The following is a 127,500-nucleotide window of genomic DNA, read 5'->3' on the forward strand; positions in this document are numbered from 1 at the left end:
TTCTCCTCTTCTCCATTTAGTTAGATTCCTTCTCCTTTAACCTTCTCTTCCTTCGCTTTCCTTTCCCTTCTCTAACCTCCTTTCTTCTTCCTTCTTCTCTAACCTCCTCTTCCTTTTCCTCCCTTCTCCTCTTCTCCATTCCTTTCTCCATTTAGTTGTTTATTCCACTTCCTTTCCCACATAAACAATTTCCACTCACCCTTTTAGACTGAGACACGAAGGGATGGAAGAAGAGGAGGCAATTCATTAATATACCTGAGGAACTAACGGTGTGCTCTCTTATGTAACACGAGTGGCCGGGTGTTGGGACTCGCCGCTTCTTATACCACTTTCCTTGTTCCTGCCTGACCAGTGACCAGTCTTCCTGCGCCCACCTCAGACGGGGCAGGTGTTGCGCTGACGGAGTATTCGGTAAACGTGAAGGAGTCAATGTCTTGGGAGTTTAAGAAGAGAAGAGAAGGAAAAGAAAGGAAAGGAAAAGGAGAAGAGAAAGAAAGAGGAGGGGAGAGGAGAGGAGAAGAGAAGAAATGGAGAGAAGAGGAGAGGAGACCTAGAGAGTGGAGAAATTTAAGAAGAGAAGAGATGGAAAAGGAATAGAAGAGAAAGAAAGAGAAGGAGAAAACAGGAGAAGAGAAGAGAAGAGGAGAGACTTAGAGAGTGGAGAAGTTTGAGAACAGAAGGAAAGGAAAGGAATGAAATGGAAAAGGAATAGAAGAGAAAGAAAGAGAAGGGAAAAGAGGAAAGGAGAGGAGAGGAGAAGAGGAGAAATGGAGAGAAGAGACTTAGAGAGTGGAGAAATTTAAGAAGAGAAGAGATGGAAAAGGAATAGGAGAAGAGAAAGGAAGAGAAGGGAAAAGATGAGAGGAGAGGAGAGGAGAAGAGAAGAAGAGAGACTTAGAGAGTGGAGAAATTTAAGAAGAGAAGAGATGGAAAGGCAAGGAATGAAATGGAAAGGAATAGGAGAAGAGAAAGGAAGAGAAGGGAAAAGAGGAGAGGAGAAGGAAAGAAATGGAGAGATGAGAAGAGGAGACCGAGAGAGTGGAGAAAAAGAAGAGAAGAGAAGGAAAGGAAAGGAATGAAATGAAAAAGGAATAGGAGAAGAGAAAAAAAGAGGAGAGGAGAGGAGAAGAGAAAAAGTGGAGAGAAGAGAAGGGAAGACCTAGAGAGTGGAGAAATTTAAGAAGAGAAGGAAAGGAAAGGAATGAGATGGAAAAGGAATAGGAGAAGGGAAAAGAGGAGAGGAGAGAAGAGAAGAAGTGGAGAGAAGAGAAGAGGAGACCGAGAGTGGAGAAATTTAAGAAGAGAAGAGATGGAAAGGAAAAGAAAGGTAAGGGAAAGGAGAAGAGAAAAGAAAAGAAGAGAGGAGCTGAGAAGAGAAGAGAAGAGAAGAAAAGAAAAGAAGAAAAGAAAGGCGAGCATGAACAGGCGGCGATATTGGAAAACGAGCACATTGAGGGCATTTTGAGGCCTATATAGAAATCATTGTGGCCCTGCAAAAGTAAAAAGAAACCAGAAAACTTAAAGAAAACAAATAAATAGGACGAGAGAACAGGTATTTTTCTTGTTATTGCAGAAGTAGAAGAGAGAAAAAGACGTAGAGATAACAAATAAAAGAACAAAATAAAGAAAACAAATAAATAACAAGGAAAAATAACAGATGAACAAGAGAACAAATATTTTTTTTACTCTCGTTTCATCTTTTTGTTATTGCAGAAGAGAGAAGAAGAGACAAAAAGACGTAGAGATAACAAATAAAAGAACAAAATAAAGAAAACAAGTAAAGAACAAGGAAAAATAACAGATGAACAAGAGAACAAGTATTTTTTTACTCGTTGTTATTTGTTATTGCAGAAGAGACAAGAAGAGAGAAGAAAACGTCATGATAACAAATAAAAGAACAAAATAAAGAAAACAAGTAAAGAACAAGTATAAATAACATGAACAAGAGAACAAGTATTTTTCTCTCACAGTGTCGGTTTGTTACTGCATAAGAGACAAGAAAACATCAAGACAACAAATAAAAAACAAAAAAAAACACAAGTAAAGAACAAGTATAAATAACATGAACAAGAGAACAAGTATTTTTCTCTCACAGTGTCGGTTTGTTACTGCAGAAGAGACAAGAAAACATCAAGACAACAAATAAAAAACAAAAAAAAACACAAGTAAAGAACAAGTATAAATAATAGATGAACAAGAGAACAAGTATTTTTCTCTCACAGTGTCGGTTTGTTACTGCATAAGAGACAAGAAAACATCAAGACAACAAATAAAAAAACAAAAAAAAACACAAGTAAAGAACAAGTATAAATAATAGATGAACAAGAGAACAAGTATTTTTTCAACTCGCTTCATCGGTTTGTTACTGCGCGGCACATTCACGGCCAGGCATGACGGGCAGGAACTGACTGGACTGGAGACTCGCGACCTTGAGGAGGCAGAAGGAGAAAGTGGACGTGCGGGGCGGCAGGTGAGGCGGCGGCGGGGAGGGAGAGGCCGTGTGTGTGTGTGTGTGTGTGTGTGTGTGTGTGTGTGTGTGTGTGTGTGTGTGTTTGCCGAGGTGATGAGGTGGCTGAGGTAACAGGTAGAGAGGAAGGAGGAGTATAATCAAGCACCTGTGTGTGTGTGTGTGTGTGTGTGTGTGTGTGTGTGTGTGTGTGTGTGTGTGTGTTTGCTTTGGTGTTGCGCTCATGCTTACTCAGATATCCTTCTCTTTTCTTGTGGGTGTTAATATGCTTGCTTGCCTGTGTGTCTATCTGTTTATGTGTGTGTGTGTGTGTGTGTGTGTGTGTGTGTGTGTGTGTGTGTGTGTGTGTGTGTGTGTGTGTGTGTGTGTGTGTGTGTGTGTGTGTGTTTACCTGGCTATATACCTGGGTGCCTATGTGTCTTTTTAACTGTGTATATGTTTGTCTATCTATCTATTTATTTACCTACCTGTGTACTTACCTGTCCGTCTATCTGTGTGTATGTTCATCTATCCTGCTTGACCCTGGAGGTTATGATCGAGTGTGGTGCTTCATCTCACCTTTGTTTTGATGGTGGTTATGTCTGTGGTTGACTCTTGGAACTACAAAGAAATCTTAAGGACTAACACAGATATCATTCCCTCTGTCTTGTAGGTGATTATGTATTTAACTATCGTGGCAGAGACGTCTAAATGGCTAACACATATTTCATTCCGTCTGTCTTTTATCTTGACTGTGTTCTTAACTATAGCGGCAAAGAGACATCTAAGAATGGGCTAAACGTATTCCATTCCCTCTGTCTTTTAGGTGACTGTGTTTGACTATGGTGGCTGGAAAGACATACAGAGGGCTAACACAGACTGCTTTCCCTTTGTTTTGGTAGTGATTGTGTTTGAGTTTAGTGGCAAAGAGACATTCAAAGGCTTAACACGTATTCTTTTCCCTCTGTCCCAGGTGATGGTGTCCCTGGCTGTCCCGTGGGTGGTGATGGCCGCCGCTGCTGTGCTGGCGGCCACGGGCGAGGCGCTGGTGCTGTGCCCAAGCTTCCCGCGGTGCTGCGTGACGCGGAGCTGTTGGTTCCTTTGCCCGGCGTGCAGCGAGGCGAAGTACTTCATCTACGGCGTCAGGATCACGCCCAAGAACCCCGAGCCGTGCCCCGACAACCTCAGGTTGGTGGTGCCCGACCCGTACGCCTTCCCCGACGACGAGAAGTTCCCTGAGGAGGACCACTGCGCCGAGTACAACACCTACGGCTCCCGCAGGTGGCCCTACCTGCCCAAGGCTCTTCGCGTCAGGCATCCGTGGCTTAAACAGAGAGGAAATCCGTGACAACTGCATTGAGGTTTGGTTTTTTTTTTTTTTTTTTTTTAGTGCCTATAGCGCCGGCAGGCTCTCTTGAGGGGCTGCTTGGACGGCCTCAGCCCGTTAGTGGTGCAGGCGAATCTTATTTATTGTGGCTGCCGTGATGTGTGACTCTTGCCTGGCCCATGCTGCTCCGCGGTGCTCCTCTTGTACGAAGTCGCTGAAGTTAGGGTTGACTGAAGGTCTGGGCAGCATGTGGGTGATCTTTCGCCACTCGGCGACGGTTGAAAATTGTCAGCGTCTTGCGATGGGACTCAAACTTAGGTTCTCGGGATCTGCACGTATGCACGCCGACCACTCGGCCTCCGGAGGTGTTCCGCAAGGTGTTGTTCTTGTTCCAATGTCTTCGTTGAGTACAGTAACTTAGCAGTCACACCTCGGCTTAATTTTAATTAATGAGGAAGAAGAAGTTATGTTCACAGACAACCGCATCGAGTAAGCTGTTTACGTTGGGGTTCCGCAAGGGGGCGGCGCGATCGTGCCAGTGTCTTCGCTGACCACAGTAGCCAAGCGGCCATGACTTAATGAACCACGGGGGAAGAAATCATCTTACTTCATCGAGTTGGCTGTATTACGTCGCTGTTCCGCAAGGTGCTTATCTTTTAAGAAGACCTGCATACGTAACAATGGCGTGGCACTCCATTCTTGGCACTCTTGGCACCGTAAGCGTGGAGAGCCTCTCAGCATCCATAGGTCACGGGGTGCTTAGGTCAGGTTATGACAAGTCAGGTGGGCATTATGGGGCGAGTGAGATAATAAGAAAAAGTAAATGAGACCGACCAAAGAAAATAAGATAGAATAGAGTAAGCAGTTCGTGAAAATAAAGATCTCTGGTAAAAATGATATACGACTGAGTGAGCAGTTTGTGAAAATAAGGTAAAATTGAGTGAGCAGTTCGTGATGATAAGAGATTTGAGTGAGCAGACCGTGATTATAAGATAGGTTTGAGTGAGCAGATCGTGATTATAAGATACGTTTGAATGAGCAGATCGTGATTATAAGATAGGTTTGAGTGAGCAGATCGTGATTATAAGATAGGTTTGAGTGAGCAGATCGTGATTATAAGATAGGTTTGAGTGAGCAGATCGTGATTATAAGATAGGTTTGAGTGAGCAGATCGTGATTATAAGATAGATTTGAGTGAGCAGACCGTGATTATGAGATAGGTTTGAGTGAGCAGACCGTGATTATAAGATAGGTTTGAGTGAGCAGATCGTGATTATAAGATAGATTTGAGTGAGCAGACCGTGATTACAAGATAGGTTTGAGTGAGCAGACCGCGATTATAAGATAGGTTTGAGTGAGCAGACCGTGATTATAAGATAGGTTTGAGTGAGCAGACCGTGATTATAAGATAGGTTTGAGTGAGCAGACCGTGATTATAAGATAGGTTTGAGTGAGCAGGTCGTGATCAAAAGATAGATTTAAGTGAGCAGACCGTGATTATGAGATACGTTTGAGTGAGCAGATCGTGATTATGAGATAGGTTTGAGTGAGCAGACCGTGATTATGAGATTGATTTGAGTGAGCAGATCGTAGAAATAAGATAGAAAGTGAATGATAAGTTAGCGAAAATAAGAAAGAACAGAGTAACCAGTTTGAAAATAAGATAGAAGACTAATTGTATCGTAATTGACTCCTCTCTCGGCCACCTCTTTGGATGCTTTACAGGAGCAGCAAGTAGCGGGCTTTTTTTTTATTATTGTTTCCTTTTTTTGTGCCATTGTGCTGTCTCCTTTGCTGTAAAAGAAAAAAAAGCAGTTCGTAAAATTAAGATAGAATTATAACGATGATGTTCTCTATCCATCTTTCTCAATCCACAGAGTTAATATAAAGGGTTCTCAGCTTCCTGTACCAAAACTTGAGCCAACAAAACCTCTATTACAAAACCTACGTCAGCGGATCGAATTGGGGACGCTTCCTTTATCGTCCTGACTGCATACGGTTCTACAAATACCTAATTAAAAGTGTTCCTCGATCGTTGGAGTTTTTGTATCACGACGGTGTGGTAGATATAGCATTCTCTCTCTCTCTCTCTCTCTCTCTCTCTCTCTCTGATACTTTCTTTTTTCTTTTCTTTTTTTCCTTCGTATATTTTGTTTCCTTTTTCCTCCTTTTCCTTTTCTTTTTTCCTTTCCTCTTTATTCTCTTCTATCTGATTTCTCCTTTCTCTTTTCTTCTTTTTTATGTTTCTTTTTCAATATTTTCTTTCAATATTCTTGTCATTCATTAGTCTCTCTCTCATTCTATCTATCTATCTATCAATCGTTTATCAGTAACTCTCTCTCTCTCTCTCTCTCTCTCTCTCTCTCTCTCTCTCTCTCTCTCTCTCTCTCTCTCTCTCTCTCTCTCTATCTATCTATCTATCTATCTATCTATCTATCTATCTCTCCACCCGAAACTGACCTCTCTCGTCCACTCCTCTATACTTTCTTTGACAAGAGTAGTGATTAGGGGACTTTTTTATTTCCTCTTTTATTTTTGCCCTTGACCTGCTCCCTTTACTGTAAGAAAATATTCATCTATCTATCTATCTATCTAAATCCATCTACCTATCTATGTGTGTGTGTGTGTGTGTGTCATGACAATTATGGAGTCAGAGGGGACAGCCTGGGCACTAAATATAGCCGTGTTTCTAGTCGGAAGCGCCGCCTTGCCCCGCCTGAGGACAACAATTTGCGGGGCGGCGGCGGCACGAGGAACAAGAAGTGCCCGGGAGCGGCAGTCAAGGCGACCACCGCGGCTGCATAGGAAATAACATTACGAAACACTCATCTTCCTCCCGCCCTCCACTGTTACGTTCGTGGATAGGATGCGTTCGATAAGATGCGTTCACTAGAGTAACGGCGTCTGGTCCTGCAAAGACGAAGGAACGAATCTTTGGAAAACCGATTTAGGAATGGGTGAAAAAAAAGTACATCGTAAAACGGAAGCATTAAGTCTGCTAATGGGCGGATGACGACCTTGGTGGAGGCATCAGGAAGACGGCGAGCTCTGGCATCCCTCGCCTTTCAGCAAGTATATAAGGTCTCGGCGCTGCTCGGTCTGCACACACACTTTCAGTCCACAGGTCTGGGACCAAGAGCTTCTCCACGCTTCTCCTCAAGGTACGGTGCCTCAAGTGTTTTTTCTTGTCCACAGTTCACTCCTGACACAGTAAAGCTGACCGGAACAATGTTATGCCCCGCCATTACTCCTCTGCCCTCACTAATCCCTCCCTCCTCAACCCCTCGCAGCAAACCTCATCCCGCCCAAGATGAACTTCCTTCGCGTCCTGGCAGTGCTCGCGGTGGTGGTGCTGGCCATGGCCACCGTCACTGAGGCCAAGCCCCTCCTGCGCTTCTTCGGCAGTCGCAGGAACAGTGGCAGCCGCAGCAGCAATAATCGCCCGTCCAACGGCATCAACAGTATCGTCGGTGACGTGTACGCCGACGTCAACGGGGACATCTTCCCCGCCTACCCGAACCCCCTGGGCTTCGTGAACTTGGGTTAGGCAGCCGTGGATCGCCTGCCGCAACGGCAGCAACAGGACGCAACAACGTAGTGACGCGGCGCCGCGCACGGCCGCCGTCGACGCCCATCGGTCGGCGGCCGGACAGTCGCCGCCGCGTCGTGGCCGGCGCCCGGACGGCTTCCGGCCACCAGCAGGCCGCCACATACCTCGTCGCCGCGACGAGCGTCAGTGGCGCCCACGTGCAGCAGCGACAAGGCTGCAGCAACAAGTCTTATTTATCGAGGCGAGAAGTGTTACAGAGTCGGGAGAAAAGTCCGCAGGTTGTCTCCCGCCTGGTGACGTGACGAGGCCCAAAGTGTGAGGCTGTTAGTGTGTTTTGTGGTGAGTCAGAGAAGTCGCTGCATGCGAGTCTCGAGCACATCCCTTGGTGACAGTGTAGAGCTGCGACGACATCAGCTGACATTGTGGCGCAGGCCAGAGGCGGCCCCATTGGGGGTCAGCGTGGCTCTGACCTGCAGGCTGTGACCGTCTGGGAACAGGCAGAGTCTTGCCTTGTTCCAGCGGTCACTGGGGTCAAGTTGGCTTGGCCCCAGAATATCAGTAAATATTTTTTTCATTGTGATGAAAATGTTACTGTAGAAGTATCACATATCTGTGTTTCTTTAATGTAAGATGAATCAAGTATACTTTTGTATGTCTTTGGCTTTGGTGTTGTTTGTGGAACATTAAATTTTGTAATTGTCAGACATCTTTGTTTCCCTCTTTTCTCATCTTCCTTAAAGTATTCCCCATGACCACTGTATCCATCTAAAGAAAAGCACAAAGCATGAAATTACATCACTGAAAAGCATACTGCATATGAAGGTTTTTTTATCTTTTGTAATGAAAGTATTAACATCATATATCCAGTTATTTCTTTATGACTCGAATCGCTCCTTCGCTGGTCCGTCGTGGCATCGGCGCCGCTGAAGAAGACACAATAACCTCGTCGGGCACAGAGGCTTGGGGCGCGTTCACTTCCTGTAGACCTTGTTCGCTTTTACCAACGTTTTCACTCACCTCGTAATACATACCACAACACAATCGATAGAAATATTACTACCTTGCTTATATTCTAATGTTGGACTTTCTGGGAGGATCATTTTTCTTTATTGAGTCCATGTGTTGCGTGTCCGGCATACTCGAGAACTCCGGCACGGGGCAGCAGTTGTGCGTGTGTTTCCTAAGTACCCGAAGCAACGGTAGGCGGCACGCGGCGAGGTGCTATAAGAGATGACGCAGGCCCGGACGTCTGGAATATAATGATGATGATGATAATAGAATAATAATAATGAGTGATAAGAACAAGAAAAAGAAGACGTGAAAGAAGAAAAAGAAAGAAAAAATGAATAAAAATACTACTACTACAAATTATACTAAGAAGAGATGAAGATAAAGAAGAGAAAGAAGAAAAAGAAGAAGAAAAGAAAACGATGATAATACTCACAACAACAGTAATAATAATAATAATAATGATAAAAATAATAATAATAATAATAATAATAATAATAATAATAATAATAATAATAATGGTAATCAAAAATAGTTATGAACAGCTGCAAATTTAGAGAGTCCGCCCCTTAAATAATATCTAGTGAATCTGATCTTTATTCTTCATTGTTTTTCGAGATATGCGTTTTTTGCTCCTTTTTGGGGTTTAGGTTTCCGGTTTAGGTTTAGGTTCGTCTCAGGGTTTAAGTTAATCTGGTCTCTATCCTCCAGTGTTTTCCAAGGGATGTTTATTTATTTATTTATTTATTTATCTATTTATTTTTGAGGTTAGTTGTCACTCGTTCGTCTCTAGATTCAGCTAAACAATATCTAGTTAATCTGGTCTTTATTCTTCACTGTATTTCGAGGGATGTCATTTTTTTGCCATTTTTTAGGTTAATTGGCACTCGTTCGTCTCTCGATTCAGCTAAACAATGTCTGGTTAATCTGGTCTTTATTCTTTACTGTATTTCGAGGGATGTCATTTTTTGTCATTTTTTAGGTTAATTGGCACTCGTTCGTCTCTCGATTCAGCTAAACAATGTCCGGTTAATCTGGTCTTTATTCTTCACTGTATTTCGAGGGATATCATTTACTGCTATTTTTTTAGGTTGATTTTTACTCCTGCGTCTCTGGATTCTGCTAAGCAATATCTGGTTAATCTGGTCTTTATTTCTCACTGTATTTCGAGGGATGTTATTTTTTTGCTATTTTTTAGGGTAATTGTCACTCCTGCGTCTCTGGATTCAACTAAACAATATCTGGTTAATCTGGTCTTTATTTCTCACTGTATTTCGAGGGATGTCACTTTTTGCCACTTTTAGGTTAATTGTCACTCGTTCGTCTCTAGATTCAGCTAAACAATATCTGGTTAATCTGGTCTTTATTTCTCACTGTATTTCGAGGGATTTCACTTTTTGCCATTTTTGAGGTTAATTGTAATTCGTTCGTCTCTAGATTCAGCTAAACAATATCTGGTTAATCTGGTCTTTATTTCTCACTGTATTTCGAGGGATTTCACTTTTTGCCATTTTGAGGTTAATTGTAATTCGTTCGTCTCTAGATTCAGCTAAACAATATCTGGTTAATCTGGTCTTTATTTCTCACTGTATTTCGAGGATTTCACTTTTGCCATTTTTGAGGTTAATTGTAATTCGTTCGTCTCTAGATTCAGCTAAACAATGTCTGGTTAATCTGGTCTTTATTTCTCACTGTATTTCGAGGGATTTCACTTTTTGCCATTTTTGAGGTTAATTGTAATTCGTTCGTCTCTAGATTCAGCTAAACAATATCTGGTTAATCTGGTCTTTATTTCTCACTGTATTTCGAGGGATTTCACTTTTTGCCATTTTTGAGGTTAATTGTAATTCGTTCGTCTCTAGATTCAGCTAAACAATGTCTGGTTAATCTGGTCTTTATTCTTCACTGTATTTCGAGGGATGTCATTTTTTGCCATTTTTTAAGTTAATTGTCACTCCTGCGTCTTTAGATTCAACTCAACAATATCTGGTTAATCTGGTCTTTATTTCTCACTGTATTTCGAGGAATGTCATTTTTTGCCATTTTTTAGGTTAATTGTCACTCCTGCGTCTCTGGATTCAACTCAACAATATCCAGTTAATCTGATCTTTAATTCTCACTGTTTTTTGAGATATGCGTTTTTTGGCTCATTTTTAGGCCTAGGTTAGGTTAGCTTAGGTTTAGGTTCGTGTCTGGGTTTAAGTTAACAATCTGGTTCATATCTTCCAATGTTCTCCAGTGATGTCTTTTTTTATGCCATTTTTGGGGTTAATTATCACTCGCACGTCTCTGGATCAAACTTATATTCATCTCTCTAAAGATCAAAGTCCAAGGGGTCGAGGATAAGTGCTGTTCATCTCTTCATTAAACTAAATATCTGACCTTTATTCTTCACTTTATTGTTGTTGTTGTTTGCCATTTTTTAGGTTAATTGTCACTCGTACGTCTCTGGATTAAACTTATACTCACCTCTCTAAAGATCAAAGGGCAAGGGGTCGAGGATAAGTGCTGTTCATCTCTTCATTCAACTAAATATCTGATCTTTATACCTCACTTTGTTGTTGCTTGCTATTTTTTAAGTTAATTGTCACTCGTACGTCTCTGGATTAAACTCATACTCACCTCTCTAAATATCAAAGGCTAAGAGGTCGAGGATAAGTGCTGTTCATCTCTTCATTCAACTAAATATCTGATCTTTATACCTCACTTTGTTGTTGTTTGCTATTTTTTAAGTTAATTGTCACTCGTACGTCTCTGGATTAAACTCATACTCACCTCTCTAAAGATCAAAGGCCAAGGTGACGAGGATAAGTGCTGTTCATCTCTTCATTCAACTAAATATCTGGTCTTTTTACCTCACTTTTTTGTTGTTTTTTGCCATTTTTTAGGTTGTCACTCGTACTTCTCTGGATTAAACTCGTACTCACCTCTCTAAAGATCAAACGGCAAGGTGACGAGGATAAGTGCTGTTCATCTCTTCATTCAACTAAATATCTGGTCTTTTTACCTCACTTTTTTGTTGTTTTTTGCCATTTTTTAGGTTGTCACTCGTACGTCTCTGGATTAAACTCGTACTCGCCTCTCTAAAGATCAAAGGCCAAGGTGACGAGGATAAGTGAGGCGGAAAGACCACTACCTTCCTACCTGTGTTAATTTTAGACCGTCGGGGGAGGGGTGTATATGCTTCCTTGTACCGTCCGCGCGTGCCAGGATACCCCGCCCCGCCCCTTACCTCCCTGCCCTGTCCCTTCCTCCTACTCCAGCCACTCCTTAGATATCCTGCTTCCTTCTCTCCTTCCTTCATGCATGCAGTCAGGTATTTATTATTTCGTTCTCTCTTATATTTCCTCTCGCTTCCTTGTCTTTGTCCCTTCCTCTTCCTCTTGTTACGATTTGAAGAGCCTCATTGCTTTCTTCTTTTCCTTCCTTCCTTTCTTCTTTACTTATTTTCTTCCTTTGTTTGTTTGTCCTCTCCCTTCTTTTCTCTCTTCCTTTCTTCCTCTTTCCTTTCTTACTCCTTGAAAATCCTGTTCCTCTCTTCTTAGTATATCCTTCCTTCCTTCCTTCCTTCCTTCCTTCTTTCCTTCTTCCACTTCTCCCCTCTCCTCCTCCCTTATCTTCCTCCATTCTTCTTTCCTTTGTCACTCCTTAAAGATCATATTCCCATTCTTTCTGGTTGTCCTCCTTTCTTCCTTCCTCCCTTCCTTCCTTCCTTTCTTATTTCGTTATCTCCCTTCTTTTATGTCTGATTTCCTTCTCTTCCTCCATTCCTCTTCCCTTTGTTACTCCTTAAATATCCTGCTGTCTTTTTTTCCTTCTTCCTTCCTTTCTTCCTTCTTTCTCTTCCTTCTTCACTGTCCTGCTGCCTTGTCTTTCTCTTTTTCTCCTCCCTTTCTCTTCTTCTTTCTTCCTTTCTCTCTCCTCTCTCCTTCCTTCGTCTCTTCCTTCCTTTCTTTCCCTTCCTTCTTCATTACCCTGTTGCCTTGTCTTCCTCGTTTTCTCTCCCCTTTCTTCCTCTCTTCTCCCCTCTCTCCTTCCTTCCATCCTTCCTTCCGTTCCTTGCCTTCCTCATTTTCTCTTTCCTTTCTTCCTCTCTCCTCTCTTCCTTCCTTCCCTTCATCCTTCCTTCGTTCTCTTCCTTCACCGTCTAGTACATACTCACAGTGAAGGAAGCAGCTCAAGGGCAAACTAAATAATTATAAAAAGGCCGCTAACTTAGTCCTCAGTGAACCCGGTATCTACCCAGCTCGCTACCTTGCCCTCCCCCCCTCCCTTAATTCCTCCTTCGATTTTCCTCCTTCTTTCACTACCCAGCTCGCTACCTTGCCCTCCCTCCCTTCCTCCTTCGATTTTTCTCCTTCTTTCACTAGTCTGTCCACAAGCTGTCCTGTCTTCCTGCCTGCCCAACCTCCCTCCCTCCCTCCCTCCCCTCTTTTTTTCTTCATATTGTCCTCTTCCTCATTCTTATTGCATAGGAAGACACTCGTTCATTCAGATTTTGTCTCGTTTCTTTCCTCCTCCCTTTCTCTCTCCTTCCCTCCCCTCCCTCCCTCCTTTTCCTCTTCATATTTTCTTCTTTTCCTCCTCCTTGTTAGTGCATAGGAAGACACTCTCTTACCTTATTTGTCTCCATTCTTCCCTCCTTCCTCCCTCCTGTCTTCCCTCCTCTCTCTCTCCTCCTTTTTCTCCTTTATCTCCCTTCCTCGATAGTCCATCAGTCTGTTACTAATTCCTTCCTGCATTCCCATCTACATTCTCTCTCTCTCTCTCTCTCTCTCTCTCTCTCTCTCTCTCTCTCTCTCTCTCTCTCTCTCTCTCTCTCTCTCTCTCTCTCTCTCTCTCTCTCTCTCTCTCTCTCTCTCTCTCTCTCTCCTCCATCTTCCCTCCATTAAGAATCCGTTTCCTACCTTCGTACCTTGATTCTTTCCTCCCGTTCTTCTCTCTCCTTTGTTTCCTCCATCTTCTCTTTATCTCTTCTCTCCTTCGTTTCCTCCATTTTCCCTCCTCCTCTTCTCTCCTTTTCCTCCATATTCCCTTTCTCTCTTCTCCTTCTTTTCCTACTTCTTCCCTTTCTCTCCTTTATTTTCCCTTTCTCTCTTCTTCGTTTCTTCCCATCTTCTCTTTTCTCTTCTCTCCTTCTCCATTTTCCCTCCCTCTTCTCTCCGTTCCCTCCCGTCTAAGGACAAAGAGAATACTGTCCCTCCTTACCTTTTCTCTCCTCTCCTCCTTCGTTGCCTCCATCCCTCCAATTATTCGTCAGACCATAAGAAGACATGTTCCTCCCTCCCTCCTTCCCTCCCTCCCTCTTCTCTCCCCCCCCGTGTCTCATTAAGTACATGTCTCCTCTTCGGCAAAAGACTTGAGGTGAATGTTAAGTAAGCAAGCAACACACACACACACACACACACACACACACACACACACACACACGATCAGAGCAAGTTGCCTCATCATGTTTTTATTTATTTATTTATTTATTTATTTATTTTGGTGTGCGTGTGTTATATCAGCCAGCCCAGGGTGACTCAGGAGTGACTCACCGTAGGAAGATACCCCGCGCCTTGTTAGAGAGAGAGAGAGAGAGAGAGAGAGAGAGAGAGAGAGAGAGAGAGAGAGAGAGAGAGAGAGAGAATTGTTTCGTCCCGTTCAACAAACAGCCATACAGTGATTAATAAACAAGAGGGAGGAGCCGTGAAGTCGATGGACGTGACTATTCTCGGACTTGTTAAAGTATTCACCGCCTTAACTTGTGGCCGGAAACCCCTCAACAGAGAGGCGGTTATGCTCCGCTGGCCGCGCTGCGCAGATAATGGCAAGGAGCATTGGTGTGTCCGTGCACTGGGTCCGTGTGTCCGGCCACCAGGATACTTGTTTTGTTGTTGTTATTATTTTAATTCATGCAGTATTAAAACACACATCTATTTATATTCGCCCTCTCTTCCGTTCATCGAAGGCACGGACACACAGACAAAAAATGTAAAGGTTATAACATTATGCTCAATACAATTTCCGCGCCTGACGAGGAAGGATGCACACTCGTCCTTGCCAGGCCCGGCCAGCACTTCCAGGCCGGCGAGCCGCGGCAGCTGTCTCGTTCCGGGTATATAAGGCCACACGCCTCCTGGACCTGCACACACTCTCAGTCCACTGGTCAGTGACCGACGAGCCTCCCAACGCTTCTCCTCCAGGTACGAACGAGGCGCCACAGCCTCACGCTGGCACACAGCACACTCTCGCTGCACACAGTTAGCCTGCCATTAGTCGTGCACAGCAACACACTCACGCCAACACTCACCACAGCCTCACGCTGACTATCAACACACTCACGGTGCACCTAGAGTAACCAGTACTCACTGCAACACACTCACTCACTAACACCCACACCTGAGGTTACCAGTACTCACTGCAACACACTGACTCACTGACGCCAACACTCGCCACAGCCTCACTTTGTGTTTCAGCACACTCACGCTGCACCAGCACCACGGTACACCTAAGGTTAACAATACTCAGAGCAACACGCCGACTCACTATATAATTATTATACCGCCAACAATTAAACACACTTTCCCCACCCATCGCTCACCCTTCCCCTGTCGGTGCTTTGCAGCTCAACGCTCCCTCCAGCAGTTCAAGATGAACTTCCTCCGCGTCGTGGCAGTACTTGTGGCGGTGCTGGTCTCCGTGGCCTCCGTCACCGAGGCGTCGCCCCTCTTCGGTCTCTTCAGCGGCCGCCGTGGCGGACATCGTGGCGGCCGTCGTGGCGGCTCAAATGGCGTCAACGGCATCGTCGGGGACGCGTACGCCGACGTCAACGGGGACATCTTCCCCGGCTACCCCAACCCCCTGGGCTTCCTGCGCTAGGCAGCGAATGCAAACCTGCCGCCGTCGCCGCCGCCGCCGCAGTAGCAGCAGCAGCGGCACCAGTAGCAGGACGCATCAAGGACAACAACAAGAACGCAGTGCCGCGCGCTGCCGCCGTCGACGCCGTCGGTCTGCGTTCGGACGCGGGGTCGCGCCGTAAAGATGACGCCGTCGCATCCCGGCCACCAGCAGGCCGCCACATACCTCGTCGCCGCGACGAGCGTCAGTGGCGCCCACGTGCTGCAGCAACAAGTCTTATTTATCGAGGCGAGAAGTGTTACAGAGTCGGGAGAAAAGTCCGCAGGTTGTCTCCCGCCTGGTGACGTGACGAGGCCCAAAGTGTGAGGCTGTTAGTGTGTTTTGTAGTGAATCAGAGAAGTCGCAGAGTGCGAGTCTCGAGCACATCCGCTGATGACAGTGTAGAGCTGCGACGACATCAGCTGACATTGTGGCGCAGGCCAGAGGCGGCCCCGTTGGGGTCAGCGTGACTCTGACCTGCATGGTATTTTAGCACCAGAAATATTGTATTTGTCTGTGATTGGCAGCCATTTGTCTTGTTCCAGTTCACTCTACGTCCAAGTGTGTTTGGCGGCAGATATTTCAGTAAAGATTTTTTCATTGTTGTGATAAAAATGTTACTGTAATCTTAGCACTAATGATCTGCTTGCTCTCATTACTTTACTTTTAAGAGAACTAACGAATTGTATATTTCCTTTCGGTTCAGTGTTGTTTGTGCAACATACCAAATTATATGAACAATTTACACTTGAATGTTTCCTTGACGTCCTTTGTGATCTCGGCGGTGGCGTGACCTCCTTCAGCACGCGTCTCCAGTCTCGCGGGGCGGCTCGGCTGGCCCGTGGGTGCATCCACGCACCTGGCACTATTGCAGCCAGTCCCCTTATTACGAACAACGTTCTTTCATGAGGAAAGAAATAGCCATGAGTGTTTTTTCGTAGTTACTTGTTAACTCAGCTTATTTCAAGTATTCCAGGTGTAGGAGTGAATTACTGAAAGACAATAATTTTTTATATGCTAAGTAAGAAATTCCGGCCGCAGTAAGACTATCTTATTGACATACAGAATATGAACCAGTAATTCCTTCCTTGAATAAGGCATTCACGCTGGTCAGTTGCTGCTGCTCCTCACGCCCGCCTTGGCCCTGACTAAACGAAGATTCCCGTGCATTATCAAGTGTTAAACATGCATGAAGAATATCCACTTACAGAAAGAGTCAAAATATGATAAAAAAAAAAATCTTCGTCAATAAACGCAACCATTTTATCGACAAACTGCCCCTCAGAAGAGGAAAGCGGCTGTTTGGCAAGGGCTGCCAAGAAAGACCGACATAAAACAGATATTCCTTTGACAAATGTGTCTCGCGATCACATGAATTCTTATACCCTGATGGAGCGTAGTGCCTATACCTGAGGCTGCATGGTTGTCGGTTTACACGCCAAGTGGTCCTCACCGACGATCGCATGGCAGTCCAAGCTCCGCACCAGCAACTCCTTTTACGAACCTGTATACAGTCAACGGCTATATATATATATATATATATATATATATATATATATATATATATATATATATATATATATATATATATATATATATATATATATATATTATCTTGTACATATGAATGCATGACTGTATGTGTCGAAACACAAGCTCAGTGTCACCACAGGATGTTATGGGACATGTCAGAGATGATGGCCGTGGGAACTGTGCTGAGCTGGCGGTGCAATCAGCAAGAATCAGCACCGGAACGTTGCAAGTTCCGGCAAAGGAGCAACGCACATATATACCATTCGCCCGAGCTACCAGCGGAGATCACACTGGGCAGCGGACACGAGCACATCGCTCTGCTCTGTAGTGTGCGACCGATCACATAAACTTTCATAACTATTGTGTAAAACTGTAAATATAGTTAAAAGTAATCACACTTTTAATACGCCAGAGAGAGAGAGAAGTGAACTAAGTGAACAAAGTGAACTATACGGCTCCGCTCGGCCAAACATAATCCACCTCACTTAACTTAGAGGGCTATTGTGTTCTCACCACTTCAAGCAACTTGTGACGCAGGCAACGGAACACCGGACCTGACGAGAGATAGCAGTTCGTGCCCTTAACACAAAACATAACACTTACTCGCAGTTACTATAAAAACTGGTAACATAAAAGGCTAACACGAAGCAATCTGGCGGCGTGAATAAGAGATTGCTCCAAGTAGAAAACAACGCGTGTCACTCAACAGGCAGGCTTCCGAGTGGCTTCCACTCACTAGTGGAGTACCGCAAAGGTCAGTCTTGGGACCCATTCTCTTTATTATATACATCAACGACTCAGAAACAGGACTCAAATCCTCCCCATTGAAACTAACGACACTTGAATGGGTGAAAAGTCCTCACGACGGCTGATTGCGAAATCATCCTTAACGACCTTAACCAAATCATCCAGTGGTCTGAAAACTGGCAGATGTCCTTCAGCGTAGACAAGCGTAAAGTCGTGCACTTTGGATCCAGAAATAGTTACCATATATACATACAACATGCATGGGAAGCCTATTTAGGTCGTGCAGGAGGGATCGGATCTTGAGGTCACCATTAGCAGTGAACTGAATCATACAAATCACAAAAGAAGCATAAAACAAAGTCAACACTGTTCGGGTTCATAACGTGCAGCTTCGAGAGTAAGACGCCGGGAGTAATGTTAACTTTATATTACTCAATGGTAAGACCTCACCTCCAATACGTAGTGCCGTTCTGGCCCCCTAATAACAAGAAGGATAATGAATTAATGGGTATAGCTCAGCGCGCGCTACAAATATGATTCCACCCTCAAGGGTTCAGCCGTTCGAAGAACGACTCAAGCGGCTCAATGTCGCTTACGAGGAGAGATGATGTCTTAAGTACTTGAAGACGTTCAATAACATCGATCACTAAGTTCTTTGAGCTCCTGCGGAAGTAGTAAGTGCGAAACCATAAACTCCTTCAAAAAGCGAATCGGCCGATATTTCATTGCGTCAGAAGTGAACTGGAAGTAGGAACCGAAGTGCTTACATTTGCTCTGCAGACACGAAGTGACTGTCGAGTGGATTAAATTACTAGAGCGGGCAATCTCGTCATGAGTCAATAGACTTTATGTTGCCTGTCTTTCCATGTTTCTTGGTTTCCATGACCAGTATGCTCCAAAAGACTGTAGAAGACACATATGATAACATAGTAATACATTAATGGAAATATTGTTCCTAGTTATCTAACGGAGCACTGGAGTGTTCTGAAGGGATTTTCAATATCACAGTCTTGTGTTTCGGCAGCTTTTACCCGTGTTTAGATGGGGCCACTGCTGTGTAGTGTTAGTTCTGGCCTATTCGACCGGATGCCTTTCCTGACGTCCTGCGGCGGCACTGGGGCTGGAACCGCCTTGCCTTGGCTCTGTGTTCCATGGCTTAATGCTCTAAACTACCAGACCACCGCGCAACATTTACAGCATCATAGTAACATGCTGTTATTCTACTTTCACATTGCCTTGCTCTCAAAACATAAGGAACCACAGCTTTCGTGTCGAAATATAGAGTAAATTCCGCGGAGTGTTGCCTCACAGCCAAGGACGCACAGCAGTGATGAGCAACTTTATATTTTTTCCAGGCTGACGCATCCTCCCAAATGTCAAAGTTTTCTAGAACCTACGCATTTTTTCTCCGAATTTCAAATGTGTCATGATTAGTCTGTTAAAAGCGGTTTCAGTTTCCTTTCTCTAAAAGGCTTATGAGGCATGAGAGTCTGTCTATAGATCCTTGTTCACGCCTGCGGCTTTGACCGTTGTCACGAGGAAAGCATCAGGACACTTGGGAGCGGAAATACACGTCCTTACATGGCGTCATCTTGCAGCGCTGCACGTTGCGGATTTACTCTTCCTCGGTTTGTTTTATCACGTGTAAAATAACATAGATGAAATTGCATTACAAACTGGAGCACAACATTACCAAAGACTGTTATGAAAAAATCCTGCTTCCTGCTTCCTGCCTGACACCCGCCTCGCCGCTGCCACTCCCGTTACTCAGTATTTGGAATTAGTGCATGGGACACCACGACAGACAACCATCTAACTGTACGTTACGCTAAATAATATTCTCCCTTACCAACAGTACTCAGACACACCCGCGCGCGCTCTCTCTCTCTCTCTCTCTCTCTCTCTCTCTCTCTCTCTCTCTCTCTCTCTCTCTCTCTCTCTCTCTCTCTCTCTCTCATACACACACAAAAAAAAATATATAACATTAAGCTCAATACAATTTCCGCGCCTGACGAGGAAGGATGCACACTCGTCCTTGCCAGGCCCGGCCAGCACTTCCAGGCCGGCGAGCTGCGGCAGCTGCCTTACCCCGGGTATATAAGGCCACACGCCTCCTGGAGCTGCACACACTCTCAGTCCACTGGTCAGTGACCGACGAGCCTCCCAAAGCTTCTCCTACAGGTACGAACGGGGCGCCACTGCCGCTCGATGAGTCCTAGCACACGCACGCTGCATTGAAACACATTCAGTCACTAACATCAACACTCACCACAGCCTCACGCTGTGTCCCAGCACATTCATGCTGCACCTAAGATTACCAGTACTCACTGCAGCACATTCACTCACTAGTCCCAACACCTAAGGTTACCAGTACTCACAGCAACACAGACTCACTAACGCCAACGAACAGTCTTTCCCCACCCATGCATCACTCACCCTTCCCCTGTCGGTGCTTTGCAGCTCAACGCTCCCTCCAGCAGTTCAAGATGAACTTCCTCCGCGTCGTGGCAGTACTTGTGGCGGTGCTGGTCGCCGTGGCCTCCGTCACCGAGGCGTCGCCCTTCTTCGGCCGCCGCGGCGGAGGTCGTGGCGGTCGTCGTGGCGGTGGCGTCTCAAACGGCGTCAACGGCATCATCGGGGATGCGTACTCCGATGTCGGAGGAAACATCTTCCCCGCCTACCCCAACCCTCTGGGCTTCGTGGGATAGGCAGTGATGACGAGCCTGCCGCATCATCATCAGCAGCAGCAGCAAGAGGACGCATCAAGGACAAGAACAAGAACGCAGTGCCGCGCGCTGTCGCCGTCGGCGCTGTTGGTCGGCGGCCGGACGCCAGGTCGTGCCGGGAAGTGGTCGCCGCCGCGTCCTGGCCACCAGCAGGCCGCCACATACCTCGTCGCTGCAACGAGCGTCAGTGGCGCCCACGTGCAGTAGCAACAAGGCTGCAGCAACAAGTCTTATTTATCGAGGCGAGAAGTGTTACACAGTCGGGAGAAAAGTCCGCAGGTTGTCTCCCCCAAAGTGTGAGGCTGTTAGTGTGTTTTGTGGTGAATCAGAGAAGTCGCAGAGTGCGAGTCTCGAGCACATCCGCTGATGACAGTGTAGAGCTGCGACGACATCAGCTGACATTGTGGCGCAGGCCAGAGGCGGCCCCGTTGGGGTCAGCGTGACTCTGACCTGCATGGTATTTTAGCACCAGAAATATTGTATTTGTCTGTGATTGGCAGCCATTTGTCTTGTTCCAGTTCACTCTACGTCCAAGTGTGTTTGGCGGCAGATATTTCAGTAAAGATTTTTTCATTGTTGTGATAAAAATGTTACTGTAATCTTAGCACTAATGATCTGCTTGCTCTCATTACTTTACTTTTAAGAGAACTAACGAATTGTATATTTCCTTTCGGTTCAGTGTTGTTTGTGCAACATACCAAATTATATGAACAATTTACACTTGAATGTTTCCTTGACGTCCTTTGTGATCTCGGCGGTGGCGTGACCTCCTTCAGCACGCGTCTCCAGTCTCGCGGGGCGGCTCGGCTGGCCCGTGGGTGCATCCACGCACCTGGCACTATTGCAGCCAGTCCCCTTATTACGAACAACGTTCTTTCATGAGGAAAGAAATAGCCATGAGTGTTTTTTCGTAGTTACTTGTTAACTCAGCTTATTTCAAGTATTCCAGGTGTAGGAGTGAATTACTGAAAGACAATAACTTTTTATATGCTAAGTAAGAAATTCCGGCCGCAGTAAGACTATCTTATTGACATACAGAATATGAACCAGTAATTCCTTCCTTGAATAAGGCATTCACGCTGGTCAGCTGCTGCTGCTCCTCACGCCAGCCTTGGCCCTGACTAAACGAACATTCCCGTGCATTATCAAGTGTTAAACATGCATGAAGAATATCCACTTACAGAAAGAGTCAAAATATGATAAAAAAAAAAAAAATCTTCGTCAATAAACGCAACCATTTTATCGACAAACTGCCCCTCAGAAGAGGAAAGCGGCTGTTTGGCAAGGGCTGCCAAGAAAGACCGACATAAAACAGATATTCCTTTGACAAATGTGTCTCGCGATCACATGAATTCTTATACCCTGATGGAGCGTAGTGCCTATACCTGAGGCTGCATGGTTGTCGGTTTACACACCAAGTGGTCCTCACCGACGATCGCATGGCAGTCCAAGCTCCGCACCAGCAACTCCTTTTACGAACCTGTATACAGTCAACGGCTATACGAATGTAATATATATATATATATATATATATATATATATATATATATATATATATATATATATATATATATATATATATATATATATATATATATATTATCTTGTACATATGAATGCATGACTGTATGTGTCGAAACACAAGCTCAGTGTCACCACAGGATGTTATGGGACATGTCAGAGATGATGGCCGTGGGAACTGTGCTGAGCTGGCGGTGTAATCAGCAAGAATCAGCACCGGAACGTTGCAAGTTCCGGCAAAGGAGCAACGCACATATATACCATTCGCCCGAGCTACCAGCGGAGATCACACTGGGCAGTGAACACGAGCACATCGCTCTGCTCTGGGTGTGCGAGCGACAGCTCACATAAACTTTGTAACTATTGTGTAAAACTGTAAATATAGTTAAACCTAATCACACTTTTAATACGCCAGAGAGAGAGAGAAGTGAACTAAGTGAACAAAGTGAACTATACGGCTCCGCTCGGCCAAACATAATCCACCTCACTTAAATTAGAGGGCTATTGTGTTCTCACCACTTCAAGCAACTTGTGACGCAGGCAACGGAACACCGGACCTGACGAGAGATAGCAGTTCGTGCCCTTAACACAAAACATAACACTTACTCGCAGTTACTATAAAAACTGGTAACATAAAAGGCTAACACGAAGCAATCTGGCGGCGTGAATAAGAGATTGCTCCAAGTAGAAAACAACGCGTGTCACTCAACAGGCAGGCTTCCGAGTGGCTTCCACTCACTAGTGGAGTACCGCAAAGGTCAGTCTTGGGACCCATTCTCTTTATTATATACATCAACGATTCAGAAACAGGACTCAAATCCTCCCCATTGAAACTAACGACACTTGAATGGGTGAAAAGTCCTCACGACGGCTGATTGCGAAATCATCCTTAACGACCTTAACCAAATCATCCAGTGGTCTGAAAACTGGCAGATGTCCTTCAGCGTAGACAAGCGTAAAGTCGTGCACTTTGGATCCAGAAATAGTTACCATATATACATACAACATGCATGGGAAGCCTATTTAGGTCGTGCAGGAGGGATCGGATCTTGAGGTCACCATTAGCAGTGAACTGAATCATACAAATTACAAAAGAAGCATAAAACAAAGTCAACACTGTTCGGGTTCATAACGTGCAGCTTCGAGAGTAAGACGCCGGGAGTAATGTTAACTTTATATTACTCAATGGTAAGACCTCACCTCCAATACGTAGTGCCGTTCTGGCCCCCTAATAACAAGAAGGATAATGAATTAATGGGTATAGCTCAGCGCGCGCTACAAATATGATTCCACCCTCAAGGGTTCAGCCGTTCGAAGAACGACTCAAGCGGCTCAATGTCGCTTACGAGGAGAGATGATGTCTTAGTACTTGAAGACGTTCAATAACATCGATCACTAAGTTCTTTGAGCTCCTGCGGAAGTAGTAAGTGCGAAACCATCAACTCCTTCAAAAATCGAATCGGCCGATATTTCATTGCGTCAGAAGTGAACTGGAAGTAGGAACCGAAGTGCTTTCATTTGCTCTGCAGACACGAAGTGACTGTCGAGTGGATTAAATTACTAGAGCGGGCAATCTCGTCATGAGTCAATAGACTTTATGTTGCCTGTCTTTCCATGTTTCTTGGTTTCCATGACCAGTATGCTCCAAAAGACTATAGAAGACACATATGATAACATAGTAATACATTAATGGAAATATTGTTCCTAGTTATCTAACGGAGCACTGGAGTGTTCTGAAGGGATTTTCAATATCACAGTCTTGTGTTTCGGCAGCTTTTATCCGTGTTTAGATGGGGCCACTGCTGTGTAGTGTTAGTTCTGGCCTATTCGACCGGATGCCTTTCCTGACGTCCTGCGGTGGCACTGGGGCTGGAACCGCCTTGCCTTGGCTCTGTGTTCCATGGCTTAATGCTCTAAACTACCAGACCACCGCGCAACATTTACAGCATCATAGTAACATGCTGTTATTCTACTTTCACATTGCCTTGCTCTCAAAACATAAGGAACCAAAGCTTTCGTGTCGAAATATAGAGTAAATTCCGCGGAGTGTTGCCTCACAGCCAAGGACGCACAGCAGTGATGAGCAACTTTATATTTTTTCCAGGCTGACGCATCCTCCCAAATGTCAAAGTTTTCTAGAACCTACGCATTTTTTCTCCGAATTTCAAATGTGTCATGATTAGTCTGTTAAAAGCGGTTTCAGTTTCCTTTCTCTAAAAGGCTTATGAGGCATGAGAGTCTGTCTATAGATCCTTGTTCACGCCTGCGGCTTTGACCGTTGTCACGAGGAAAGCATCAGGACACTTGGGAGCGGAAATACACGTCCTTACATGGCGTCATCTTGCAGCGCTGCACGTTGCGGATTTACTCTTCCTCGGTTTGTTTTATCACGTGTAAAATAACATAGATGAAATTGCATTACAAACTGGAGCACAACATTACCAAAGACTGTTATGAAAAAATCCTGCTTCCTGCTTCCTGCCTGACACCCGCCTCGCCGCTGCCACTCCCGTTACTCAGTATTTGGAATTAGTGCATGGGACACCACGACAGACAACCATCTAACTGTACGTTACGCTAAATAATATTCTCCCTTACCAACAGTACTCAGACACACCTGCGCTCTCTCTCTCTCTCTCTCTCTCTCTCTCTCTCTCTCTCTCTCTCTCTCTCTCTCTCTCTCTCTCTCTCTCTCTCTCTCTCTCTCTCATACACCCAAAAATAAAAAATATAACATTAAGCTCAATACAATTTCCGCGCCTGACGAGGAAGGATGCACACTCGTCCTTGCCAGGCCCGGCCAGCACTTCCAGGCCGGCGAGCTGCGGCAGCTGTCTTACCCCGGGTATATAAGGCCACACGCCTCCTGGAGCTGCACACACTCTCAGTCCACTGGTCAGTGACCGACGAGCCTCCCAAAGCTTCTCCTACAGGTACGAACGGGGCGCCACTGCCGCTCGATGAGTCCTAGCACACGCACGCTGCATTGAAACACATTCAGTCACTAACATCAACACTCACCACAGCCTCACGCTGTGTCCCAGCACATTCATGCTGCACCTAAGATTACCAGTACTCACTGCAGCACATTCACTCACTAGTCCCAACACCTAAGGTTACCAGTACTCACAGCAACACAGACTCACTAACGCCAACGAACAGTCTTTCCCCACCCATGCATCACTCACCCTTCCCTTGTCGGTGCTTTGCAGCTCAACGCTCCCTCCAGCAGTTCAAGATGAACTTCCTCCGCGTCGTGGCAGTACTTGTGGCGGTGCTGGTCGCCGTGGCCTCCGTCACCGAGGCGTCGCCCTTCTTCGGCCGCCGCGGCGGTGGTCGTGGCGGCCGTCGTGGTGGTGGCGGCTCAAACGGCGTCAACGGCATCATCGGGGATGCGTACTCCGATGTCGGACGAAACATCTTCCCCGCCTACCCCAACCCCCTGGGCTTCGTGGGATAGGCAGTGATGACGAGCCTGCCGCATCATCAGCAGCGGCAGCAGCAAGAGGACGCATCAAGGACAAGAACAAGAACGCAGTGCCGCGCGCTGCCGCCGTCGGCGCCGTCGGTCGGCGGCCGGACGCCAGGCCGTGCCGGGAAGTGGACGCCGCCGCGTCCCGGCCACCAGCAGGCCGCCACATACCTCGTCGCCGCGACGAGCGTCAGTGGCGCCCACGTGCAGCAGCGACAAGGCTGCAGCAACAAGTCTTATTTATCGAGGCGAGAAGTGTTACAAAGTCGGGAGAAAAGTCCGCAGGTTGTCTCCCCCAAAGTGTGAGGCTGTTAGTGTGTTTTGTGGTGAATCAGAGAAGTCGCTGCGTGCGAGTCTCGAGCTCATCCGCTGATGATAGTGTAGAGCTGAGACGACATCAGCTGACATTGTGGCGCCGGCCAGAGGCGGCTCCGGAGGGGGTCAGCGTGACTCTGGCCAGCGAGGTGTTATCATCTGGGAACAAACAACGTTTTGTCTTGTTCCAGTGGTCACCGGGGCAAGTTGATTTGGTATGTTTGGTAGCAAAGATTTCGCTTGTGTTTATGGATAAATGACAGATTTTGTTCTAGCTTAGTTAGCAGCCAAGTTGCTCCTACTGCATCATTATCAGTGAAGATTTTTCATCACTTGTGAGGAAAATGTTACTGTAAACCATATCTTATTTTTCTTTTGTTCATTCAATGTAAGGTAAATTAGATTATATAACTGCGTCTTCTTTAGATGTCTCTTTTTGTGCACCATGACAAATTATATGAACAATTCGCACTTTGGAGTTTCCTTATTTCCGTGTTTATTTATTGGCCTAGCGCCTTGAAGCTTCTTTGATGGGGTGTTGTGATCGGTTTCATCCTCTGCTGGCTTGGATAGACCTTACAACATAAGTTCTTCAGGCTCGTGCTGCGACGCTGCATGCACAAGTCTGATGTCGGAGTCTGTTTACGTGGCGTTAGTCATGTCAATGGCCAATCACCTTCAGGCTGCAAATATCATATTCGCCTTTTTGTCTTCGGCTCTTCAAAAGTTTACAGCTTTTTTGCCTGTCTTGGTAACGATGACAAGATGAACTATAAGGAAAATAAACAGTAATGCCAACTAGTTCTCTAACCTTCCAAAGAGCCTGATCTGTTGTTCTATTATATGTAATTTAGCATATCCACAGAAACGCAATGTTAGAAAAGTATACACCGTCCAAATCTCCTCATAATGGTTTGGTAAGCTGTTCATCCTTCCCTTCGAGGATGGTCGATAAATGGGAAGTACCTGGGAAACTGGTAACCCGGATGTTTCACTCTCCCCGTGTCACGCCAATGGATTCCCTCCCACCACAGGCTCAAAGGGACAACGGAGCGTAGATGAACACCAACCCCACATTCAGCTTTAGCTCCCTACTTCACCTTACCTACCGAAGTTAGACGACGAACTGTTCGTATTCCCATCAAAAACCTCTCGCGTTCCCTTGGAAGCATTCTATTTTGATTTTGGAACACCTCTCGATCTGGCCAAAAGGCGAACAGATCTGCGTCAACAGCGAGACAAACCACGAAGGTAAAGACTCGCAAGTGCTTTGATTGGTGCAGCGCCAAGACACCTCGTCCATAATGTTGGCCTGGTAATCCTTCCGAGTCGTACAAAGTTTCTAACTTAGGCTATCGAAACTCAACTGTTCCTTGAAAATATAAGTTGGGGGGATCTTTTCTTGTAACACCTTTATAGGTCACTCATTTCTACTTTATTTAATTGGAGCAGTGCTTAGCGGGCTTTTTTTTTCCTTGAGATGCCTAGTACTCTTCCGAAAAAAATAATAATAAAACTGACAAAGACTTCGGCGGATGCCACGAGCACAGCAGCATCGTGGACACCTTTTCTGCCACACAAAAAAATAGAACACAATTAGTTTCAATAATCTTAATGACTCGCTCCAGTGACCTTTCCTTTAGCAAAAAGAGAACAGGACAGCTGTACCTTTGGATTACAGACAGACCTTAACATCCTCTCACTGACGATGCAGAATGCAATGTTGAAGGGGTGACGCGCCCTACAACCTCGCCTGTGAAGAACTCGGTTTGTTAGATGACAGATCGGCAGACGTAATATAACGTCTCATCAGCCTCGCTTCAGACATTTTTTGTCGATAAGTTCAATAGGCGCATCAAATGGTGACCGTGCGGCAAAATTTCCGTGCTGCAAAATTTCCGTGCTGCAGATACTCACTCACCGCCTGTAAGTAACCAGCAGACCGTCGGGCGCCGAGCATCGTAGAATACTGTAGAAGCCTAAGGAAAGATTCAGGTAGGTTTTTTTTTAAGATTACCATACCGTTTTTTTTAGTTTTGGAAAGATTGGGTTAACGTTCTTAGTTTAATTAAGAAATATTAGGACGAAGTCTTTACTTTTGGAAAGATTAGGATAGCGTCTTTAGTTTTAGAAAGATTACGATAGTCTTTTGTTTTGGAAAGAATAGGATCACTTCATTACTTTTTGAAAGATGAGGATAACGTCTTTAATTATGGAAAGATGAGGATAACGTTTTTAGTTTTAGAAAGATTACGATAACGTTTTTACAATTAGAAAGATTAGAATAACGTCTTTACTGTTGTAAAGATGAGGATAACGTCTTTAGTTTTGGAAAGATCAAACGAAATTTCGTCTTGCAGTGGTTAGCACGCTCACCTCACAGCCGAGAGGTACTGAGGTAGATTTCCGAGGAGTGTGGAGACAGATGGGGAGTCCCTTTCTTTCGTACCCCCTGTCCACCTACCAGCGACTGGGTTCCGGGTGTCAGTCGGGGGTTGTGTCCCGCCTACATTGGTGTGCTGTGAGGTTCCAGCTGTATTCAGAGATGCATCACCTGAGCTCCAACCTCATGTAGGGAGGTTACTGTCTGGTGGTCGCGAGTCCAGCGCGTGATAAGACTTTGGCGAATGACACACACACACACACACACACACACTCTCTCTCTCTCTCTCTCTCTCTCTCTCTCTCTCTCTCTCTCTCTCTCTCTCTCTCTCACACACACACACACACACACACTCTCTCTCTCTCTCTCTCTCTCTCTCTCTCTCTCTCTCTCTCTCTCTCTCTCTCTCTCTCTCACACACACACACACACACACACTCTCTCTCTCTCTCTCTCTCTCTCTCTCTCTCTCTCTCTCTCTCTCTCTCTCTCTCTCTCTCTCTCTCTCTCTCTCTCTCTCTCTCTCTCTCTCTCTCTCTCTCTCTCTCTCTCTCTCTCTCTCTCTCTCTTTTTCTCTCTCTCACACACACACACACACACACACACACACACACACACACACACACAAGATTATAACATTATCTTTTGTACTATTTCCGCGCCCGCCCAGTGCTTAGTAATGAGGAGGGACATATTGTCCTTGCCAGGCCCGGCCAGCACTTCCAGGCCGGCGAGCCGCGGCAGCTGTCTTGTCCCGGATATATAAGGCCACACTCCTAGAGCTGCACACACTCAGTCTACTGGTCAGTGACTGACGAACGTCCCAACGCTTCTGCTCCAGGTACGAATGAGACGCCACAGCCTCACGCTGGGTCCCAGCACACACACGGTGTACCTATAAGGTTACCAGTACTCGCTGCAATACTGGCTCACTAACGCCAACACACACCAGTCTCACCCTGGGTCCCAGCACACTCACGCTGCACCACCACGACGGTACAACTAAGGTTACCAGTACTCACAGCAACATACAGACTCACTAACAAAAATAAACACACTCTTTCCCCACCCATCACTCACCCTACCCCTGTCGGTGCTTTGCAGCTCAACGCTCCCTCCAGCAGTTCAAGATGAACTTCCTCCGCGTCGTGGCAGTACTTGTGGCGGTGCTGGTCGCCGTGGCCTCCGTCACCGAGGCGTCACCCTTCATCGGCCGCCGCGGCGGTCATGGCGGCCGTCGTGGCGGTGGCGTCTCAAACGGCGTCAACGGCATCGTCGGGGATGCGTACTCCGATGTCGGAGGAAACATCTTCCCCGCCTACCCCAACCCCCTGGGCTTCGTGGGCTAGACAGCGAAGGCGAGCCTGCTGCCGCAGTAGCAGCAGCAGCAGCAGCAGCGACAGCAGCAGCAGAATTAACACATCAAGAACAACAACAAGAACGCGGCGCCGCGCGTTGCCGCCGTCGACGCCGTCGGTCGGCGGTCGCGCCGCAAAGATGACGCCGCCGCGTCCCGGCCACCAGCAGGCCGCCACATACCACGTCGCCGCGACCTTGGAGGAAGAATATAATATCTACTATTCCTCCAAGGCCGCGACGATCGTCAGTAGCGCCCACGTGCAGCAGCGTCAAGGCTGCAGCAACAAGTTTTATTTATCGGTGCGAGAAGTTTTACTGAGTCGGGTGACAGTGTAGAGCTGCGACATCAGCTGACATTGTGGCACAGGCCACACAATAATGGTCTGTCTGCTCTGGCTGCAAGACATCATCCGTAAATAGACAATCATTTCTCGTGATCTTGCTCATTATAGCCAAACATGTTTTGTAGTATAGATATTGACGATGCTTGTGTACTATAGACCGTTGCCAAGTCTGTTAGACAACATAATGCTCAATATAGTCAGATCGCTGTGAAGGCATAAAATTGTCGCTATTGTGATGAAAATATTTTTGTAAACTTGTTTACGTCTGCTTGGTTCTATTTTTCTTCTATTGCTGATTGCTAACTTTCATCGTTCTTTGATATAGTAAACGTTGTGTAACCTATTGAATAAACTTAATGAATAACTCGAAGTTCTGTGGTTATTAGTTATTACCCATCGCAGGCTCAAGAACCAATGCCACGGAGGTGAGCACTGAGGCCATGTGTAGCTATAGCCTATGTCCCTAACCTTATATATAGTATTTTCTGTGAAATGTATAGTGATGTGCAGCAATGCCCTTATCGAACATTATAACATTGAAATGAATGAATGTTGAAAATTACTATTTGGTGAAAAATTTTCCTCAGCGCGGCTACATTGCAGCCCGACGAGGACGATTTCAAACAACAGGAATCCCACAAGTGGCCCAAAGTGTGTCATGACCGTCATCACACCCCGCCCTGCCGCCAGCGCGGCCTTCTTGTGTCCTGTACCGCTTTGTATCTCTTAGCAGGTCCTCCTCCTCTTGGTCCTCTCCTGGTTTTCACCCACTGCCTTTAGCGGCATTACACTATTTATCGTTTTTCCCAACCGACCACAGGGGACCACGACCCCCACCAGGGATGGACCATTAATTTCGTATTTGGTAATCGCTATTCGTAATCGACTACATTCGAATATCGAATTTGGGTGTATTCGTATTCGTATTCGAATAATTATTGATAGAAATCCAAGTATTCTATTTCGTATTCGAATACACAAACACAACTCTGGTATCCACTCCAGCACGAGTCCCGCACACACTACTGGATCCCCCGGCCGCGGCCACCCCGCCCTGCCCCGCCGCGGGGTGTTGGATCCCCGCCTGGCCCGGCCGTGTTTGGGTCCCGCGCCTATAGCCGCGGCGGCTGACGGCACGGCACGGCACGGCACTGACAGCCCCCACGGCAGGCACCCGCCGCGGTGGTAACCAGCAGTCCTGCGAGGCGTGTGGTGGAGGGACCGGCGCGGCACGGACAGGCCGCCAGACAGAGTTGTAATGGGTCCACAAGGAAGGGTGAGGTGAAACAAGCCAGTGCCTGTAAAGTGCCGTACTGGTAAATGTTGTGAGGAGAAAAAAGGTCAGTGTGACAACGTTCGATTTTGCACAAGCCGGCGAACAGAAACAGATTAATGGACGGAGAGTGGGGAGAAGCAAGGGAAACGGTACATGGAAAGTGGAAAAAGGGAACACCAACAGTTAGGCGCACGTCCTGGTGGCCAGAGCCCAGCCAAACTTAACTGACAGGCCCAGCTGCACAGTCCAACACAGTGGCCTTGTAATCGCCCACACCAAACTATTTTTAACCTTTAGACAGCGGAGGAACTGTATAGTCAGTCCAGAATTCAATCAGTCCGTTTTGTATGGCAGAAATATAACAAACCTCCAGATTGCAGTTGAATCTGTATAGAGACGATAGTTAAAACATCTTTTATGCGGCATAACTATTTTTATGCTACAGTTCTAAGGTCGGTAGTGACTATATATAGAGGATTCATTTTGGGGGGGAGCTACTCTTCAAATACTGCTGCCGTCTAAGGGTTAATCTTCTGCACTCCACAATGGTTAGGTTTTCGATGCAACACCAGATACACGAGAGACTTCCCGTATGGGTTCCTCAACTTTCTCAATTCAAACACGAACATAAAACACTTCACAAGGAGTTTTAAAGTCTCTGGTATTGGTTTGGAGGCTTACTGACCCACCATGGCGAACTGTGAAAGTGGCCCTGACAGCAGACACCTACACGGGGCTGCGACGAACATGAACACCAGACAAGATGCTGAGGAGGCAAACATAAGGGAGACCACTGCCATAAAACTGAGATAGGTAAAAATACATGAAGCCAGGGAGGTCTAATTCCAAATATCTAAACTATACCTAACAATTGTAACCTAACCCATGGGGGGATTTCACTCCTCCCACTCCTCTGCCATAAAACAGAGATGGGTAAAAATTCAGGAAGTCAGGGGGGTCTAACTCCATTTATCTTAACTAATTGTACCCTAACTGAGGGGGGACTTCACTCCTCCCTCCAACCCCCCTTTATTTTAATTTAACCAAACAAATAAGAGAAATTGTCTTAAGATTCATAAGGAAAACAGGGATGGGTAAAAATACAGGAAGTCTGGGGGGGTTTAACTTCATTTATCTTAACTAATTATACCTAACAATTGTAACCTAACCCATGGCAAGATTTAACTCCTTGCAACTCCCCATTGTTTTAATTTAACCAAACAAATAAGAGAAACTATCTTAACCTGGTAGCAGCGGGGATCATGTCTCTTAATGGTCCATCTAAGCGAGAAAAATGAGAAAAAAATCATCACTCACACAAACCATTTCATAATATATATCAAACCATTTGTGATCAGTTTATGTATCATCTATTTTGGGGGGTTTATATCATGGCACAAATTTGGCCCATCACTGCTACACGGTAAAGCCACAAATTTGGTCCGTCGCTGCTACCGGGTTAAGATTCATAAGGAAAAGTCAACACAGAAAGCAAGGAAACTAGCCAATCTGAGACATCCAGCAATAACACACTAAGTTGTAATAAAATTCTAGTTGGAGGAAATACTGTAGAAACACTCATTTACCAACAGTCTTATATGCATTCTGGAATACACCAAATAAGAAATAGAAAAAACATTGCAAATAACTTATTGTACAGAATAATATCCAGCAGGGGAGAAGCGCCGCCACAGAAGGCAGAAAAAGAAAAAAAAGTGATGCCACAGGAGGGGGAAAAAGAAGAATGCCACAGAGGGAAGATTACTGGATTCAATCAAATAAAAAAAGAAATAAGGATTCATCAAAAAAAGCAGAATGAAATTCAAAAATATAAATTTAAAAGACCAAAAGGCAGACGGCAACAGAAAAATGGGGACAGGACATGAAGAGGGTTGAACTGCAATCATGAATGGCAGAAAAGAATATTTGAATAGAGAGGGAGGATTTGTGAAATATATACCAACCAAATGTGTCAGAGAATGAAAGTCAGGGAATGGAAGTGCAGTCAGAGGAATGAGGGCAGAGTGCAGAGTGCATTGAGTGTGAGAATGGATGGAAGTGGGATGGATGAAGTGTGAATGTGCATTTGTGTGTGAAAGATGTGTGATAGGGTGAAGTGGTGAGAAGTGGAAGAAGGAAGAGTGAAGTGAAGAAAAGTGGAGTGGCCTTTAAATGGAGCTAGGAGAGAGGAGTGACCAGAAGAGAGAAAGTGAGATGAGACCAGAGGAGGGAAGAAGGAGAGGAGGGAGTGGAGGGAGCACGGAAAATGAGGGATGAGTGGATAGGTTAGGGAGAAAATAGGAGAGATCTTTGAGAGACTTTGAGCAGAAAGAGGAGAAGAGAGAGAGGAGTTGGAAGAGCTCTTCTGCTCTTCAGCTAGGAGGGTGGGTGGAAAGGATGCAGGCGATAGAGAATGAATGAATGAGAACAAGGAGTGGGACAGAATGAGTGAACTAGTGAGGAGAAGTAGCAAAAAGTCTAGTCTGTCAATATACAAAATTCAGAAGCAACAAATCTCAGTAGAATATGAAATGTATGATAGCAGGCCATCTTCAGCAATTTCCTTTAGAGCAAGAACCTATAATGTGAGGTTAAACAATGGGAACAGGCAAACAGATAGAGACACAAAATGCACTATGTGTGATGGGCAAGTGGAGGATTTGAACCCTTTCTTTGTGGTTCCCAGCATTTGAGGACGCAGAAGAAACTCATACAGATTACGAAAGGAGAAAGGAAAGTGGAAGAAGCAAAGTGAATTGTGTATGGAAAATGAAAAAAAAGAACAAAGTATATAAAAGATAACATAGAGTTGCTGTTTGATGGACACAGAGTGGAAGAAGCAAAGGAAATTATGTGTGGAAAGTGGAATAACAGGAAACATCAGCGGAAGAACCTGGAGAATTGAAGGGACAAGACTGAACTAGACTACTGAAGCTCGTCAGGGAAGCGCCGTTAGAAAGACAAAGCTTCCCAAACAACACCTGACCCAACCCAGGAGTGTTCGGGCCGTGCGTTGATCAGCTGTCCATGGGCTTGAGGGGATCCGTGTAGTGTGGATGGCTGTAGGGTGGAGCTGCTCACCAGGATAAGAGGTTGTTGCAGGTAAGAGCTCAGGAAGTGTGTGAGAGGACCCATCCATCAGTCATCCTCCCATTCTTCAGTCTGTCTGTCAACCCTCATTCCACCATTCTATCCATCAACACCCCTATTCTATTGCCAGAAATTCCACCTTCCCATACATCTACTTGGCCTCTGTGTGCCACGAAACCCACGAGAAATCAATCCAGACCCGAAAATTGTTTCTGCCATCGGGGATTGAACCCACAACCAGCCAAACGGGAAGCCACTTTTCTACCAGTCTGGCTAAAGAGGTGCCCCCCTAGCTGACTGGGTTTTGGGTGATTTTTTCGCGTTGGGCGTGTTCACTACACTTTATCCAACAATTTTTCCCTTATTGACCAGTTCATCCACCATCAGTCCTTCTTTCCACTAGTTGATCTAGCAGCACTCCCCCTCTCCAGTACTCCTTTATCCACCAATCTTCCCCCTATTCATCAGTCCATCCATCAGACCTATAAGTTAAGAACGTAGTTGATATATTTTTTGGCACTCCCCAGGGCACGGTGAAGCATGGCGGGCTACGGGGCACCAGTGGGGGAGAGGTGTCGGTTTTGTGGCTTGGACCTTCCCCCCGATGCCGTGGCTGTCATGACGCACATCAACACACACTGGCGGCAGTTCAACCTGGAGTCCCTCTCGCTGAGTCCCTGTGCCTTTGAACCCCAGCTGGACATACGCGTCGGCAACACTCCGATCACCCCCGAGGACCTGGAGGTGTCCACACACACCGAGCAGGGCTTCCAGTACACCTACTCACCGCAGACCGAACCTTCCAACCTGACGATTAACGGCGCAAGATGTTCGCCTTTGAACCTCACCGGACGTCCAAAATCAACATCCCCGCTGTCGTCGCCCTTACCCGCCCCTCCTCCACCCCCTGCCAGTCACCAGGCACCTATAGGGGTCCACCCTGGCCTCATCCCAAACAACTGCCACCACCCATACTCCCTGGGCATGCTGGGCACCCCGCAGCCCCCTCCCCAGATACAGCCAACACCCATCCCCCAAAACATCAACATGATCCCCCACATGGAGCCCCACGAGGAGGACCTGGGGATGATGAAGAGGAGGAGACGGCCCGACAGGAATCCAGAGATGAGGTGTCACATCTGCGGCCGGACGTTCTACACGAAGGCCTCCTACGATGAGCACATGGACAGCCACATGAAGGACAATGAGTACATCATGAATGCCCAGATGGACCAAGGCCACATCATGCCAAATGTCATGTCCTGTGCGGTTCAGGACAAGCCGTACAAGTGTGCCATGTGTGACAGAGGGTTCCTGTACAAAGAGGAGCTTCAGGAGCATGCAGAGAGTCATGAGGCAGCCAAGCCTTATAAGTGTGACATCTGTGGTGCTGGACTGTCCCACATCAGTGCCCTGCGGAGGCACAGACTTGCCCACAGTGGGTACAAGCCGCACAGGTGTGAAATATGTAGTCGTAGTTTCTTTCAGAAGTGTGACCTTCAGCGGCACTACCCGACACACGCCAAGTCCAAGCAGCAGTGTGGCGTGTGTAAAAAGAAATATTCGTCCCTTCATTTCCTAGAAAACCACAAATGCAAGGCCCCTGAACCCAAGCCCTTTAAGTGTAACATATGTGGTGAAGGCTGTGCCAACAACATGGCCTGGAGTTACCACATGTGGAAACACACCAAAAACCCTATTTTTGTGCCCTTTCAAGAAAAGTTTACCCCACAAACTGAAAATTGGCCTGTTCGCAGCGGGGTGTAGACATGGCAGCGCTATTTTTTTCATTTTAGCCAGGAAGATATATCCCAATGTGGGCAATGTTAAAGCACTCATACAGGGTGCTTTATTTTTACTAATATTATTAAAATGATTTATTGATTCTTTTAATGAGCATAGAACTGCATGAAATGATGTTGAAATAATTTTGAATGTTTTTTTTCTACAATATGCTATTTTCATCAAGGCAAGAAAATTTACAGTCTTTTATGAATTTTCATTTGTAATTCTCAAATTTTTTTAATTTGAATACAGCTCTGCAAATGGCATTGAAAATAGGTGTCACCCTTCTGCCCAAGAAAGTTAAGAGAATTTAAATTCTGGTGTTAGTGAGCAGCTATAATGTCCCACTGCAAGCAGGCCAGTTCTTCATGTGAGTGACTGAATGACACAGCTGATCAACATGCCAGTTCATGTCTTGACATCTTGACAGGATGAGATCCTATCCTTTGAAAACCTTGGGACCAGATATTTTGCCAAATTATGGATTTACTTCAGAAGGAACATTGTCAGTAATAAGGTAACTACATCATCTTTGCTAAGTTGTAAATCTTTCCCTGTCATTTGGCACCCTTGCTATAGGCTGCTGATACTTTTAACACCCAAATGTTAGGCTGCTGATGCTTTAAATATCACAAATACAATGTGTGCTCATAGCTGCTGAAACAATGCTTCAAGCATTAACCTTTACTGGTACAAATGGACAAGTTGTATCTGTACTCAAATGAAGTGACAGACTGAATGTGTTGGTGGAAGAAACTAGAACAACTTGTCTAGATCCTGGGCCCACACTTATAAAGCAGAGACTTCATCTAAGGCTCGTCTGAAGCAATCAAAATGCAGAACATCCCACAAAGTCCACAGGAATTTGATGGCAGCACACCGCGCCTTAGGCTGCCTCTGTGGCAAGGGTTGAGTTCTACTTCTACACCTTGAACTGACATCTGCATCTTATGTGGGAAATGACTTGTGTCTACAGGTAAAAAATTCTTTTATAAGTATGGGCCCAGGGCCTGCACAGTGGACAGGAGCAGCTCACCAGATTGACAAGCATCTGTTATAGAATGTGTTGTTGAGTGAATGGTATCCATGACACAACAGTACCACCAGTACAACATCCCTGCCCCGCATGTTTTGTGGTTGGAGGACTGAGCCACCTCCTGGCAACACTGGTGCTGCAGCAGGCTGTGGCATCATTCTGAACAAGGCTTGCATCAGTTGTGGGACTAGTTTCATGTTCGTGTGGAGTGCCATCTCCGTGAAGACCAGGCTGTAGAGTATTGTAAATGTCAGAATATCCCGGTACAGTGTGCTAAGTGGAATCATTGGTGCAGCAACAGGATGTGTAATAATGTTTTGTGCTAAAACTATTTGAAAATTACCTATCCAGTTTTGTATTAGATTCTTCATGTCCTTCATGCAAGAGTATAAATTCATATATTTTGCAAAGAAAAGAAAACTTGACCAGTAATTTAAGCAGATTTATGTTTACTGTATGTAGAGTTGATCATCAATTGCTGCAGGTGCCAGCAATATTTTAAACAAACTTATCCATAATATTTTGTGTATACATTGTGTTCAACAAAAATTCCCATCAGTGTGTATGTAAAAGTAAAATGAGTTTGGAAATGTATATCTGCATCACTTATAAGAAGTTCCTTGGAACAGTGGACCTTCAGGCGCAACAACTCTTCAAGTCATGTTATTTTTATTCCTTCCAAAATATTATTGCAACAAATATCTATATGTTGTTGATGCTTTTAGTACATATTATAAGCTTATATAAGAACAATTTTTACTCTACAAGTAAAAATACCTAGTCATGAAATGTACCAAAGATCTCAGCTCCTATATGTTTAAACTGCAACCCAAGTTTCTAAAATAAAAACGAGAATTATGTAAAGCACTAGATTCATTTTACAGTAACAAAACACAAAGGTGATTATTACAGTGACAGCCACTTGATAGATATCCATGGCCATGCAAGCTGTAATTATGTCACTGATACAAAGTTACATTCTTCTCTTGTCATCATTATAAATATTTGTCTTCTCTGAGTAGTATTGATAAGGACAGATTGATGTAGGAGAGGTTGTCACCACACTTCCCAGCCTTTATTAGTGATCTCTGTGTGTATAGTTGGGGAATTGTCTGCTTTTGCTGGGAAATTATGAGTTTAGGGCAACAACTAATACCCAAAAGCCAATTTTTAATAAACCCCAAGATAATATTTTGAGAGTAAGTTATGTGTTAGTGAGAATACTTCAAGAGTGTGTTGTGTTAATGACTATAATATTTCAAGAGCTTATTATCTGTTAGGGGTGATAGTATTTCAAGAGTATGATATAGAAATTATGTTAATGAAGGACACACACACACACACACACACACACACACACACACACACACACACACACATCATTCTCATATATAATAGTCCACAATTTAAACGTCCTGTCCACAGAAGAGGCATTCCTAGAATATCACCTGGCTGAACCAATGGCAGCCCTTTGTCACATAGTTGCTCAATCATCCTCTTAATCTGTGCAGGAATATGATCAAGCAGACTCCACCTCATGCAAAACAGTTTAATCCTATGTTAGTGAGGCTTATTTCTCTCATGTAACTTTGCCTGCTGAACATCAAAGGCTTAGGACATTGTTTTTCCACCTGTTTTACCCTTTTTTTTTTCAAGGAACTCCTGCCTTTCCCTTGAGAAGAATGTTGTGATCTCGTAGTAACGTGTAAGGAATCATAGAGCAACAGACATGAACCATCCCATTCATGTCCTAGCTAGAATGGTTGTGACATCTGGTTCTTCACGTATGATAGAGTATTTAGATAGATAGGTAGATAGATGTTGATAGGAAGATAAATGTAGTGTTGGATAAGCAATTAATGAAAAAAATCCCTCCCTTTAGTTGGGTACAGAAGAGGGAGAAGAAGAAAAAGAAAAAGAAGAAAAGTGAATCAAGAGGAACAGAGAAAAAGAAAAAAAAATGAAGAATGAAGAATAGATGTTGATAGGAAGATAGATAGATATTGTGTTGGATAAGCAATTAATGAAAAAAGTCCCTCCCTTTTAGTTGGGTACAGAAGAGGGATCGAGGAGAAGAAGAAAAAGAAAATGAATAAAAGTGGATGAAGAGAAACAGATAGAAGAAAATAAAGAAAAAAAATTGAAGAAAAGAAGAAAAGGAACACGGATCGAATCACATCCTCGTAAGACAGGAAGAGGAAGTGAGTCATCTCCATGTAAGGAGTTTAAACTAGAGATCATTCAGAAGCTCTCGAGTTAAAAACCTGACCAATTCCACAAATGACATAATGACCTTTGAGGAGAGGCTGTATAGGCCTAACCTAGCTACCCGCCCTCACCAAGGAGACTTATTATCTTGGCCCTCACCCACATTGATAGGAGTAGTAAAACAACATTCACCCATTGGAAAGGAAAAAAATAACCTCCTCTGCAATGTAGGATATATTACATAAGTTATATATGGTCATATTAAGATTTCTCCGCCCAAGAACACACATTTCACAAGGCTTTCGAAGGAGTTGTGAGCATTTCCAGGAGTAGTTTTATGGCCCTGGTGGTAGTTTGACCCTTCCTCTGTACCGTGAAGCTGAAGAAACACTCATTAGAACCCGACTGACCCCCTCTTTGACCCTCGAACACATATTTGACAAGGATTTCGAAGGAGTTGTAGGCATTTCCAGGAGTAGTTTTATGACCCTGGTGGTAGTTTGACCCTTCCTCTGTACCGTGAACCTGAAGAATGACCCTCTTTTGACCCTCGACACATTTGACACAAGGGTTTGAAGGAGTTGTAGGCATTGAACACATATTTGACAAGGATTTCGAAGGAGTTGTGGGCATTTCCAGGAGTAGTATTATGACCCTGGTGGTAGTTTGACCTTTCCTCTGTATCGTGAACCTGAAGAAGCACTCATTAGAACCCGAATGACCCTCTCTTTGACATTTATATAGAGAAATTCTTATAGGCAAAGGAAATTACCTAACCCAAGCCTTCACCACAGCAACCAAAGATTATATAGATTCAGCGCCGCTGTAAGAAAACTCCCTCATATAATTTTCTTCATCTTAAACACGTCAACGATATCAGAGCAATTAAGCCGGTCGAGCAGGAATAAAGGGGTTGACATATTACAATAAATATTTCAATTCAATTCGATGTTGCGAGCACCTTCAGATTACAGCAGAGAAAGAATTGATAATATAGAAGCATCATAAAACCTCACATCCATTACTCTTTTTCACGCAAGGTTATTGGAGTGTCCAGAACTAAAATAGAAAATAAATAAAAGAAATGTATGTAGTAAAATATAATGTGCCGGCGGTCTTGTTGGGTCTTCTGACAGCATAATCATCATCATCAGCTGTTTGTTGTCAAGAAAAGAAAATATGTTTGATTTAATACTAAGGAAAAGGATAGAAAATAGATAATAGAAGGCAATACAAGTCAAAAGAAGTAGTAGTAGTAGTAGAAGAAACTCAGAAGAAAGAAAGAAATGAAGAAAAGAAGAAGAAAAACAGAATGACGGTCCAAAAGAAGTAAAGAAGTTGAAAAAGAAGAAGCAGGAGAGGACCTACGAAGCGATATACAGACCAAGAAGAAGAAATTAGTAGAAAAAAGAAAGAATAAGAACACAGAGGATCAAGAGGAGGAGGACACAGGAAGCAATACCAGATCAAAAGCGATACGAAGAAGAAGAAGAAGAAGCTACGTAGACAGACCAGGAAGAAGAAGACAAATTTAACCAAGAAGAAGGAGAAGAAATAGACAGACCAAGAAGAAGAAGAAAAAGACAGACCAAGAAGAAGAAGAAAAAGACAGACCAAGAAGAAGAAGAAGAAGAAGAAAAAGACAGACCAAGAAGAAAAAGACAGACCAAGAAGAAGAAGACAAATTTAACCAAGAAGAAGGAGAAGAAATAGACAGACCAAGAAGAAGAAGAAGAAAAAAAAGACAGACCAAGAAGAAGAAGAAAAGGACAGACCAAGAAGAAGAAGAAGAAGAAGAAGAAGACAAACCAAGAAGAAGGAGAAGAATTAAAAAGACAGACCAAGAAGACAAGGACAGACCAAGAAGAAGAAGAAGAAGAAGAAGAAGAAGAAGACAAACCAAGAAGAAGGAGAAGAATTAAAAAGACAGACCAAGAAGAAGAAGAAGAAGAAGAAGAAGACAAACCATGAAGAAGAAGAGGATCGAAGAAGAATCAGACAAACCAGGAAGAGGAAGAAGAAGAAGAAGAAGACAAACCAAGAAGAAGGAGAAGAAGAAGACAGACCAAGAAGAAGAAGAAGAAGAAGAAGACAAACCAAGAAGAAGGAGAAGAATTAAAAAGACAGACCAAGAAGAAGAAAAAGAAGAAGAAGACAAACCACGAAAAAGAGGAAGAAGAATCAGACAAACCAGGAAGAGGAAGAAGAAGAGGAAGAAAGAAGCTCCACCCCTCACGTCCCAGCCCCAGCCCCAGCCATCACCAGCCTCATCAGCTGTTTGTTGTCACAGAGTCAGAGTGAGCGTGATGGCGGGCGGGCAGGAGCAGGAGGAGCAGGGCGGCGGCGGTGGGGTGGCGGGCCGGCTGGAGAACGTGTCCCGCTTCCCCCGCCACGGCTGGATGGTGCCCCTCGACCACACCTTCCCGGAGCGGCGCGACCAGAAGATCAGGCCGCGCTTGGGTCAACTGCCGCAGCTCATCCCGCTCTTCATGAGGTGAGGGGCGGCACACACCAGCTCCCCCCTTACCTGGACGACCTTTCCCTATGAGCCATGCAAGGAACCGAAAGGTCTCACCAGTTGACCAATGCGCCAGTCTATCCAAGCTCATCAAACAACTGAACATAATCCAATAAGGCATAGGCTGGAAAGTGCATTGGGGATTTATTTCTTATGGTCAGGGATTATAGTCATAAAGCTTGAGGTCAAGGAATTTTTTTAGAGCAGCTTTGAAAGTACCAAGGTCTCTCAGCTCAACTACTGCAGAGGGAAGAAAATGCCCCAACAACACGAGCTGGGAAGGAACGACGCCGACACTCAAGGGAACAACGAGTATGAGCAAGCTTGAAGACATGGCCTCTTGTACCCACGACTGGAGCAAGCTGGAATAGTCTAGTCGAGTCCAAGGGGGCAACACCATGCATGATCTTCCAACACTTAATCGAATCAGCTCAATAACCTCCCGCAAACAGAAAAAAGATGAAGAGCAGAAAGCCTGTCTGCATAGGACAAGTTCTCTAGGCCATCTATGTTTTTGGTCCACCTTCGCTGGACTGACTCCAGTAGTTTAATGTCACCAGTATAGTCAGTGTTCCACATATATGAGCAGAATTCAAGTAGAGGACGAACATGAGTAGTATAGTACAGTGCCATCATAAAATCACAAGAATGGCATATCTACTGTTGATTTCAATTAATTGGAAGCCACAGAATGAATATGGTCATGAAATTTTAGTCTAGTATCAATCATTACCCCTAAATCTCGCTCAGAGTGGTAAATGGGATAGGAATATCACTAATGAATTACTGGTCGTAAAGGCCAGCAGGAGGGAGACCTCTGCCATATCTTAGAGCCACACATTTGTCTGGGTGAAGGTTAAGACCCCATGATTTTGACATTCAGTACATCAGTATCTTGCTGGAAAGTAGCTATACAGTTGATTGTAGAGGAAATATTATTACTCTGAACCTTCATATAAATTTTTAAGTCATCAGCAAAGATCTTATATTGACAGCTAAGTGATGAGGCCCTTCCCCCCTCTTCCCCTTCTACCCCTTCCCTTTCCTTTCCTCCCTTCTGTATTATTCTTTTCCCGGAGTAAGTTTGTCATGGTTGTTCACAGATCAGCTCGGTGACTGTCAGTGTTGTGGAGTTGTTTCCTGAGCAGCCTGGCAGAGTATTGATATCAATACTCTGCCAGGCACGGAAATAATGCAGGTCCTGGCATGCCACCACACACTTGTTACTAACATTACTCACTTAACTCTCGGCCCAGGGTGTGGTGCTGGGTCTACTCTTGTTCACGAATAAAATAAAAGTACATCCTGAAGGAGGGGTTGAAGGGGGGTACAAAGACACCCCCCCCCTTCCCCATGTAGGAGGGCAAGCTAGGTTTTGTTTGCTCACACTGGAATGAGGGGGTCAAAGGGAACAACCCCACCCCCCCCACACCTCCCACACACACACACTCAAAGAGGTTGTCAGATTTTGTTTGGTTAGACCATCATAATGTGGTGTCAAAAGGGGGCAAGCCCTCCTCCACCTTAGGAGCTTAATTTAAGTTCTGTTCAATTACATTAAATATTGGTGGGGGTTAGGTTACAATTGTTAGGTATAATTAATTTTGATAAATGTCAATAGATGACCCAGACCAAATAGTAACCTCCTGCCACAAGCCTCAAGTGTTTTGTTCCCTTGCAGGTACCTGGTGTGGTACATGTACACCAGAGCCAAGGGACGCAAACCCTGGATTGACTGCATCACCATGATGCACGGCAAGCAGATGTATGGTAAGAACTCCCTTCATTATGCATCTGAATATATTGTTATGCTGAAAATAGTCCTGAGGTTAAGATAGTGACTGTACAAAATATAGCATAGTGTAGAAATATCTTGCACTATAATTTCAACATTTTTGTGGAGCCAGACAGACAGACAAAGATGATAAAAGCTGCCCTAAGAAGTAAGAGCAGAAAATAACTGAAGATGTAATTGAATGGTACAGGGTAGCACTGAAGATTAAGGACCATTTTAAAGAGTGGAGGAGACAGGACCCAAGAGTAGGGATGAGGTAGTAGATAGAAGCCACTGCTACTGTAGAATGAAGACACTAGTATGAATTGGTGACATCTGTGTTGAAGGGAAAATACATTGCTAAAAACAACATAAAGACCAGCACATTCAGGAATATCTTACTCTTTAATTTCTACAAAGTATATGATTAAAAAATTTTTACTTGTGTTTTTATTTAACCTTTCCCTTGCCAGGTGTACCGCTGGGAGGCATTGGGTCTGGAACGATTGGCCGAGGGTTCCGGGGAGAGTTTTGCCGCTACCAGATGGTTCCTGGGATCTACGAGTATGAGACGGTGATGGCCAACCAGTTCATTGCCACCATCAGGGACCCCAAGGGCAACACACTCTACCAGCGGGTCTTGTCCACACAGACGTAAGGAGGAATATTGGTGATTGTGTCTGTCGCCCAGTTAGAGTAACCTTTAACCCGTCCGCTGCGATTGGCACGGATTTTGCCCTCGCTGGTAGCCTGGTAATATATAGTCTCAGGTCTTTCTCTGCCTCTGTGGTGGATAGTGGAGTGTTTCCCATGTGGTATTGGTATGCTGGATTTCCCCTCCCAAGGTGCATGATTTAACATTTTTCTTCATTGAATTGTAGCAGCCACTTTTTGTTCCATTCCTGTAGCTTGGTGATGTCTTCTTGTAGGAAATCCACAGTCAAGGGGTTAAAATTCATGGATTCATTTATAGGTGTTATGATTGCATCAAAGAACTGTGACATTAACCCAGTAGCAGCGGGGATCATGGTTCTTAATGGTCCCTCTAAGCGAGAAAAATTAGAAAAAATCACCCCTCACACAAACCATTTCATGATATATATCAAAGCATTTGTGATCAGTTTATATATCATCTATTTTGGGGGGTTAAAATCATGGCACAAATTTGGCCCGTCGCTGCTACCAGGTTAATAATAAAATAGGAATATGTGAAAATGCTAATTGTGGGTATATTTTCTACATCAGTGATTCCCAAAGGCCAAAAAAGAGTTGAAACAGGTTCTCAAAGAGTGTGTTTTTGTATTCATAGTACAGAAGTCAATTCAAACTAGCACCAGGGTCACACAACTACTCATGGAAATTCCCACAACCTCAACGAAAGTCTTGTCAGCTGTATGTACTTGGGCATTAAAATGTTTAAGAATATGGCCCCCAGACAGTCACATTGGAGTACCATCAAATATACCTCACCTGGGTCTTTTATAACTAATTTTTTCGTCCACAGTAAGCCGAGGAAGACCCTTGAGTCGTGGGAGTGGGGCTTCAGCGGAGCGGACGGCTTGTACTGTGGCCTGTACCCTCGGTCATGGACAGTCTACAACATCAAGGAGCAAGGCATCAGGCTAATATGTCGGCAGATATCGCCTGTCATACCCCATAACTATAAGGTGGGTGTGCTGCGTCATGTTGTCAGATAATGCTTAAAAATGTACATGGGGGTGAGAAGATGTGGACTGAAGGAGCTGAGTACAGTGCTGAAAGTAGGGAGATTAAGGTTGTTTGGGTAAGAGGAGGGGGATGGTGAGGCATTGGGAAGAGCTGTGAAGAGGAGGGGGGATGGTGAGGCATTGGGGGGAGCTGTGAAGAGGAACAGGGATAGTGAGGCATTGGTGAGAGCTGTTGGGGTGGAAATGCCAGGTCACCACACACCAGACAGGCCAAAGAAGACATAGAGGCAGTGTGTTGAAGAGGACTTGGCAGCATTGGGCACTGAAGAGGCTGAGGCAAGGGACAGAAGGAGTTGGAAGCGTATCATCGACCGTTTAACCTCACACTCAGGGGACAGGCAGCTTGTGTTTTAAGGTACATGTGATCGGTAGACACACATGACACAAAAAAGAACAGCTTGGCCAGAGTGTGTTCCCAGCTATCGGCGTCCCGGGGTTACATAAGCGCCAATATTAACCTGAGATGGGGGAAAACATGACATTAAACAGAAGATGATTATGATATAGACCCACAAATTAAGTTTACCGAACGTGAATCAACAAAATACGGAAACTAAGCTGAATTTTCATATCCTCATTTCCAGAAGATGATTACGATGTTGATGATGTAAATATGACGTGAATTTTTGTTTCCGTTTCAGGATTCGTGTTTACCTGTAGGAGTGTTTGTGTGGAACATCGAGAACTACAACCCTGAGCCCAGAGACGTGTCCATTACCTTTACGTTCAAGAATGGGACTGGTGGGAGTGCGGACAAGGAGGGTGAGTCCAGAGCCGGTGAAAGAAATTATACATGTGATGGGGCTTGTACAAATACCTTTCTTGATGATTTTGTTTCAACACCTCTTCTTTTTCTTCTCGTTTAACATCCTTATTTTGCCTTATGGGGTTGGACTGGTTGTTTTGACGCTTCTTGATGTTCATTGAAAGGGAGGAGGTTGTGTCCGGCCAGTGGTGTAAGGCTGTGTGATAGGCTTTGTGAGCTGGCAAGTACATAGGCTGTGTCTCTGGGTGATGGTGTGAGAGTGAGTGCTATGTGGAAGGAGATAATAGGCTGTGTGGGCTAGGAAGTAGATTGAGTCTGGCTGATGATGTAAGGCTTTGTACAAGCTGTGAAGAAGGAGGTGCTTGGCTGTGTATGGGTTGTGAAGGAGGTGTAAAGCTGTGTGCTGTGTGGAAAGGAGCTGCAAGGCTGTGTGGTGTGTGGAAAGGAGGTGCAAGACTGTGCTGTGTGGAAGGAGGTGCAAGGCTGTGTGCTATGTGGAAAGGAAGTGCAAGGCTGTGTGCTGTGTGGAAAGAAGGTGCAAGGCTGTGTGCTGTGTGGAAGGATGCGATAGGCTGTGTTGGGTTGTGAAGGAGGTGTAAGGTTGTATGCTGTGTGGAAAGGAGGTGCAAGGCTGTGTGCTGTGTGAAAGGGGGTGCAAGGCTGTGCTGTGTGGAAGGAGATTATAGGCTTTGTTGGGCTATGTGAGCTTGGTGTCGTGTGGATGGTTGTGAGGAAGACTGTAATCATTGGGTGATGGTTTTCATTTACCTGGTACCTTCTAATCTTTTTCCCTGGTATACAGTTTGACACTTTGATTCACCTGGTACCTAAGTTAAATGTGTTGTTCCAGGGGAGTGTTGGAGTGAGGTGTTTCAGCAGGAGTTGGCGGAGACGCAGGTCAAGGGTGTTGTGTTGCACCAAACCCTTAGAAGCTTGAACCTGCGCTACTGTCTGGCCGTCAAGGAAAAGGTCAGTGTCCACTCTTGTTATATATGAATTTATGATTTGATTAAAGAAAAGACTTGTCGGATATTGGAAGTTTTGTTGAGGTGCTTGAATACACATTCTCTAAATGAACATCAAGGAATTTTGTGAGTTGATAAAAGGAAATACTTGTCGGATATCGGAAGTTTTGTTGAGGTGCTTAAATACACATTCTCTAAATGAACATCAAGGAATTTTGTGAGTTGATAAAAGGAAATACTTGCTGGATATCGGAATGTTGTTGAATACACATTGTCTCTAACTAAACATCAAGGAATTTAGGATTTGATTAAAGAAAACACTTGTCGGATATCACAGGCTTTGTTGAGATGTTTAAATACACATTGTCTCTAACTAAACATCAAGGAATTTGTGAGTTGATTAAAGAAAAGACTTGTCAGATATTGGAAGTTTTGTTGAGGTCCTTGAATACACATTGTCCCTAAACTAATCATTTTTCAAGTTCGTCATATAAGATTATTCACTTTCCTGTCTACCACCCCAAATATAAGTCTAGTCATATTGTTGTGTTAAATCTCAGCCCACATCTCTGTCATACTTAGAACTTTCCTATCAAACAATTATATATTAGTCTACCACCCCAAATATAAGTTTAGTCATATTGTTGTGTTAAATCTTAGCCCACATCTCTGTCATACTTAGAACTTTCCTATCAAACAATTATATATTAGTCTACCACCCCAAATATAAGTTTAGTCATATTGTTGTGTTAAATCTTAGCCCACATCTCTGTCATACTTAGAACTTACTATCAAACAGTTCCATGATATATAAATCCACTACACATGTGCTGAACAAATACGTAATTATCGCACAAAGACAGCTGTGCCATAACTACCAAAGTTGCCAGATTGTCTTACTCAGCCTTTTATATTTACCAACTTCCGACCCAAAAATTGCCTCGTGGACCCCAATAAGGAGATTCACCTATAATTATCGTTAAAATAGTTAATTCCTGATGTTTCTTGGCAATAGTTAGGCGTCAGAAACATGTAAATACGATGCTCTGAGTACGACAATCTGGCAACGGTGATAACTACTACATCTATCCTTTCACAGCCGGAGGTATCGGTGACCAGAAGTCCAGGTTTTGACCCGCTCAGCTCAGGGGAGTCGCTGTGGAATGACCTCAAGCTGGACGGAGAACTGGACCCAAGTGACATCCCAGTAACCAAAACTAGTGAGTACTCTTGATGTAGTCTTTTATTTCATTTTATTTTTTTATTTTTTTATTTTTTTATTTATTTATTTATTTTTTTTTTTTTTTTGCATCAGAGGACACGGCTCAAGGGCAACAGAAAGTACAAAAAAAAAGCCCACTACTCATAAGTTAGCAGTGAACTAGCAGACTTTTTTGTTTTATTCTTTGTTTATTGGCCTTGAGCTGTTTGCGTTGCCATAAAAAAAGTTAAGGAGCTCCAAGCAGTTAAGAAATATCATCGCATCAGTAGTACTTCAGTTGTCGTCATTGGGTCCATTTTTTGCACTAAACTAGGGAAGAAAATAAAAAGGTAAAGACTGTAAGGGCCGCTTTCACAGTTGTTTTGATTGTTTTGATCGTTACCAATGGCGCCGATCGACGCTGTAATTGTCCACGTGAAAATAGCCGATTGGGTAGTGGCGGCTGCAGAGGAAGCAAGAGGTGTTGAGGGTGTGTGGTAAGGTGCGGGGCTAGGGTAACCCCGCAGCCGCCACTACCCCATAGGCCAGTTTTAAGTGGAAATACTATAGCAGCGATCGCCGCCATTGGTAACGCTCAGAACAAACAAAATGACTGTGAAAGTGGCCCTAAGTTAGTCAGGGGCCACAAAACAGTTAAGAAATATTACCTAATCTGTAGTACTTTAATTGTCCTCATTGCATTGAATTTTTGCACTAAACCGGGTGAGAAAATAAGCTAGTAAAGGTCATAATACTCATAAATTAGTCAAGGGCCACAAAACAATTAAGAAACATTACCTAAACTGTAGTACTTAAGTTTTCCTAATTGCATCCATTCTAAACTGAGAAAATAAATGAGAACTAAAATATACTACCATGTTTAGACAGTTAGAGGCCACAAAAATCTACTCTGGAGAATTGAGCTGAAGTATGAAAAATAAATATTGTCAGAGTTTCATTATTAATCTTTACTATGCCTTAACCCAGTAGCAGCGACGGGCCAAATTTGTGCCATGATATAAATCCCCCAAAATAGATGATGCATAAACTGATCACAAATGCTTTTATATATATTATGAAATGGTTTGTGTGAGGGATGATTTTTTTCTCATTTTTCTCGCTTAGAGGAATCATTAAGAAATATGATCCCTGCTGCTACCGGGTTAAGTTTATTTTATACCTTACCTCAGTTTCCCCAGAGCTGTGTTGGAATAGTAAGTATAAATAGCAGAACATAGCCAGAACCTAATAATTATCACCTAGGTAAGACTCAACACAAGGTGACAATGTTATATGTATCGTGTTATAAAAATGAACTGAAACTCTGTGGCAGTCTGCATGGAAACACAAAACAATCATATCTTTTTGCCACCGTTGCCAGTGAGCGATCATTGTTCACTGGACCGTCTGCCTGCATAATGTGTTAATTCGGCTTCAGTGTGGTGTGGTGTGTCCAAACTGTTAGCCTGAGCGAACACCAGTGGCGCCGGCAGACCCTTAGCAGTGTGTCGCGTGTTGTGTCCTTCTTGTTGTGTCTGCCGTTATCTCATTTACCCCCTTCCCTCCTTCTCCTTCTCCCCCCCCGACTGAAAACTGATCATAAACACTCCAGACTTTAGTGATTATGAGTCCCTTCCTGTTTTATGGCAATAGTAACAATGGAAAAAGAAACATACATCATCAGTGCAAGCCTTGTTCTTCTCCCTCTCGCCCCAGACTGAAAACAAATCATAATCACTCCAGACTTTAGTGATTATGAGCCCCTTCTTGTTTCATGGCAATAGTAACAATGGAAAAAGAAACACATCATCAGTGCAAACGTTTTTCTTCTCCCTCGCCCCCCAGACTGAAAACAAATCATAATCACTCCAGACTTAAGCGATTACGAGCCACATCCTGTTTTCACGGCAATATGTTCACGTATTCATCATGTGCAAATGTGTCAATTTTTTTTATAAGATTTTGTGTGTCATTATATAGTCTGACTCACCCTCAAATGTACCAGAATATGGAGACTAATCAAAATGTGGACCTGCTTCAAGTTATATGAATGTCCTTCAATCTTGTGCTCATTATTGGCAATGTTATGATTTTCAGTCAGTGTTATTATATTTGGCAAGACTAGAAGCAATGAGTGAAAATGACGTTAATGGATCTGAATTAAAGAAGGAGTTATAGAATTTGTTATCCACACACACAGTCATATGAGAGAAGGTGCAGTGTGTAATATCCTTCCCACAGGTAATAAAATAAACACTAATGATATAATAATAAATGAATAAATAAATAATAAATAAATAAATAAATGAATAAATAATAAGAGGTAACAGAACAAAATAACACAAAACAGATCACAGAAAAACACAAAAAAATAATTTGATGCCGTACAAAGTTTCCGATACACTTAACCTCATTTTTGACACTCCCACACAGGCAGTTTCACACACATACTACCCCATTTTCATTACTGTTGAGTCCATCGTGAGTCTGTTCCCTTCCAAATTTGGGCGGCTTTTCCGATACCCTACACCCCTGTCCACCCAGCAGTGAATGGGTACCAGGTATTAATCGGGGGTTGTGTCCCGTCTCCTGGGATCTGTTCTCTTCTCCTATAATTTCTTCCTCTTTTGTCTCTCTCTGGCATATGACCACAGATGTTGCGCCGACTAAACGAAACTTTCCAACTATCTTTCTGTTCCCTTCCATAAGTTCATAGCTGGCAAGGGGTTAGATATATTGATGTGCTTAATGAAATGACTGTAATGTGACATGGAGAGCATACTGTATCTCATTTTTGACACTCCCGAAGAGGCAGTTTCACACACATTACCCCATTTTCATTATTGTTGAGTCTATCGTGAGTCTGTTCCCTTCCATGAGTTCGTAGCTGACAAGGGGTTAGAAATATTGAATGTGCTTAATGAAACGACTATCTCATTTTTTAAACTCCCGCACAGGCAGTTTCACACATATCACCCCATTTTCATTATTGTTGAGTCTGTTGTGCGTCCGTTCCCTTCCATGTGTTCGTAGCATGTAAGGGGTTAGAGATATTGAATGTGCTTGATTAAACAACTATAATGTGACTCCTAAAGAGGCAGATTCACACATATTACCCCATTTTCATTATTGTTGAGTCTATCGTGCGTCCGTTCACTTCCATGTGTCTGTAGCATGTAAGAGTTTATTGAATGTTGTGTCCTGTCTTTCCCCTGACTCTGTGTTTTTAATTTTGCCGTGCTTTGTAGGAAAGGGTGAGGAGAGAGCTGTGGCTGTGTGTGGAAAGTGTAGTATTAGTGCCAGTAGCTCAGGGATGATAGAGATGGCCCTGGTTTGGGACATGCCCCAGATTGTGTTCAAGAGCAAAGGAGTCACACACACCAGGTAAGACTTGTACAGGTAGAGTAATTTACCTTACATTCTCATTAACACAGGTGCTCTAATATTACTCTTATCTGATATGTGAGTTCTTATTTAACTTTTTTTCTGACAGTTTAATAAGTTTTTTGAGAATATTGCCAGATTTTTTAATGTTGTATTAGTATTTATTGCTACGTAGATAACCTTACCTGACCTGACTTGACCTTACCTGAACCTTACCTAACCTAACTTTACCTAAACTGACCTTACCTTTACCTAACTTTACCCAACCTGACCTTACCTAACCTAACTTTACCTAACCTGACCTTACCTTAACCTTACCTAACCTAACTTTACTTAACCTGACCTTACCTTAACCTTACCTAACCTAACTTTACCTAACCTGACCTTACCTTAACCTTACCTAACCTAACTTTACTTAACCTGACCTTACCTTAACCTAACTTTACCTAACCTGACCTTACCTTATTCTACCTCCTTTACCTTACCTAACCTGCCCTAACCTTACTTGACCTTACCTTATTCTACCTCCTCCCTTACCTAACCTAACTTTACCTAACCTTACCTTACCTTATTTTACCTCCTTAACTTTACCTAACCTAACTTTTCCTGACCTTAACTTACTTTTATCTCCTCCTTGACCTTATCTAACCTACCCACAACTCAGAACTGTAACAATGGTGGTGATGTCCCTTTCGTTCTGGACAACTCATATAGCATCGTTTCCCCAGCAAATGTGACCAACGATGTGCTTGTCCTTCCTCAGACGCTACACTCGGTGGTTCAGCGAGGAGCAGACGGCAGCACAGGAGATGGCAGCGTACGCCCTCCACCACTACACACGCTGGGAGGACGACATCGAGGCCTGGCAGAACCCCGTGCTCCAGGACCCGTAAGTCTGGCGGCTCATTGGGGAAGGCTGACGAATGTTACTGGATGTGTTATTGTAAATTGTATGTACCTATATGTGTACAGTGTTAGTTTTTGTGTTATTGTTTCTGATATGTATAGTTATTTTTATATTTATCTCATGCAGAGCCTTGCCGGACTGGTTCAAGAGCGCCATCTTCAATGAGCTCTACTTCATAGCCGACGGAGGCTCGGTGTGGTTGGACCTGCCGGAGCAAGTAACAAGTACACTGCCTCTGCATGACTCAAGGTGAGGGTTTGGTTTGACAGGATGGTGTGCTTCACCCTCCTAACCTTACCTTAACTTTTTTATGTTTCTGCCTATGGGTGGGATAGGCTTTCTTGGTGGGCCCCGATGGGCGGCCCCAGCCCGTTGTGGCACAGGCAAGTGTTTGTAGTGGTGCCATCTTGTTTGGCTCATGCTGCCCCCCAGAGCTCATCTTTGATCATTTCTTTAGAGAGAAAATCTAGAGTCCAGGATAATAGGTTGTCTTCAGGACAGCATGTGGGTAGTCTCAGGCCACTCAGCGGTGACTGAATAATCCCAGCTGTGGCGGCGGGCAGGACTCTAACCCGGGTAGTCCTGGACACAGCAGCTAACCACTCAGCCACTGCCTCTCCACAAACTTACCTTGCTTTACTATCTCCTTAACCTTACATAACCAATCATTATATTACCTTAACTCAAATTACCTTATTTTACCTTCTGAACCTTATGTAACCTAACTTTGCCTTACTTTAACTTAGCTCACTTTATTTGTCTCTGTCAACCTTACCTTGTCTTATATAACCCAACTTTGCCTTACCTTAACTTAACTCACCCTGTTTTACCCTATTAACCTTACCTTGCCTTACATAACCTAACTGTGCTTTGCCTTAACTTAGGCCACCCTATTTTTACCCTATTAACCTTACCTTGCCTTACCTAATAATGATAATGATAATAATAATAGTAATAATAAATGTGAGTATTCTTTTTCAACTCTTTAGACATGATTCTATTTCTTTACTTTTCTTCTTCTTCTTCTACTTTTTACTTTTCTTGCTGTATAATTTTTTTTCAACTCTCCAACAATAATTATTCTTTTTTCGTCTCTGGATGTGTCAGTATTCTTTTTAACACAGGATGTAATTCTTCTTCTTTTTCTGCTTCTTCTTTCTTCTTCTTCTGCTGCTGCTTCTTCTTTCTATTTGTCAGTATTCTCTTTATCTCTCCAGGAGTGAGTACGGTCGCTTCGCCTACCTGGAAAGTCACGAGTATAGGATGTACAACACTTACGATGTGCACTTCTACGCGTCCTGGGCCCTGGTGATCCTGTGGCCTGAGCTCCAGAAGTCCCTGCAGTACGACATGGCTCAGTGGACCACCTCGGCCGACCTCACGCCCCGCACGCACCTCTTCCGGGGCAACAAGGGCGTGAGGAAGCTGGCCAACGCTGTGCCTCATGACGCTGGTGACCCGGGTGAGTTTTATTATTTATTTTTCTCAACATAGGAAGAAATTCAAAGGGTTGTAAGCAGCCTTTCTTTTAACCCCTTGACTGCGGATTTCCTACAAGAAGACATCACCAAGCTACAGGAATGGAACAAAAAGTGGCTGCTACAATTCAATGAAGAAAAATGTGAAGTCCTGCATACCAATACCACGTGGGAAACACTCCACTATCCACCACAGTGGCAGAGAAGGACCTGGGACTATATGTTACCAGGCTACCAGTGAAGGGGAAATCCGTGCCAATCGCAGTGGACGGTTAAGAGGAGAGTATCGGAACACCTCCTCCTAAAATTGACCTCCCGTTTGGCCACTCTTCTGTACGCTTTTTTATAAGGCCAGTGTTTAGTGGGCTTTTTTTTCTCATTACAACATTTTTTTTTTGCCCTTGAGCTGCTTCCTTTACTGTAAAAAATGCCTTGGTTAATGAAGTGTAGTAAGCAGCCTTGGGAAAGAATACTGGCACACAGAAAGTTAACCCCTTCAATATGGTGACATCAACTTCGGCGTCACCATCGGCGTCACCACATGGAAAGGGTTAATCCTCTTCTAAACCTCTTAATCCTCTTCCATTTCCTCTTAACCCTCTTCCATTTCCTCTTAACCCTTTCTATACTGTGATGCCGATGTGTGCGTCACTATATGGAAAGGGTTAAAGAAGTATAATTACATCTTGAGAGTTGAAGAAAAATAACCACATCTGGAGAGTCAGAAAAGAATACTGACAAATAGAAAGTTAAAAAGAATACTCACATCTAGAAAAAAAAGTTAAAGAAGAATCATATCCAGAGAGTTGAGAAAGAATACACATACATAGATGATTAAAAAAGAATCATCACAGCTAGTTTAAATACACATGTTGAGTCACAAATATTCATTACAGTTAACCCGTCCGCTGCGATTGGAACGAATTTGGCTTTCACTGGTAGCCTGATAACATATGCTCCCAGGTCTTTCTCTGCCTTTGTGGTGGATAGTGGAGTGTTTCCCATGTGGTATTGGTGTGCTGGATATCCCTTCACTGGTAGCCTGATAACATATACTCCCAGGTCCTTCTCTGCCTTTGTGGTGGATAGTGGAGTGTTTCCCATGTGGTATTGGTGTGCTCGATATCCCTTCACTGGTAGCCTGATAACATATACTCCCAGGTCTTTCTCTGCCTCTGTGGTGGATAGTGGAGTGTTTCTCATGTGGTATTGGTGTGCTCGATATCCCTTCACTGGTAGCCTGATAACATATACTCCCAGGTCTTTCTCTGCCTCTGTGGTGGATAGTGGAGTGTTTCCCATGTGGTATTGGTGTGCTCGATATCCCTTCACTGGTAGCCTGATAACATATACTCCCAGGTCTTTCTCTGCCTCTGTGGTGGATAGTGGAGTGTTTCCCATGTGGTATTGGTGTGCTCATTATCCCCTCCCAAGGTACAAGACTACATTTTTCTTCACTGAATTGTAGCAGCCACTTTTTGATCCATTCCTGTAGCTTGGTGAGGTCTTCTTGTAGGAAATCCGCAGTCAAGGGGTTAAGCAAGTTTTCTTAAGGTAATACAAAACTGTGTCCTGTCTTTCAGAGGACGAGCCATTTGTACGGGTCAACGCTTATCAGATCCATGACATCAGCTTCTGGAAGGACCTCAACCTCAAGTTCGTCTTACAGGTAAGGAACGGAGGAGAGGAAACGTTTAGTCATGCATTGATTTCAACTAAATTTAATCACTTTTTGCTCCTCCTCCCCTTCCTGCTCCTCCTCTTCTTAATCTCAACTCTTAGAAGTAAACCCTTGTTGTTATCTAATAGTGTGTGTGTGTGTGTGTGTGTGTGGATCATTTTTCGAGTCATCTCATTTAAGACTAGTGCTTAGTGGGCAGTTTGAGCCTTATGTCCCTTTGTATGCTTGTGTATCCTGCTTGTGATCTCAACTGTAGTCCCTGGTGATGGTGTTGGCAGTGTCCATACCAACCTTACGATCATAACTAGTGCCTTGAGATGCTGTTGATAGTGTCCATAGCAACCTTGTGATCTCAAATGTATTCCTTGACAATGCTCTTAATAGTGTCCATACCAACCTTACGATCATACCTAGTGCCTTGAGATGCTGTTAATAGTGTCCATACCAACCTTATGATCTCAAATGTATTCCTTGACAATGCTCTTAACCCGGTAGCAGCGGGGACCATGTTTCTTATTGGTCCCTCTAAGCGAGAAAAATGAGAAAAAATCATCACTCACACAAACCATTTCATAATATATATCAAAGCATTTGTGATCAGTTTATGTATCATCTATTTTGGGGGGTTTAAATCATGGCACAAATTTGGCCTGTCGCTGCTACACGGTAAAGCCACAAATTTGGCCCGTTGCTGGTACCAGGTTAATAGTGTCCATACCAACCTTATGATCACAGTTGTAGTCGCTGGTTATGCTAACAGTGTCCCTACCAACCTACAGGTGTACCGAGACCACACCTTCTTCAAGGACCACAACTACCTGGCTCACATGTGGCCCGTGTGCCGCGCCGTGATGGACCGCAGCTTCACCTACGACAGGGACGGCGACGGACTGATAGAGAACGAGGGTCAGGCGGACCAAACCTACGACTCCTGGATCATGCACGGCCCATCCGCCTACTGCTCCTCGCTGTGGGTGGCCGCCCTCGCCTCAATGGTGGAGATGGCGCGGCTGCTCAGCGACACGGCGGAGGAGAAGAAGTTCCTGGAGGCGCTGGAGAAGGCTAAAACTGCCCTGCAAGAGAAGCTGTGGAATGGTAAACCTTGTCTGCACCTTTGGTTTGTATGTGTTTGAGTACCTATGTCGGTCTTGTTCTTTCTCTTCTTTTTCTTCTTCTGCTTCTTCTTCCTCTTATATTTCTTCTCATTTATATGTGTTTGAGTATCTTTGTCTATCTTCTTTTTTCTCCTTTTTCTTCTTCTGCTTCCTCTTCCATTTCTTCTCATTTCTATATGTTTGAGTACCTATGTCTGTCTTCTTTCTCTTCTTCTGCTTCTTCTTCTTCTTCTTCTTCTTCTGCTTCTTTTTTTTTCTGCTTCTTCTGCTTCTTCTTTTTCTTCTTCTGCTGTTGCTGCTTCTTCTTCTTTTTCTTCTGCTTCTTCTTCTTCTTCTGCTTCTTATTATTTTTCTTCTTCTGGTGCTGCTTCTTTTTTCTTCTTTTTCTTCTTCTTCTGCTGCTGGTTCTTCTTTCTTCTTCTTTTCTTTTTCTCGTTTAACATCATCTGTCTCTATCTATACATATATGGAAACTCCCCTTTTAAGAGGTGGTCATTGTTTGAGTATCTGTGTCTGTCTTCTTCTTTCTCTTCTTTTCTTTTTCTTCTTTTTTTCTTCTCGTTCAACATCATCTGTCTCTCTTTCTATACATTTATGGAAACTGCCTTTTTAACCCGGTAGCAGCGGGGACCATGTTTCTTAATGGTCCCTCTAAGCGAGAAAAATGAGAAAAATCATCACTCACACAAACCATTTCATAATATATATCAAAGCATTTGTGAGCAGTTTATGTATCATCTATTTTGGGGGTAATTATCATGGCACAAATTTGGCGCGTCGCTGCTACACGGTAAAGCCACAAATTTGGCCCGTCGCTGCTACCGGGTTAAAAGGTAGTCATTGTTTGAGTATCCATGTTTGTCTGTCTCTTTATTAATCTTTTCATCTGGGAACTGCCCTTTCAGAGGTGACCATTGTTCTCCTTGTTCATCAGCTCCCATTTTCCAACTCATTCCCCTTCCACCTTTCATCTTTATTCGTCAATTGGCAATGTTAGGTTTTTTAATTACTTTGCCGTTACCATTTCTGTTACCATTGATGAGATTTCAGGCCCAGGTACATACAATTGTCTATACACATATTCATATCACTTTTGTCTTACAGGATTTTTTCAATGTTTTTATGCTTCTTTGTTTTCCAGGCAAGTATTACAAGTTCGACACATGTGGTGCAGCTCACAGCGACAGCATCATGTCAGACCAGCTGGTGGGCCACTGGTACCTGTCCCTGGCCGGCATTGACAGTGGGGTGAGAGAACCTGCTTGCACTGAACTTGCTGTGCATATGAGGCGTAAAGGAGGAGAAGGGGCATAAGGGACAGAGACATTTTTTTCTAGGCATACTTCAAGAACACTGAACTGCACTGATCTTACTGTGCATATGAGGCGTAAAGGAGGAGAAGGGGCATAAGGGAGGGACAGAGACAGTTTTTTCTAGGCATGCTTCAAGAACAAGATACAAGTTGCAAGGGAAAAGCGACCTCTTAGGACACCAAATACAATGTCACTTTTCCCCTGTAACCTGTTTCTTGTTCTTCCTGGGATGTGTAGTCTGCCTCTCCCAGTGCAGACTAGAAATAAATGGCTCTGTCCCTCACACCCAACGTTACCAGACTGTCGTACTCAGCCTCTTATATTTTCCAACTTCTGACCCAAAACTTCCGACCCAATAACTAGATTAATTTATACTTATCGTTAAAGTAGTTAATTCCTGATGTTTCTTGGTAATAGTTGGGCGCCATAAACTGGTAAATACTATGCTCTGAGTACGATGATCTGGTACCGTTGCTTGCACCCCATCTCTATCTGTATTTACCTTGTTGTTGTATACTGGATTTGAGTTAGTCTCGTGTTATCCGGTCTCCATATCCACTTTTATCCAGTTTAGCTTTAAAATGCGCATGTTTGTGTGTTTAAGTGTGTGTGTGTGTGTGTGTTTGCATGTGGATGTTCTTATGTTTCTGCCTTTTCTGTTTGTGGAAGTATTTGAATCAGATGAACTTTAACCTGTCCGCTGCGATTGTCACGGATTTGGCCTTCACTGGTAGCCTGGTAACATATAGTCTCAGGTCTTTCTCTGCCTCTGTGGTGGACAGTGGAGTGTATCCCATGTGGTATTGGTATGCTGGATATCCCGTCCCAAGGTGCAGGACTTTACATTTTTCTTCATTGAATTATAGCAGCCACTTTTTGTTCCATTCCCGTAGCTTGGTGATGTCTTCTTGTAGGAAATCCGCAGTCAAGGGGTTAAAGTGTGTGTGTGTGTGTGTGTGTTTGAGTCTGTGTGCCTACCTACCTGTGCTTATGGATATTGTTATGCTAGTACTGTTTCTGTTTGTGCAAGTATTTTAATTGAATGAACGTTTATTTATTTATTTATTATTATTTCTTTTTTTTACAGCAGAGGAGTCAGTTCAAGGGCATAAAAAAAACGAAACAAATGTGAAAAAAAAGCCCGCTACTCACTGCTCCTAAAGATAGTTAGAGGAGTGGCCAAAAGACAGGTCAATTTCGGGAGGAGTCTAAATAGTCCAAATCTTTCTGACTCTCCTCTCGTCCAGGTGTTTGAGTACAAGTGTGTGCGGTCGGTGCTGAAGATGCTTTACGAGTACAACGTGCAGCGCTTCAACAACGGGGAGATGGGGGCCGTCAATGGCATGAACCCGGACGGCACGATTGACCGCTACACCATGCAGAGCGAGGAGATGTGGGTGGGGGTCACGTACGCCCTGGCGGCCACCATGATCATTGAGGTAAGGGCCGCACGGAGCTTGATGTCAGATAGTTTAGGGTCTACTGAAGTTACTGAAGTTGCTGTTTGGTTAAATTTATATTCTATGGAAGTTGTGGTTTGATTTAGTAGTTTGCGGTCCATGGAAGTTGCTGTTTAGTTTAGTTTATGGTCACCGAAGTTGCAGTTTGATTTATGGCTGATTTTTCAAGCATCCTCTTAGTCTTCAATAATGTGGCTGATTTGTCTTTTTTTGGACCATTTATCGAGACACAGTTAGTTTAGTTTCGTGATTCCTCATATAGAGATTGCTTATTATAGATTGTTGGGTGTTAAACAATGGAAGAAAACCTTAAAATATAGAGACAGGAAAAAAATTAAAAAATAAGACCTCACTTGTTTGATAATTGACAGGTAGGAATGTATTAAGAACTCTATGACATAAGTGAATGTAATAGACGGAAAACTCAGGCATAGATAAAGTCGATGCTACTGACACCACATGTATCCAGGGCATGGTGGACGAAGGCTTCAAAACTGCCGAGGGAGTCTACAGAACCGTCTACGAGAAAATCGGACTAGGGTTTGAGACGCCCGAGGCTCTGTATGGCCAGCACAAGTACCGAGCCATTGGGTACATGCGGCCACTGTCCATCTGGTCCATGTACTGGGCCTACACACTGCGCAAGAAGAAGCAGAGTGCCGACAAAGCCCCGGACGACACAGCGGAGATCGACGTCACCTTCCCTGAACCGCCCGTCAGGAGAACACGGCCGGTCGCTCATGACTCGGACTCCTCAAGTGATGTATCCCAATAGTAGTAGCAATTAATTTCTCTTGGTATTTTGTATTTCTTTTGAGTTTTGTGCAAGGGGGATCAAGTGCAGGTCATCGTAACTATCCCAGAATTGCCGGTCAAGATAACAAGCCTGGTTGCTCATGAATCGGACTCCTCAAGTGATGTATCCCAGTAGTATCATGTAGACATTAATTTCTCCTGATATTTTGTTTGTATGACTTCTGTGTGAGGGATAGTAAGTGCAGGTCATCGTAACTTTCCCAGAACTGTCCGCCGTTTATTTCTATTGATATTTTGTATTTCTCCGACTCCTGCATGAGGGATATTAAGAAGGTAGGGCAGGATTTGAGGCATCTGGTTAGTTGTTGTTGTAGTATTTTATCTTTCTCGACATTTTAGCATTTTCACACACACGGAAGTCCCCCTGGCAGAGTACGGACCCCATTTTCTATCACACAACAAGGTCCAGTCTTTTTCTTGTATCTCAGTTCGTAAGAGTTCCAATGCACACCTGTTTTTAAGTCGAGTTATTTCAGACCAATCATCCCAACAGCTTTGAGTGAGATACTAGTTTCCCCCACTGATATTTTGTATTTCTCCGACTCCTGCATGAGGGATATTAAGAAGGTAGGTTGGGATTTAAAGCATTTGGTTTGTGGTGGTAGTATTTTATCCTTCTAGACATTTTAACTTATTTTCGCACAGTCCCCCCCCCCCCTGGCAGAGTACGGACCCCATTTTCTATCACACAACAAGGTCCAGTCTTTTTCTTGTATCTCAGTTCGTAAGAGTTCCAATGCACACATGTTTTTAAGTCGAGTTATTTCAGACAAATCATCCCAACAGCTTTGAGTGAGATAATCGTTTCCCCCATTGATATTTTGTATTTCTCCGACTTCTGCATGAGGGATATTAGAAAGTAGGGCGGGATTTAAGGCATCTGGTTTGTTGTGGTTGTAGTATTTTATCTTTCTAGACATTTTAACTTATTTTCGCACACACAGTCCCCCCCCCTGGCAGAGTACGGACCCCATTTTCTATCACACAACAAGGTCCAGTGCAGCTTTAGTCTTTTTCTTGTATCTCAGTTTCGTAAGAGTTCCAACGCACACATGTTTTTAAGTCGAGTTATTTCAGACCAATCATCCCAACAGCTCCGAGTAAGATAATAGTTTTGTAGCTACAGATCTTTGCCCGTCAGTTGCAGAGCCATTACGGGACAAAGATGAAACAATGTAAATAATGTGTATGTGTGTCTGTGAGTGTGAGTGTATTTACCTATTTGTAAGGGAAAATTAGGATGTTAAGCAAGAAGATGAAGGAGAAGAAGAAGGAGAAGGAGAAGTAGTTTTAGGAGGTGTGTGTGTGTGTGTGTGTGTGTGTGGAGTTTTTTAATACTATATATATTTGTTTATTCTGTTTCCCTGTGTATGGGTGTATATGGTTAAGTCCTTCGGTTTAAGTTTACGTTCTTAGACAGTTTGGGTTTTTCTGTTTAAGGCTGAGATTGGGTGTGAGGAACAGACGTATTTTTCTTTACTTTGCGCTGGGAAAGGAAGGTTACACATCACAGGAAGAACAAGAAACAGGTTGCAGGGGAAGAGTGACCTTGTATTTGGTGTTCCGAGGGTCACTGTTCCTCTTGCAACTAATGTCTTGTTCTTCCTGCGATGTTTAGTTTGCCTTTCCCAGTACAAACTAGAAAGAAACGTCTGTCTCTAGCTCCATTTTTCTTAAGTTTGCGCTGGGAAAGGAAGGTTACACATCACAGGAAGAACAAGAAACAGGTTGCAGGGGAAGAGTGACCTTGTCTTTGGTGTTCCGAGGGTCATTTTTCCTCTTGCAACTAATATCTTGTTCTTCCTGCGATGTTTAGTTTGCCTTTCCCAGTACAAGCTAGAAAAAACGTCTGTCCCTAACGCCCTTTCTCCTCTAAACGCCTTATTTTGGGGGGGCTTCAGCGGGCTCAGTGTGGGGCATTAGGTTACGAGTTGGTTGGCATGGTGAGTGTCACTGCCATTTGCTCATTGCACTGGGGTCAAAATATGCTTCTGGGCTGTTTTGCTCTCGTCCGCCACGCACAAATAGGTGATGCATTTGTGGAGCGACATGGATATTTTTTTTAAGGTATTACTGCTGAAAATATTGCTCCTGTTATAGAATGAATGAGACTAAGATGAGCTATGATATTTTTTCTGTATGTGGTATTGCATTGGTTATGAGCGACATGGAGATTTTTTTTAAGGTATTACTGATGAAAATATTCTGCCTGTTAGGGAATGAATGAGACTTAAGATGTACTACAATATTTTTTCTGTATGTGGTATTGCATTGGTTATGAGCAACATGAAGATTGATTTTTAGGTATTACTGATGAAAATATTACGTCTGCTATGGAATGAATGATGCTAAGATGTGCTATGATATTTTTTTTGTATGTGGTATTGTATTGGTTATAAGCGTTTTGAGACATGATTCAACCCTTAGACGGCAGCCTCGTGTAGTGTGTTGCCTCTATAGCTGTGTTGTGGTGTGTGGATGATCCTGGCCACACGCAATCAAAGGTACTGAATCTCGGTTGAAAAAGATTTGGTTCAGCTTTACACAACCGTACTGCATCGAAAACTTAAGTCAAGCTCAAGTTGACAATAATCGCTGTTTGTTCTCCATGCCAGGCACAACCGTTGACCTCTGTGCCTCTTAAAACATTCATGCTGGACAGTGGATGTGTTAGCCAGATAGTCGTAACAGTGAAGGAAACATCACAATCATACTGCATCGAAAACTTAAGTCGAGCTCAAGTTGACAATAATCGCTGTTTGTAGTTCATGCCAGGCACAACCGTCGTCTTCTGTGCCTCTAAAACATTCATGCTGGACAGTGGATGTGTTAGCCAGATAGTCGTAACAGTGAAGAAAACATCACAATCATCTTCATTGGAAACTTAATCGAGCTCACTTTGACAATAATTCATGCCAGGCACAACCGTCATCTTCAGTGCCTCTAAAATATTCATGGACAGTGGACATGTTAGCCAGATAGTTGTAACAGTGAAGAAAACATCACAATCATCTTCATTGGAAACTTAATCAAGCTCACTTTGACAATAATCGCTGTTTGTAGTTCATGCCAGGCACAACCGTCGTCTTCTGTGCCTCTAAAACATTCATGCTGGGCAGTGGATGTGTTAGCCAGATAGGCGTAACAGTGAAGAAAACATCACAATCATCTTCATTGGAAACTTAATCGAGCTCACTTTGACAATAATCGCTGCGTTGTTCTTGCTCCTTTTCATATTAGTGCAGAGAACATTGAAGGCACAACCATCATGTTCTGTGCCTTGAAAATGTTGATATCAGACAGTGGACGTGTTAGCAAGATAGTCTCAACAGTAAAGAAAACGTCCCAATCAACTTTATCGAAAACCAGGTCGAGCTCACTTTGACAATAATCACTCATTGAAGTTCATACCTCGTTTTCATATTAGCATAGAGAACATTGAAGGCACAGCCGTTATGTTCTGTGCCTCTAAAATGCTCATATAGGACAGTGGAGACGTTAGCAAGATTGTCGTAACGGTAAAAACATTCCCATCTCGTTGTTTAGAATCAGTCAGTCACTCAGCATGAAACTCTTGCATCACATCTAGTATGATATTTTAGCAAGACAGTCGTAACAATAAAGTAAAAATGCACGTATCTTGTTTAGAGTCAGTCAGTCACTCAGCATGAAACTCTTGCATCACATCGAGTATGATATCATTTTAGCAAGACAGTCGTAACAGTAAAGTAAAAATGCCCTCAACTTGTTTAGAGTCAGTCAGTCACTCAGCATGAAACTCTTGCATCACATCCAGTATGATATCATTTTAGCAAGATTGTCGTAACAGTCAAGTAAAAATGGCCTCATCTTGTTTAGAATCAGTCAGTCGGTATCAAATTCTTGTATCACATCTAGTACAATATTATGTTAGCAAGATTGTCGTAACAGTCAAGTAAAAATGGCCTCATCTTGTTTAGAATCAGTCAGTCGGTATCAAATTCTTGTATCACATCTAGTACAATATTATGTTAGCAAGATATTCGTAAGAGTCAAGCAAGAACATTCTCATCTCTTTTAAAGTCAGTCAATCAGTCAGTTAGTCAGTCGGCATTAAATTACTGCATTGCATCTTGTACGATATTTTTGGATTTCCTCAGCAGGTTTTTGTACTCTAGAAAGCACCAGGAGTCCACAGAGTGTATAGATCTCATTGCGTCGGAGTAACGAAAGGAAAACGAGACAATACAATCACTACAACACAATCACCGTTTTGAATGTTAGGCGACAGAATCAATCACGAGACAGGTTTTTGTTCCTCAGCCGAATGCTATCACTCAAACACTACTTACTTGCAGCGACAGCCTCCATGACCCAGTAACAGTATTCTCAGTGTTGTGCTTCTTGACAAATTGTGGAAGGAAACGACAGAAAGCCATAGATTTAGACAGTATTCTTTCGCCGTACTTCTTTCGTTCACTGCTGTGGGACTTTTAGAGCTGCTTCAGTCTAGGAGGCACCACTGTACTTATCACTACTAATTCTTCTTCTACTTCTCATTCTTCTCATTCATCGTCCTTTTTTTCCCTTTTGGTGCTGGATGGGCTACAAGTCTCTCCCACTTTTGACAATCGTATATAGTCAAACCTCGGTTTTCATATGCCCTAGTTTTCTTGTGATTCAATTTTCAACAACTTTTTTCGTCAAAATTTTGTCCCAGCTTTCGTACATCCGCTCGGTTTTCGTACAGTTGAAAATGGTCTGTACCAAACTCGTCCGTCTGCCCACGTGACTCGGCCACTCATTTCCCGGAATCGAACGCCCACACAAAGCATCCCATGCGTTCGTGATTCCATTTCTTCCCTTGAACCTTTCCCTTGGGGCATAATTATGAATTATATTGCCATTTATGCATGATGAAATGCTAGTATATTCTCATTGGCGTAAAATACGTGAATTTCAGTCCACCTTGACCCGAATACAAGGAAAAATGACAGGTACAAACACGTTTATAAGACTTTGGTGTTCAAGCGAATTAACGTTGTGATGTTATTCTGCAAGGTGTCACTTTTATTGACAGAGTAAAATATGTTCTATAAAGTGAAACGTATGAGCGAGAATTATGTTATCAGAATAAGAAGTACATTTTGTTTTCTTATAAGTGAAAGTAGAACTACTCCTGCTACCTCCAACTCTCTCGCTCCAATACTCACTCACCCTGTTGATCCACATCACAGGTTACAGTCTTCCCCTGACACCCCCTCCATCAATCCTTCCCTCATACACACTCTTCACGAATTCATTCTCCCCCATTCTCATCACATGTCCAAACCATCTCAGCGCACCACGCTTCACCCACTCCACCACTCCACAATCCATTCCTTTCGCTGTCACAGCCATACCAAACTATCTCCAGGCCTTCGTAACTACCTTCTGTTAACTACTTTTGTCCAGAGATATCAACCGGGCGGAGTGGAAAAATTTGGGCGGCTTTTCCGATACCCTACTCCCCTGTCCACCCAGCAGTGAATGGGTACAGGTATTAATCGGGGGTTGTGTCCTGTCTCCTGAGATCTGCTCCCTTCTCCTATAAGTCCTTCCCCTCCTGTCTCTCTCCGGCATATGACCACAGATGTTGTGCCAACTAAACGAAACTTTCCACCTTCCCCGAGAGACCATTAAGTACAGTGACACCCTCTAGATAGAAGCACCTCTGAAAGCCTCTGTAATTTACTCTTAGATTCCTTATTACAATGTACAGTCCCACTCGCCAGCCATGTTCATATCACATTACTAAAGTCTGTTCATTTAAGTCCGACCCAAGCTGACAACATAAACCTAAGCGTGTTTGCAAGCTGAGTGCTGATTGCCTACTGCTGTGGCTTCCAAGTTTTCTTTAACCTCTGCTTGTGTTTATCTCACGCAGCACTTTCGGCTAATCTGCACTGTGCTTACGAACACGCTTGGGGCAGACTTAAGTGAACGGACTATACACTAGAGAGTAAAGAGTTTAGCCGTATTTACAACAAGCAATACAAACTGTAGTGAAGATATGTAGTGTTTGTGTGTGTGTGTGTGTGTGTGTGTGTCGGATGATTTTTTAAACGTCGTATTAGTCTCCATCGACATTACCGTGGCTGATTTGTCTTTTTTTTACCCGTTTTTCAAGGCGCAATTAGTTAGTTTTGTTGAATTTCTTATGCATCACTTTTTACGACTTGAGTTTTTAATGTGTCACCTGTGTGAAAATCCAACACTTCTGACTAACTTTGTTTTGAAAATGGAATTGAGGAGGAGGAAGAAGAGGAGGGGATGGAGAAGTAGGAAGAAGAGAAGAAGGAGGTGGAGGAGGAAGAAAAAGAGGAATGGATGGAAAAGTAGGAAGATGAGGAGGAGGAGAAGAAGGAAGAAGAGCAGGGGATGGAGAAGGAGGAGGAGGAGGAGGAAGAGGAGAAGAAGGAGGAGGAAGATAAAGAGGATTAATGGAAAAGTAGGAAGATGAGGAGGAGGAGAAGAAGGAAAAAGAGCAGGAGATGGAGAAGGAGGAGGAGGAGGAAGAAGAGGAGGGAATGGAGGAGGAGGAGGTTGAGGAAGAAGAAAAAGAGGAGTGGATGGAAAAGTACAAAGATGAGGAGGAGGAGAAGAAGGAAGAGCAGAGGATGAAGGAGGAGGAGGAGGAGAAGAAGGAGGGGATGGAGAAGGAGGAGGAAGAAGAAGAAGTAGAAGAGAGGATGGAGGAGGAGGAAAAAGGAAGAAAGAGGGAAACAGAGATTTGGTTGAGTGAACGAGAAAATAAATGAAAAAGAAAATGCACAAAAATAGAGATGAAATAAGAAGAGAGAAGAGGAAGAGGAAGAAGAGGAGGGGATTAAAAAGCCAAACTAGCCACATAACAGTTAATCAATACTAATACAACCTTTAAAAACTCTTGCATATGTGTGTGTGTGTGTGTGTGTGTGTGTGTCGGTAATCGTGGTAGCTAGTACAGAGGTGGGCTGCCGTCAACCACTGAACTTCCCGTCATGTTAGGTGCAGAGATAGACTGTGATAACCAAATGAAAGCTCTTATTTTCTTATCTACACCCACTAAACGCTGACAATAATAGAGCTGTGAGAGCCAGGGAGCACACGAACCAGGGAGTCTTTGTAGCGAAGAGATAACACTCCATTGTACAGTTGAGGAGCAGTGAGTAGCGGGCTTTTTATTTTTTCACATTTGTCATCTTTTTTATGCCCTTGAACTGACTCCTCTGCTGTAAAAAATATAAAAATGATAATAATAATAACAATCACCCGAGTCGCTGGAATAATCACGCCACATCATTGGTCGTTAAGCGCTTTTGTGAGTCGCTGTATAATGCCACACTTGCCGCCGGGTCCTGTTATGGTGTACGCTTCAAGAGGTATATATAGAATGTCTCGATACTTCAGTGCATATATGAGGTGTCCAAAGAAGGGGCAGTAAGTAACAGGCTTTTTTTCATTATTGTTTTCTCTTTTTACGCCCTTGAACTGTCTCCTCTGCTGTAAAATTGGCGAGCAGCTGACATCCTCTTCCAGTGAGATAATGATGATGATGATGATGGTTCAGTGAGGTATATTTGGTCACCACATGAAAAAAAAAGTGTCATGATATATCTACTTCAATAAGACAATGCTATCAACTTGTATTAGATTGGTGATCAGCTGACATCCTCTTCCAATGAGATAATGATGATGATGGTGATGGTCCAGTGAGGTATATTTGGTTACCACATGAAAAAAAAAGTGTCATGATATATCTACTTCAACAAGACAATGCTATCACTTGTATTAGGTTGGTGAGCAGTTAACATCTTCCAGTGAGATAATGATGGTGATGGTGATGGTCCAGTGATGTATATTTGGTCACCACATGAAAAAAATAGTGTCATGATATATCTACTTGAATAGGACAATGCTATCAACTTGTATTAGGTTGGTGAGCAGTTAACATCTTCCAGTGAGATAATGATGGTGATGGTGATGGTCCAGTGAGGTATATTTGGTCACCACATGAAAAAAATAGTGTCATGATATCTACTTCAATAAGACAATGCTATCAACTTGTATTAGGTTGGCGAGCAGCTGACATCATCTTCCAGTGAGATAATGATGATGATGATGGTGGTGATGGTCCAGTGAGGTATATTTGGTTACCACATGAAAAAAAAAAAGTGTCATGATATATCTACTTCAACAAGACAATTCTATCACTTGTATTAGGTTGGTGAGCAGTTAACATCTTCCAGTGAGATAATGATGGTGATGGTGATGGTCCAGTGAGGTATATTTGGTCACCACATGAAAAAAATAGTGTCATGATATATCTACTTGAATAGGACAATGCTATCAACTTGTATTAGGTTGGTGAGCAGTTAACATCTTCTTCCAGTGAGATAATGATGGTGATGATGATGATGATGATGATGGTGATGGTTCAGTGCGGTATATTTGGTCACCACATGAAAAAAAAAAAAAAGTGTCATGATATTTACTTCAATAAGACAATTCTATCAACTTGTATTAGGTTGGCGAGCAGCTGACCCAATGATGATGATGATGGTGATGAGTGTGGTGTTGATGTTCCATATTTGTATATTTGGTAAATTGTAAAATGTTCCCGTCATGGGCCTGGCAGCGTTGTAATGTACGTGTGTGTGTTGGTTTACAGGGTGTTGGGTCAGTAGGAGTCTTTGGGCATGTCCATAGTCCAGCACAGTAGCTTCAAGGGGTTATTACACTGGGCAAATTTTCCGTGGATCTTCATTCAAACCACTATTTCCATTTATCTTTTCCATCTATCCCTCTCTCTCTTCCCTCCATCCTCTCCTCCCTGTTCATTCTTTTCCTCCCATTTTATCTTCTTCATTTCCCTCCTCCTCCTCCTCCTTTTCCTCTCCATTTATCTTTTCCATCTATCCCTCTATCTCTTCCCTCCTTCCTCTCCTCCCTGTTCATTCTTTCCCTCCCATTTTATCTTCTTCATTTCCCTCCTCCTCCTTCTCCTCCTCCTCTTCCTTTTCCTCTCCATCTATCTTTTCCATCTATCCTTCTATCTCTTCCCTCCTTCCTCTCCTCCCTGTTCATTCTTTTCCTCCCACTTTATCTTCTTCATTTCCCTCCTCCTCCTCATTTGGCTTCCATCCTTCTATCTCCTTCCTTCCTCTCCTCCCTGCTCGTTCTTTCCTTCTTTCCTCTTTTTCTTTTCGCTTTGAGCTCATTACTAATAAACAAAATACCTTACAGGAAATCTCTTATCCATGTCCTCTACTGTATAAAAGAACATGCTGGATATATCTTTTATGCACCTCATCTAATGTAAAAAAAGGTATTATTTAGGAATTTTCTTTAGTATCAATTGCTTAGTAGAAAACCTGTCAAATATAGTTAACCTGGTAGCAGCGGGGATCATGTTTCTTAATGGTCCCTCTAAGCGAAAAAAAAAAGAGAAAAATCACCCCTCACACAAACCACTTCATAACATATATCAAAGCATTTTTATTTTTTTTTACAGCACAAGACAGACAGGAGGCACAAAAAAGTAAAAATTAATAAAAAAAAAAAAAAAAGCCCGCTACTCGCTGCTCCTAAAAATAATCCAAAGAGGTGGCCGAAAGATAAGTCAGTTTCGGGAGGAGAGGTGTCCTGATACCCTCCTCTTGAAAGAGTTCAAGTCGTAGGCAGGAGATTTGTGATCAGATTATGTATCATCTATTTTGGGGGGTTTATAGCATGGCACAAATTTACCCCGTCGCTGCTACATGGTAAACCACAAATTTGGCCCGTCGCTGCCACACGGTAAAGACACAAATTTGGCCCGTCGCTGCTACACAGTAAACCACAAATTTGGCCCGTCGCTGCTACACAGTAAACCACAAATTTGGCCCGTCGCTGCTACACAGTAAACCACAAATTTGGCCCGTCGCTGCTACACAGTAAACCACAAATTTGGCCCGTCGCTGCCACACGGTAAAGACACAAATTTGGCCCGTCGCTGCTACACGGTAAACCACAAATTTGGCCCATCGCTGCTACACGGTAAACCACAAATTTGGCCCATCGCTGCTACACGGTAAACCACAAATTTGGCCCATCGCTGCTACACAGTAAACCACAAATTTGGCCCGTCGCTGCTACCGGGTTAAAACAGTTTGGTTTGGCCACTTACAAAGACACTGTGTTGGACTGTGGCTCTGGTCCATTGCTTGAGTATAAGGGAAGGGACAGGAGTGGCGTGAGGGATAACAGGGTATTTCTTGGATGTGTGAATAGCGTTAGTCTGTATTGTCGAGTGTGTCGGTTAGTTTGCGTTCTTTCCGTTTTCTCGGTTGGATGTGTTCACGCTAATCTTTTCTCTACCTTAAGGACTTGTATTTTCGGTGTATATTTATTGCATGTTTTTTTGCATTATGGATTTTAAGAGTGTATTTATTTTTTACAAGTACCGTTTTCTCTTTTTTTCTCTTTTTTTTCCGATACGTTTGTTTTGTGTGTTCCGGTTTATCGTTTGTCTTGTGTTTTCCGGAGAGCACCGCGGAATTAGGTTTGACACGGGCTGGGTTTGTGTTCTCGTCCGTTTTGGGTCGTTTTGTAACCCGAGGCAGAGACCAGTTTTCTGTGGGCTGTGTTCACCTATTAGTACGCCCTCGCCCAATTAGTACTCGTGGGAAAAAAGTAAATCTTGAAAAGTGTCACCAAACAAAACCACTTGCCAACTCTACTTATTTCTGTTTCTTGTTTCTTTCAATATTTCATTCAGTATTCTTTTTATTTTTTTAGCTGTTTCTCTTTGTCTTTCTCTCCCCTCTTTCTCTCTTCCCTGTTCATTTTCTTCCTCCATCTTCCTCCTCCTCCTCTTCCTCTTCCTCTTCCTCCTTTTCTATTTGTCCTTTCCTTCCATTCCTCTGTCCCTCTCTTGTTCCTCTCCTTGTTCATTCTTTCCTTCCCTTCTGATCTTCATTTTCCTTCTCTTCCTCCTTTTCTCCATTTCTCTTCATTTATCTTTTCTGTCTAACCCTCTTATCTCTCCCTCCTTCCTCTCCTCCCTGTTCATCTTTCCCTCCCATTTTATCTTCTTCATTTCCCTCCTCCTCCTCCTCCTCCTCTTCATTTGTCTTGTACTTCCATCCTTCTATCTCTCCTTCCTTCCTCTCCTCTCTGTTCGTTCTTTCCTTCCCTCCTGATATCCCTTATTTTTTTCATCCTCCTCTTCGTCCTTCTCTCTATTCCTCTCCATTCATCTCTTCCTTTCATCCGTCTATCTCTTCCCTCCTTCCTCTTCTCCCTGTTCATTCTTTCCTTCCCTTCTGATCTCTTTTTATTTCCCTCCTCCTCCTCCTTCTCTTCCTCCTTTTCTTCATTCCTCTCCATTTGTCTTTTCTTTTCCCTCCATCTCTCCCTCCTTTCTTTCCTTCCTATTAATTTTTTCCCTCCCTCCTGACCTTTTTCATTAACCTCCTCCTCCTCCTCCTCCTCCTCTACTCCACTTGTTTTTATTGATACAAGTTATAATTTGAATACTTTACCACCTACCTCAAGGATCAAAATAATTAAGAAAAGGTCCATAAGCATTAATTATTCCGACACTCGTTAATTTTTACTTTTCAGTTTTCTGGAAGGTTTTTTTTTTCTCGATTCAAGTGTTGATTTGAATACTTTAGCGCCTACCTCAAGAGTCAAAATCATTAAAATCCATAAACTTTAATAATTTTGACACTCGTTCTTCTGTACATTTTAGTTTTCCGGAGATTGTTTTCCAGAGTGATTTATTTTATTTTATTTTATTTTTTGTCTTCCTCAAGCTTCTAAATAATTAAAAAAAGATCCATAAACATTGATCATTCCGACACTCACTCATTTTTACATATCAATTTTCCGAAAGTTGTTTTTCTCGAGTGATAATTCAAGTACTTTTTTGTCTGCCTCAAGGATTAAAACAAAGATTCATAAACACTAATCACTTCGACATCCATTCATTTTTTACATAATCAATTTTCCGAATGTTGTTTTTCTCGAGTGATAATTCAAGTACTTTTTTTGTCTGCCTCAAGGATTGAAACAAAGATTCATAAACACTAATCACTCCGACACCCATTCATTTTTTACACATCATTTTTCCGAATGTTGTTTTCTCGAGTGATAATTCCAGTACTTTTTTGTCTGCCTCAAGGATTAAAACAAAGATTCATAAACACTAATCACTCCGACACCCATTCATTTTTTACATATCAATTTTCCGAAGGTTGATTTTCCCAAGTGATGATTTGAGTGTCTTTTTGTCTGCCTCACGGATCAAAACAAAAATTCATCAACATTAATCATTCTGACACTCATTCATTTCTCACATGTCAATTTTCTGAAGGTCATTTTTCCCAAGTAATAATTCAAGGGGGTCAAACAACAGGTAAACACAGCCCGCGCCAAGACAGAAAGCCATGGTGATCTGTATCTGAGGGGGACGAAGCCAAGTGTCCCCGGCTTCAAAAGTGTAGAGTCTTCCCTGTAGTACATTTAAGTGCTAGTCTTCCCTCCCTAGAGCTTGGTCTTCATCATAGCCATGGAATAGAAGAGTTTGGCCACCTTCATTACAGGCGCCATGTTGGTACCTGAAAAGTCGCTTGGAATTCAAGTTGATGGTGATGTGATAGTGTTTTGTTTTGTGTTGAAGGTATAGTCAAGATCTCAAAGAAGTACCAAGAGTATAAAGTGAAAGACAGAAAGAAATGGACTAAGAAGAGAGAAGTGAAGGAAGAGGAGAGAGCAGAGGAACAAGGAAGAAAGGGGAAAACAAGAGAGGTTAGGCAGAGTGGAAAAGAAAGAAAGCACAAAAAGAAAGAGGTGGAATAAGACGAGAGAAGAGGAGGAAAGGAAATATAAGCTGAACAAAGAAGAAGGGGGGAAACGAGAGAGGTGCAGAGTGAAAGAGAAAAGAAGTGGAACAGAAAGAGGGAAGAAAGGAAGAGGAAAAGAGGAGAGAATAGACAGAGTGAAAGAGAAAAGGGGAATATAAAGAGGAGGTAGAAAAAATGAAAGAGAAAAGGGGAATATAAAAAGGAGGTAGAAAAAGTGAAAGAGAAAAGAAGTGGAGCAGAAATGTGGAAAAAAGAGGAAGACGAGAGAAGGAATATGGAAGAAAGGTGGAAAGATATCAACACCAATTTGAATTTCGCGCGACTCTCTAGGTAGCAACATGGCGGCTGTGATGCAAGTGACCAAGCTCTCCCATCGTATGCCTTGGTCTTCTTCATCGTCAGTGGTGGCTTGTAGGGTGACCACCAGGGTTGCAATCAAAAGGAAGTGGGTTTTAACATTAAATTTGAGAAACTGATTTACTGGTTTGACTTCTATCCCTCCTGTGTTTTGAACAAGTGCAAGATGAGTTAGTTCATAATTTCTCTAAGGCTGGTGATCTGGAGCTAGCTATTAAAGTCGGTGAGTTGTGGAAAGCAGGTTTGTTTTGTAAGTATTGTTGATTAAAGGCCAAATAACAAGTCCAATATTTTATTTTTTTAATCTATATATGATTGCACGAGGCTATCCTATTTCTTCTATAGAATCTCTAATTAAAAGCCAAATTTCACTTGTTCTCTTCAGTGCTACTAGTCCAGAAAAAAAATTTGTGTGTGCATTTGAATTAAGATAAGCTGGCACTCAATTTCTTCTCAATAGATTAAGAAACTCAGTCAATAAAGATATAGATAAGTAAGTAAATATATTATAAGCAGGTGGATAAAGAAAACAGTCCGTCAATAAATAAGATAGATACATATAAATGAATTAACAGAGGAAGCTTAAAGTTGCACCGTTAAGGAGGCGGAAAAGCAGCATCGTTCAGGCGAAGTAAACAAAACGAAGCACCCACGTGGTCGAAAGCTCTGCCTCGTGAAACCGTATAGTTAACAGTGAAAGAGTGCGTAATTAAACTCAGTGGCGGGAAGAGAGTTGAGAGAAGGATGAAGAGGAAAGGCAGAGAGTGTAAGTAGACTGAACGGCAGAAGAGGAAGGAACGGGGAATTGGAAAGGCAGAGAGTGTGTTATTGACTGAACGGCAGAAAGAAAGGAACGTAAGATATAGAAAAGGCAGTGTGTGTTATAGACTGAACGGCAGAAAGAAAGGAACACAAGATAGAAAAGGCAGAGAGAGTGTTAGAGACTGAACGGGAGAAAGAGGAACGGAAGATAGAAAAGGCAGAGAGAGTGTTAGAGACTGAACGGGAGAAAGAGAGGAACGGAAGATAGAAAAGGCAGAGTGTGTTAGACTGAACGGCAGAAAGAAAGGAACGTAAGATAGAAAAGGCAGAGAGAGTGTTATAGACTGAATGGGAGAAAGAAAGGAACGTAAGATAGAAAAGGCAGAGAGAGTGTTATAGACTGAATGGGAGAAAGAAAGGAACGTAAGACAGAAAAGGCAGTGAGAGAAAGAAAAAAAATCGAAGAGGCAAATCGAGGGGCAAAATAAAAATAAAAATAGTGATAGCTCGAGTGACATAGTTCTTTATAGAGAGAAGATAAGTGGAGTGACACAAAAGGAAAGTAAATTAAGTGTATTATTAAGAAAAAGTTATTAATGACGAGGAAAATATCAGGTGACGAGTGGAAAAATAAATAAATGGAAGGTCAAGTGGTTTAGTTCTTTATAGTGCGAAAAAGATAAGTGGAGTGAAGTAGCCTATTTGTTAAGCTAAGTGTGTTATTAAAAAGAGGAGGACGAAGCGACACAAGTAAAAGAAGAACTAGATGTCGCGTGGGGCCATTGTTCAAGGATCCTCAGAACGGTAAGTACATATATGTTTTTTCTTCTTTTACTTTATTTCACGAATGCTAGAAGAGTACAATTGCCAGCCTTCTTCTTCTTCTTCTTCTTCTACTTCTTTCCCTTCTTTTCCCTTTTTCTTCTTTCCTCATTTTTTTCTTCTTTCCTCTTCTATTTCTTCTTTTCTCATCTTTTTTTCTTTCAAGGGAGACTATATACAACTTTTTGGCTAATATGGAAATAACGGCAGACTAGTAGTATTTAGCAGCGGGGGGAGGACACGTCAGGTTGGATTAGGTTAGGTTAAGTTTGTTAGATCAGGTTAGGTCAACTTAGGTTAGGCTAAGTTTTGTTATAGTCGGGTTCTCATGAGTGCATTTTCACGTTCATGGTACAGAAGCCTTGTCAAACTATCACTAGGCTTATAAAACTACCCATGGAACTACTATCGTAACCTCTACAAAAGCCTTATCAAATGTAGGTGTGTAAGTTCGGTATTCTCTGACGATTTCGGCTCTGACAAGAAGAAGAAGAAGAAAAAGAAAAAGAAGAAGAGGAAGAAAGGGAAGAAGAGGAAGAAGAAGAAAAGGAAGAAGAGGAAGAAGAAGAACAGCAACAACAACAACAACAACAACAACAACAACAATAACAACAACGGAAAGGAGTAAACGAGAGAGAGAGAGAGAGAGAGAGAGAGAGAGAGAGAGAGAGAGAGAGAGCAATTTTTTTCCCCTTATCGCCTCCCAGTTCCTCCATGCCTCGGCGTCCTTGTAACACATATGTAACAAGAAAAAAAAAGCTTCCTGATGTCAACTACTCGTGTATGCATTGCTTGACCGTGTGTGTGTGTGTGTGTGTGTGTGTGTGTGTGTGTGTGTGTGTGTGTCCCCCCAGTGTCTCGTCTCTTGTTCCTCCCTTACCAATGATCTTACTTATTATTCTCTCTCTCTCTCTCTCTCTCTCTCTCTCTCTCTCTCTCTCTCTCTCTCTCTCTCTCTCTCTCTTTCTTTCATTCATTCTTTCATTCTTTCTTTCTTTCTCTCTCTCTCTCTCTCTCTCTCTCTCTCTCTCTCTCTCTCTCTCTCTCTCTCGAATTAGATATTAGACTATGAATTATATAACGCATTTGATAGTATTAAAATCTAAGTTATGGCGTTTTATTTCGTTTATTAACTTTAAAATGATTAAAAAAAGTCATATGATAGGCCTACCATTTTATACTTCCATTCCTCATGTTTGTGTTCCATTTTTATTTCGTAATTAGGCCATTAGACTTTTTTTTTCTCGTGTAAAAAAAAGTATAATAAAGCTGTTTTTTTTTTTTTTTTTTTTTTTTTCTTGCATTCCGTCAGCGATTAGGCTAAACAGTGACATAATTCTCTATTCCCTGTTTTATCATTTATATATTTCTCGTTTGTTTTTCGTTTCCAGTCAATAGCCATCGCAAAAATAAAGCAAATGACTCAAAAGAAGTTAATATTACATCCATTCCCATTACCAATTAAACAAAGTGATATGACTAATTTTTCCTGTTTTATTTATTTATTTATTTATTTATTTTCGTCTCCCATCAAGAACTATCGTAAATACAAGGCAAATCACCCCAAAAAGAAGCTAAATTACGTCCATTCTCTTCAACGATAAAACAAACAGTGATATGATTCTCTATTCCCCGCGTTTTTAATCATTATTTTCGTGTCCTGGTAAGAACTTATCGCGAATATAAATGAAATAACAGAAAGAAGCTGATATTACATCCACTCCCTTCACCGATAAAACTGTAATACAATTCTCCATATTCCCTCCATTTCCCTTTATTTGTAACGTCCATTGATTGCCTTCCTCACTAGACCGGACAAATGGACAAGTCACTCTGTTTAGCGACGTGCGACATTCCTCGTCTAGGGCTATTTTACGCTCCACGGCGCCGCCAGAGTCATATACTTTTCAGCCCCCGAGCTCACATATTTGACAAGGCTTTCGTAGGAGTTTCGTGCATTTCCAGGGGTAGTTTAAAGGCCCTGGTGGTAGTTCGAACCTTCTTCTGGACCTTGAACCTAAAAAAAAACATTCATTAAAACCCGGTTGATCTCCTTTTTGACCTTTTGAAATAATACCTACCAAGCTTGACTCCGCGCTGAACGAAACCGTGTGAAACCGAACCCCACTTGTCCACCCTTACACACCCACATTAGCAAAGGCTTTCGTAGAGATTGTGAGCATTTCCAGGGGTAGTTTTATGACCCTGGTGGTAGTTTGACCCTTCTTCTGCATCATGAACCTAAAAACACACGCATCAGAACCCGATTGATCTCCTTTGTGGCCTTTTGAAATAGTTAATGTGAGAGAGGAAGCGTCTGTTACATACCGACATTCCGCGCTGAACGAAACTGTGTGAAATCGAACCCCACTGGTCCACCCTTACACATCCACATTAGCAAAGAGGTTGTGGGCATTTCCAGGGGTAGTTTCATGACCCTGGTGGTAGTTTAACCCCTCTTCTGCACCTTGAACTTCAAATACCACTCATTAGAACCCGGTTGATCCCCTTTTCGGCCTTTGGAAGTAGTTGTATTGAGAGCCGAATGCGTCTGAGTGTGTGTTGCTCATTTGTTCTCATGTCATGCGCGAAGGGCGAGGAACACTCTCCTTTTGTTGATGTCTCTTTCATATGCTCTCCGATGACCAATAAGATAGCGCTACGACATTTCTGATTAGGCTATTATGGAAATGTATGGCCGGCCGGACGATTGGGGCGGGAAGGGGAGGGAAGGGAGGGATGGGATGCGGAACGTGAGGGTAGTAAAGGAAGGGAAGGGAAGGGATGCGATAGGAAGGGGAGGGAGGGAATGGGAATGGAAAGGAAGGGAAGGGAAGGGAAGTAAAGGAAAGGAAGGGAAGGGAAGGAAGGGGAATGGAAAGGAAGGGAATGGAAAGGAAAGGAAAGGAAGGGAAGGGAGGGGAAGGGAAAGGAAGGGAAGGGAAGGGAAAGGAAAGAATAGGAAAGGAAAGGAAAGGAAGGGAAGGGAAGAGATGGGAGGCGGAACGTGAGAGTAGTTTAGGAAGGGAAGGGAAGGGATGCGATAGGAAGGGAAAGGAAGGAAAAAGAATGGAATGGAAAGGAAAGGAAGAGAAGGGAAGGGAAGGAAGGCAAAACGTATGGGCGGGAAGGGATTGGGAAGGTAGATAATGGATGGGAATTGAAGGGAAGGGAAAGAAAAGGGAAGGAAAGGGAAAAAAAGGCAGAATATAAGAGCTGTAAGAGAAGGGAAAGGAAGGGAAGGGAAGGGAAGGCAATGAAGGGAAGGGTATTGAAGAGAGAATGTAAGGGAAGGAAAAAAAAGGACATAGGGAAGTGAGTTTTTTTTCCTTTTGATGTATGTAGGCCTAGTTGTATTTTGCTTCCTCCTTTACAATCATTCGAGTTTCCATTTTTTTTTTTTTTTCTCTTATTTACATGTGTGTGTGTGTGTGTGTGTGTGTGTGTGTGTGTGTGTGTGTGTGTGTGTGTGTGTTCATTGGCCATCCTCAGCACGTGTCTCAATAAAGGGGGGTGAAGGGGGGGGGGGGGCGTGGGTGTGCCTGTCCCTGGGGGTTGCTTGGGGGGGACGGGGGGCGGTGCGACCAGAACGAGACAATTGTTCACAGATAGATGTTTTTTTTTTCTTCTTTTTTTTCTTTTTGCACCCCAGATGTTGTTGTTGTTGTTGTTATTGTATTCTTATTTGTTTTTCTTTTTGTTATTTTTATCCTTGTCAATAATTTTCATCTCTTTCCTTCCCTTATTACCCTTACGATCTGCCTTCTTTCCCTTCCCTTCCCTTCCCTTCCCTTCCCCTCCTTTCCCTTCCCTTCCCGTCCCTTCCCTTCCCTCCCCCTCCCTTCCCTTCCCCTCCTCTCCCCTCCCGTCCCTTCCCTTCCTTTCCCTTTCCTTCCCTTCTCTTTCCCTTCCCCTCCTTCCTTCCTTCCCTTCCCCTCTTCCTTCCCTTCCTCCCTCCCTCCCTTCCTTCCTTCCCTCCTTCCTTCCCCTCCTTTCCCTTCCCTTCCCGTCCCTTCCCTTCCCTTTCCTTCCCCTCCTCTCCCCTCCCGTCCCTTCCCTTCCCTTCCCTTCCCTTTGGTATTGTTGTTTTGTTGTATTGTTATTTTTTACTCGTTTTGTTATTGTATTGTTATATTTGTTTATGTTGTTGTTGTTGACGGTCTAATAGCAAACAGTGGCGTCTTTGTATGTGTGTGTGTGTGTGTGTGTGTGTGTGTGTGTGTGTGTGTCCCTCTCTCCCCTCTCCCCCTTTCCATGCGCTATACGACTTTCTGTTATTATCTTTTATGTTGTCATGTTACGAAGGTTAATGGAATATATGTCAGTTAGTGTGTGTGTGTGTGTGTGTGTGTGACAAAGGTGAGAATAATAGATGATAGGCCTAATACTCTCTCTCTCTCTCTCTCTCTCTCTCTCTCTCTCTCTCTCTCTCTCTTCATCAGCTAACGAGGAGGCATCTTATCTCCCAGCGAGTCACAAGCACACAGTTTTCCTTTAGCTAATCAGACGAGGAAGGGAAGAGAAGGAGGAGGAGGAGGAGGGTCTGGAAGGGGGGAAAGGAAGAGGGGAGAAGGAGGAGGAAGGAGTTAGGAGGTGAAGGGAGGAAGATGTAGAGAATAACGTGTAAGGGAAAGAAAGGGAGGGAAGAGAAGGGAATGGGATGGATGGAAAGGGTGAAGGGAAAGCAAAGGGGTTGAAGGGAAGATGGTGAAGAAGTGAATGAGAGAAGGGAAAGAGAATAGTGTGAAGGGGAAGGGAGGAAGAGAGAGGGCGAAGAGAAGGGAGAATTAGGAAGGGGCAGAAATGAAGGGAAAAGAATACATATTGAGTAAGAAGGGAAGAGGAAGAAGGAAGAAGAGAGGAAGAAAGGAGATGAAGAAAAGAAGCAAAAGGAAAAGGAGATTAAGAAAGAGAAGAAGAAAAAGCTACCATGACAGAACCAGGAAAATGGGAAGACAGAAGGAAGGAAGAACAAAAAAGGAAAAGAAGAAGAAAAAGGGAAAAAGTGCATTAAGAGAAACAAAAACAAAAAAAACGCGGAGGAAGAAGATGAAGAACAGAAGAAAATAAATGATAAAGGAAGGAGAGAAAGAAAATGCCCTGGAGCGAAAGAGAAAGGGAGACACCACCATCACCACCACCACCAGAAGAAGAAAGGTGTTGATAGGGTTAGGACGGAAGGCAATGGTGGTGATGGTGGTGGTGGTGGTGGTGGGTCAGAATAACGCCCGCCTGGGGGTTGAACGTTAAGATTAGCAGCCAGTACGGAGAGGAGGAAAGTGGCGCCAGTTTGTCCAAGTGGCGCTAATATACACCATAAAGGGTTGCCAGTGTGTGTGTGTGTGTGTGTGTGTGTGTGTGTGATGGCGTGGACTGCCTGATTGGTTCTCCTCCGGTTAGCTGTCATTATTGTCTTGTAATTGCCTGGTATTTAAACCGAATCGAAATATAAAGTTAAGACAGCGTAGTTTGAAAATGATTGAGGTACGTATTGCCAGACGCTTCCAGCCCTCACATCAACTATTTCCAAAGGCCGGAAAGGAGATCAGTCGGGTTCTAATGAGTGTTTCTTTAGGTTCACGGTACAGCAGAAGGGTCAGACTACCACCAGGGTCATACAGCTACCCCTGGAAATGCTTGCTTCTCCTATGAAAGCCTTGTTAAATATGTGTGCCTGGACGCCGAAGTGGTTTAGAGTGACCCTGATTTTCCCCTGCCGAAGCTGTTATTAGGGTTCTGAAAATGGCTGAGGTTGAAGCGAATTGGAATGTAAATGTATAGGTTCTCACGGGTTTTGAAGACGACAAAACGTAGTGTGTGAACGGGCCCGGGTTCGAATCCCAGCTCGCCCGGACGCTGAGAAAATGGAAGTGTAGACCAGGACCAGGGGCTCCCAACCTTTTTGCTCCTCTGTATCCCTTGGGCAAAAATAGGTTCGCGCGTACCCCTAAAAATTTAGGATAAAAAAACAATGAAATTGTAATATTTTGATATTATTTTATAACGAAATCTATAGACTGATGATATAATTTAAATAACACTTTTGTACTCTAATGAGGAAATTGAGAAAAAAAAACATGACTGTGCAATTTGAATGCAGATTACAACACCATGTATTGTACAGTGGTGGTTATTTCTCGGACCCAATATACGCCCTGAAAAGTGCAAATGTACCACTGGGGGTACATGTATCCCAGGTTGGGAACCCCTGGTGTAGACGACGAGAGATAAGGAGAAAGAGGACGAGGGAATACAGATGATAGAAATGAAGGGACAGAGGTGTAGGGTAAATAGCCTAAAATACACAACAAACAAACATAAAAAATATATATAAAAGTAAAAACAACAAAATATTAGCATCATATACGTAAGAAGTAATAGAATACACTAATAAAAACTATAAATAAAACAACAAGTGTATAAATTAATAAATATATCTGCAGTTTCATAGAGGATTTGCTCTTTCTAAGCTGTCATTGTGAAGGGAAGTGTACAGAGTTTATAGGTATTATTTTTTTTTTTTGGATGTGCCTTAGTAAGAGAATTTAAGACACGACACGCACTTGAATAGGATCAGAATATGGTAAAAAAAAAGGCAAAAAGAAAAAAATAGTAATGGTTTTGTGTTGGTTTTAGATGTTGAGTTCATATCGGTTTTTATTTGCGTCCTGTCGCTGGTATGATTTATGTCGAGAGAGAGAGAGAGAGAGAGAGAGAGAGAGAGAGAGAGAGAGAGAGAGAGAGGGGGGGGTCATTTATCCTCCTGTTAACCCTATCTCTCCTCCTCCTCCTCCTCCTCCTGAACCCTTTACATCCCTCCTCCTCCTCTCCCTACCCAACCAAACACCCCTCTCCCTCTTCTCCACTTTCCCCTCATCACCCATCCCTCATCCTCCCATTCCTCCTTCCCCTCCCTCCTCTCCCCCCCTCCCAGCGGTCTCGTCCCTCACAGAGCAATTATGTAAAATGGTTCTCACCGCAGCCTGTGTGTTGTGAAGCCGCGCGTGTCAATCTGTTTGAATCTGTGTCATCGGCTGGCGCGGCGAGGGGTGGCTGACTGGTCCCTTATGCCGACCGCTGGTGTTGCGCAGACTTAATGGATATTGCTGAGGGAGTGTGATAATGAGAATTGGGTTGTTTAATGGCCAGGTTAGCTAATTTTTTTTCGTACGGTCGTTCTATAGCGCCGGTAGGCTTTCTTGATGGGGTCTGTTGGGCTCTTTAAGGGGCTATTACACTGGGCAAATTTTCCGTGGATCTTCAGTCAAACCACGATTTCCGCTGGCGTGGTTCTCATTTGTTTCTTGTTATTGCTGCTGATGAAGATGATGGTGAGTAATACCGTCGTCCTTCAGTGAAATCTACCGTAGCTTTGGAAGATCGTGGACACGTCAGAAAACCACGGAAATACGAGAACCACGCCAGCGGAAATCGTGGTTTGACTGAAGATCCACGGAAAATTTGCCCAATGTAGTAGCTCCTTTAGTAGCCCAAGGAAGTGTTTCATAGTGGCGCCATATTGCTTGGCTCATGTTGTCCCCCGGAGCTCCACTTGATCCTCTTTAGAAAGTTTCGCTCGAGTCCGGGTTGACAGGTGGCCATCAGGGCAGCATGTGGGTAGTCTTGGGCCACTCGGCGGTGACTGAACATCGTCACCCTGTAGCGGCGGGCGGGACTCGAACCCCGGTCCTCCTAGACACCGCGCCTGCACGTTGACCATCATCTCTGTATTGGGCAGGTTAGGCTGGGTAAGGTTTAATCAGGCTAAGTCAATATTATTAAAGGTAAAGTTGGTGGCAGACGCTGAACTGCGCGTAGCCTCTGTGCTCATCTCCGCCCCATTCGCCTTTAACCCGGTAGCAGCGACGGGCCAAATTTGTGGCTTTACCGTGTAGCAGCGACGGGCCAAATTTGTGGCTTTACCGTGTAGCAGCGACGGGCCAAATTTGTGGCTTTACCGTATAGCAGCGACGGGCCAAATTTGTGCCATAATATAAACCCCCCAAAATAGATGACATAATCTAATTACAAATGCTTTGATATATATTATGAAATGGTTTGTGTGAGTGGTGATTTTTTCTCATTTTTCTCGCTTAGAGGGACCATTAAGAAACATGATCCCATCACCCCGGGACACAGGGCCAGCGTGACATCCGGGTTACCACAGTTTACCTTCCCCAGGTTTCCCAGGTACACATATTAAGCCCAGCCCGGAAGGGAGGGTGGACAAACACAATCACTAACACCAACACAGTAACCAGCTCAACATCACTACCACCAACACCACCACACCTCCCCTACCACCATCACCACCACCACTACAACAATACACCACCACCACCACCACCACTGTCAGTACCACCACCACCACCACCACCACCACTGTCAACACCACCACCACCACTACCACCACCACTGTCAACACCACCACCACCACCACCACTGTCAACACCACCACCACCACCACTGTCAACACCACCACCACCACCACCACCACCACACCTCCCCTACCACCACCACCACCACTACAACAATACACCACCACCACCACCACCAACAACAACAACAACAACCACCACCCCACACCAGCCAGAAGAATTACCCCCACCACGCTTGCCATAAACACGATCCTCCTTGCTCTGCGTAATCCTCTCTCCAAAGGAATCTAATCCCGTAAGGCGCGTGTCCAGCTGGGGAAGGGATTTGCATTCTCCTCTCTCGCGCCCCGGCCGTCCCAGGGGAAGAAGGGCGGCGCGAAGGGAAGGGAAGGGAAGGGAAGGTTTGCCCTCTTATGCTATTATCTTCGACCCACGTCAGTCCTCAATACTAAATAAAGAGGGTTGGATACTTTTCTTATTCCTTATTCTTTTTCTTTCCCCTTCTTCTATTGTCTTTTCTTTTCTTCTCTTGTTTTTCTTTCTCCTCTGTTTCTTCTTTCCCCCTTTTTTCTTTTTTTCTCTTCTTTTTTTCTCTTTCTCTTTTCTTTCCACTTTTTCTTCTTCCTCCTTTTTTTTCTTTTTTCTTTTTTTTCTATCCCCTTATTTTTCTTATTTCCCATTTTTCTTCTTTCTTTTCATCTTCCTTCTTTTCTTCTTTCCCCCTTTTCTTTTTTCTCTTCTTTTTTCTCTTTCTCTTTTCTTTCCTTTTTTCTTCTTCCTCTTTTTTTCTTCTTTTCTATTTTCTTATTTCCCCTTTTTCTTCTTTCTTTTCATCTTCCTTTTCTTCTTTCCCCTCTTTTTCTTCTTTCTCCTTTTTCTTTCTTATCCTTTCTTCTTCTTTCTCTCTTCTGTTTATTCTCTCTCTCTCTCTCTCTCTCTCTCTCTCTCTCTCTCTCTCTCTCTCTCTCTCTCTCTCTCTCTCACGTGAATCGACAACTGAGAAATTGAAAGAACAAAATTGATCAGAAAAGATAGCAAGAGAGAGAGAGAGAGAGAGAGAGAGAGAGAGAGAGAGAGAGAGAGAGAGGGGGGGGGGGGGCATATTCAGAAGAGAGAAAAGGGAAGAGAAAGAGAAGGATGGAAGGAAAAGACGAATGGAGAGAAAAAGGAGAGGAGGAGGAGGAGGAGGAGGAGAAAGAGGAGGAGGAGGAGGAGGAGGAAGAAGAGGAGGAGGAGGAGGAGGTGGTGAATATAAGAGAGGAAAAAAAAGAATTCAACCACCCAACCATTCAACCATCCAATCAACCATTTTCTTGAACCACCCAACGACCTGCCTAACCAACCATACAGGAGTCATTTCAACCAGGCAGTCAAACAGTTTTCCATCCGTTCAACCAACCATGGAAGACTTGACTTAGTGATATTAATCAACTACATATCACCCACAATATATAACTAATCAACCAGTCAACCACTCATACACCCTGTCACCCACCCAGTCAGTCATCCACTCACCCACCCAGTCAGTCATCCAACCATCAATCCACATAGCCAAATATTTACCAGTCTACTTAATCATCCAATCCCCCACCCACCCAGTCATCCACTCACCCACCCAGTCAGTCATCCACTCATCCACCCAGTCAGTCATCCAACCCCCCAACCCCCCAGTCATCCACCCAGTCAGTATAGCAATAGCAGCGTTAATTCAGATGCAATCCACACAATAGATAACTGATCATCCAAACACTAACCCAAGAATCACTCATCCACTCACCCATCCAGCCATCCACCCAGTCATCCACCCCACACAGTCAGGTTAGGTAAGGCTCAAGCTAGGTTAGGTTAGGTTGGTGAGGGAGGTTAGATAAGGCTCATTCACCCATTAAATCACCCAATCATCCACCCAGTCAGTCAGCCAGTCAGCCAGCCCACACAGTCAGGTTAGGTAAGCTAGGTTAGGTTAGGTTAGGTTGGTGAGGGAGGTTAGACAAGGCTCATCCACCCAGCAATCCATCCACTCACCCAGTCAGTCATCCAGCCAGTCACCCAGTCAGTCATCCAGTCCTCCAGCCCACGCAGTCAGGTTCGGTAACGCTCAAGCTAGGTTCTGTTAGGTTAGGTTGGTGAGGGAGGTTAGGTTAGGTTAGGTTAGGTTGGTGAGGGAGGTTAGGTTAGGTTAGATTAGGTTGGTAAGGGAGGTTAGGTTTGGTTAGATTAGGTTGGTAAGGGAGGTTAGGTTAGGTTAGGTTAGGGAGGCTAGGTTAGGTTAGGTTGATGAGGGAGGTTAGGGAGGTTAGGTTAGGTTAGGTTGGTGAGGGAGGTTAGGTTAGGTTAGGTTAGGTTAGGTTAGGTTAGGTTAGGTTGGTGAGGGAGGTTAGGTTAGGTTAGGTTAGGTTGGTGAGGGAGGTTAGGTTAGGTTAGGTTAGGTTGGTGAGGGAGGTTAGGTTAGGTTAGGTTGGTGAGGGAGGTTAGGTTAGGTTAGATTAGGTTGGTAAGGGAGGTTAGGTTAGGTTGGTGAGGGAGGTTAGGTTAGGTTAGATTAGGTTGGTAAGGGAGGTTAGATTAGGTTGGTAAGGGAGGTTAGGTTAGGTTGGTGAGGGAGGTTAGGTTAGGTTAGATTAGGTTGGTAAGGGAGGTTAGGTTAGGTTGGTGAGGGAGGTTAGGTTAGGTTAGGCTGGTGAGGGAGGTTAGGTTAGGTTAGAGTAGGTTGGTAAGGGAGGTTAGGTTAGGTTGGTGAGGGAGGCTAGGTTGGTGAGGGAGGTTAGGGAGGTTAGGTTAGGTTGGTGAGGGAGGTTAGGTTAGGTTAGATTAGGTTGGTAAGGGAGGTTAGGTTAAGTTAGGTTGGTAAGGGAGGTAAGGTTAGGTTAGGTTAGGTTGGTGGGGGAGGTTAGATAATGCTCCTCCACCCATTAAATCACCCAATCATCCACCCAGGTTAGATAAGGCTCATCCACCCACCCACCCACCCAGTCATCCAGGCAACACATGTGCAATTAAATCCCATTAGGGTCCCAATACCTCGCCGCGGCCACATTTGTCACGAGTGTCGAGTTTCAATTGGTTTCAAATTCACTTTAAACCCATCGAGGGGACGAAGGATCAGGCAGGGGAGGTCCAGGCTGTGATAGGGGGGAGGGGGGGAGAGAGATGGGGAGAAAGAGAAGGAGGGAGAGAGGGAAAGTTGTGTATGAGAAATGAATATGATAAAGAAATAGACAAAGAAGAAAGTAGAAAGAAAGAAAAAAAAGATAAATAGATAGGTCTTATAGGGGAGAGAGAGAGAGAGAGAGAGAGAGAGAGAGAGAGAGAGAGAGAGAGAGAGAGAGAGAGAGAGAGAGAGAGAGAGAGAGGAAGAAGAGAAGGAGGGAGAGAGGGAAAGTGAGTATGAGAGATGATAAAGAGATAGACAAAGAAGAAAATAGAAAGAAAGAAAGAAAGAAAGAAAGAGATAAATAGATAGGTCTTATAGGGGAAAGAGAGGAGGAAGAGAGAGAGAGAAAGGAAAAAGAAGAGAAGGAGGAAGAGAGAGAAAGTGTGTATGAGAGATAAAGATGATAAAGAGATAGACAAAGAAGAAGGGAAGAAGAGAGGAAGAGGGTCAAGTATAGAAGGGAATGAAAGGGAAAAAAAGGAATAGAGAGGAGGGAAGAAGAGGGGAATGAAGGAGGAAAGGAGGAGAAAGGAAGGTATGAGAGGAATGAATATGATAGAGATAGAAATGGAAGAAGAGAGGAAAAGGGTGAAGTGTAGAGGGGAATGAAAGGAAAAGAGGAAGATAGGAGGGGAATGAAGGAGAGGAGGAGAAAGGAAGGTATGAGAGAAATGAATATGATAGAGATAGAAATAGAAGAAGGGAAGAAGAGAGGAAAAGGGCCAAGTGTAGAGGGGAATGAAAGGAAAAGAGGAAGATAGGAGGGGAATGAAGGAGAGGAGGAGACAGGAAGGTATGAGAGAAATGAATATGATAAAAAGTTAGAAATAGATAGGTAGATAGATATAAAGATAGATAGGTCTGATAGGGGAAGGAAAGGAGGGAGGGAAGGAAGGAATGAAGAGGAGAGAGAGAGAGAGAGAGAGAGAGAGAGAGAGAGAGAGAGAGAGAGAGAGAGAGAGAGAGAGAGAGAGAGAGAGAGAGAGAGAGAGAGAGAGAGAGAGAGAATAAATATAATATAAAGTAGATAGCAATAGAAAATAAAAAATATATAAATTGATTGATAGATAGATAGATATAAATAGATAGGTCTGATAAGGGGGGAGGAAGGGAGGGAAGAGAAGGAGGGAGAGAAGAAGGGATGGAAGGAGGGAGAGAGAGAGAGAGAGAGAGAGAGAGAGAGAGAGATAAATATGATAAAAGTAGAAACTAGAAAAAAAGAAGATAGATAGATAGATAGACAGATAGATAGTTGGATAGATAGATAGATAAATAGATAAAAAATAAATATAATGATGAAAATAGATGAAAATAGAAGAAAATATAAATTGATTGATGTGAGAGAGAGAGAGAGAGAGAGAGAGAGAGAGAGAGAGAGAGAGAGAGAGAGAGAGAGAGAGAGAGAACAAGTGATTCCATCTTATCGAGAGAGAAAGTGACGGTCTGTTGGGAATTACCTCGACGGACGCGATTCTCTCTCTCTCCTTAGCCAGCTGTAGATATGATTTAGTGAGTGTGTGTGTGAGAGAGAGAGAGAGAGAGAGAGAGAGAGAGAGAGAGAGAGAGAGAGAGAGAGAGAGAGAGAGAGAGAACATGCTAAAGGAGGAAGGAGAAAGAAATCAGACATAAAGTTAAGGAATATATGAAAAAAAAAAGATTAAGACGAAGAGGAAGAGGAAGAAGAATATGAAGAACTAAAACAAAAACAAAAGTAAACAAGATGAACAAAAACACGAAAAAGGAAGAAAGATAATGAGCTAAAAAGAAGAAGAAGAAGAAAAAAAAGAAGAACAACATCAACAACAACAACAACAACAACAACAACAACAACAACAACAAGAAAGAAGAAACTGAAGAGGGTTAAAGGAAAGGAAAGAAAAGGAAGGGGAAAGGGAAGGAAGAGGAAGAGGAATAGGAGGAGGAGGAGGAGGAGGAGGAGGAGAACATTAACGCTTGAGTGAAGAAACGCATCGAAAAAAAATAAGGAAAAGGAGAGAGAGAGAAAGAAGGAGGAGGAAGCTTGAGCAGTGTAATCCCCCAGGGTGTGTCCAGGCTACCCCGCTGATTGTGTTCCTCATTGGGGATGTGCCGCCAAGCCTCTGTAATTGTGTGTCCGAGTGTGCGGCCGACCCTGGACAGCCCGGCACCATGGCACTACTACACTATACGGGGAGGCGGTGGCTGAGTGGGCGATGTGCGGCTTAGAGGACCCGGGTGCATATTCCCAATCTCTCTACGGGTATGTGTTCTGCTGTAGCTTCGAAACTAGTCACGGGGTGTTCTCTCATAGTGATTCCCACGCAAAATTACCCTTGATGATCCTGACTTAACCTTACTTAACCTAACAACCTAACGTAACCTGACCTGTTCAAAAGCGGGCGCCACATACCCGTACAGAGAAGGGGAACACACGACCCCTTCAGAAGACTGGTTGAAGTCCCGCTCGCCGATATAAGCTGACTATGTTCAGTAATCGCCGAGTGGCCTAAGACTACCCACATGTTGCCCAGAAGATCACCTGTCAACCCGGACTCTAGATTAACTCTCAAGAGGACCAAGTGGGGTTTCGGGGGGCAGCATGAGCCTAGCAAGATGGCGCCACTATAAACACTTGCCTGCGCCGACCGCCAGGCCCCACCATGAAAGCCTTCCAGCACCATAGGCTAAAACATTGAAATAAAAAATACTATACTATTTCCCCTTCTACAGCTGCTACTATTACTACTGCTGCTGCTGCCCCCTATCCTCCTCCTCCTTCTCCTCCTTCTTCTCCTCTCAACCCCTCCCTCCCTCCCTCCCTCCCCCCCCCCTTCATCACTATTGTCAAGCCATGTGGATAGCAATTAACACAACGAATGGCACAAAACATAATCCAATTAAAAAGAGATCACGTGATGACCGTATTATTGTGTAGTAGTAGTAATAGTAGTAGTAGTAGTAATAGTAGTAGTAGTAGTAGTAGTAGTAGTAGTAGTAACAACACAGCCCACACAATTTATATGATAATTCTACTACGACATTTATGCTTCTTTAGTGGAAAATATGGTTATAAAGGTATTTCCCGGGGTGTAGGATTCTCTCTCTCTCTCTCTCTCTCTCTCTCTCTCTCTCAGCCACATAAGCAAACACCAAACATTTACATAAACATTTTTTTCCTTTGACATAGCCACAAGTAAGAGGCTCGCAGTTTTCCCTTTTTCCAGTAAGACTATGTAATGCTGGGAGGATACGCTTTAGATGCGCGTTGCTGCGGTGCTGGTCTCCGTATCACCCTGGGACACGTTCCAGTTTGACATCCGGGTTACCACAGTTTACCTTCCCCAGGTTTCCCAGGTACCCATTTAAAGACCAGGCCGATAGGGAGGATGAACCGCTGGGTGGGATGCACGTCGCCTGCCTGGGACGGGAATCGAACCCGGGCCCACGTATTCGTAGCTTGGCACGCTAACCACCATAACGGGAGGCGGTGGCTGAATTCTCAGGGCATAGTGCGGGCGTAGTGAACCATGAGTGAGCCCGTCGACCTGGGCAGAATTAAAAGACCCAGGTTCGAGTCCCACCGAAACACGCTGACTTTTCAAACCCTCGCCGAGTGTCGTAGTAGTAGTAGTAGAAGTAGTAGTAGTAGTAGTAGTAGTAGTAGTAGTAGTAAGAAACACGCTGACTTTTCAAACCATCGCCGAGTGTCGTAGTAGAAGTAGTAGTAGTAGTAAGAAACACGCTGACTTTTCAAACCATCGCCGAGTGTCGTAGTAGAAGTAGTAGTAGTAGTAGTAGTAGTAGTAGTAGTAGTAGTAGTAATGAGAAAAAGAAAAGGGAAGAAATGAGGAGAGGAGAGGAAAGAAGAGAGGAAAAAAAGGAGAGAAAAGGAGATAAAAGAGAAAGAAACAAAGAGAACAGATGGAAGAAGAAGTAACAGACAAACAAATAAAAGAAAAAAATACAGATAGACAGATAGATGGACAGTAACAGATAGATAGATAGATAAGAGACCCACATGCTGCCCAGGTCTTCAATAACCCTAACTTCAGCGACTTCGGTCAGGAGGAGCACCGGGGGGCAGCATGGGCCAGGCAAGAGTCACACATCACGGCAGCCACTATAAATAAAATCCACCAGCGCCACTACCGAGCTGGGGCCGTCGAAGAGACCCCTCAAGAAAGCCTACCGGTGCTTTTTATTTTATTTTTAACAACAAAGGAGACAGCTCAAGGGCACACAAAAAAGGAAACAACAATAATAAAATAAAAAGCCATCTACTCGCTGCTCCTGTAGGCATCACATAAAAATGGGGGGGAGGGGGGGGGCAGCAATTTTCAAGGACCGGGCAGATTTTAACCAGAAACAGGGGGAACGCGGTTATACAGGGTAGACTGGGCTGGAAAAACGGAAGGAGGGGAGGGGAGGGGGAACATTGGTAGTGGTCTAGGGGGCGGGGGTTGGGGGTTGGGGATCAGCGGGCGGCTTGATGCACGGCGCCCCTGGGAATAATCACAACCCTGCCCGCTATAAATATGGTAATAGCGCCGCGCCAACATCTGCAAAAAGGACAACACGAGAGTAAGTGATATTTCTCCCGGCCTGTCCCGCTCACTCCCTCGCGCCATCACTCTTTCGCTGTCAACCCCCCTCCCTCCCCCACCACTACCCCCCACCCCCCTCTCTCCCTCTGTCTCTTTTTTCCCTTTCAGTCAATCCCATCCTTGTGTTTTCTCTCTTTTCTCTTCTTTTCCTCCTTCCCTTCTCTTGTTCCTCTTTTTTTTTCTTGAATTCGATGCCTTTGTATCTGTCTGTGTCTTTGTCTGTCTCTCTTTCTCTGTCTATCTATCTGTTACTGTCCATCTATCTGTCTGTTTTTCTTTTATGTGTTTGTCTGTTACTTCTTCCTCCATCTGTTCTCTTTGTTTGTTTCTCTTTTATCTCCTTTTCTCTCCTTTTTTTTTCCTCTTCTCCCCTCTCCTCATCTCTTCTCTTTTCTTTTTCTCATTCTTACTACTGCTACTACTACTACTACTACTACTACTACTACTACTACTACTACTACTACTACTACTACTACTACTACTACTACTACCACCGCTACTACTCTCCCTACAACAAAACGATAACAACACCTACAACACATACTAATCATAACACACACACACACACACACACACACACACACACACACACACACACACACACACACACACACACACACGAAGGAGCAGCTGTGTGGGATAAGTGTAATCCGCTAATTTAGGAGTAATTGGGGGAGTGAGAGAGAGGAGGGAGAGAGGGAGAGAGAGGGAGAGGGAGAGGGAGGGAGAGAGAGGGTGCAGGTGACCACTGGTGTTGAGTGTGTGTGTGTGTGTGTGTGTGTGTGTGTGTGTGTGTGTGTGTGTGTGTGTGTAAGGTTATTGTCATTGTTAGTTGTAGTAGTAGTAGCAGTAGGTGGAGGAAGAGGAGGAGGAGGAGGAGGAAGAGGAAGAGGAGGAGGAAAAGAAGATAAAGAAGGGACGAACGAAAAAAGTAACAATAGAACGAAGAAGGAATGAGTGAGAGAAGTAGAAGTGAAAGAAGAAGAAGAACAAGAACAACAACAACAATAACAACAACGACAACAACAACAAACACTGGGTTGCTATAAATTGATAAGCTAATGCATACAAGAGAGAGAGAGAGAGAGAGAGAGAGAGAGAGAGAGAGAGAGAGAGAGAGAGAGAGAGAGAGAGAGAGAGAGAGAGAGAGAACACCTCCGCTAATACGAGTTTACCTGTAATTATTGTCTAAGGTTGCCTAGAGACCCGGGCAGGTGCGAGGACACGTGGCCAGGTGGTGAGTGAGTGTATGAATTGATAGAGAAACGAACGAACGAACGAACAAACGAAAAAAGGAAGGAAGAAATAAAGAAAAAGAAAGAAAGGAAAAAAAATAAGAAAGAAGGAAGGAAGGAAACATGGAAATATAGGCAACAGAAAGCCTTTTGGCACATTACGAGGTTGCCCGCTGTGGCGCTTTAAGGGGCTATTACACTGGGCAAATTTTCCGTGGATCTTCAGTCAAACCACGATTTCCGCTGGCGTGGTTCTCCTATTTCCGTGGTTTTCTGACGTGTCCACGATCTTCCAAAGCTACGGTAGATTTCACCGAAGGACGACGGTATTACTCACCATCATCATCAGCAGCAATAACAAGAAACAAATGAGAACCACGCCAGCGGAAATCGTGGTTTGACTGAAGATCCACGGAAAATTTGCCCAGTGTAATCTGCTTGACAGTCACTTGGTGCCCCGCAGAGCAGATGAAAGCACTTCGGTATTCAGTTCACTCCTGACGCAACGAGATGACGGTCGATTCGATTTTTGAAGGAGTTGATGGTATTCGCATTTACTACTGCTTCTGAGGGAAGGTTGTTCCAGTGGCGGATAACTCGGTTTGGGAAGAAACTCCTGCCAATGCCTGTGCTGCATCGCCTCACTTAGAGAGAGAGAGTGTGTTTTTAAATTGGTAGACCGATATTTCTAGTTCTTGCAGTGTTCGACGCCTCTGAACTTCTTCGGGCACTGAAAGACCTGAATCATATCCCCTCGTAGGCGTCTCTTTTCCAGTAATTAAGGGACCAAAATTGTATTGCAGAAAGGAAGGAAGAAAGAAAGGAAAGAAGGAATAAAAAGAAACAAGGAAGGAAGGAAGGGATGAAGACAAAACAAGGTCACAACACTGATAGATATAATAACACTAAGAGGCGACGAATCATAAGATGTAACAACAACAACAACAACAGCATCAGCATAAGCAAGGGGTCACCAGCTGAGTCAGAACATGTGTGTGTGTGTGTGTGTGTGTGTGTGCTGAAGGGCCATAAAGCTGACTTATAGCGAGGTGGTCAGCTGCTGAGATCACTGCTGACGAGGGAAGGTGACGGGGGGGGGCGGGGGGGGGGGAAGGGGGGGGGATAGCTGTGTTGTGCTCTGTGACTTAATTTGCATGTCCGTCAACACTATTACAAAATCCCCCGCCATGAAGGGAGGGTGGAAGGGAGGAAGGGATAGGTAAGGAAGGAAAGGGGATGGATGGTGGGGGGGGGGGTGATATGTGGATGACAGGGAGAAAGGGACAAAAAGTGGATCAAGGAAAGAAAGGGAAGGGAAGGGAATGGGGAAAAGGGAGGAAGGGAGGGAGTGAGGGGCAAAATGTGGATGTAAGGAAAGGAAGGGAAGGAAGTGAGGATAGGTATAGGAAAGGGAGAGGAAGGAAAGGGGAGATAGGGAGGAAAAGGGGAAGGAAGGAAGGGAGAGAGGGAAGGAGAGAAGGTTAAGTGAAGGTAAGGGAGGAAAAGGGGAAGGAAGATATGTAGAAGGAAGGAAGGGAGAGAGGGAAGGAGAGAAGGTAAGGGAGGGAAAGGGGAAGGAAGATATGTAGAAGGAAGGAAGAGAGAGAGGGAAGGAGAGAAGATTAAGTGAAGGTAAGGGAGGGAAAGGGAAGGGAGGGGAGCAAATATGTAAGGAAGGAATGGAAGGGTGGTGGAGATAAAGGAAGGAAGGAAGGAAGGAAGGAAGGAGGTGTGAATGTATGGGAGGAAGGGAAGGAAGGAAGGTAGGATTGGTGAAAGGAGGAAAAGATGGAAAAGAAGTACTGGAAGGGGGGAATAGGGGGGAGGGGGAAGCTATCAAGGGCCATATAATCTCTCTCTCTCTCTCTCTCTCTCTCTCTCTCTCTCTCTCTCTCTCTCTCTCTCTCTCGGCAATCGAATAACACACTCGTAAATGCGTTTCTTCTCGTCCGTGTCGTGCATGTGTGTGTGTGTGTGTGTGTGTGAGTGTGTGTGTGTGTGTGTACTCAATCACCCAGAGACAACAACCTTTATGGAGGAAACAATGCGGAGAGAAGGAGGCAAGGAGGGAGGGAAGAGGGAGGGAAGGGAAGGGGCGTGAGGAAGGGATGAAAGGAGGGAAAGAAGGGGAAAGTGATGAGAGAGAGAGAGAGAGAGAGAGAGAGAGAGAGAGAGAGAGAGAGAGAGAGAGAGAGAGAGAGAGAGAGAGAGAGAAAAGATAGTCCATGATAAAAGATAATAAGAAAGAAAGGAAAAATTGAATAGCACGTTGAATAAAGAAAAGAAAGGAAGGATGAAAAAGAGTAGAAAGGAGAAGCGATAGAAAATGGATATTGAGAGAAAGAAGAAGAAGAAGAAGAAGACAACATAAGAGAAAACGAAGGAAAATTTATAATACCTCAGAAAAACGAAAAGAAAATAGGAAAAAAGAAAAAAAATAAGAAATAAAGACAACGAAGAGAGAGAGAGAGAGAGAGAGAGAGAGAGAGAGAGAGAGAGAGAGAGAGAGAGAGAGGTATATAATCGTAGGGTAACAACACACACTTGGGCGGCTTAGGAGGGCAAGATTAACCCAGATTTCCGGATGAACGACAGAACCCGATTTTTTTTGTTTGTTTGTGGTATCGGGAAGAGAAGGAAACACGGAAACATGGAAAGGCAGACAAGAAAAATGTGCTTCCTTCCCCCTCTCCCTCCTTTCCCTCCTCAGCCTCTTCCCCTCATTTTCCCTTTCTTTCTCCTTGTCCTTCCTTCCCCTTCCTTCCTTCCCCTCTCTCTCACTCGTTTCATTTTCTCCTCTGTTTCCCTTTTCTTCACTTCCCCATCCTTCCCCATCTCTTACTTTCCTTCTCTCCCCTTCCGTCCTTCCCCTCTCCTCCCCACACCTTTCTCTCTCTCTCTCTCCCTCACCCTTTTCTTTCTCTCTTCTGTCTCCGTTCTCTCCTCACTTCCCCATCCTTCCCCATCCCTTTTCTCCCCTTCCGTCCTTCTCTCTCTCTCTCTCTCTCTCTCTCTCTCTCTCTCTCTCCCTTTTCATTCTCTCTTCTGTCTCCCTTCTCTTCTCCTTACTTAATGGTTGCCCGCTTTGTAACCGTGATCTGCCTGACAGTCGCTCGGCGCCCTCCTCAGACCAGATCAAAGCCCTTAGGTGCGTACGTTCTGTTTACTCCTCTTCCAGTTTGCTCCTGTTGTCACGAAGTAAGGGTCGATGCGGTTTTTGAAGGAGTTGATGGTTTCTGCACTTACTTCTTCAGCGGGGAGGTTGTTCCAGTGGCGGATGACTCGGATGGGAAAGAAACTCCTGCCAGTGTCTGTATTGCATCGCTTCTCTTGAATTAGCAGATCCATGAGGAGAATGGGAGGAGGAGGAGGCGGAAGAAGTAACTAGAGAAAGACAAAAAAGAAGAGAAAAAAGGAGTAAAGAAAAAAATACAAAAAAATAAGACGGATATAGACTAGACTGATTTTTCTCTCAGTATTGTTATTTCTAGCGGCAGGAATAGTAGATGTAGTAGTAGTAGTAGTAGTAGTAGTAGTAGTAACAAAAGTAATAGCAGTAGTACTTTCTTCTCTTTATTAATTCTTTTTTTTTACCTGATGTACAATTTTCACCTTTTCTTTCTCCTCCTTTCTTCTCTTTTTCTACCTTGTGTCGTATTGTTTTCTACCTTTTCTTCCTCTCATTTCTTATTTTCTCACTCTATATTGTATTATTTCTCCTTTTCTTTCTCCTCCTTTCTTCTCTTTTTCTACCTTGTGTCGTATTGTCTTCTACCTTTTCTTCCTCTCATTTCTTATTTTCTTGCTCTATATTGTATTGTTTCTCCTTTTCTCTCTCCCTTCGATTCCTAAGTTATTTTCTCTTACCTTTTCTTCAGTTCTTTTTAGTAGTAATAGTGGTAGTAGAAGCAGAAATAGCAGTAATAGTAGTAGTAGCAGTAGTAGTGGCCCTTAACCCTTTCCCTAACTACCAGTATGAACGACTTAAGGGGATAAGCTTCTATTATGGCTGCAGGTGTTGTCCCTTTACCCCTTACCTCCCCTTAGCCTCTCCCCTTCCTCCTCTTGTCTCCTCTCTCTCTCCCCTTTACCCTGCAGCCTCTCCCCTCTCTCCCCTTTACCCTGCAGCCTCTCCCCTCTCTCCCCTTGTGGCTCCGTAGCCCGGCGGTACTTATAATAGATTTGGTCAACGCTTGTCCTCACCACCTTGAGTCCAATGGCTGTAACTCATACTGCAATACGTTTTTTATGTTATAGTTTAGTTACCGTTGAAGTTATACCTTTTTCTACTCGGGTATACAAGACAGATTCGTTACTCTCTCTCTCTCTCTCTCTCTCTCTCTCTCTCTCTCTCTCTCTCTCTCTCTCTCTCCCTCCCCTTACTCCCTTCCTCTCCTCCCCAGCTTCACAAATGAATCCCCTTTTGAGTCAGTAATTGCCACCCCTCCCCATTCTGGCTCAAATGACTGGTAAACAAGCTAAAGGGAGGGGGGGGAAGGGAGGGAGGAAGGAGAAGGAAGGAAGGGAGGAGGGAAGGGAGGAGGGAGGGAGGAGGAGGGAAGGGGAGGGAGAAGGAAGGGAAGGGAGGGAGAAGGAATGAAGGGAGGGAGGGAGGAAGGGAGAAGGAAAGGAAGGGAGGGAGGGAGAAGAAAGGGAAGGGAGGAGAGCGCTACTGATAGACCTTGGCTATACTCTGCACGACTCTTACCTCCCTCCTCCTCCTCCTCCTCCTCCTCCTCCTCCTCTTATTGTTCCTCTTCCTCCTCCTCCTTTTCCTTCTCTTACTCTGACTTTTTTTTTACTTTCAATTTTCAAGGTTTTTATTTTTTTTTTCACTCCCTTTTGTCTTTCTTATTTTTCTAGTTTTTTTTTTTTCGTCCCTCGTTTATTTTTGTTTTTATTTTTTTATTTTGTTCTATCTCTCCACTTTTTATGTTCACCTTTTCTTCCACCTTTTTGCTTCCACTTATTCTTTCCCAGTTTCTCGTTCTCCCCGTTCCGTTCTCCCCGTTCCGTTCTCCCCGTTTCGTTCTCCCCGTTCCGTTCTCACCTTTTCGTTCTCCCCGTTCCGTTCTCCCCGTTCCGTTCTCCCCGTTCCGTTCTCCCCGTTCCGTTCTCCCCGTTCCGTTCTCCCCGTTCCGTTCTCCCCGTTCCGTTCTCCCCGTTCCGTTCTCCCCGTTCCGTTCTCCCCGTTCCGTTCTCACCTTTTCGTTCTCCCCGTTCCGTTCTCCCCGTTCCGTTCTCCCCGTTCCGTTCTCCCCGTTCCGTTCTCCCCGTTTCGTTCTCCCCGTTCCGTTCTCACCTTTTCGTTCTCCCCGTTCCGTTCTCCCCGTTCCGTTCTCACCTTTTCGTTCTCCTGTTCCGTTCTCCCTGTTCCGTTCTCCTGTTCGTTCTCCTGTTCCGTTCTCACCTTTTCGTTCTCCCTGTTCCGTTCTCCCTGTTCCGTTCTCCTGTTCCGTTCTCCTGTTTCGTTCTCCCCGTTCAGTTCTCCCCGTTCAGTTCTCCCCGTTCCGTTCTCCCCGTTCCGTTCTCCCCGTTCAGTTCTCCCCGTTCCGTTCTCCCCGTTCCGTTCTCCCCGGTCTGTTCTCCCCGTTCCGTTCTCCCCGGTCTGTTCTCCCCGTTCCGTTCTCCCCGTTCAGTTCTCCCCGTTCCGTTCTCCCCGTTTAGTTCTCCCCGTTCCGTTCTCCCCGTTCCGTTCTCCCCGTTCCGTTCTCACTTTTTCGTTCCCTCCTTTTGTGAGAGTGAAAGTCAGGTGTCTGGGCTCAGGTGTCGGCTCCTTTAATCCCTTCGTCACGTCTGCCTTTGTGTGTCCTGTGAATAATAATGATGACGATAATGGGGAGAGTGATGTTTAGGTGTGTGAATAATTGTATGGTTCTTATAATGCTATTTCTCTCTCTCTCTCTCTCTCTCTCTCTCTCTCTCTCTCTCTCTCTCTCTCTCTCTCTCTCTCTCTCTCTCTCTCTCTCTTTTTGCAGGGTGAGTACTGATGATGATGATGATGGTGGTGACGATGCGGTGAAGATGCAGGTTAAGTGTTGTGAATCGCTTATTTCTGTTTTTTTGTTTTATATTTTGAGTCGCGTTTTCACATTAATGTTGACCCTTTCTCATGTGCTGCCAATAGCGTCGGTAAGCTGTCTTGAGGGGTCTCTTGGGCGGCCCCAGTCTGTTAGTGGCGCGGGCGAATTTTATTTATAGTGGGTGCCGTGATGTGTGACTCTTGCCTGGCCCATGCTGCCCCCCGGTGCTCCTCTTGACCGAAGTCGCTGAAGTTAGGGTTGAGTGAAGGCCTGGGCAGCATGTGGGTAATCGTCTGCCTCTCGGTCGTGGTTGAAAATTGTCGGCGTGTTGCGGTGGGACTCGAACCTGGGTCCTCGAGATCACGCCCGCACACTGACCATTTCAGGAGCAGTAAGTAGCGGGCTTTTTATTTTATTTTTATTTATTTATTTATTTATTATTTTTTTTACGCCCTTGCACTGTCCTCTGCTGTAAAAAAAAGAAAAAATAATCGGCCGCCGTCTACAGAATCAAGCTTTCCCTGATGCCGTAGACGGAGTATTTGTCGTTTTTCGTAAATGGGTCTGAGTATTTTGTATACTATCTGTATTTTTTCGCCTCCGCGGTGCAGTGGTTAGCGTCCCTGACTACGAATCTGCGGGCCTGGGTTCGAATCCTGGCCTTTGCGGTCGGCGTGTAGGCCACCCAGCTGTTCATCCTTCCTTTCGGGCTGGTTGATAAATGGGTACCTGGGGACACCTGGGGAAGGTAAACTATAGGAACCCGGATGTCACGCTGCCCTGTGTCTGGTTGTTCCCTCCCACCACAGGCTCAACGGGCCAACGGGACGGAGATGAGCACCGCCGCCACGCGCAGCTATAGCGTGTGCTCCAACGTTACCCTTACTTTAAGATGTAGTTGTCGTATCCGGGAACGTGTTGGTATTAAGAGCCTCAGTAAAAGTGAACACATTTATTCATAGTAGTGGTGAGTGTGTCAAGCGAGGTGGTTCAGCACAGCGGCGAGTCGGCCATCTTGACGCCGACGAGGAAACACTGACCCAAATAAACACGAGAAGAAATATATAGATAATAAACTTAACTACTTACTTAAATATATAAACAATAATAAATAGTTAGACAAATAAACAACAGTAAATAGATGAGCAAATGAACAGGTTAAAGTTAAATAATGAAAAAACTAGATAAATTGAAAAGAAAATGTTCAAATTAATAAATAAAATAATTTAATAAAAAGTGAATGAATAAAGAAGAAAAGAATATCTAATTTACACTAAGCAAACAAGAATGAATAGTTTAAAATATACACCAGCAGCGCAAAGCAAACAGTTAAGTAAATTAATATATCGTCACCTTCGTCAACAAACCGCCTAAGTCATTATTTTCTACTTTTCAGGAAATCATAAAAGAACTGTCATTATCTCATTTGTCTTAAGATTTAGGCAGAAATGAAAAGGCCAATTCTAGAACACTCAAACCCTGAATGACGAAGGCAACTATACAGAAATGGGAGTCACGTGTTGAAAAATTGATGTAGACTTTTCGGGAAATCATAAAAGAAATGTCATTATCTCATTTGTCTTAAGATTTAGGCAGAAATGAAAAGGCCAATTCTAGAACACTCAAACCCTGAATGACGAAGGCAACTATACAGAAATGGGAGTCACGTGTTGAAAAATTGATGTAGACTTTTCAGGAAATCATAAAAGAAATGTCATTATCTCATTTGTCTTAAGATTTACGCAGAAACAAAAAGGCCAATTCTAGAACACTCAAACCCTGAATGACGAAGGCAACTATACAGAAATGGGCGTCACGTGTTGAAAAATTGATGTAGACTTTTCAGGAAATCATAAAAGAAATGTCATTATCTCATTTGTCTTAAGATTTAGGCAGGAATGAAAAGGCCAATTCTAGAACACTCAAACCCTGAATGACGAAGGCAACTATACAGAAATGGGCGTCACATGCTGAAAATTTGATGTAGACTTTTCAGGAAATCATAAAAGAACTGTCATTATCTCATTTGTCTTAAGATTTACGGAGAAACGAAAAGGCCAATTCTGGAACACTCAAACCCTGAATGACGAAGGCAACTATACAGAAATGGGCGTCACATGCTGAAAATTTGATGTAGACTTTTCGGGAAATCATAAAAGAAATGTCATTATCTCATTTGTCTTAAGATTTAGGCAGAAATGAAAAGGCCAATTCTGGAACACTCAAACCCTGAATGACGAAGGCAACTATACAAAAATGGGAGTCACGTGTTGAAAAATTGATGTAGACAAAAACCTGGAAATCCCTGAAAAATGACTTAGGCAATTATTTTATGAGGGTGACGATATTCAACGTAATAAATAAGTTGCAAAGTTTATCAATAACACTCGACAGAATAACCAAAATGATTTATATACAGACCTGGAAATCCCTGAAAAATGACTTAGGGAATTATTTTATGAGGGTGACGATATTCAACGTAATAAATAAGTTGCAAAGTTTACGAATAACACTCAACAGAATAACCGAAATAATCTATATACAGACATAACCTAAGCGGGCTTTTTTTCTTTTTTCCTTGCTTTTGTTTTCTCCCTCAAGCTGCTTCTTTTCCCTTAACAAAAATGGGAGACAAAGTTCTTAACACCCAGAATAATAATAATAGTCAAAATCATCTGTACACACACATAACCTGCGGCCTCGGTGTCTGGTTCAAAATATTCGCTTTGCACTGTACAGAAAACATAATATACAAGGTAGACTGAATCAATAACAAAGTCAGTGGTAATAATAATAATAATAATAATAATAATAATAATAATAATAATAATAATAATAATCAGAGTATAAGCATTTGTCCACGTAAAGCTTCTAAAACCTTATAGCAAAAAAAGAAAAGGCGTGTTTGGAATAATAACACAAAAAATCAATAAGAACGTCAGTGATAATAATAATAATAATAATAATAATAATAATAATAATAATAATAATAATAATAATCAGAGTATAAGCATTTGTCCACATACAGCCTCTAAAACCTTATAGCAAAAAAAAAAAAAGGCATGTTTGGAATAATAACACACAAAAAAACAGATATATAAATGATATGTTAATCCTCAGCGAGCTTCTGTTTATCATTTCACAAAGTACGTATAAACAGTTCTCTTACTCATAATTCTACAACTTTATAGAAAAAAAATATATATAGTCATGTTTGGAATAAATATTAAAAAAAACAGATAATAAGTTAATTCTCGGCAAGCTTTAGTTCATTATTTCTCTAAGTATAAACAGTTGTCCTACTTATGAATCTAAAACCTTATAGACAAAATATAAATAGACTGATATCACATGCAAATAAATAAATAATAAATTAGGTAAATCATAATAGTAGACTGATATCACATGCAAATAAATAAATAAATAATAGATTAGGTAAATTATATTAGTCCGCCAGCAAGCTTAAGTTGAGTATTTCCCAGGAAGTATAAACAGCAGTCTTCATAAAGCTTCAGAAGCCCTTTATATACACCAGAGAGACGCGCCGAGAAGAATCCAGTAGCAGGGACAAGAAGCACAGACCTACTTGTTCTCATAGCGCATCAACTCTCCTTCTTCAGCGTCGACACAACCCTCAATACCCTCGCCCGTGATACCCAAAGAACTGGGAAAGCTGTGGTTAGGGCGCTGGTTTCGTGTCCTTTTGGTCTGTACAATTTGCCGCGGAGAAGAAGCGGGGGCGATGAAGGTATGGCGGGGAATGGCTTGGAGTTGACCGTTTTGGCATCAATCAGCTCTCGATCTTCTGCGTTGAAACAAGTCCCGACACCCTTCCCTTAATACTCAAAGGAACAGGGAAAGCAACAGTGAGGGCGTTGGACTCGTATCCTTTTTAACCCGTAGAAGAAGCGGAGACGAGGAAGGTATGGCGAGGAATGGCTGGGAGTTGACCGCCCTGGCATCAGCTCTCGGTCTCCTGCGTTGAAACAAGTCACCCAAACGAACAGGGGAAGCAATAGTGAGGGCGTTGGACTCGTATCCTTTTTAACCCGTAGAAGAAGCGGAGACGAGGAAGGTATGGCGGGGAATGGCGGGGACTTGACCGTTCTGGCACCAACTCTCCTGCCTCGAACCGGATGAAACACTGAAGCTCATGCGAGAAGCGGTAGGGCGAATGAGAAAGCTCGGTCACTTGGTTGGTGGAACGGTCGTGAAGTCGGAAAGTCGGTAGATCGAGGGGAAGGGGAAGTGTTCTTGGTCGATATTCTCAGACGCCTCTCACATCAACCATTCACAAAGGCCAAAAAGGAGATCATTCGGATTTTCACGAGTGTTTTTAGGTTCATGGTACAGAAAAGCGGTCAAACTACCACCAGGGCCATCAAACAACCCACGTAAATGCTCAAAACTCCTACGAAAGCCTGGTCAGATAGGTGTGTCTGGGCGCCGGAATTAAGAATATGTACCCTTGTTTTGCTCTATCGTGACATCCTCGACTCCCCGTTCAGACATCGAGCACGTGGTTGAGGTAGGCGATGTAGCAGATAGCGAGGCGCAGAATCTCGATTTTGGAGAGTTTCTTGTCCGGCGGGAGGGTCGGCAGCAGTTTGCGGAGCTCGGCGAAGGCCACGTTGAAGGCCTCCACCCGCATCCGCTCTCTACTGGCGTGCGCAGTGCGGTACTTGAGGGTGGCCCGCCGCCGCCGCCTGCGTTCCTCCTTGGTCATCGCCAGCACGCTCTCCCGCTCCCTGAAGAAGAGGTGTGCGTGTTACCAGAGCCAAGGATAAGAGAGTTTGGTACTGTGAGAAGAGAATATGTTAGATTATATTTAGACTATATTAGACTACATTTTGTCCTTTTATCTTATGTCATCGGCATTGTGACAAGAGAAAAAAAGAAAATCAGACAAGCAGACAAGCAAATTTGACCTAGCCTTTGACATAGCTTGACCTAACATACCAAACGTGACCCAGTGTAATCTTTGCCATGCGTGACCCAGGATAGCCTGTAACATGAAGACCTAACAAACCTAACGTGACCCATGTTGTTTAACCTAGCGTGACCCAACATGACCTTTCACATAGCTTGACCCAACATACGTAGCGCGACCCACCATAGCCTTTAACCTAGCATGACCCAACATGACCTTTGACCTAGCGTGACCCAGCCTGACCCACCTTGACCTCCTCGTGGGCGCCGCGTCCGCCAGCACAAAGGTGGGGTCGTTTTCTATGTCCGAGGGGCGACTCTCCTGTTTGACGGAGGATGTGCTGGTGGTGGTGGTGGGCGGCCGCTCCTCCCGTCCGACTGACCCCTCCTGTACCCGGGTCAGGTCACGCCGCACCAGCAGGTCGGTTCTACTCGTGAAGTCCTGCGCAGGCCGGAACTCCAACCGCCGACTTAGCTCTGACCTGTAGTGGGAGTTTGACTTAGAGTTGTACTAAGTGAAGGCTAGGATGGAGTGAAGCTTCATGTCTATAGCCCGTACTCTCAGACGCTTTCGGCTCCCTCGGTAACTGTTTCCAAAGGCCACAAAGGAGGGGAGTCGGGTTTTCATGAGTCAGATGCCTATTTGCAGTTTTTAGGGAGGCGGTGGCTGAGTGGAAACGGGTACAAGTCCCGCCCGCCGCATCAAGCTGACAATTTTCAGGGCCGCTTTCACAGTCGTTTTGTTCGTGTTGATCGTTACCAATGGCGGCGATCGCCGCTATAGAATTTCCACTTAAAACTGGCCGATGGGGTAGTGGCGGCTGCGGGGTTAGCCTAGCCCCGCACCTTACCACACACTCTCAACACCTCTCGCTTCCTCTGCAGCCGCCACTACCCCATAGGCCAGTTTCACGTGGAAAACTATAGCGTCGATCGGCGCCATTGGTAACGATCAAAACAAACAAAACGACTGTGAAAGCGGCCCCCAGTCATCGCCGAGTGTCTTAAAACTACCCACATGCTGTTCTGAGGACCACCTATCAACCCGGACTCTAGCAAAGCTCTCTAAAGTGGAGCAAAAATGAGTTGCGGTCGGTAGCATGAACCAAACAAGATGCCGCCACTATAAACACTTGCCTGCACCACGAACGGGCAAGATAGCCTACCGGAGCAACAGGCTGAACGTATAAAAACAAGTGTTAATAGCACAAAAACTGTGCTAGATCGGCGGCGCATGACCCTCCAACACACCCCCAACAATTTATATCTTGCAACTAGGGCTCTAAAATGGAAAATGCTGAAAAGTAAAGATGGCGCCACTATAAACACTTGCCTGCGCCACAACGGGCTGGGGCCGACCATCAGGCCTACTATGAAGACCTACCGGCGCCACAGGCCAAGACGTAAAAAAAAAAAAAAAGCTGACTCTGTTTACAATGCCATGTCGTAGGGTTCATCACGGCTAACAAATATATTATACAATGTCATGTCTACAATGCATGGGTAAGACAGGAAAACAACTTGAAGATAACAACAACAACAACACTATAAGAAGATGGACAATCTGTTGATCGCCGTCTGCGACGCCGATAAAACAACCCATATTCGTAAACATTTCGTAGCTCACACACCCACATTTGGTAAGACTTTCGTAGAGGTTGTTGTGGGCATTTCCGTGGGTAGTTTGATGAGCCTGGTGATAGTTTGACAAGGCTTCTGCACCGTGAACGTGAACAAAACAAGAACTCAACTAATCTCCTTTGTGGCCTTTTCAAATAGTTGTCGTGGGAGGCGAAAGTGTCTGAGCATACGTGCCAAAGCCTCTCTACTTAACAGGCTCACTTATGTATACTTTTTTGTGTATGTACGTGCGTGCGTGTCCGTGTCTGCGTGCGTGCGTGTGCTCGTTCGTTGGTCACTTACTGTCTTACCTGGCGAGCTCGTGCTTCACAAAGTCAGGTCGTGGCGCCGCGTGCAGAGCCGCCACCCGGAGGTCAGGGGAGGTCAGCAGGCGGGGGTCACGGGTCACCAGGTCAGCCGAGGTCATGTAGCTGCAGGCTGTGTAGTGACCCGCCAAGGAAAAGTCCATGTCCGACCTGCAGGTGTGTGAGGCTTAATTAATTCAGGTAAAGGAAAGTGCAAGTTTACCTATACGTATATTTAATTGTGTGTGTGTGTGTGTGTGTGTGTGTGTGTGTGTGTGTGTGTGTGTGTGTGTGTGTGTGTGTGTGTGTACCTATATATTTAAGGGAAGGCAATGAAAGGGCAAGTTTACATATATATATTTAAGGGAAGGCAAGGAAAGGTGCAAGTCTCCCTGTATTTTGCTTTTATACGTTTACTGATAATATTTGTGTGTTTAGACAAGGAAAGGAAAGGAAGAAAAACAAACAGGAAGATAAAAGGAATTAGGTGGGAAAGGAAAAGAAATAGCATAGAAAAACGACAGAGAAAGTAAGAAAAACAAACGAGAAGATAAAAAGAAACAGAATTAAGTGGAAAAGGAAAAGAAATAGCATAGAAAAACGACAGAGAAAGAAAGAAAAATAAAGAAGAAAAAAAAAACAGAATTGAGTGGAAAAGGAATAGAAATTGCACAGAAAAACGACAGAGAAAGTAGGAAAAACAACCGAGAAGATAAAAAAAACAGAATTAAGTGGAAAAGGAAAAGACAAAGTGTAGAAAAACGACAGAGAAAGTAACAAAAACAAAGGAGAAGATAAAAAAAAGAGAATTAAGTGGAAAAGGAAAAGAAATGTCATAGAAAAACGACAGAGAAAGTAGGAAAAACAAACGAGAAGATAAAAAAAAAAAAACAGAATTAGGTGGAAAAGGAAAAGACAAAGTGTAGAAAAAACGCAGAGAAAGAAAGATAAAAACAAGTAAATAGGTGGAAAACAAGAGGAAAAAAATAGAAAAAAACACAGAAAAAAAGAAGATAAAAAACAAGAATTAGCGGAAAAGGAAAAGACAAAGTGTAGAAAAAAAAAGCAGAGAAAAAAATAGAAAAACAAGCAAATAGGTGGAAAGCAAGAGGAAAAGAATAGAAAAAACACAGAGAAAGGAAGAAAAACAAACGAAGATAAAAAACAGACTTAGGTGGAAAAAGAAGAAAGGAAAAGTAAAGAAGAAAATATAGAGAAAGGAAGAAAAACCAACGAGAAGATTAAAAAAAAAAATAATTGGAAAAGGAAGAGAGAGAGAGAGAGAGAGAGAGAGAGAGAGAGAGAGAGAGAGAGAGAGAGAGAGAGAGAGAGAGAGAGAGAGAATGAAGGAAGATGAACAGCGGAAAGATAGAGAAATGAAATAAAGAGTGGAAGAGGAGGGAAATCGGAGAGGTATATTGAGGAATAACAAGAAAAAAAGAAAGAAAGAAAAATGAAAGTCAAGACGCGAAACTGACAGCAAATTGGAGAAAAGGAAACATTGAAAAACACGAAAAAGCAAAGAAAATAAATATAGAGGGAAAATATGGAAGGAGAAGAAGGAGGAGGAGGAAAAGGAAACAAAAGGAAATGATTGAATGTGGACAAAATGAAAGAGTGAAGGTAAAAAGAGGGAAGAATAAGTTGATAATGATGGAAGAAGAGAAGAAGAAGGAAGAGAGAAAAAAAAATGGCACAGAAATGGAAAAGTAAAAAAAATGGGAAAAAAAGGAAACTTGGATATGAAAAAAGAAGGGAAAAAATAAGTGGAAATAATAGAAGGAAGAGAAGGAGGAGGACGAGGAAGAGGAGGAGGATGAAGATGGAACAATAATAATAATAATAATAATAATAATAATAATAATAATAATAATAATAATAATAATAATTGAATATGCAGAAAATGGAAGAGAAAAAGTAAAAAAAAAAGGAGAAAAATAATGTTGAAAAGATAAAAGGAGGAAGAGGAGGAGGAGGAGGAAAGAGGAAAGAAGAAACAAAAAGGAAAGAAAAATTGAAAGATGAAAAAATACCCGAAAAATCAAGAGAAAGAAAAAAAAAGAAGGAAAAGGAAAGGAAAAGATCAAGAAGGAAAAAAAAAGCCTGGTCATCCACTTCATCCACACCTCTTGGCCTCTTCATCCACTTTAACATCGACTCCATCCACTTCCCAGCCACTCCTTCAATCCATCTACTCTCAACCTTCTCTATCCACCTTACATCCAGTTCATCCACTTCTATTTGCCTCTCATCCACTTTCTCATCCAGTTCATCGCTTTTCTTCATTACATCCATTTCACAACCTTCCATTCAGCCGTTCCACTTCCCTCCACTTTCTTCATCCACCTCAAATCTATTTCATCCACTTCCCTTAGCTTCTTCATCCACCTTTTCATCCATGCAGTCCATTTTCTTTCCTCTCTTTCTGTCTAAATATTCCACAACCTTCTTCCATCTAGTCTTTCCACTTTCTCCAACCTCCTCCATCTATTTTTCATCCGGTTCATCCACTTCTCAGCTTCTCCATCCATTTTTCATCCACCCCAAGTCAATCCAAGCGTCTATCCACTTTCCCAGCCTTTCCATCCACCTATCATTGAATTCATCCACTTTCTCAACCTCTTCATCCATTGTCCATTGCGTTTATCCAGTTCTTTTCCCAGTCCACTCATCCATCTCTCCATCCAGTCCTTATTCTAGCCTATCCAGTTCATCCACTTAGCTAGCTTCTTCATCTACATAGCAATCCAGTTCTTCCACCATTCAGTTCGATTCCAGCTACCTTCCACCCAATCCACTCATCCACCTCTCCATCCAGTCCTTTTCCTAGCCTATCCAAGAGCCCATCCACTTTCCTAGCCACTTCATCCACCTTGCAATCCAGTCGTTCCTCCAGTCAGTTCGAGTCCAGGTTCATTCCACTCAGTCCACTCATCCATCTCTCCATCCATTCAGTCCTTCATTCTAGCCTGTTCAGTTCATCCACTTTCCTAGCCTTTTCATCCACCTTGCAATCCAGTCTTTCCACCAGCTAGTTCGATTCCAGCTACCCTTCGTCCAGTCCACTCATCCACCTCTAGTTATTCAAGAGTTCATCCACTTTCCCAGCTTCTTCATCCACTTTGCAATCCAGCTTTTCCACCAGTCACTTCGATTCCAGCTACCCTCCATCCAGTCCATTCATCCACCTCCATTTAGTTATTCAAGAGTTCATCCACTTTCCCAGCTTCGTCATCCACTTTGCAATCCAGTTTTTCCACCAGCCAATTCGATTCCAGCTACCCTCCATCCAGTCCACTCATCCACCCCCATTCAGTTATTCAATAGTCCACTTCCCTTCCACTTCCACTTCCTTATATAGCTTCTTCACCTTACAATCCAAGCGTTCCACCACCCAGTTCGAGTCCACCTACCCTCCATCCATACCACTCAGCCAGTCCATTACTCACTTCGCACATACAGGAGGATTCAGTCACCCACAATCTTCATGACGTAGGACTCCGCCGACCGCACCCCGACCGCACCCCGACCTCACCACGACCGCACCCCGACCTCACCACGACCGCAACGTCACCTTCGTCACTCTTCCTCTCTCTTTCCTTCTCTCCCTCCCGCTGGTTTGTCCTTCTTTCCTTCCTTCTTTGCGGCTCCTTCGTTTTTTCTTTGTTTTCGTTCCTTCAAGCACTCTTTGGACGCTCTTCGGGAACCAGAGACTCTACCAAGGACGCTTCTCTCTCTCCCTCCCGCCGGTTTCTCCTTCCTTCCTTCCTTCCTTCCTTCTCCTCCCTTGCGGCTCCTTCGTCCTTCTTCGTTCCTTCAAGCACTCTTTGGACGCTCTTCGGGAACCTGAGACTCCAACGACACCTCTCTCTCTCCCTCCCGCCTGTTTCTCCTTTCTTCCTTCCTTCCTTCTCCTCCCTTGCGGCTCCTTCGTCCTTCTTCTTCGCTCTTCCTCGTCTTCCTTCCCTCAAGCACTCTTTGGACTCTCTTCGGGAACCTGAAACTCCAGCACTAAGCCGGTTTCTCCTTCCTTCCTTCCTTCCTTCCTTCTCCTCCCTTGCGGCTCCTTCGTCCTTCTTCTTCGTTCTTCTTCGTCTTTATTCCTTCAAGCACTCTTTGGACGCTCTTCGTGAGACTCCACCAACGACACTCCTCTCTCTCCCTCCCGCCGGTTCTTCCTCCCTTCTTTTTTTCTCCTCCCTTGCGGCTCCTTCGTCCTTCTTCTTCGTTCCTTCAAGCACTCTTAGGACGCTCTTCGGGACCCTGAGACGCGGCACTAAGCCACCAACGACACTGGGGCCTCGAAGTAGTGGCGGCGGCGAAGGGACACAATGATGGCCGATTTTCACACGCGATTTCACCCTCAACTTTGCTCCGATTCTCTCCGCCGCACTAAATCGACGCAGCCAACTCCAGATGAAAGTCAGCATCCCCGCAGCCTCCGCCTCGCCCCGCCCACCGCCGCGCGCCGACCAATACCATCAGCCCCCGACTCCCATTGGCTGCTGAAATCAATCCCTCGTTCCTGGTTGGCCCGTGCCCCGCCCTGGAGTCCCTTTAGCCCCCGGGAGCTGCGTGATTGGCCGCCGCAATCTGTCCCGGGGCTGGAGTGGCCACTTACTGGTTTGCATATAACAGCGAGTCGTCTTAATGCGGAGTAATTGTCGGGAAAATCCAGATACACCGGTCCCGAGAGGTGCTTTTTGCTTGCCGACGCTCCCGACAGCTTACTGAGGGAATGAGCCGCGCAGTAAAGGGGTTCAAAGCCTTTGTTTATATGTTCGGAGTAAATATATCGATTCGGAATGCTTCTTTTTGCTTGGTAACGCTTGACAGTTGATTGAGAGTGTGAGGGAATGAGATGTACAGTAAAGGGGTTCAAAGGCTTTATTTATTTGTTCGGAGTAAATATATCGATTCGGAATGCTTCTTTTTGCTTGGTAACGCTTGACAGTTTATTGAGAGTGTGAGAAAATGAGCTGTTCAGTAAAGGGGTTCAAAGCCTCTATTTATATGTTCGGAGTAAATATATCGATTCTGAATGCTTTTTTTTGCTTGGTAACGCTTCTGAGAGTTTATAGAGTGTGTGAGGGAATGAGCGTACAGCAAAGGGGTTCAAAGGCTTTACCTATGTGTTCGGAGTAAATATATCGATTCTGAATGCTTCTTTTTGCTTGGTAACGCTTGACAGTTAATTGAGAGTGTGAGGGAATGAGATGTGCAGTAAAGGGGTTCAAAGCCTTTATCTATGTGTTCGGAGTAAATATATCGATTCTGAATGCTTCTTTTCGCTTGGTAACGCTTCTGAGAGTTTATTGAGAGTGTGAGGGAATGAGCTGTACAGTAAAGGGGTTCAAAGCCTCTATTTATATGTTCGGAGTAAAAATATCGATTCGGAATGCTTCTTTTTGCTTGGTAACGCTTGACAGTTTATTGAGAGAGTGAAAAAATGAGCTGTTCAGTAAAGGAGTTCAAAGCTTTTATTTACTTTACTGTGAGGCGAAGTAAAAAAATATAAACAATTCGCTCAATTTGATGTAGATAAACCGATTGTGAATGCTTCTTTTTGCTTGGTAACACTCCTGACAGCTTACTGGAACGTCTTAGGAATGGTGAAGCATAATATTATAAGATGTACAGGAAAGGGGTTCAAAGTCTATATCTACCTCATGGAAATTAGCTGTGCAGTAAAGGGGTTCAAAGGCTTTATTTATCTGTTCGGAGTAAATATATCGATTCTGAATGCTTCTTTTTTGCTTGGTAACGCTTCTGACAGTTTATTGAGAGAGTGAGGGAATGAGCTGTACAGTAAAGGGGTTCAAAGGCTTTATTTATATGTTCGGAGTAAATATATCGATTCTGAATGCTTCTTTTTGCTTCGTAACGCTTCTGAGAGTTTATAGAGTGTGTGAGGGAGTGAGCTGTACAGTAAAGGGGTTCAAAGCCTTTATTTATATGTTCGGAGTAAATATATCGATTCTGTTTGCTTCTTTTTTGCTTGGTAACGCTTGACAGTTTATTGATATTGTGAGGGAATGATCTGCGTAGTAAAGGGTACAGTGAACCTAAAGAAACACATTTACCAAGGCTTTCGTGTGAGTTGTGGGCATTTCCAGGGGTAGTTTTATGACCATGATGGTAGTTTGACCCTTCTTCTGTACCACGAACCTAAAAAAAAACATATTTGACAAGGTTCTCGTAGGGGTTGTGGGCATTTTCAGGGGTAGTTTTATGGCCCTGGTGGTAGTTTGACCCTTCCTCTGCACCATGAACCTAAGAAAACTCATTTGACAAGGCTTTCGTAGGGGTTGTGGGCATTTCCAGGGGTATAGTTTTATGGCCCTGGTGGTAGTTGGACCCTTCTGTACCATGAACCTAAAAACACATATTTGACAAGGCTTTCGAAGGAGTTGTGGGCATTTCCAGGGGTAGTTTTATGACCCTAGTTGTAGTTGGACCCTTCCTCTCTGCACCATGAACCATGAACCTAAGAAAACACATTTGACGAGACTTTCGTAGGAGTTGTGGGCATTTCCAGGAGTAGCTTTATGACCCTGGTAGCAGTTGGACCCTTCTTCTGCACCATAAACATAAGAAAACATTTTTGACAAGGCTTTCGTTGGAGTTGTGGGCATTTCCAGGGATAGTTTAATAACCCTGCATGGTGGTAGTTTGACCCTTCTTCTGTACCATAAACCTAAAAAAAACATATTTGACAAGGCTTTCGTGAGAGTTGTGGGCATTTTCAGGGGTAGTTTTATGACCCTGGTGGTAGTTTGACCCTTCTTTTGTACCATGAACATCAGAAAACATATTTGACAAGGCTTTCGTAGGAGTTGTGGGCATTTCCAGGGATAGTTTTATAACCCTGCATGGTGGTAGTTTGACCCTTGTTCTGTACCATGAACTAGAAAAAAAAAAATTTGACAAGGCTTTCATAGGAATTGTGGGCCTTTACAGGGGTAGTTTTATGGCCCTGGTGGTAGTTGGAACCTTCCTCTGTACCATGAACCTAAAAAAAAAAAAAACATAATTGACAAGGCTTTCGTAGGAGTTTTGAGCATTTCCACGGGTAGGTTTATGACCCTGGTGGTTGTTTGACTCTTCTTCTGTACCGCGAACCTAATAACACATATTTGATAAGGCTTTCGTAGGAGTTGTGGGCATTTCCAGGGGTAGTTTTATGGCCCTGGTGTTAGTTTGACCCTTCTTCTGTATCATGAACCTTAGAAAACACATTTGACAAGGCTTTCGTAGGAGTTGTGGGCAATTCCAGGGGTAGTTTTATGACCCTGGTGGTAGTTGGACCCTTCCTCTGCACCATGAACCTAAGAAAACACATTTGACAAGGCTTTCGTTCGAGTTATGGGCATTTCCATGGGTAGTTTTATGACCCTGGTGGTAGTTGGACCTTTCCTCTGTACCATGAGTCTAAGAAAACACATTTGACAAGGCTTTCGTGTGAGTTGTGGGCATTTCCAGGGGTAGTTTTATAACCCTGCATGGTGGTAGCTTGTTGACCTTCTTCTGCACCATGAACCTAAGAAAACACATTTGACAAGGCTTTCGTTGGAGTTATGAGCATTTCCAGGGTTAGTTTTATGACCCTGGTGGTAGTTGGACCCTTCCTCTGTACCATGAACCTAAAGAAACACTCATTAGAACCCGACTACCTTCTCTGTGGCCTTTGGAAGTAGTTGATGAGCGGGGCGGAAGCATCTCGGAATACCAACAACCTCAGTCTTTCTCGGTATTGATCAAAGGGACGCACCCAACACACCTTACCTCACCTCACCTCATCTTTCTGCTCTCAGGTGTGTTGGGCTCGTTGATGGGCCCACAGGTGATCCCAGGAACAACTTTTATCTGTTTTGTATCAAGGAAAGTTTGGGAAATGATTTTGTCGGAATGTCTGAGTGGATGGTTTATTTCCACTTTTTATTTATTTATTTTTTACAACAAAGGAGACAGCTCAAGGGCACAAGAAAAAAGAAAACTAATAAAAAAAAGCCCGCTACTCGCTGCTCCCAAAAAAGAATCAAAAGAGGTGGCCGAAAGAAAGGTCAAAATGGATGTATGTATGTCTGTATTTGTTTATTTTTATTTATATTTGTATGTCTGTTTTTTTCATTAATGTCCGTATGTCTATATGTCTTTCAAAATAGTAGTTGATTGCATTATAGTCTTCCAAATATGTCGAGTCCGTTTTGGCGTTGGTTCCCGCGGGTCCTTTCCTCCCCTCTGCTCTGCCACACAGTCCCAACACCTATTTTTTTTCCTTCTCATATGTTACCTGTAGCTTACATATGAGAGGAAGGGACAGGTGTTGGGGGCGTGTGGCAGAGCAGAGGGGAGGAAAGGACCCGCGGGAGCCTACGCCAGACCGACCTCGACATATTTAGAAGACTACAGTTCGGGTTTTCGTAATTTCTTCTCTTCAGTAACTCTGTAAGATCGTTTTCCATTCACCCAGTTTTAGGATGGAAGGGAAATAACCAAATGAAACATGGCATTCTTTTTCCGTAGAGTTTAATGTATAAAGTAGTAGTTGATTGCATGAGTTCGCTTTTTCGCAATTTCTTCTCTTCAGGAACTATGTAAGATCGTTGTCTGTTCACCCGATTTTAGGATGGAAGGGAAAGAACCAAATGAAACATGGCATTCTTTTTCCGTAGAGTTTAATGTATAAAGTAGTAGTTGATTGCATGAGTTCAGTGTTTCATAATTTCTTCTCTTCAGTAACAATGTAAGATCGTTTTCCATTCACCCGGTTTTAGGATGGAAGGGAAAGAACCAAATGAAACATGGCATCCTTTTTCCGTAGAGTTTAATGTATAAAATTCAAAACCTACACCGACTACGATAGAATGTGGCGATCAGAAGTTTGTACAGGAAAAGAACAAACGGATTTCATGTATCGGGAAATTCAAAGTCTAAACTAACCGACCGATGACAGGGATAGCTGGACGACTACTACACCTACGACGACTACCAGGCGCGTCTTCTCAAACATTTCTGGGCTCTCACACACACACACACACACACACACACACACACACACACACACACACACACACACACACACACACACACAAACAAACATACAATAAAATAAAGATCATAAAACGTCTTTCCCGAACGTGAATTAGACACTGGAATGAAAAATACGAGGCCATCCTTTACCCTACATGAAACACACACACACACACACACACACACACACACACACACACACACACACACACACACACACACACAAACACACAGTTCTTAAGGCTTTGGTAGAGGTCGATGTTAGTATCTCCATAAGTAGTTTTATGAGCCTAGTGATGATTTTTTATTTTTTATTTTTTTTTATTTTTTTACAGCAAAGGAGACAGTTCAAGGGCGTAAAGAAAAGTATTAAAAAAAAAAGCCCGCTACTTACTGCTCCTGAATAGAAGTCAAAGGAGTGACCAAAAAGAGAGGTCAATTTGGCGAGGCTTCTGCACCATGGACGTGAAAACACTCGTGAGAACATCTTCGTGGCCTTTGGAAAGTGTTGTTGGTGGAGCCGGAACCGTCTGAGAACACGCGCCTCAGCTACTTTTTAGTTCAACCGTATATCATAAAATACTGACGTGTTGAGGAGGCTGTGTGGGATTGGCGGACCGGGTGAGAATGTCGCTTGTCTTTGCCAGTTCGTACGCGGAGCTCCAATTAGTGTTAAAGGCAGGACATACTTGTTCAAGATTTTGCCCTCTGCGGAAGGACCACGGGCTTTTGTCGATTTTGTCGGCTAATATCAGCCAACCAAGTCGGTTTGTCGAAGAGGACGTGTGCGTCTCTGAACACTCATCTTGTTTGACAGAAGGTTAGTTTTCATGCCTCCCAGATTTTCAATAGTAGTTTTTTGTTGTTCTAAAATGGATACAGGCTGGAGTGACGGCGTACGAAGTGGGAACCGAAGTCTAGCACGATGAGGTTGCGGCAGAAGGACTTGAGAAGGAAAGCTTGTGCAAGGGAGGCCGCTGGATGGATAGACACAGACAGACTCACTGCCTCGCGCCCTTGGTACGTGAAGCAACAAAAAACTGTCCTCTGTGTTCTTTGGAAACAGATGTGGGAGCCTAAAGCGTCTGGGAACACTGGCCGCAGGACGCTGGACAGTTTTCTTCGCCAGTACCTTCGTGTGACGTGGCTGGGGCGGCCTCGTTACCACCTGGCTGGCGCTGCGTGATGGGCCAGGGCAGGGCAGGTAGTTACCCCTCCAAGCTGTGGTACCTTCTTCACTACTCACCGCGCCTGTGTGTGTAACACCCACGCCCTGATCACGAGCAGGACTCGTCATCCCCAGCAAGTACCCTCCCGACCCGAGCAAGCTCATTATAGACGATCTCTGGGTACTGCCAGGACCTCACACACCACACACCCCATCCCCCTTGTTCAAGGGGGGACAGTAACCACTCTTTGTCAGCGGAAAATTCTCGGCCTGAGCAGGGCTTGAACCTCCGCCCGCCAGGCTGGAGCCTGGCAACTCAGAGCTTTAACCACCATGCTACCGGAGCGGTGGGTGTGGGTAGGTGGGCGCATTTGCTTGTCTGTCTGTGTGGTTACTTGTCTGTTTGTGCGTTTGCGTGTGTTAGTGTGTTTGCCTGTCTGTCTGTCTGTTTGTCTGTCTGTGGCTCGCGGCGGGTCGTAGTGAAGGGGTCAGCCGCGTGTGTGGGGGTCGGCGCGCCCCCAAGACGCCATCCTGACTCAGTTTACCCTCGTCATAAACAGAGCGGAGGGCCGCAGGTCGGTGGTCCTGACGCCACACTCTTGACCTCCCGCCCCCGGGTCACCGCGGACCCGGGAACCTGCTGAGTCTGGGCCGCGAGGCAACCACGTGACCTCCTCGACCTGAGCGTCCTTCGTCCATGCCTGTAGGACTCCCCGCTGGCCTGTAGGAAGGTGCGAGGATGCAGGCTCAGGCGTTTGTATTTGTGGTCTGGTTGGCCTTCGTTTCAGCTTTAAGGACTTTTAACCGTTTGTCCTCCGTCTCTTCCCTCTTTTGTCCTTCCCAAGGATGAAACCTTAACTTGTACTTCTTCTGTGGTGATGCTTGTCTTGTCGCTCCTGCAGTGGCCACAAGTTCGCAAGTCCGGCCTATCGTCCCTCACTTCCTTAGCAATCATCCCAGCTTCTTCAAGGGACCTTAATCTCCCCTTATTTTTTCCTTCCCAGTTAAGAAAGAAACCATGATTTGCACTGCGGCACAAGTTCGCAAGTCCCGCCTATCGCCCCTCACTTCTATAGCAATCCTCCCAGCTTCTTCAAGGGACCTTAATCTCCCCTTTTTTCCTTCCCAATTAAGAAAGAAACCTTGATTTGCACTGTGGCACAAGTTTGCGAGTCCCGCCTATCGCCCCTCACTTCTTTGGCAATCCTCGGAGCTTCTGTGGACCTTCACCTCCTCCCCTTTTCTCCACAAGCAAGAAACCTTCATTCCTACAGTAGCCACAAGTCCGCAAGTCCATGCTATCGGCCCTCACTACAAGGCGATCTAGTAGCTTCTTCAAGGGACCTTCATCTCCTCCGCTTTTCTCCACAAGCAAAAAAACATTCCTACAGTAGCCACAAGTTCGCAAGTCCATTTTATCGGCCCTCACTACAAAGGCGATCTAGTAGCTTCTTCAAGGGACTTTCATCTCCTCCCCTTTTCTCCTTCCCAAGCAAGAAACTTTATACTGATTCTTTATCTTCCGTCCGCCTCACCGCCATCTTCTCGCCTCGCAGCATCCCCGAGCCGTGGCCGCCGCCCTCACCGCTGTCCCCGGCGCCGTGCTGCACAAGGGTTGCGGGCACTCACACCGCCACACGCCGCGTATTGATTGTGGGGGTCATTAGTCACCGCCGCTCGACACCACTTAAAGCTGGACATCCCCGCCACCTCGCCTCGCCTCCCGCGGAAGCGTATTCCCTGTCTCTCTGCTGGTATCTGGCGCCCACTCTTGCACGGGGAAGGTTAGGTTAAGTTAGGTTCGGTTTGATTTGGTTTGGTTTAGTTACGTTGGGTTAAGTTAGATTAGGTTAGATGAGGTTAGATAAGGTTACGTTAAGGACAGGGAAGAATAGGCAAGGTTAAGTTAAATTCGGTTTGATTTGGTTTGGTTTAGTTACGTTGGGTTAAGTTAGATTAGGTTAGATGAGGTTAGATAAGGTTACGTTAAGGACAGGGAAGAATAGGCAAGGTTAAGTGAAGTTCGGTTTGATTTGGTTTGGTGTGGTTACGTTGGGTTAAGTTCGATTAGGTTAGATAAGGCTACGTTAAGGATAGGGAAGGATAGGCATGGTTAGACAGGTTACATTAGATTAGGTTAGGTTAGGTTAGGTGAAGTAAAGATTGGGAAGTTATTTACGGTAATTTTGAGTGGGAGTCACAATGAGAGTATTTTCCAGAACACCCCGTGGTTACGTTAGGTTAGATTAGGTTAGGTAAGGATCGGTAAGAGTCATCCATAATACTTTTGAGTGGGAGTCACAATGAGAGTATTTTCCTGAAAATCCCTTGCATGGTTAGTTTCGGAATTACAGTCGAGCGTCTTTACTTGGAGACAACATACCCGTAGAGAGATAGGGAGTCACTGAGGGTCGTATTTTAAAACATTTCGTCGCCCAAGTTCACATATTTGACATGGCTTTTGTAGGAGCTGTAGGCCTTTCCAGGGGTAGTTTTATGACCCTGGTGGTAGTTTGACCCTTCTTCTGTGCCATGAACCTTAAAAAACACTCATGAACAACAGATTGATCCCCTCTTTGACCTTTAGAAATAGTTGATGTGAGAAGCGATGGTGTCTTAAAATACGGCCCTAATGCCTCCCGGACACACGAGGCTGCCTGATCCACCTTTGTTCTGGCGGCAATGTTGCTGATGCCTTTGTCTCCCCGCCTCGCCCACCCTTCACAGAACACGTCAAACACCCGAGGCTGCCTGATCCACCTCTGTTCTCTTGTCACCGCTGCCTCTCTCCCCGCCTGTGTGCTGGGATGGGCCGCCTCGCTCACACTTCACACAACACGCCAAACACACGAGGCTGCCTGATCCACCTCTGTTCTCTTGTCACCGCTGCCTCTCTCCCCGCCTGTGTGCTGGGATCGGCCGCCTCGCCCACCCTTCACAGAACACGTCAGTAAGATCAACAATGCAACACTACAGGAGTCAGGAAACCAACAAAACCGTGCATACAAAACTATCGTCAAGAAACCAGTAACAGGCTAAATATAAAATTACCCGAGGATGAAAAAACAGTAATGAACATAACACTATACAAGTTTGTGTGACTGAGGTCCTAAATGCACTAGAGAAAGAGGGAGAGTAATATCTAATCGTATGGTCGTAACAATACAACTCCTCGAAGGGCTGAAGACCTGGCAGTGTAACTCTTGCCTTGGGTTGAAAACTAACCATCTATCAACAATTCGTGAGGGAAAGCTACCTAGGAGTAGAAAATCACTCGCGCGCCATTCGCTCCGTCGCTAACTATGGAAACAAAGAGTACAAAGAGGAGCGGCGGGTAAATGCAGTATGGATAAGGAACAAGAGGAGTGCCGAGCCACCAAGGCGGCCCAGGTGTTGCAGGGTGTTGCTCATAGGCAAGACACCTGGAACACACACACCAACCTCGCCCGGGGTCGCCAGTCGGCCGCAGAGGTCGAGTCTCTCCAGGATGGGGCCACGGACTGACGGCCGGACGGAACACCCCTGAGGACTATACAGTGTCCCTGCCTGTGGCCTCGCGTCCCCCTCAGAGGTACAGCTTCTTGAGGACGGGGCCGCGGGGCTGCTTGGGCGCCGGGGCGTGCACGGTGCCGTACGTGGTCCTGAGCCTCATGTGGTCCGGATACTGGTCCTGGCCGTAGCCCGCGCGGTTGCAGAAGGGCGAGCTGAGGGTGTTGATGGGCCAGTAGCGGGGCGGCTGGTGGCGGGCACGCAGCCGCGCGTTGTACTTCTCACTCTGGCGCGTGTACCTGCCGGGAGGGAAGGGGCGGGGGTCAGGAGGGGCATGTGGCCGGGCCGAGGGGCTGGAGCCCAGGGAAGGCCCGGCGGCGTGCATGCAGGGAAGGGAGACAAAGCACCACGGCACAGCGAGGCGGCACCTACCTGGGCTTCTTGGCGGCGGGGTCTTGGTGGACCTTGCCCGCCCTGAAAGCCGGCTTGAAGTCCGAGGGTCCCTGAAACTTCTTGGGCGGCTGGTCCATGGCCCGCACCTCGCAGGCCAGACAGTTCCTGGACCTCACCTGGCCGGGGTGGTTATGGCGCACCTGTGGGACCATCATAAAAAGCATGACATCTCCACACTGACCCCTGAAGGATGAGCTTATTAACAAGATATCACACCCAAACCTCCACTCCAGGGCCCCCACACCTGAGTGGCCGCGTCTTACCTCGGCTGGGGGCGCCGCGCCGCCGCCCGCCTCGTCCGCCTCCCGCGCCAGGTCCTCCGTCTGGGTGGTCGCCGCCTGCTGCCGCGGCCCCACCGGCGTGCTCCTGTAGGTGTGGACGCCGCGCCCAGTATCCCTCAAGGGGACGGTGTGGAACACGGAGTCCATCGTCTCCATGATGGCCAGGGGGTCCCGGGGCTGCGGACTCGGCGAGGGCGTACCCTTGGCGTCTCTGCGGGACGCCTGTGACGCCGCCGCCGACGCCCTGCTGCTGCCGCTCCTGGAGGAGGCCTTGGAGCCGTGCCGCTCGGCCGGGGAGGCGACAGCCGAGCCACGCTTGGACGCCGACCTGCCGCTGTGCTGCGCGAGCCGCTGGGAGTCCATGGAGATGGTGCGGCTGCTGTCCTTGCCTGAGGGCGTGGCGCTCCCCGTCTTAAGCGGCAGCTTGACGGAGGCTCGGCCCGAACTGGCCCTCGAGCCCACAGAAGGCAGGCTGCCGGCGGACTTGGGGGAGCCGTAGCCGGACTCAGGCTCCGACGGCTTCTTCGGCGGCGAGCGCGTCTCCACCTCGTCGGCGCCGTTCACCTCGAGGCGCTCCAGCTTGGAGGCGAGTTCGCGCGTGTCCGGCCCGTTGCCCCAGGCCGTCTTGGGCTTGGCCTTGGGCATGTGGATGCCCGAGTCCACGGAGCTGACGGAGCGAGGGCTCGGCGGCTCCCGCGCCTTCTTCTTCGTGTCCACCACCTCGATCGCGTCGTCCTCGTGCTCCTCCTCCATGATGTCATTTTCTTTGAGGTCCCACTTGAGGGCAAACTCGATCTCCGGCACCTTGCGTATGATCTTGGCCGTCTTGGGCCGCTTGGGCAGCAGCGGCGGCTTGGCGGACGGCGCCGGGGACGGGGCGGTGTTGGGCCGCAGCACGATGTACTTGGTACAGTTGGTGGGCGCCGGGTGGTCCACCAGGCGGATGGCCAGGGCGCGAGAGCCCGTCAGCTCCGTGATGTCCTCCTCGGGGCGGCGCGGCAGGAGGGCGTCCTCCACGGTGTCGGCGGTGATGTTGGCCGTCTCCTTCAGGGCCGCCTCGCCGTCCAGGGAGGGCGAGGCGGCGGCCGCGGAGGACTTACGCGAACTTTTGCTGCGAGGAGAAGGAAGATTTGTTAGGCAGACCCGCCGAGGAGATCACGAGCCGTGCCACCAAACTACGGCCGAGCACACTGATTCATGACGTAAACACACAGGAGCTGGGTACTGAACACCAGTGAACAAAAACTGTAATAAAACCGTCTTACTGGGAAGCGGGGACGGTCCTGGCGGCATTTTTCCTGAAGGAGGCTGGAGTGATGGTTCCGGGGCTCCTGCTGCTGGTGGCGGTGCTGGCGGAGTCGTGGCTCTCCTGGTGGCTGGCTCCATCCTCGCTCCTGCCCCCGGACAGCAGCCCCGCCCCGGTCACCTGTAGGTCCGCCCCTTCCCCTGCTGCGGCCTCCTCCTAGGGTGAAGAAGTGAACGAAGGACATGAAGAAGTGTGAACCCGCAAAGCATGATGGGAAAAGGCTTGGGAAGAATAACAGGAGAGAGAGAGAGAGAGAGAGAGAGAGAGAGAGAGAGAGAGAGAGAGAGAGAGAGAGAGAGAGAGCACGTATACATAAGAGTGGTGGGAGAAGCCTGTAACGGAAGGTTGGAGGAAAAGGATGAAACGGCCGGGAAAGGAACGGGGGAGAAAGTTACAGGTTGGGGACAAGAAGGAAAGGAAAACAATCCAGAAAAAATCCCTCACCTGCTCATCCTCGGAGGTGTTTTGCGGCGGCCGGGCCTCAGATGCGGTTGGGGGGCGCTCACCTCCACTGGGCTCTGCGGGAAGAACATACATACATACATACATACATATCTAAGATGGGGGGATAGATTTGACCACCGTTGCCATTTTATCGTACTCACAGCCTCATTTTTACCGGTTTCTGAGCCATAGCTATTGCCAAGAACACCAATATTAACCCTTTTAACGCTAACTATATATGAAGGGAGTTATTGGGGTCGAGGAGGCAGTTATTGGGGTCGGAAGTCGGGAAACATCGGAGGCTGAGTCACCGTTGCCAGACTGTCGTACTCAGCCTCTTATATTTACCAACTTCCGACCCCAAAACTGTCTCCTGGGCCCCAATGACTAGATTAATTTATATTTATCGTTAAAGTAGTTAATTCCTGATGTTTCTTGGCAATAGTTAGGCGTGAGAAACCGGTAAATATTATGCTCTGAGTACGATAATCTGGCAACGGTGGGCTGAGTACGACAATCTGGCAACGTTGGGTTTGACAAGGGTTCTACACCAGGAATACGAAAAACACTCTTGAGAAACCGACTAATCTCCTTCATAGCCTTTGGAAATAGTTGTTAAGGGAGCCGAAAGCGTCTGAGCATACGAGCCCTGGCAGACCACCGTGCTCACCTAGCCCCTGCGTGAGAGGTCCCCACGGCGAGCCCTGGGAGCGGGCCACGCCGGGCAGCAGGTGGCCCCGGTCATCGGCGATCACCCGGGTCGTGCCGCGCCGCTGCCTGGGACGCTCCGGGAAGGCGCGCCCCACCTCCCAGTTGGCGAGCCGCGTGGGTCTGTAGCCGCCCTCGAACTGGAACACAAGGAAGGGTCAGTCGAGGTGGAGGAGACTCATCGCCCGCTGCCGTGAAGGGCGATAATGTTACTTATTTACGTTTATCAAGTCATCTATGGAAAGTGATGATATTTTTACTTATTTTTATTCCTTTTTACTGACGTGTTGATGCATTAATTTTCATTTAGCTTAATGTCCTTTAAGACAAAGAAGAAAAAGAAGAAAATAAGGAAAGAAGAAAAAGAAGAAAATAAAGAAAGAAGACACACAAAGAGAAACAATAATAAATTCGTGCCAAGGAAGAACACACGTGAATCGGTCAATAAAGAGAGCAACGCACAGCCTCTGCTCACCCCTTGACTAACGGAAGGGGACACACGGCAAGAAGAAAGAAAGAGATAAAAGAAACGAAGAGCTGAAGAGGTGACGAACTAAAGAAATGAAGAACTGAATAACAAAAGAAGCACAAAAATAACGAATTAAAGAACTGAAGAACCTAAACAACTGAAAAAGCGTAAAGAACTGAAGAAACAAATAAGCGAAAAATATGAAGAAGCGAAAAAGAACTGAGAAAGCAAAAAACTAAAGAATTGAAGGACTGGTGTTGTGAACAATCAAAGAACTGACTAAACGAGGAACTGATAAAGCGGAAAATAGGGTAAGGTGGGGTAAGTTGCTTCCCTTAAGGGAGACTGGCTGTTGTAGCCACATTTTTAGCAATAGAATTTTGAAAAAAAGTTCTGTTGAAAGCTTAGGCTAAGGCCTATCTTTGGAATATATTATATCCACTCATGATTTTTTAAAAAATAATAAAGGGGGCTTCTTACCCCGCATGTGGGGTAAGAAACCCACTGGGTAGGCCTTTTACCCCACTCTGGCTTACAATAATAAAACTCACAGAAACATAAGGAAAATATTTTTTCCTCATTATAAAAATATAAAATGTATTCCCTTTTTGAAAACTATAGCCTATAAATCTCTCTTGGTGTGAAATAAAGGAACACAGTCAAATTTGTGTCTTCTAATGATTAATGTAAAACTAAACAATTAATTAATTTTCTAAAAGGTATCCCCTTCTTTTAGACTAGTAATATTAGACTAGCTTCCCTTTCTTCTGAATTTTTGTAACAAAAGGAACATCTACTTTCATGAAAAATATATGGAACTAAATATTCAATTAATTTGATAAAATATGTCCTTTCTGTTGAATATTGATATCTGAAACAGTTAAAAACACCAACTTCCTTATAGTCTCAAACTCAAAAGTGTTCATTTATGGATGCCTTTCAAAAACTTAAACATACAGAATGCACAACTGGAGTAGGCCAAGATCTGTATGTATGTCAAAACTGCGAGTCTGATTAGGCATTACAGTATTGCTATTTTTTTATTTACAGCAATACTGTAATGCCTAATCAGACGCGCAGTTTTGACTTACATGCAGATCTGGGCCTACTCCAGTTGTGCATTCTGCATGTGACCAATTTCTACAACCCCGACATTGGACCCATTTTTCTGAAGGTCTGCTATTAGCAAATGGTTCCCCACACACCAAACAAGGCCATTCATCCTTATCAGACGAAGCTGGAGATGGAGGTTTTTTTCTTTGTTGCTGATAATGGATGAGTTGCTGATAATAAATGAGAGCTCTGAGATACTTACACAAGATAACCCCACATGTGGGGTAAAGGCCTCCCTGTGGGCAACTTACCCCAAAGGCACAGGGGGCCTCTTACCCTGGCAACTCATATATACACAAAATGTCACCATCTTTCCTACAAGTAAGTAGGCAGAGTATAATCACATGCAATATGGTCTAGACATCTTAGAGAAAGTATCCATAGCCATCAGGCTAACTCTACAGTTATTTGTCGTAAATTAGGTATCATTAAAATCACTCAAAACTTACAAGAAATTAGTAAAAAAGAAGAAATGTCCCCTTGTGGCCAGAGCAAGTGCCCATTGTTTGCTCCAGTAGTTCCTGTGAGCACAGAGAGTTGGCGTTGCCTACTTGATCATGTGACTGCTTGAGAAAAGAAAGAAAGAAAGACAAAACCAAGGGGGGGGCCTTTCACCCCAGGGGGGCATTTTACCCCACCTTACCCTAGTGAAAAATAAAAATAAAGAACAAAAGAACTAAGGAAGCAAAGAATTAAAAAAAAAAAAAAAACTGATGAACTAAAGAAGCAAAAAAGAACTAAAGCAAAAAATAAAAACTTCAAAAAAAGAAGAAATGAGGAAGTGAAGGAAAGCGAAGAACCTGAGCACTAAAGAAGGAAAAAAACAAAAAAAAGCAAAAAAAGAAAAGATAAATAAACAAAGAAGACCAGCGTGGCGTGAAGGAAAGACCAACCAACCAACAAACAAACAAACAACAAGACGGTGCATGACCACTTTCAAGAACCATTTATCCTCCTTCGTGTAAGAGGACCATTCAACACACTATTAGATAACCTCGTTTGAGAAGAAGAAAGGAATTAAGTCCAGTATCGCGTGAACAGCAACAACAACAACAAGAGGCCGAGCACTTTCAGGAAACATATAATCTCTTCTTCGTCATAATCTAATCACCGACGCGACTCAGGAATAAACACAACCTCGTAAAAGGAAAATAACTAAAAAACAACAACATCGCGTGAAGAGAAGGCAAGAGACAATAAGAAGAGGCCGAGCACTTTCAGGAAGCATTTAAAACCTCCTTCGTCATAATCTAATCTCCGACGCGACTTGGTATTAAACACAACCTCGTAAAAAGAACTAAGAAACAACTACATCGCGTGAAGGGAAAGGCAAGAGACATTAATTAAGAAGAGGCCGAGCACTTTCAGGAAACATTTAAAACCTTCTTCGTCATAATCTAATCGCTCTAAACGCTCAAAAATAACACAAGCTCGTAAAAAGAAAAGAAAAAAGAAGATCGGGAGTCCAGTATCACGTTAACAGACAAACCACAAAAGGCCAGACACTTACAGGAAATTTTAACCTTCTTCGTCATAATCTAATCACCGATGCGAACGCTCAAAAATAACACAAGCTCGTAAAAAGAAAAGAAAAAAGAAGATCGGTAGTCCAGTATCACGTTAACAAACAAACCACAAACGGCCAATCACTTAGTAAATTTTAACCTTCTTCGTCATAATCGAATCAGCAACGCGAACGCTTGAGAAAAAACACAACTTCGTAAAATGAAGAGAAAATAAAAGAATAGAACAGTATCACGTGAAAGGAAAGGCAACAGTTTAATCACAAGACGTTCGATCACTTTTAAGAAACGTTTACCCTGAAGAATAGTAGTAGTAGTAGTAGTAGTAGTAGTAGTATCCTCGTCGTAAGTACGAGTGGTAGTAAGTCGCACACGTCGTTACTTAAGGATTTCCTGCTGCACATAGCCTCGTAAAAAATAAGGGATAAAAGAATAGAGCACCATCGCGTGAAGGGAAAGGCAACAGTTACGTCACAAGAGGTCAAACGTTTTTAAGAAACATTTACCCGCAAGAATAGACACCGCGTCGTAAAAAGAAAACAAAACAGCATCGCGTGAAGGGAGAGGCAACAGTTACATCACAAGAGGTCGAACGCTTTTAAGAAACATTTACCCGCAAGAATAAACACAACGTCGTAAAAGGAAAAGAACAGAACAGCATCGCGTGAAGGGAGAGGCAACAGTTACATCACAAGAGGTCAAACGCTTATAAGAAACATTTACCCGCAAGAATAAACACAACGTCGTAAAAGGAAAAGAACAAAACAGCATCGCGTGAAGGGAGAGGCAACAGTTACATCACAAGAGGTCGAACGCTTTAAAGAAACATTTACCCGCAAGAATAAACACAACGTCGTATAAAGAAAACAAAACAGCATCGCGTGAAGGGAGAGGCAACAGTTACATCACAAGAGGTCCAACGCTTTTAAGAAACATTTACCCGCAAGAATAAACACCACGTCGTAAAAGGAAAAGAACAAAACAGCATCGCGTGAAGGGAGAGGCGACAGTTACATCACAAGAGGTCAAACGCTTTTAAGAAACATTTACCCGCAAGAATAAACACAAACTCGTGAAAAGAAAAGAACAAAACAGCATCGCGTGAAGGGAGAGGCAACAGTTACATCACAAGAGGTCACACGCTTTTAAGAAACATTTACCCGCAAGAATAAACACAACGTCGTATAAAGAAAACAAAACAGGATCGCGTGAAGGGAGAGGCAACAGTTCCATCACAAGAGGTTCGAACACTTTTAGGAAACATTTATTCTTCTTGCAATTTTGACGGAACACAAGGAACACTCCCTGGCCACGATCACTGCATTGCGTTATACATTTGTTTCACGCACGCAATCTTTCGTCGCTTAGTCCCGTTTCAGCGCTTACACACCCATATTAGGTAAAGCTTTCATGGAGGTTGTTCTGGGTATGTCCATGGATAGTTTTGTGAGCCTGGTGATAGTTTGACAAGGCTTCTGCACCGTGAACGCGAATAACACTCATTAGAACCCGACTGATCTCCTTTGTGACCTTTGGAAATACTTGTTGTGAGAGCCGAAAGCGACTGAATACCGATCTGACTCTTATTAAAGACTTTCGCTTCTCACATCGGTTTTTTCTAAAGGTCAAAGAGGGGATCAGTCGGGTTCTATTGAGTGTTTTGGGAGGTTCATGGTACAGAAGAAGGGTCAAACTACCACCAGGGTCATGAAACTACTCCTGGAAATGCCCAAAATTCCTATGAAAGCCTTGTCAAATAGGTGTTTCTTTAGGTTTATAGTGCAGAAGAAGGGTCAAACTACCACCAGGGTCATGAAACTACTCCTGGAAATGCCTACAACTCCTATGAAAGCCTTGTCAAATAGGTGTTTCTTTAGGTTTATAGTGCAGAAGAAGGGTCAGACTACCACCAGGGTCATGAAACTACTCCTGGAAATGCCCAAAACTCCTAAGAAAGCCTTGTCAAATAGGTGTTTCTATAGGTTTATGATGCAGAAGAAGGGTCAAACTACCACCAGGGTCATGAAACTACTCCTGGAAATGCCCAAAACTCCTATGAAAGCCTTGTCAAATATGTGCACTAGGGCGACGAAATGTTTAAAAATACGGCCCTAATTAGCATCTTCGAAAGGGGAGAAAGGACTGAATGGCCCGTAATTTAAGAGGAAAGGAACAACCAAACGCCTTTTTCGGTCGTGCAGCATTCCCCAATACCTACGAAGACTGTTACCTCGCAAACTCAAGACAAAGGAGGAGGAGGAGGAGGAGGAGAAGGGGGGGGGGCGTTTGTGGATGAGCTCGATATCTCCTCCTCCTTCTCCTCCTCCTCCTCATAATCAAGCCTTTCCTTCGGGGCTCTGAGTCCAAACCGTCGACTTCACT

The 127,500-nt window shown here is 44.4% G+C and overlaps 7 protein-coding genes and 4 long non-coding RNA genes across 17 annotated transcripts in view; 8 read left to right on the top strand and 3 right to left on the bottom strand.

Annotated features, from left to right (window-relative positions):
• The first annotated feature begins 6,227 nt into the window (after window positions 1-6,227).
• Window positions 6,228-8,027, top strand: LOC127002955 (uncharacterized). Its single transcript, XR_007756768.1, has 2 exons — window positions 6,228-6,934; window positions 7,064-8,027. It is a non-coding gene; the product is annotated as an uncharacterized LOC127002955 (long non-coding RNA).
• Window positions 8,028-14,344: 6,317 nt separating this feature from the next.
• Window positions 14,345-15,960, top strand: LOC127002951 (uncharacterized). The gene is made up of 2 exons (XM_050869261.1): window positions 14,345-14,519; window positions 14,942-15,960. Exons 1-2 carry the CDS (start codon window positions 14,360-14,362, stop codon window positions 15,193-15,195), a joined length of 414 nt encoding a protein of 137 aa, XP_050725218.1. The 5' UTR covers window positions 14,345-14,359; the 3' UTR covers window positions 15,196-15,960.
• A 3,539-nt stretch (window positions 15,961-19,499) lies between these two features.
• LOC127002952 (uncharacterized) lies at window positions 19,500-20,939 on the top strand. Its single transcript, XM_050869262.1, has 2 exons — window positions 19,500-19,674; window positions 19,954-20,939. Exons 1-2 carry the CDS (start codon window positions 19,515-19,517, stop codon window positions 20,199-20,201), a joined length of 408 nt encoding a protein of 135 aa, XP_050725219.1. The 5' UTR covers window positions 19,500-19,514; the 3' UTR covers window positions 20,202-20,939.
• A 3,559-nt stretch (window positions 20,940-24,498) lies between these two features.
• On the top strand, window positions 24,499-25,998 carry LOC127002953 (uncharacterized). The gene is made up of 2 exons (XM_050869263.1): window positions 24,499-24,673; window positions 24,953-25,998. Exons 1-2 carry the CDS (start codon window positions 24,514-24,516, stop codon window positions 25,198-25,200), a joined length of 408 nt encoding a protein of 135 aa, XP_050725220.1. The 5' UTR covers window positions 24,499-24,513; the 3' UTR covers window positions 25,201-25,998.
• Window positions 25,999-28,575: 2,577 nt separating this feature from the next.
• LOC127002957 (uncharacterized) lies at window positions 28,576-29,982 on the top strand. Its single transcript, XR_007756770.1, has 2 exons — window positions 28,576-28,750; window positions 29,014-29,982. It is a non-coding gene; the product is annotated as an uncharacterized LOC127002957 (long non-coding RNA).
• Window positions 29,983-30,173: 191 nt separating this feature from the next.
• LOC127002956 (zinc finger protein 112-like) lies at window positions 30,174-37,663 on the top strand. Of its 5 annotated transcripts, none has more exons than XM_050869264.1 (3): window positions 30,174-30,952; window positions 33,575-33,990; window positions 34,506-37,663. In XM_050869264.1, the coding sequence occupies exon 3, from the start codon at window positions 34,519-34,521 to the stop codon at window positions 35,743-35,745; it is 1,227 nt and encodes a 408-aa protein (XP_050725221.1). In that variant the 5' UTR covers window positions 30,174-30,952; window positions 33,575-33,990; window positions 34,506-34,518; the 3' UTR covers window positions 35,746-37,663. The 5 variants fall into 5 exon arrangements, with proteins under 5 accessions (XP_050725221.1, XP_050725222.1, XP_050725223.1 ...); XM_050869265.1 differs by having other exon boundaries at window positions 33,605-33,990; XM_050869266.1 differs by having other exon boundaries at window positions 30,174-30,888.
• Window positions 37,664-40,951: 3,288 nt separating this feature from the next.
• Window positions 40,952-63,979, top strand: LOC127002958 (non-lysosomal glucosylceramidase-like). The gene is made up of 17 exons (XM_050869270.1): window positions 40,952-41,501; window positions 43,207-43,295; window positions 43,773-43,953; window positions 44,804-44,966; window positions 45,668-45,788; window positions 46,643-46,761; window positions 47,857-47,977; window positions 51,207-51,342; window positions 52,106-52,231; window positions 52,376-52,498; window positions 53,467-53,711; window positions 55,311-55,396; window positions 56,188-56,503; window positions 57,665-57,771; window positions 59,084-59,275; window positions 59,766-60,539; window positions 61,141-63,979. The coding sequence occupies exons 1-16, from the start codon at window positions 40,975-40,977 to the stop codon at window positions 60,069-60,071; spliced, it is 2,958 nt and encodes a 985-aa protein (XP_050725227.1). The 5' UTR covers window positions 40,952-40,974; the 3' UTR covers window positions 60,072-60,539; window positions 61,141-63,979.
• A 7,340-nt stretch (window positions 63,980-71,319) lies between these two features.
• LOC127002961 (uncharacterized) lies at window positions 71,320-72,242 on the bottom strand. The gene is made up of 2 exons (XR_007756772.1): window positions 72,144-72,242; window positions 71,320-72,021 (listed from the first exon to the last, which is right to left on the bottom strand). It is a non-coding gene; the product is annotated as an uncharacterized LOC127002961 (long non-coding RNA).
• Window positions 72,243-72,277: 35 nt separating this feature from the next.
• On the top strand, window positions 72,278-73,439 carry LOC127002960 (uncharacterized). The gene is made up of 2 exons (XR_007756771.1): window positions 72,278-73,128; window positions 73,169-73,439. It is a non-coding gene; the product is annotated as an uncharacterized LOC127002960 (long non-coding RNA).
• Window positions 73,440-99,214: 25,775 nt separating this feature from the next.
• LOC127002962 (neurogenin-3-like) lies at window positions 99,215-109,014 on the bottom strand. 2 transcript variants are annotated; one of them, XR_007756773.1, is made up of 5 exons: window positions 108,581-109,014; window positions 105,138-105,302; window positions 103,455-103,688; window positions 100,699-103,025; window positions 99,215-100,572 (listed from the first exon to the last, which is right to left on the bottom strand). XR_007756773.1 is itself a non-coding variant. In XM_050869271.1 (4 exons), exons 2-4 carry the CDS (start codon window positions 105,293-105,295, stop codon window positions 102,782-102,784), a joined length of 636 nt encoding a protein of 211 aa, XP_050725228.1. In that variant the 5' UTR covers window positions 105,296-105,302; window positions 108,581-109,014; the 3' UTR covers window positions 99,215-102,781. The 2 variants fall into 2 exon arrangements, 1 of the variants encoding a protein (XP_050725228.1); XM_050869271.1 differs by having other exon boundaries at window positions 99,215-103,025.
• Window positions 109,015-118,107: 9,093 nt separating this feature from the next.
• The window catches only part of LOC127002963 (uncharacterized), a 37,805-nt gene continuing 28,412 nt past the window's right edge, over window positions 118,108-127,500 (bottom strand). Inside the window, exons 3-8 of one of the 2 annotated variants that reach the window (XM_050869273.1) lie at window positions 121,976-122,153; window positions 121,306-121,379; window positions 120,821-121,017; window positions 119,538-120,666; window positions 119,254-119,414; window positions 118,108-119,120 (exon numbers count right to left, since the gene is read on the bottom strand). In XM_050869273.1, the coding sequence (XP_050725230.1) occupies window positions 118,898-119,120; window positions 119,254-119,414; window positions 119,538-120,666; window positions 120,821-121,017; window positions 121,306-121,379; window positions 121,976-122,153 (1,962 nt within the window). In that variant the 3' untranslated portion in view covers window positions 118,108-118,897. Of the gene's footprint in view, window positions 119,121-119,253; window positions 120,667-120,820; window positions 121,018-121,305; window positions 121,380-121,975; window positions 122,154-127,500 lie in introns of both variants that reach the window. The other variant, XM_050869272.1, reaches the window with a different exon arrangement.

Source organism: Eriocheir sinensis, chromosome 24 (genome assembly GCF_024679095.1).
Source record: "Eriocheir sinensis breed Jianghai 21 chromosome 24, ASM2467909v1, whole genome shotgun sequence".
Lineage (NCBI taxonomy): Eukaryota > Metazoa > Arthropoda > Malacostraca > Decapoda > Varunidae > Eriocheir > Eriocheir sinensis.

What these genes read in the sequence shown, in the direction of transcription:
- LOC127002953 (XM_050869263.1), top strand. Translation starts at nt 24,514, where the DNA reads ATGCACACTCGTCCTTGCCAGGCCCGGCCAGCACTTCCAGGCCGGCGA. An exon ending in TCCCAAAGCTTCTCCTACAG is followed by an intron (nt 24,674 to 24,952) that starts GTACGAACGGGG and finishes GGTGCTTTGCAG; the next exon opens with CTCAACGCTCCCTCCAGCAG.
- LOC127002951 (XM_050869261.1), top strand. Translation starts at nt 14,360, where the DNA reads ATGCACACTCGTCCTTGCCAGGCCCGGCCAGCACTTCCAGGCCGGCGA. An exon ending in TCCCAACGCTTCTCCTCCAG is followed by an intron (nt 14,520 to 14,941) that starts GTACGAACGAGG and finishes GGTGCTTTGCAG; the next exon opens with CTCAACGCTCCCTCCAGCAG.
- LOC127002956 (XM_050869264.1), top strand. Translation starts at nt 34,519, where the DNA reads ATGGCGGGCTACGGGGCACCAGTGGGGGAGAGGTGTCGGTTTTGTGGC.
- LOC127002962 (XM_050869271.1), bottom strand. Translation starts at nt 105,295, where the DNA reads ATGGACTTTTCCTTGGCGGGTCACTACACAGCCTGCAGCTACATGACC. An exon ending in GTGAAGCACGAGCTCGCCAG is followed by an intron (nt 103,689 to 105,137) that starts GTAAGACAGTAA and finishes CTCCCACTACAG; the next exon opens with GTCAGAGCTAAGTCGGCGGT. An exon ending in GCGCCCACGAGGAGGTCAAG is followed by an intron (nt 103,026 to 103,454) that starts GTGGGTCAGGCT and finishes CCTCTTCTTCAG; the next exon opens with GGAGCGGGAGAGCGTGCTGG.
- LOC127002958 (XM_050869270.1), top strand. Translation starts at nt 40,975, where the DNA reads ATGAAGAAGAAGAGGATCGAAGAAGAATCAGACAAACCAGGAAGAGGA. An exon ending in TCATACCCCATAACTATAAG is followed by an intron (nt 44,967 to 45,667) that starts GTGGGTGTGCTG and finishes TTTCCGTTTCAG; the next exon opens with GATTCGTGTTTACCTGTAGG. An exon ending in AACCCCGTGCTCCAGGACCC is followed by an intron (nt 52,232 to 52,375) that starts GTAAGTCTGGCG and finishes TATCTCATGCAG; the next exon opens with AGCCTTGCCGGACTGGTTCA.
- LOC127002952 (XM_050869262.1), top strand. Translation starts at nt 19,515, where the DNA reads ATGCACACTCGTCCTTGCCAGGCCCGGCCAGCACTTCCAGGCCGGCGA. An exon ending in TCCCAAAGCTTCTCCTACAG is followed by an intron (nt 19,675 to 19,953) that starts GTACGAACGGGG and finishes GGTGCTTTGCAG; the next exon opens with CTCAACGCTCCCTCCAGCAG.